The following is a 144,179-nucleotide window of genomic DNA, read 5'->3' on the forward strand; positions in this document are numbered from 1 at the left end:
ACTTCTTTACTAAATTTAAATATAACTCAAATGCTTTGTCCAGATAATTTACATATTTAATTACAATAAATGTACAAATATACAATATCCGTTGTTTGTCCTATAATGGGTTTTTTGTCGTTCCGCGCCTTCCACTCCACCGGCTAGAGGAAGATCTCTAGGGCCTCTCTATTACACATCATTATGGGAGGGCGGACACACTGAAGGCACCTGGTGGCCTCTCCATACAGTCTCTACATTTACTATGGATGGATGGAACCTGCACCAACATACACATACAAGTTTTACTAATAAGCTCTTGTGGCTTAACACAAATACATACTTTACTCATTATCAGATTTACAGATAATGTACACGTCTTAGATATGACTTAATTAAACACACATGATATGTTTAAACTATACATACAACCCATACACAAATGCAATATTACGAATTGCTACTTTAAGGACAAATAATTATGACGGAAATTTTACACCATACTTATAAATATTCAAATACGTGTTGCTATATATAGTAATCACATTAAACAAAATATACATGCTAAAACTGATGAGAAATGCGGTGACTGGGTGTTTTAGGACAAATTAATGATACAAGAAAATAACTAAGATAAAATAATAAACATAAACCTTACCTCAGAAAAGCTGGACCATTGCACACAAAAAAAATACAAAGTAAGCCCTGGAAAACAACTGGTACTCGGTGTAACTATCAATGCTGGTTACAAAAGTTACAAAACATATCTGAGAGGGGTAAAAGCGTCCTCCTCTCTGGACTGCCGTGTCCAAACTAACTTGCACGGACTGGCGGGTTTTAAGGTCCAGTGAACTGAGGTTCAGTGAAGGATATGTACAGTAATAACACATTTAAAACGAAGGGGTTCCCCACGGGATATTTACATGAAATTTAAAATACATTACCAAAAGTATGATAGGATGATTTTAATGTGACAATTACCTCCCTTTTTAAAGAAGTATGCAGTACTTTATATACACATTAAAATACACGAAAAGAACATCTGATTGATAAAACACTGAATACTCTGAAGATAACTTATTTACAAACGACTTAAGTAGTCAGCACCAACATTGTCTTGGCCCTTAATGGCCTGAATTCTGAACCTGTAAGGTTGAAGGCTAAGTGCCCAACGCATAAGTCTTGGGTTTGTTACCTTAGACTTGTTCAGATATACAAGGGGACTATGGTCCGTTTCTAACACAAACTCTTGCCCATACAAATAGTTTTGGAATTTTTGAATAGCCCACACAATTGCTAGGCACTCTTTCTCAACTGTTGCATACTTGCACTCACTCTCTTTAAGCTTCTTACTAGCATACGCAATTGGTAGTTTTTGACCTTGTTCCCATTGTAATAGAACTGCTCCCAGACCTCTTTCTGAAGCGTCTGTCTGTAGAATGAATGTATCATTGATGTTGGGGAGTTTCAGAATGGGGCACTTTGTAAGTGAACTCTTCAACGTCTGAAATGCTAAATTATGAGATTCTTCCCAAAGAAGCTTAGTAGGAGAACCTTTTCTAGTCAAATCAGTAAGAGGTGAAGCAATCTGGGCAAAGTTTGGCACAAATTTACGGTAAAAACCGATTAAACCAAGGAATGACCTTAATTGCTTTTTGGTAAGCGGGACAGGTGCATTACGTATTGCATCAACCTTGTCTAAGTCTGGTTTCAACTGCTCATTACCCACAATGTGTCCAAGGCAGTCTATGTTTGAATAAGCCAATGAACATTTACTAGGCTTGGCTGTCAAACCTGCTTGGCGTAATCGCTGAAAAAGCTCATTCAAAACAATAAAATGATGTTCTAATGACCTTGTGTAGACCAAAATATCGTCTATAAAATTGTCTACATTCTCCATACCATGCAAGACCTTGCGCATCAACCTTGAGAAAGTAGCGGGAGCCGTTACCAACCCGAAGGGCATCACCCTAAACTGGAACAATCCTTTCCCCGTTTTGAAAGCTGTTTTTGGTTTTGCTTCATCTGTTAATTTTACCTGCCAATAACCTTTTGAAAGATCGATTTTTGAAAAGAATTTGTGACCTGCAAGTTTGGAAAACATTTCGTCAGTGTCAGGCATTGGTTCAGAATCAAATATAGTCTGGTTGTTCAACAGACGAAAATCTATACAAAACCTATTTGTTCCATCTTTCTTGGGCACTATAACGATGGGTGAACAATACGGAGAGTCGGAGGGTTCAATAATGTTCATACTCAACATGTCACTTACCTCTCTGTTGACTGTCTCCTCCATAGAATACGGTATTTGACGACTTTTTACATGAATGGGTTTTGTACTTGCCATTCTTATGTCGTGTTCAAGGACATTTGTGAGACCTGGCTTGTCTTGGAAAACATCACTGTACTGACCCAACAATTTCAACAACTTGTCCCTGTTCTCTGTTGATAATGAAGGGTTTATATTAACATTACTTCCACTAACCTTTGATTGAGGATACTCGTCTAACTGGCCTTCTTGGTTTTCGTCATCTACACAATCAACCACTGATGCGTTAACCAAACCAAGTACACCTGCATCACACGTCATCGAAACAATATCAGAAGTTCTCTCAACATACCTCTTTAATAGATTTATGTGGAACGTTTTCTTCTTACCTTGAACATCCAATTGGTAATCTACTCTGTTTACCTTGTTAGTCACCACAAAAGGTCCTTTCCACTGAAGCAATAACTTATTGTTGTCAGTTGGCAATAGAACTAATGCTTTCTCTCCTACCTTTAGACTTCTATGTCTCGTTTTCTTGTCATAGTTTTTCTTATACCTGGTAGACGACTTTTCTAAACTCTCCTTTGCTAAGTCTGCCATAGATTGAAGTCTGTCTTTGAGATCCAGGACGTATTGATATGTAGTCTTTACGTTGGGATCTGGAATATCCTTGGTCCATAACTCTTTCAGGATAGAAATTGGTCCACGAACTGATCTGCCATATACAAGCTCGAACGGAGAAAATCCAAGACTCTCCTGTGGAACTTCTCTATAGGCGAACAAAACTGCACTCAGGTACTTGTCCCAATCTTTAGGTTTTTCAGAACAAAGTCGCTTCAACATTTGTTTCAGAGTTCCGTTGAAACGTTCTACCAACCCATTGCAACTCGGATGATATGGTGTTGTTGTCCATTGACGAAGAGAAATAAGTCGACTCACCTCTGACATAAGGGAAGAAGTAAATTGTGTTCCCATGTCTGTCAACATCTCACGGGGCACACCAATCCTCGAGAACATGTCCATAAGTGCCTCTGCAACTCGCTCTGTCTCGATGTTAGGTAAAGCTATAGCTTCGGGATAGCGAGTGGCATAATCTACCAAAGTCAAAATATAACGGTTACCTTTGTCTGTGGTTGGGTAAAGTGGTCCAACAAGATCGACGGCAACTCTCTGGAAGGGTTCATCTATGAGTGGCATTAGCTCCAGTGGCACTTTCTGTACCTTACCTTTGTGAACTGTGCGTTGACATATGTCACACGACTGACAGTAACGTCGCACTTCACTCTGCATCCCTGGCCAGAAGAATTCAGATGTAACTTTTGCTAAGGTTCGCTGCGTCCCCAAATGACCTGCTAACAAAGAGTCATGTGCTAGTTTCATTACCTGGTCCCGAAACTTTGCAGGAACAACCAACTGGGTATACACCTTTTCTTGTCCTCCAGTATGAGTGGTATATTGTCTAAAGAAAAGTCCATTTTTCGTAAACCAACTCACCTTACCATTCTTCTTCATCTGAGTCACGTGGCTCTCAACATATTCACGTACCTTTTTCAGAGAAACATCCTGCTCTTGTGCATTTCTAATTTTCAATGGATCAAGATCCTCAGATATGATGGCTGGCACTTTAAGCTGAGCGTATGGTTTACTCTTGTTACGTTTCTGTTGTCGGGTCTCAACAGCATTTATCTGCCAATCTGGGTCTGGTTGAGTCGCTGGCTTGGCCTCTGGGACATTACCAACTATCAAGTCGTACACAGGATTCTCCATGCACCATACCTCATACTGTCCTTTCAGGAAGGGAGTGTTAATGGAAACCTCTGCAATCGGAACAATTATTTTGGAACCATCTGCTAGAACACAAGTCTGTTTCCTACCTTGTACTAGGTCTTCCTCTTGTATTTTGCTCCTCCTTATGACAATTCCACTGCAGCCAGTATCTCTCAAGACGGTCACTGGTACATTGTTAACATATCCTGCAGATATCGGCATACTAGAAGCTAAGCTCCTTTGACAAGATGAAAATGACGTAGTTGTTGGAAAAGATGATGCAGTGGAATCTATAACAGAGTCTGAGGGCATTGTGCTAACAAAACATACCTTTTGCTCAGAAGATCCAACGTCCTGTACAGCATGCGACACATTATTAAAAGTTGATTTGGACCTACACTCTGATGCAATATGTCCAACTTTGTGACATTTAAAGCACTTACGCTCTGACTTGGGTATGAATCTTTTCTTATCAAAAGATGAACTCTTGTTCTCACCAACATCCACTTTCTTTACCTGATCGACCTTTTTTGACAAAGAAATCTTACCCTTACCTGCAGCTTGAAGCGCACTTAAGTCGCGGGCATCTTTGTACTGGTCAGCTAAGTTTGCCATTCTCGTTAAACTCTCAGGTATTCTCTCCTTCAAAAATAATCTCAAATCTTGACTACATACATGCAGAAATTGATCTCGCAACATAAGATCATACAAACCTTCATATGTTTTGGTTGCCTTTGCCATTTCAACCCACCTATCAAAGTAACTACTCAGTCGAACAGCAAATTGAGAAAAGGTTTCACATTGATCTGGCCTACATGATCTAAACTTCTTTTTAAAACCATCATCGGTCAATTCAAACCGTTTCAATAAAGCGGTCTTAAGAGTATTGTAATCAAGGGCATCAGTTTTGGGCATCAACGCATACACATCTAAAGCCTTTCCCTTTAACAATGCACTAAGATTTATAGCCCAGTTTGATTTATCCCAGTGCTGAGCTTCAGCATATCTTTCAAATCTAAGGAGAAAGCTATCCATCTCATCATGAGAATCATCAAAGAAAGGGAGTTTGGGTGTTTTGGGAAAAACATGACCGACTGTAACCTTTGCCTCTTCTGACAAAATAGGCTTTTGTTCTAGTTTCATTCTCTCAATATCATTTCTCATTTTCTCTCTCTCTAACTCAAAACTTAGTCTCTCTCTTTCAACCTCAGCTTGAGAATTTATTTTGATCTTATCTAACTCTCTCTGAGCTTGTCTTTCATCTCTCTGTATAGCTTGCTGCTCTTTAATAAAATTTGTCAGGTCTGACGCTTGAAGACCTAAGCTCTCCCCAAATAATTTCAACTCATTTAAATCATCCATTTTGGAGATAACTAACACATGTGACGAAACAAATTTTGATTCGAACCTCACTTCACCCGTAACTACCGTAAAACCAGCAAAAAATATGCATTTACTAACCGCATCGCGATAATCTTTACATCCAGCTACGCAACATGCACCATTGCTTACTCTGTCTTTACCAGAATGGTCCAACTCACTGAGACAGGCCCAACTCCTGTTAGCACTTTTCCGAGGTCCCAAACAACCAGAATCCGGCTGATTCTCTACAACATAGAACAAACACAACAGCAAATTGGAAAATACAAAATGAAACAGCATGTAGAAAACAAAAAGCAAATAAAAAAAATTCAACAGGAGGAGAAAAATGTTTCTTTTTATATATATATATATATATTTTACAAAATTTTACAAAGTATACTTGAAAACTTAAGATGGTTTCAAAAACAATAGAACAGAAAAATCATATTCTTAGGGAATCTTATCCCACTTCTGACACCAATTTGTCACAGATAGTCGAGCGGATTTACTTCTTTACTAAATTTAAATATAACTCAAATGCTTTGTCCAGATAATTTACATATTTAATTACAATAAATGTACAAATATACAATATCCGTTGTTTGTCCTATAATGGGTTTTTGTCGTTCCGCGCCTTCCACTCCACCGGCTAGAGGAAGATCTCTAGGGCCTCTCTATTACACATCATTATGGGAGGGCGGACACACTGAAGGCACCTGGTGGCCTCTCCATACAGTCTCTACATTTACTATGGATGGATGGAACCTGCACCAACATACACATACAAGTTTTACTAATAAGCTCTTGTGGCTTAACACAAATACATACTTTACTCATTATCAGATTTACAGATAATGTACACGTCTTAGATATGACTTAATTAAACACACATGATATGTTTAAACTATACATACAACCCATACACAAATGCAATATTACGAATTGCTACTTTAAGGACAAATAATTATGACGGAAATTTTACACCATACTTATAAATATTCAAATACGTGTTGCTATATATAGTAATCACATTAAACAAAATATACATGCTAAAACTGATGAGAAATGCGGTGACTGGGTGTTTTAGGACAAATTAATGATACAAGAAAATAACTAAGATAAAATAATAAACATAAACCTTACCTCAGAAAAGCTGGACCATTGCACACAAAAAAAATACAAAGTAAGCCCTGGAAAACAACTGGTACTCGGTGTAACTATCAATGCTGGTTACAAAAGTTACAAAACATATCTGAGAGGGGTAAAAGCGTCCTCCTCTCTGGACTGCCGTGTCCAAACTAACTTGCACGGACTGGCGGGTTTTAAGGTCCAGTGAACTGAGGTTCAGTGAAGGATATGTACAGTAATAACACATTTAAAACGAAGGGGTTCCCCACGGGATATTTACATGAAATTTAAAATACATTACCAAAAGTATGATAGGATGATTTTAATGTGACAACGTGAATGTCAGATCATGTAACAAAGTTTGATCTACAACCGAATTTTTAATTTGGAGTGGTCTCGTGTATGTTCTACTGGAAGTCTATGTATCTTTTACAAACTTAGCATTGTCAAAGGGTCTATATTCTTGTCCTTTGGATAAATTTACTCTAATAATTTTGTTTGAAACTTTGGCTGATACAGTGCAATGCCCTTGTGAACAATTTAGGCAAGATGTTCCAGATGTTAATGTTAGAATGTTCTTAATGAATACTGTTCGAAACCTGGATAACAAGTTCCTTAAATTCTACCACGTTTTTAAAACCCCTTTAATAGGATGGTATACCGTTTCCTATTTTAAATTTTATGCAGCTTGTTTTATCTGCTGTATATTCCTTTGTTATTTAGCTAGATTTCTGAACCACCTATGAATTTAACACATTAAAATTTGAGTTTATCAGCTTAGGAAATGATGAAATATCTTTTACAGTGAAGAGTTTTTCTCCTATTAAAATTTTTGAAGGAAAATTACAGTTTAATCACCTTTAGTCAGCGACTCAACGGAATTTTCTTTCGTTAATTTTTCTGCCATACGATTATATCCAATTTCCGTGTCTTCTGTGGCTAGAAAATACAAAAAAAAATATTAATTATGAATATTTTCAATTGCAGTGTACAACATCAACTTTGAAATATCAAAACAAAGCTAAGGTATCGAAATGGATAGGCAGCAGTATCTCCCTCGCAGAAAATTCAGAAATAGTCTATAAGGGAGAGGGGTATTTCAACACTGGTCTAGTTTACGTTCACTGTCTTTACACAAAATGTTTTAAAATCTAGTATATTAGAAAAATAAAACATTTCTTGTGCAATGTATATCGGGGCTCCTTGATATATGAGGTCCTGCAGATACATGTATACATACGCAAATTGACAAGTGTAAACTGATCTTCATTCTCATGAAAAAGGGGAACAGAAGTTCTTGATCCAGTTTTTCATAACCTTTGATTAAGATATGGCAGGGCCTAAATAAAAATGGACAATTCAAATTCAGAAGTGTTCTGCATTCTCATGATCACCCTCCTACATGTTAGTGTTTATGGTAGTTTATGAACCAGGTAAGTTTGAAAGTTTTTAAACATCTTATCAAATGACTACATGTAGCTGGACCGTCAATCAACGGGAAGCGTGCACAGTGTTCATTTAGTAAATGCGGAAACACTGGCTTTAATATTAAAATAAATAACTTAACTATTGAAGATCAAATAAAATATTGTTTGTAATGAATTTTAAAATTTATTATACTTTTAGTGGAGTGCACATGTTTGGAAACCCCTTAAACAATGTCTGTATGCGATTTTCCCTCTCACTTCTCTCAGTACTCTGTAATTTATTTTTTGGTCAAACTCTTAAAATTGTCCTGTTAAGCTAACTTGGCTTTTGTGACCTTAATATCCTCTGGAATTTTAATTAAATATTATACATAAGAATTACTGGTACATGTACTTAAGATTTTAAGGTCTCATCCGAAGGATCCGCAACTTTCACTTCAAAGTGCCGAGCGCATGGCAAAGGAAAAGTTGCTACCCATTTTTTATCGACTTAGGTCAGTCGCGCCGAGATTCGAACTCACGACCTCCGGATCACGGAGCGAGTGCTCTACCGACTGAGCTACCGTAAACCGTTTTGTCTTTTGGATAAATTTACTCTAATTATTTTGCTTGAAACTTTGGCTTATACAGTGCAATGTCCTTGTGAACAATTTAGGCAAGATGTTCCAGAAGATGTTTAAAGTTAGAATGTTTTTAATGAATACTGTTCGAAAGCTCGATAACAAGTTCCTTAATCTACCACGTTTTTAAGACCTCCTTTGATAGGATGGTATACCGTTTCCTATTGTAAATTTATGCAGCTTGTTTTATCTGCTGTATATTCCTTTGTTATTTATCTAGATTTCTGAACCTTCTATGAATTTAACGCAGTAAAGTTTGAGTTTATTAGCTTAGGAAATAAGATGAAATATCTTTTAAAGTGGAGAGTTTTTCTCCCATTTAAAATTTTGAAGGGAAATTACAGTTTAATCACCTTTAGTCAGCGACTTAACGGAATCTTCTTTTGTTAATTTTTGTACCATACGATTATATCCAATTTCCATGTCTTCCGTTGCTAGAAAATACAAAAATATTATTTATGAATATTTTCAATTGCAGTGTACAACTTCATCTTTGAAATAGAAAAACGTTTTGATACACATACTCAATCAAATCCATCCCTTTTCTTTTTATCAAATTTTGATGCAAGGATATACATCTAAACTTACAAAATCTCTAACGATTGTTAATTGCACATAATAGGCGTGCAAAAGGTTAAGAAAAAAAAGCCTTTTAAAAATACAGTTGATGTATACATGTATTAGCATACCATTCCCTTGCACCTGATCATTATGCATCAGGAGCGATAAGATTCCTACGTTGAAAGTAGCTTTTATTGTGCAATATATTCATTAAATCATTTTCCCGCTGACGAGGAGCTTAGATTGGTTATTTTATTGATTGTTGCTTTACGTTACTTCCGAGAATTTCTCACTCATATAACACTTCATCACATACCGTGGAAGGGCTTCAGACCTTAACTTGGCACTCATGTTCTTTGAGCAACGAGGGTTCTTTATCGTGCGAACACATGCAGTGACACAAGACCTCGGTTTTCAAGGTCTCATTCGAGCGATTCTAGTGCCGGGCGTTTGGTGGAGGAAAAGTCAGTACCTACATTTACACTTAGTTTTGACGCATCGCTGGGAACGAGAGTTGAGCTTGTTTTCTTCCTACCAAGAAGTAACGCCCTAACAATAGTCTCCCTATAAAGGAGTATAGAGGATGAAGTTTTTTGTTCTAATATGTAAGGCGAAATAAGCTACATGTACATAGTTCCAATATTAGTTTTCCAAAAACGGAAATGTCAACCTGTAGTTTCCTAATGTATCCCTAATAAGAAAACTTTGTGGAAACATGCTTTTACGATTTCCTCATGGATTCTCGACAAAGAAACAGCCAGCATATGGTTTCCACCCTGTTTACAAGGTAAGAATCTTTGTAAAATGCATTGTTTTGTGCCACGTAGGTTTTGTTTAGGAAAACACTTTTATGGGCTGAAGACACCGAGTGGCAATTTTTCTCTATCTTTTCCCATGAGAGATACATAAAACTATTGTAGCTAAAAGCGACCCAGGTGTTGTTATAGAAAATTACTTATTATATTTCGTCTAGAGAAAAAGGAGTCTTTGACCTGGGTTTAGTGTACAGATGGTGAATTAACATATAATGCATCCCATAAAAAAGCTTAAACACTGTAGATTTTTCCGTATACAAGTTTTGAAAATCATTACAAATGATTATTTTTTCTTCTAATTTGTGATAACAAGAGAAGAGTTAGAAATCCAATAACCTGTAGTCGCCAATTCCACATCTGATGTTTTCGTAAAATTTTCTACTGGACTATCGTCTCTAATTACAGTATTTTCCTTGTCTACAAAATAAAAATATTATTATTATTTTGAGCTGTAGTTCAAATGACATTTTTGAAAGAAACATTTCATTAGCTTACCTTTTTTCCCCATCAAAATCAGATTACGAACATTGCAGTGTATATTCAGTCGATGACAGTAGCATTTCATATTCCATACATTTGGTACTGTTCGCACTTTTTGTAGAATCGTCGAATTTTGCCACTCTATGTTAATTGACAAATTTAATCCCAAAAATGTTTTAAAGCCAACACAATTTGTCGTTTCTGGTTTGCATAAGATATCTGTTTGGCAACCATTATCTTCAAGATAAAAAAAGAATGATAAAACAGACATTTGCCATTTTGAAAGAAAAATGAAAATGGCCACTCAACACAACTAACTTTTTATTAAAAGGTTAATAAAAGCCCATGTATATACAGTCTGAATATGTATACTGTGGAATTTTTATTTCAAAAGACTACAGCTTACTAGTATGTTAGGAGGAATGCATCTCATTAGAATGACTCAGCATTTTACCAAAGTAAATGACTGAAATAAGCTAAGGGTTATCAACTCATTAGGGTCTTCATTGCAGACCAAGTCATTGGGTAATTTATGAATCAGAATAAAACTGCCACCAAAAATTATCACTCCATATGACATTATTTGGTATTTGAAGAACCACAGGTTGCGCTAGACATGTGGCTGATAATTTTAGTATAGATATAAAAAGAAAATTTGCTAAAGGTACTTGATGAGGAATTATATCATGTAGTCAATAGGACTGTCTTGACTTGTTACAGTGTAAAATACATGTTAAAACATGGTTTATCAAGCATCCAGGGAAGGGAATATTGCTTTGTTTTATCCTCAAAAATCTTTTTAAAATCAAATTTTATACCACTTTTCCTCCTGTAAGTAAAACTCACTATATGCATTCCCACCTTTTTAATGCTTTATTTCTGTGTTCTTTTTTCATACACACACACTTCCGCTCTTCCCTCATTTTAACATAAAAAATATTAAATATTTTAGCAATATTTACACGATTTTTATGGAAAGGCAAAATGTACGCAGTCTGTGTTTCTTAATATTCATTTCTTCTCTTAGCAGTTAAATTTCCAACATAGTTTTCCATTGTGTCCATACAGATTTATCAGCAGTTAAATTTTTAACACATATGCATTTTCTATATTATAGTACATTTTTAAATAGGCTACCATTCCATTTTAATTTGGCATTTTATCATTTTAAACAATGAAAAATATACTGTTTAGCATATAATATTATAAAATTTATAACATAGTTTGAAATTAAAAAAGGCAACTCTCCAAAAGTTACATTTTGAACATTTAAACCTACACAGTTTGATGTAGAATTATACAGTGTAAATATGTAGACTAAGGTCATTCCATATATATGTAAAACATCTTTACACATGAAAAATACACGCAGAATGGTTTCGCATTTATTGCTACTAAAAAGGCAAACATAATTTTCTTTTATTTCATTTTTGTAGGTAGTAATTTACGGGTAGTATTTTATGTAAAATTCTGAACTGTAACCATTGGACATCAGAGCTTGAAGATACCTTAAAGCACACTTCAAAAATATCTTTCAATTCCATCTCTTGTAAGCTCCTTAAAAGAATTTCTTAATTTCATTTTGAAAAAGCAGTAGGCTTTACATTCTTCGTGTTAATACTTTCATAAATATGTTTTGTAAATTTTTCAGTCAATATCAATTTTTTATGTAACAAGGACGTTATAGTTTATAACATTTTCCCTTTCGTTTCTTTCAAAAATTTCGACATAGCACCAATAATACTGTTATATTGCATACAACAAACATGATGAATTTTGTATATTTCCTCAAATCTCTATCTAGACAAAATTAATCCATTGACATCTAAAATATCTCCAATAATTTTGACACCTTTTTGCATCATTCTTTATAAAAGAATTCTTTTATTCACTTTAATACAAGAGTTGAACCACATTGGCGTTGACAGAATTTCAGAATGTGTAAGATTTGACCTGTCAAAAGAATTAGTAATTACAAATAACCAAGACTCTAAGACATCTTTCCAAAATTTGTTTCTTGTACATATTTTTAACACAAAATAGTCACCCATATGCAATAACTTATCCACCACATCTTGTCCATATACTATTTCAAAAATGCTCAACCATAAGTGACTTCCTTAAATAACCCTTTGAAGCCATGAACATTTTAGAAATAATATGGAATTTTTAAGATTTTCCATATTAAGGCCTCCAGTGTCTGGTGTTGCGTAACAACTTCGCGTTTAATCTTTTTCGACCCCCATACGAGTCTAGACAACTTTTGTGTTGCTAAGGTTTTTTCACTAGGATTTTGTAATGAAATGAATAGATGGTTTAATTTTGGTACAATTAAAGTTCTTGCTACTGTTACCCATTCAATTGGAGTTAAAATGCGTCGTTTCCACTACTGAATCATTGATTCAGAAGTTTTTTGGGGAATTGTAATTTAAAACTTTAATCATCAATAATTTCAAGGTCAACAGAAAAATTTATTCCTAAAAATGAAAGAGTTGTTTCCCCCCAATCTAGCTTCCATCTTGAATGGTGGGAAACTCCAGCAGAGAATTTTTTGGAGCCTATCCAGATGCTTATAGTTTTTGTACTGTTTATTTTCAAGCCTGAAAATTTCGCTTATAATTCTATACATTGTACTAAGTCTTATCAATAACGTTCTTGAACGAGAAAACATTGAATCGACCTGGTACTTCAACGGTTCTATATGCAAAAATCGAGGGAAGTGAAAAAAGAGTTCAATTCGATAAAACAGATGATTTGGACGAAAAATCTGAAAATGTAATTAAGTGATTTCTTTCCAGAATAAAACGTTCCTCCATCGATTAGGTCCTTAATACGCAGCAATGTGAAGGCTGCATAAAGGGGGCAGGGCTTAAGTTACACTGGAAAAGTTTACTGTGACATCACACAAAAACAGCAATTCCTCACAATACCAGAAAATGAAATAATTTTGCGATTTTAAAGTGCATAAGAGTAATGAAATACCTCAAATCTTACCACTGCATTTAATTTTGTCATTAGTTAAATCCTACACAACAAGGTATAAACAAGTCACTGATCGCAATGCACTTGTCGAGATGACGTCATCAGTGAGAGGCGGGTCAAATAATTTTTTCACGGTGAAAAATGCATTTTATTATTAAATAGAATATTAGCTATAGATGTTAGATTGACCATTTATACCAATGTGAAACCTTTGTTTAGTGCCATTGTTCAATAATTATGGAGAGTGTATTGAATTAATTTTATCGTGTTCTGTGTACGCGGTTAGCATGTCTAAAATCGAGGTGCCTCATTAAGTTGCCTTTTTGCAAGGGCACACACTTAATAGATCTTGACAATTTTTTGAACATACATAAATGAAATATTCCTTAATTTGAAAAGTGCTGCTGCTTTCCCGGAATCGGAAGCATTACTTACTTAATACGTAAAATACTTGGTAAAGGTCATACGTATTTCAACTTTAGCCCAATTACATGAAATTTTAATTAAAAAAAATGCGAGTTCTATTTGAAGCGGCAGCACTTTCCAGAAATTAAAAAAAAAATATGTAGAAACAATTTATCTCTTGAATTTTTAATTCGAACTAGGTTATGCCCTTGCGATATTGAAATTTGTTTATGACCTCCATGCAGTACACAGTATATGCATTTATCACGTGGCCGTCAAATAAGGTGACCAAACTAGACTGAATACAGAGTAGGGTATACTATGCTATCTCAATTGAAATTAAAGTCCTCTAATAATGTAATAGCTTCAAAAACATAATTCTATTTAAAAAGATATCTATTTGTGCCCGCGTCTATATTCCGTTGATTTCTTCGTAGTACACTTTAACAGCGCTGCGTAACCGTCACACTAAAAATTTCCGGTTTGATTCTGTCGAGTTATGATCCACAGGCACAGCTGATTTTCAGTGCCAACTTAAAGTCTATTTGTAGACTTTCTGTTTTCTTTCTTTTTTGTCTTTTTCGTTTTTTTTTTTGCATTTTTGTTTGTTTTTTCTTTTCTGTCTGATGTTTTTCAGTGAAATTGTTCGTATGAAAGGCTAGTATGAATGTGGTTTACTTAGCTTTATTTTTACAAAGCAATGGGTACGATAAAAATAGCAACAGTTAATTATCAAGGGCTAAAGATACCATCGAAAAGAAAAGATGTATTGATTTTGTATAAAACAGAAAAATTACTCTATTGTTTATTTTCAAGATACCCATTTTAAAACTGATTTAGAACCCTTTGTAGAGGCCCAGTGGGCTTATAAAATTTAATGTGTTTTCAATTCTCCGAATTCTAAAGGGGTTGCATTTTTTCAATAATAATTTTGAGCTGAAGCTCCACAGGGAGAAAGAAATATGATAAAGGTAATATTTTGGCACTGGACAAATGTGTTGATAAAACAGAATCATTATTATTATTAATACTTATGACCAAATTATGATAATCCCAAATTTTATGAAAAAATTGGGGATTTTTTTTTTTAGAATGTCATAATGATTATTACATGTATACCCTGTGCAGAGACTTCACCCTGGCATTGAATCCCAACGTAGACACACTTAATTATGCTAATGTAAAACTATATGCATTTTTGTCTAGATCTATAAGTGACTGATAAAGTTATATCATCTTCACTTTGAGTTGATATAATGTAAATGGGTACCAATACGCACCCTACGCGAAAAAAGTTAATATAACTATGTAAGCATTTAGCTAGGAGGAAAATATGCACATGTAGAAAGCTGTTTGCATCATTTATGGTATAAAATTTAATTTATTGCATTTTTAAGCACATCACAGTTGTTTGTTAAGAGACATTGTTCCTCTTCCATGCTAAAAGTAATGTTGGTCTACTGAGACCCTTACAAACTACAAATATCATCTTAATATGATCTGATCCCTGATCACACCTCTGAAATTTCCAGGAGTCAGTGTTTTATGCCCTGTTCAATGTTGATGTAATCAATACATTGCCCATATTGATTACATATTTTTATGAGATCGATCACTGTTCGTTTTCTTCACCTTGTCATTTAAAACTGCTCATTTTTCATCCTACCTTTTTTTAAAGTCACAAGAACGTAATTTATAAAATATGTAATATAGATATATACTACAGTACATTGTACATATTTCTTTTGACTAAAGCATATTCAACAGAAATCATTAACACTAATATAAACCCTACGGAGAGACCCGTTAAATAAATCCAGGATCATTCTTTAGAACCGACGACTACAAAAAAGTTCAATACCTTATCAAACTTCTTTTTTTTGTGGCAATACAAATATAGTTTGTAGCAGATGTTTTATTTCATAGACTACCGTGCATTGATTGTGTAACTAGTAAATAAATTGGTGAATTCTTTATAACTATATGTTATCAATATAATTAAATACAAACACGAAATAAATTATTATATCAAAATGAATCTATTACAAGCTCTTTATTTTCATCTTTATATTACTTAGTAGTACTTACCGAATTTAGCATTACAACCGTCAAATCTTTCAAACAACTCCATTGTTTTTTCTAAACATCTAAATTGAATTGTAAAAGATCTACTTTACATGAATAATTACATTGGTTTTAAAATGATTAAAAAATATTACAGCATAATTATTGGCAAATACCAGAATGTCGTATCGTGTAATTATTTTTCTTATATCTATACCAAATATTCCTTGAGTCTATGCGTTGCAATTGCTTATAAATTCCTAGATTCCTACATTTATGGAAAGAAATATTTATGTCATTTGCACTTAAATCATAAATTCTAAAATAAGATGCTTTTAAATCCTACAGTTACACATGTACATTGTATAACAAATCTCTAAACCAACATGATATGACAAAACCTTGACAGACAGCAACTCTCTAATGATTTCATTCCAGAATATTATATTCTTTTTAATTTCTATTGTAGATCTTCTCACAGAAATACTTACATAGAAAAGTTTTTACTTCTCACGTCATTTGGAAAACACAACAGCAATGCAATAATACAGAAGAACTCTGGGCCTAGAAGTGTAAAATGCATAAAACATATTTCAATGTATACTGGTTTCGCATAGAATAATGTTTTTCTCCGAAATATAGACTAAAAGATTAATAAAGAATATACCATTTCCTTTGGAGGTAATGTTATTCATGGTGTGAAGCTTGTACAAAATCTCGGAGTGTTATTTGACCAAATCCTTGAATGGAAAATCAGTACAATTCTATCGCTCGATCATGTTATCCACAAATTCTGAAAGTTGGCAACATTGGACCTTTCATCACGAGGGAGGAAATATATTTAACCCAGCTTGCTTATTAACTCTGTAATTTTGTTTTATAGAATGATACATGTTCTGTACTTCACTTTTCCGCGAGGAACCAAAACAGGGAACAAATATGTGTTCGCACAGCTGTTTACTATAAATAGACTGAAAATGAAAGATATCATGTAAATATCACGCGCTTACATAAAACAATTTAATATTTTCTATCGTTCAAGGTGACAAAAACAATATTGTATTATCGATTTATAGATTTTCATTTCTCATATAAAAATTTTGAATCGTACATAAGGACATTTTTTTCTACTGTTTTGTTTACAGATGCTTAATATTTGAATAAAATGTTAATACAGTGAATAATAAATCATAATGTTCTTCCCATGTCATATTCAAATACAAAATTTTTTATTTAATTCTTAAGTGCTTTCTGTACGCTTTTCAATTTCTGATAATAAGGGCTTTGAATTCAAGCAAAGTCAACTCAAAAGTTTACAATTGTTTCAGACATCTTCTTTCAACGATTTTGAGAACTATCATAGACTTAAATTTCTTGTTCAATGTTGAATAAAGATCTTGAAATTAAGCTATACACTGTAGGAATAAAAACAACATTTCAAACAACAGTACAGACAGCAGGAATCAAAATGTCATATCATTATCCGTTGAATGCAATTTTTCTTGTAGAAACTTGGCGAGATGTGTGTATTCTTGTCCTTGGTGTAATTTATACCAATTTTAAAGCTATTCATTTTGGGTTGAGGATATTTGCTCACTTTGTTCTCATGAAAAGTTTATGCACAATATCCATGAAAATAATTCTAACGTGAAGCAGTCACCCATCCATGGGCTATACCAGCTCACCGTTGCTTATCTTGCATGTTATAAAAGGCGACCCTATCTAGTCACTAGTAAAGCTAGCTCACTAGCGAGGCAGTGTAAGTTCCTTATATACTGTCCACTACAATGATGATAGATACATATTTGAAGAATGAAATGACATTGTATTTTGAAAGCGGTAAAATTTATAACACGTCCGAGACATATCTATATTTTTTTTTACCGGGCCTTCTAGAGTATAAATATTTTATTGATGCAGGAATCGACCTTTTGAAATATTTATTGATTGTTTATTTCATATCAAAATATTTTATTTCACGATAGTTAACTATAGTTAAAGTTTCAAATTTGAAATTGAAAAGTTATAAAGATGTGACATAGTGATCACTTTAGTTAATCAATGTTTCCAAAGTTATCACCAAAGTGTTATAGTGATCACTATAAGGTCATTGTTATACCTACATGTATAGTGTCATAGTTATCAGTTCAGTAAATCAAAGTTTAAGATTTATGATCACAACTCTTTATAATTTTCTGTCATTGAAGTCTTAATTAATTTCATACCATAGATAAGCAGTTTTACAGATTTTCTCATTTTACCTATTGATGTCTTGTATTTCAAATTATTCCAAAAGCACGTTGCATGCAGTGCATTTTATTGTATATTTTCAACAACTACTCTGGCTAATTATTTAAAAGATGAACATTGTTTTTCTTCCATTTTACTTGGCCTCTTTTGTGTGAGTAAATCCCATAATATTATATGAATAGCATTAATTAAGCATGTCAAACAGTAAAACTAAATATCACCTTAAAACAGCCTACATTTGATAAACATTACAGTAAATCGGAGATTTCAAATTGATCACTATAATAAATAAAAGTTATCACTATATTGTCATTTTAGTGATCACAATTGTAAATCAAAGTGTCGAAGTTATCATTATAGTTTATACGGTGTCAAAGTTATCAATATAGTTACATGTAACAATAGTAAACTATAGTAAGCTATAATTTACTATTATAGTACGTAGTGTAAGGGGATTTTCAGAAAAATGAAGCCTTTACCGAGACAGTTTTAAATATATCAGCGTTGCCTTCCACTAATACTGGACCACAGTGGCTATACATTTCTTCGAGTAAAGTAGTTGATTGCAAACGTAAGAGTAGGCATTGATGATTTTCCATTGAACAAGGTAAAACAAAGATACACCCGACCGATGTGACAAGTCGAGTTTGCCAGTGATTTACCATTTTACATTCAAATCTCGTTCAAACATTTTGACGTTAAAAATGAATCAAACATGCATGGAGACTGAGCCACATAAGATATAACTTTATTTCTTATTTAAATGTACATTGATTGTACAAATTATTAGTGAAACACTTTGCAATGATACTGTCTAGAGAAAGACGACTGTCTGAGTGCCGGGGAAAGGATATTTGCGTCTGTACATGGTAAAACAAAAATAAACCTGCTCGATATAAGAGATTGAGTTTACCAGTTATTAACGATTTCACATCCATATAACATTTACATGTTTTGATGTTAAACAATGGAAACAAGGAAATATAAAGATAATGAACAGTTATCAATAAAAAAATCCATTGAAACAATACAAATTTGAAGCAGAGCAATCACGGACCTCTAAAAAACATCAGAGGTGGGATCACGTGCCATGGTGGAGTGAGCATAAATCATAAAAGCCAAAGGTTTAAAGACGGCCACGAAAAAAAGTTTAAGCCCTGATGAAATAACAAATTCCAATATTATCAAAAATGACATTCTTTTGTTTAAGATTGTTTTTTTTTTTTTTTTTTTTTTTTGGGGGGGGGGGGTAAAATGAAATTATAATTGGCACTTCAACAGTATATTCTCTTTTAAATTGTTCAGATAAACCGTAATCATCCATTTTAATATCTATCACTGATGGATAATGCTAGAAAAAGGCACGAAATATTTTTAATTGGAGTGTAAAGCATCAAATTTTGAAAGATTTGTCCATTGATTTTATTTTGTTTTACGTCCCGTTTGAGAATTTTCCCCTCATACAGAGATGTCCCCATATACCGGTGAAGGGCTTCAAATTTAAACCTTTACTAGGCACTCAGAGCCATTGAGCAGTGCGGGATCTTTATCGTGCCATCGCCAAAGGTGATACGTGGCCTCAGTTTATGATGTCTCAACTGAAAGACCCGCAATTTTAACTTCAAAGAGTGGAGCGCGTGGCGAAGGAACAGTGCTACCTATATTTTATTTATTATCATTTTAAGAAAAAGAAACAGGAGAATCAATAGAAGGTCTTCCGTCTTCAAGGAAGAACTTAGAAACAAAAAATAAATACAAAAAAAAACTTATCAGGCACATAGTTGCCACAACCTAACCAATGATCAGGAGAGTTAAGGGGTTATGTGGAAGACAAATTGTTCATACCTGTACAGTTATCTTTAAGCTTCAAAAATTACATGAACTGTCACTGTTAAAAATTCATATTCATTGACCGAATAGTTTTGAACCAATATCATGGTATGACTTAAAAGTACTTAAAAGTATGTAACTTGTTTTACACGAGGTTTTAAATAAAAGACCTAACAAAGGCGATCAATACCACTATCATAATCTCAATTAGGATCACAAATAAATATCATCTATTAATTACATGTATCACTGCTAAACACTAAAATTAACATTCAATCTCCTACAATATACAACGAGAAAAAAGGCTGAATTAGGGGTACATGTAACTTCATTAGATACATAAAACCCAGCATTCTATTATCTTTACATATCATAATGATGTGCATCGATCCTCATCAAAATTAAGACACATTTTTCATTGAATTAAAAACCTACGCTTTGCCTTATTGGAAAAATGTTATAGATAAATACAGTTGTTCTATCTATCTATCTGTCTGCCATGCATGCTTGCCCCCTCTCTCTTTCTCTAAAAGCAAATACACTCCAATACGTGCCGTTATGTTAGGAGCATTTTCTCGTTTATTTTGCAGGGGAAAAGAAAGGTTCGGGTCGGTTTGGCACATATGTCCTCGATGACAAGATGTACCGATGGACGAGAATATGTACAGTGAGGGTAGATTCATGTTGTTGTCGGTTTAAACTTTTTTAGAATTGATAATCACATTGAGGGAAAGTTTCCTTCTACTCCAACAAGATCCCTAAGGACATGTTTAGCCATATTCCTCCTGATAATCAGAGGAGGCGAATCCAATCAAGTTCTTTACACACTTTTCAATGCATCAAAATCAATGAAGTTATCGAAGATGTTTAGGTTTTGTTACGATCAGCTCTTTCTCAAGATTTGTGTTCGGGAATTTAGGTTTCAAGCATATCAACGTTCTGACGTCATACAGCATCAAACAAGACAGATTGCCTAAAATCTTTTTGGAAAGAGTAATAGTCCAGATGGTAATCAAAGAAGTTTGTTTTTCGAAAGCACATATATTTATATTAACAAGCGTGGATATTTTCATTTTCAAAGACAGTCTTTCAGCTTACATAAGAGACGCCCTTTAGTGAAGCCAACGATCATTGTGTGAAGAACTGGCCACTTTATATATCAGCAATTCGTCCACATCTTGTCCAGAATAATGATGCCAGTATCATCAAGCATATCATGAAGTCACACAGCAAGGTGGCAGAGGGTAGTTTTTTTTAAGGCCAAACATGTACTGAAGGGGTAGACATATACATGAGGTCAATAAAAACAGATACGTTGGGCCAGTTTCTTGGGGGCTAATTAATCATACCTCACATACCCATAGCTCAAAAATATGTCAACATATAACATATTAAAGTATATATGTACATGTACCGGGTCCTCCCCAGATTTTGGCTTGTTTTTCCACGATTTGGGCCTCACTAGCACCCATGCAGCCCAAATAAGTCCCGAGCGAAGGCAATTAAACACCCACTATTCTGTAGATCAATGCATGCCTTAATGAACATTCATCAATTAATCTAGGGTCATTCATCTTACTTATTATCCAAGTTAAAATTTTCCCAAATTGTTGAATAAAGGTCTATTTTGCTGGATTCTATTCCATTAACGTTCATGTATTACCTTCTTATTAAAAAAAATGACATCATGACGTTATAATATATCGTGTTATGTTATGTTTTTCTGTGGTATTCACTTGGAACACAATATCAAATTTAAACGATTGTGAAAAAAGAAAACTAGAAAATATATTTTTAAAAAATAATTTGTATTTTTACCTACAGGTCATATGGTTTTATTTGAGAAAATTTCATTCATGCAAGTGTCAGGACCAATTTTTGGTACTTCGTGGTTTTACCTCATACATGTATGTATATATGGACATATAGATGTATCTAATGGACATTGATTTTTGAATTGTGACTTTTTCCAGGAAATTGTTCTCTTCTATAGGTCCTTCCTTTGAAATTCCGATTATGCCCTTACGTTGTAAGTAAAAGAACTGCTTATATTTACACCGAAGGCATTTAGCATAATATTTTATCTTCAAAAATAAATCCCCTCTCCCCAATGAATTAAAAAAAGCATACATCGTCCCGTCACTTGAACGTTAAGAGCCTGTGGTTATATTTTGAAACAATAAAGGGACCTCTTATCAAAAGATAGAGATAAGCTATTAAGTACTTGTTGCTCCTATCTCCAATATTTTAAAAGATAAAGTGCCTAAATAATTAACTAATATACCTACTTAAAGCAGGGATAAGGGTTTTTCCCTAATAAAACAGAGATTGTTAGATTAAGTAGACTGCTTTTTCCTTATCAGAACAGATCTCTTACCATTTCAATGCCATTTCTCTAATATTGTGAAATATATTATATATTTATATTTAAAGTTTTGAAAGAAAAGAAACAACACTTTTCTGTGGAAAATATTTCCAGCAAAAATCGATTTATGATTTTAAAAAAAAAGGTATTCTTGGGGTTCGAACCCAAGCAATAAAAATCCTGAGTATATTTTTTTCCTTTGAGACTACCACGCTAACCATGCACTACACTATACCGCTCATAACAAATATCGGCATTGAAATCACGTTTGTGAAAGGGGTCTTGACTAAGTGGACTTCAAATATTTATGGGAAAGATACGAATGTTATGTCATGAAAGTGTATTTTTAAAGAAAAGTGAGTCTTTGCTTTATGTTTATGTTAACCGAAGAATGTATAATTTTATACACATTTGGAATCAGGTGCCATGAGGAGTGAGCATCCCCTGCCGACCGGTCACACCTGCCGTCTGCTTCTTGTCATAATAAAAAAAAAAACGGAAAAAATCTGTCGACAGTTCAGTGTATAAATAATGGCCTAACAATTACTACGCAAAACGTCAGTCAGCATTTGACTCGATTCATGATAGGTTGTTTGTGCTGACAAGGTCATTGTATCGACCGTAAAACTTGAGAAATGATGACTTCAAACCAGACTGTTGATATCCTTGTTTCATCAACTTGTTTTCAATAGCTTGTCTCGTTTTAGAAATTGATCAAACGTAGAGCATGTTTATGCTAATCAAATCAACTGAGAGACATAATTGGTACCCATGGGAATTCCGACAGATTGTTGGAAGACCTGATCTCAGAAAACTACGTATATATTGTCAATCAGAAACTCAAGCATCTTTTTAATATCAACTTCATAGAACTTAAGTCTACAATCAGAGTGCTTTTTAACAAAATAATTTTGTAATTGACCAATGACAAGGAAAGTATATTTACGAGTTCCATTTTTATTGAAAAAACAGCTGTTTATGATGTTAAAAAGTCTGGACTTCAATTTTTCGTGGGTTTGTTTGTTTGTATGTTGTTTTACGTCCCTCTCGAGAACTTTTCACTCATATGGAGACGCCACCATTTGCCCGTGGAGAGCTGCAAATTTTGTCCTATACTCGGCACTTACAGCCATTGAGCAGTGAGGGATTTTTTTCGTGCTAGCACCTCCTGCGACACGGAACCTCGGTTTATACGGTCTCATCCGAAGGATCGGTCTCAACCTCCCACAGTGGGATTCGAACCCGCGACGTGAGGATCAACTCCTTACCTCGCGACTCTAGAGCTGACACTCTAACCACTGCGCCACGCGGGCCAATTTATCGTGGGGAATGGTTGTATAAAGTGTTGAAAGTCGTACGTTTTGAGGCTAATGATCTAAGTAAAATTTTGTGATTTCAAATTTTCCAAAAGCTTTTTGGAGTTTTTAAGTATCCACATCTGATTTACACCACTTCTAGAATATACTGTTGTACAGTACTCCTGAAGTTGCTCCTTCAATACAGTAAACATTTTAGTGAGAAGTAAAGAAAGAGGTTTTGTAGAACATTTATTACTGGAACCCGCTATGTATCTTTGTAAGTTTTTTTTTAAATATAATCTTTCAAAATATGGAGCGAAGACCCATTCATGTGGGATTGCCCCACTTTGCTCTTTTTGGTATATGTATGCTATTTCATAGGCGAATAATTTCAAATTTTGTGAGATTTTTGCGATTTGTGGAGATTTTACATAAAGTAAACATTACTGTAAAATGGAATATCGATGAAAATTTTGGCATTAATTAGATTAATTTTTTGCTATCATATTTGTCGCATAATATGCATTTTGCTTTCCTTGTTCGACCATCTTCTTTGTTTTTTCTATTTGGATTGTATTTGTTCATTGACATTTTCTTGACATGTATAATTGTAATTTGAAATTATAATTTTCATATTGGAATACATGTTATTAATTCATATTCATACAAAAAGTTGTTATTTTATAATTAAATGTTTAAATTAATATTGGATAATCTTTATATTTATTTGGGAAATTCAGTTTGAATTCGAAAAAGTTGTTAGATATATTACTGTTTTAAAATTGATTTATATGCACTTATGTGTTATTTATATTTGATAATGTCGTGATTTATATTAGATAATCTAATGATTCTTCAAATATAATTCACAATATATTTTGCATGTAAATTACAAGGTAAAGAAATTAATTTTTTCATCTTTCTTTTTGCACGGTTTTCCATATAGATTACAATTTTATGAATATGAAAATCAATCATAAAATCAAAATACATGTATTATCAAATATATATCATTGTTGAACAAATATGAAGAATAATCAAACAAATAGTTATTATAAGCAAAAAAACACCCTTTATTAGCCCGAACCGACCCCAGAGGTGAAATGTTTAAACTGAAAGTAATGGAAACAAATAACATTGACCATTTTGCAAAATTTCATTTCCTTTTTAAAGTTGCACATTTTTTATTCCATGGCAAAGACAGCCAATTTGGACATTGTAAATCTGCGAAACTTAAAAAAGACAGTTACGTTGTTTCATTTTCAATTAGTTATGAAAGTAACTTACTTCGTCTGAAGTAAAATATTTATAAGAGGGTTTTTTTTTCAAGTAAACATAAACTCTCTGAATTATTAAGTATATTCCTTAGAGGTATGTATACATAAAATATATTCATTTGTCTAAAATTACATCTATTAAACTATAATTAAAATACTTTCCAAGTTTCAAATATCCTTGTGTGAAAACATGCAAAGAAAAGTATGAGCTACGTACAGATAATCAACAACTGATTATGATACAAGAATACCAGTATTTAACGCATAACCATGTTAACAAAATATCACATTTTTAAACAAGTTTGCATATTAAGTTCATAGAGTGTAATTTATAAAAAATCCCTGATATTTTATGAAGACATATGCATTATATGTTAGTAGATAACCTGTAGCACAACGTATACAATCAGTAGCATTTGGGAAAACTTGTATTTTAAAATCATTTTCTTTATTCTTTGTAAGAGTACTTGGCTGGTCAAAAAATATGATGGTTCAATCGATGAAGCCAAACATTCTTTTTTTCTCTTTAAATCTAAAGTTACGATCACAAACATACATGTACCAGTACATCGCTTCTAAAATATTGAAGGTATCCAAAGTCAAACGGAAAATTAGTATGAAATGAAAATGTTTTCAGCTAAAGATTGGTTTCAATAGATATTTCTAAACTTTATTTTTAATTAAATTATTTTGCAAAACAACACGGTTTAGCAGTTAAGAGTTTGCACCTTCACCACCATTTATTGTGATCTTTATTCGGTATAAAGGATAATATTTCATCTTTCATTTGAAAGATATAAATGGTTATAGGTGAGATATTTTCAGGACATTTACAAACATGCTAACCTAATGAAAAAATGCAAACTTGTACATGTCATTTATTTTATCATTGGAAATTGTGAATACATTTAAATGTTAGAATGTGAATTTTTGGCACATCTTAAGTTTTATAAGTCTGAGAATTCCTCTCTGCTTCATAAACGTTTTTCGTAATGTTGATGCGCCTTTTCATTGATTGATTACAATTTTCACGACAAATCTGAAAATAAAATGCCGCACACATGTTTGTCGATTAAATGAATATTATTTCACTTGATTGAAAGACTGAAGTTCTCAATTTCAGTTTTATTTTATCAAGTGAGCTTTTGATTCTGTAGAGTGTATTTCTATATCTATTACATTTTTAATCGTAACAAGAACGAAATCAAAATTCCCTCCTTATTCTGATCAAGATATGCGGAATGTAACTGAGTACATTAATCTTAAAATCTTATCATTGATCTCTTGGAGAGCGTTAAGAATGTCAGAGAGGAAAGGGTAAAAAATCTAGTATTTCTTCTATCACAAGAAACGAAGAAAAAAAATCGAATAAGTATTTCTTCTATCGCAAGATAAGAATAGAACAAAATCATAGGTCAAGGAGGATCAGCCCATTCCTACACAGTTGAAATTCAAAAATAAGTCTATTAGAAAAAAATAAAATAATGAAAGAGAGGAAAATTGATAAAAAGTATCATTTTACGTATATGGTTCGAGGAAGTGAATAAGTTGAAGCATAAGCTATTGAATAGCCATACAAAGCCTCCATTCTCTGATTATTGTGTAGAATGTTTCTTATGGAAAATAAGTAGAAGAGTATATGAAGAGGTGAATATCATTATTTCTTTCTAGACCGTCATTTAGAATATTTTACTCCATTTGTCAGCAGTTATTCCTGTTGTTCTGAGAATTTAAAGATGCATAAAGGCTTTGTTCAGGAGTTATTTAATTCTTATGCTCCTTCTCTTCCCCTTTCTCATTTAACTTTTCCTCTCTTTAACGTTTTTTTCTCCTTAAGACTATAATTATGCATTTTGTACATCCTTTTATAATGAATGTCACGAGGCCAACAGCATGTATGTCGAGAAAAATTACTTGAATCAAAGAATTGTCAGTTAATCAATCCTTTACCCACAATCAGTGTATTTAATAATCATTTGACTATTTTATTCCGAATTGTAAAACTGATCGCTTCAGACAGGATATTACAGTTTCCATTTCCGCTACCGGCCAGATTTATCCTATTAAGATCTCTAAGAGATATTTATAAAGAGTAGTATTAGTGTATGATCAGATGAGCCAAATTTTTGGATATATGTAATATGTAAAAGTCTTCATGGGTATGTACTTAGTGATTACAAATCTGTCTTATACAAAAGCCGGAGAAATTCTTCTGTCTGCACTGAAATCTATATATTGAGATAAATGTTATTTTGGTCTCCATTTCTTTGAGCTGGAGGTGTTACTGCAGCTGTGCATGCAAAGTGTTTTGATGGACTGTTCAATAAAGATGATAACTAGCCTTCAGATTCAGATAAAGATGGTTTTTTCAAGGAAAATTTTAGAAGAAAAAAATTGTACTTGTAGTTAAAAAAATACGAGAATGCAGGAACATATTGCAAAGAAATTGCTTAAGATAAAAGCCTTGTCTGTAGAATAAATTTATGATTGATCAGCCCATCTTGAGAGGAGGTGATGGTTTAGATCCCATATTCCGTTGTATTCTAAAGAAGATATATGGAAGGAAACGCTTTCAAATTCAGTGCACTAGTAATCAGTGAAAAAAAGTTGAAAGAATTATGAAAAAAAAATTTGAGGTCGGCATTGACACAAATTGAAATTGGCCAGAAAAGATGAAACTTGTAAAAGCTTCATTACATAGTGAAAAATCAAGTTTGTTCATATCATGACCCTTGGGGCTAGGGCGGGACCACAATAAGAGATTAAAGTTTTACATAGTTATATATAGGAAAAATCTTTTAAAATCTTGTTCTCAAGAATAGTAAAGTCATGATAAGTCATGTTTATGGGGAAGCATCCCCGGGTAGTGTACATGTAAATTCAAATTTGTTCAAATCATGACCCTCAGGGCTAGGATGGGGCCACATTATGCAATAAAATTTTTATATTGGAGTATATAGGGGAAAAATCTCTAAAAACCTTGTTCTCAAGAACAGCAAAGCCACGATTAATCATATTTGTATGGAAGCATCCTCAGGTAGTATAAATTTAAATTTGTTGGAATCATGAACCCCGGGGTTGGATTCGGTGGGCTCACAATGGGCGATCAAAGTTTTACATAAGAAACATTTGAAATTCGTTTAAACTTTTCTTAAGAACAGCAAAGACATGATATAAGTCATAGATATAAGTAAGCATCCTCAGGTTTTGTAGATTCAAGTTTGTTTAAATTATGCCCCCTCCCCTGCCCGTCTCGGGTTGGGGAAAGAAAAGGAAGTGATTACTTATATATTTAATTTTTTTCTGTACTGAACCGATTTATGCTTTTCTGTAGCCAAAGTGCTCAAGTGGGCGATGTAATCCATCGTCCTCTTATTTTTAGTGTTTCCTCCCAACCAATCATGGCGTTCATTGAAATGGTAATCCACACTTCTACTCCATATAGTTCACCATTTCTATGGAACTTAGAGTCTGTGAATTCAGGACTATGATTGGTCAAAAAAAGCTTTTCCTCTATATAAGAGTTAAAGTAATTACAAGTACATAAAATGTACTAGGTAAATGGTTGTAAGTGCCTCCTTATCGTAATTGTTATCGCAATTTAAAAAGTTCGCTTCTGCTAAGATCTTCCTTGTGTTTAAAAGCGGCAGCTGAAACGCGCTTGAAGAGAAACATAAGATTTAGGCAATTGTCAACACAAAGGAAGATTTTTCGCTTGAAATAATGATTTGTTACTGGTTATTTATCTTATTTCTAGCTTACAACAGTAAAATAGAATATACAATGGGCCACAATGTTCTTACGAATGTGGCATATGGAAAGTCCGTAAGGCAAAGCACGGACTTTAGATGGGGAAGTGTCCCAGATAATGCTGTTAACGGTATCTTTACGGACTTCACTCACACAGACCTTGAAAAAAATCCATGGATTAGGATTGATCTTGGGAGGAACTACACGATTCATGAAGTAGAAGTATTTGGTAGGAGAGGCTGTTGTGGTACGTTTACGAAAAATTTCATTTACTCTTGCAACTGGCAACTAGGGTATAACGTGATTTTAAGCAGGGTGCTAAATTTGGCTTATTTAAGGATTTTGGTAGAATACAGCAGTATTTGGTAGAATACTGCTGTAGTTTTTATCGCTAAATTAACACCACTGCTTGTAAGTATATTGAAACACAAGAAAAATAACAGTCTGTCAGTAAACATTAAAATTCTTTGAACTCTTAGTAAACTGATATTTAAACATTCAAACCTAACAAAGACCCATCTGACAGCTATCCGAATATCTACGATACCTGAAGCACTTTTCTGTTTAGCGGTAGCAAATTATGTTATTAGTTTGCAAATTCACGAAACCCAGTGTCCGTGAAAAAGATTTTCTCTAAAATTATTTGTATACCTTTAAGAAAGCAAAGCGCCAAATTTTACACCCGCTGAAGAAACCCGGTACATGACGGTACATGGATAATTTATTCAGGGGTTTTCTTGAATTTTATCTCATTTCACTTTGTATTTAGCCTAGATACATATATTATATTATTCTATAATTTTTTGTTATTTGATTTTTTTTCAGTTGAACGACTTCATGACGTTGATATAAGAGTAGGCAATGATTTGCACGACATGCATCTATGCGGCCATTTTACTGGTTCTTGTACCAGATCTGGGGAGCGGATCGCAGTGTTTTGTCCATTTAACACATTCGGTCGATATGTAAAGATACAGATTATGGAGGGATGGAACAACTACTTGTCTGTTGCAGAAGTTCTTGTGTGGGGTCGTTTGTAATTGTAATCTAAAGAAGGAATGTACAAAAAAAGACTTTGCATACGCTATTGTTTTGCAATGTTATCCTCTCAGAGATCGTTCATAATATTTTATACTTCTTTTCGTTTTATAAAACTCTTCTTGCTCAAAAATACCCTTTTTACCTTATAATTAAGAATTAAGTCATGTGCAAATTTTAATCTTCTTTCAGAACCTTTCTTGTTTTGTTTTTTTTTTTCATAATTATGTTAATTCTGAATCTTAAATATCATTATTCCAATTTTCATTTAAATAAAGACCTATGGCATTTAAAGTGTGTGTGTGTGGGGGAGGGGGTGTGTCAATTTTGTTGATCTGTTGTAACTTTTTTAAAACATTAGAAATAAATATGTTCTCTTTTAACCTATGTGTTAAAGGTTCAAGTATTTGATAAAATGTATATGTAGATGAAATATGCTGTAAAAATAATTTTCATTCCTATACCTGTACTACAGATATGTTTACTAAGTGAGTACTTATAATGAGAAATACGTTATAAATGACAATAGCGTAACAGAAACATTGAGTGTACATATATGGGGTTTTTACAATCAAAGGGAGGAATAAGCTCAAAACATTTGCTATTTCAGGTTTTCTTCATTCTTGGACATCAAATCTCACATTTTAGGTATCTGTTCATAGGGAAAGGGTCGTTGTTGTGTAAGAGTGGACTTTTAGCGAGACGCAAATTTAGCGATTTATCCCCAAAAAATGATATATAATTTTAACAAGAAGTATTTAAGCGATTTTGTAATGTCAAGAAAGATAGCTATTACAACTAGTATGGAATAAATTTGTTAGCTATATTCAATTTTAGCGGTCTCAAAACCCTCGCTAATAATGCCCAAATTGAATCCTCGCTAAAAATACTGCTTATATGGTATGTTCTTTCAAACTATGCAAAGACAACCTCTTTTTAGTTCTTACAGAATTTTCTACCTGTTTTCCCTGATCTGTCTGCCTCGATCAGCTAACAACATAACTTATACACAGAGTTGTTTTTAAAACTATTGAAAAAGTGGATAAAAAATATCAGCAATGTGATTTTTACTCACAAGCATATTATGATTTATTCTGATAATAATAATTGATTTAAATTTAGCATTAGTACTCTCCACAATATCCATACTTCTTTGTCTAAAGTTTTGATTTATTAAGGTCTTTCGTTCCAACGGAAGACCTTCTACTGATTCTGATGGTTAAGATTATTAAGGTCTTCCGTTTCCAACGGAAGACCTTCTACTGATTCTGATGGTTAAGATTATTATTCTTTTTTTTCTTCTTCTTTTTCCTAGACGCCAACTTTGAGACCTCATATCTCGCTCATTTCTCAACGGATTTTGCTCAAATTTGCAGGGTTTATAGACGTTACAAAACTCTATCGGAATGCTGTCAAACATGTCAAAAAGTCACTTCCGCTTTTGAGTTATTTCCCTTTAAATGAAAAATTACTTGTCTTCATTTCCAGACAAAGGCTCCGAGACTACAAAAGCTGGAGCAGAAATTCTACCGAATTTAAATAATAGAAGGATTGAAGTTGTGCACATCGGGTTTTGTTTTTCGATTTCTGTATTCAAAATGGCGCTATATAGGAGTCAAATATTAGAACGCCTAAAAGAGCGAAAATTTACACATATTTTCCTTTGTATCTTTAAAACTAAAAATATTTTGATAAGACATGTAGAATAAAAGTTGTGCACAATTTTAAGGCCTTTCATTTGACATCACTAAAAAGGGGCTGGCCCCTAAAATTAGGGATCTGGAGCCCTTTAAAGTTTTTGCTTTATAACTCAAAAACGGTAAATATTTCGAAATGGCTGTCGGTAAAAAAGTTGTTCTTTAACATCTTATTGATCTCATGAAATTGTTATTTTGTTCGAGTCTTGTGTTTTAAATGCGCCAGAAGCTTGACCCATATACAGGTTACTGTTTTCATTCAGCAAGTAAACGAGAGCTCTTCATGCGTGTAACTAAAATAAACTTACTATAAATAATAAATCCGGCTACATTAGATGCTAATATTCTTTAGAATAAGGTTTTTGAAGTGTTTTGTGCTTTATTTCCAAGTTATTTTTTGACAACTTTTCCTTTTATTTCATTTTTTTCAAAGTCGAATAAACCAGTCTAATAAAAAAAAGGGAAAAAAGATAACCTTTTCTTCTTATCGTATAAAAACAAGCAATATAATGAGAAAATAAAACATAACTTTGAAGCATAGACTATTCACAGCCATTAAGTGCCTGCCTTTTACATTCACCTTGTGTGTTTACAATTATGTAACACCTCCCTCGATAGCGCGTGGCAAAGGAGGTCACCGGGGATCAATCGGCGTGTGATCCAGAGACCTAGTCATACACAAAACAAATCATAGAATGGCCATTCCAAATTCATTTTGTAAACTAAGTCATGAGCGGAAAAATATGTTGAATCTTTCAGATTATTTCATATCTTTGATTAAATCGCTAGTGCATTTTATTTAATATTTTATTCGCTGAATTACAGGAAAGTTGCATAGTTATTTTTATAAACAATTTATTTCTCTATATAGAGGTAATTGTCTGTTTTATTTAAAATAAAATTCAAAATATGTTACCTTAATTAATTCCTACTAGTAATGGAACTTTTGAAACTTAAATGTACATGTATGTAATCCAATATACGTTTTTTTGTCGACGCCCTTAAAATGTACAACTGTATATATACATTTGCAAGAGCGCCCCAAATATACGCATATCGAGCGTTTTATAAGTATACATGGAAATACAAAATCCCACATTCACACGCGCCTCCAAAATATGTAGAATGAGACATACATGCGTAACTGTATTTGAATATTACAAATTTATTAGACACCTAACCCTGAACAAATTATTTTTTTCTACTAAACTTGTTATTGTATGCGAACAAAATGATAAACATGTAATTATTTATAGGTTCCCATTATTTTTTCTGAAAATCAGAACACATTTATCAGCTCTCTTAAGGTTTAACGGACACATACAATGTACAAGCATGCAAGTACAGAACATGCACGTTGTATAAGTGCATATGCAAGAGCGCCCCAAATATATGCATATCGAGCGTTTGAAATACAGAAAAATTCTAAATCCCAAGTCTTTTTTTCCCCATTATCTTTGCAATAAAATATCGGTTAAACTGAAATGACTTTATTGCTTTACAGCATATATTAAAGTGAATTATAGGTCCGCTGAGTTGATCATGAGTTGTTTTTATAACGGGTAGTCCTCCTGGCCAGTCATCGTCACGGTTTGTAACATCGTAATTACACAGGTAAATACTAAGATGTCAATCCATATATTTTCCATAAGAAATGAATTACCGGGAGATGTCTCGTTTTCTCTGATCATATATTAATTGACAGCGTTTATGAACAGCTGTTAAAACACAGGCCTTTGTAAACCGGTAAATCACAAAAAAGAAAAATCCGAGACATAAAAAACAGAAAATATAAATGTCTCTGGAAATAACACTGCCTTTAGATAACTAAAATAAATTAATGTCCGCCGATTTTTGAATTAATCCGAACATTCATTGATGAGTACCTGTACAGGCAGTGTGTACATTTTTATGAAGCCTTCGTCCAAACGAACAATGTAATAAATCTTGAATGAATTAACTAACCCCTTCAGTACACACCATTCGCCTACACCTAAAATCTAATCAAAGTCAGATCTTTTTTACGGCCCGAAATTCTGATAGTCGCTGTATTTCTAATCTGATTGACTATACATGTACCTTTAACAAATATTCTTTAATTTTCTTCGGGACCCCTGCATCACTAGTCAGGTGCTGTACCGACTGAGCTACCCAGGCCGATATCCACGACCCAAACCATTACAGTTTTATTAACTAATATCTTCATTTTTTTAAAAATAAATTTTTAAATTAATTATAAGAAATCCATTCAGGTGCTCCACGTGTCAATTATTGTGATAGAGGTACTTACCACGTGACCTGATCATAATGCATTCATATTGGTCAACTCTGTGATGCACGGTGTGTATTTATCAAACCATTCAAAATCTTTCCTGTTGACCACATCTTTAAGTGTATTAAAAAGCCAAACGACTTCCTGTAAATTTTGAATATCGCCACCGCACATGTATTTTGAACTTTGATTACCAATTTCATTATTTTCATCAATAATACATATCCTTTTAGCCTGTCATTTTCAGATTTTTAAAAACTAAACTTCACACAAAAAATCACGGACTTCTTGTTAAGTTATAATGCAAACAAACGACTGAAGCATCTTGAACACAAGCAGGGTTGGTGGGGTGCATAACTACATTGTATAAAATAAAAAAAGCAAAGGCGGATCCAGGGCCGGCGCGCTGGGTGCACGTCCCCCCCCCCCCCCTTTCCGTTTGAATTTTTTGTATGTAGAACTTATATGTCCATTATCCTAAAATCAAGGAAAAAACATCTCTTATTTGTAAGAATTTGTCAACTTCTGGGGGTTTCTCCCCTGGATCCCAACCAGGGCTTTGTCATAGACCCACTGGGGGCTTCAATGCAGCCCCCGACCCCTCCCCTGCCTTCTGCTCCCCCCCCTTATGAAATTCCTGGATCCGCTACTGCAAGGGGCGTAATAAACAAGAATAATATAGCTTTGAAGGGATGTGATCTTCGGTATTGGTACTTTTACCTATGATATATACACAAAGACCTCTAGATCTACACGACAGAAATAATTCTTGAGCGGCAGCTCTGCTTTAAAACATGTATCTACTTTGCAGTACAATCATAGAAAATTATAAGTATTTAGCAAATCCTTCCTACAAAGCACAAACACCATAAAATTAAACTTGACATGTAACTAAAATTATTCCATCTATAATCCACGAACATACATTGAAAGGATTATAAATATCTGTAGAAATTAAAAAGCAATTTGGAATTTAAAAAAAAACTGTCGGCGAGTTTCTTATTGCTGCTATTGCGTTGAACATGCCATTTGATAGACAATCTCTCTATATATGCCAGGACAGACATCTCTACATGTTACTTTTCAGGGACGTAGCGTCGTTTTTGAAAGGGGGGGGGAGCCAGAGAAAAAAAATTAACTTACCTGAAAAGACTTCACAACCAAAACCAAAAAAGGAAAATTGCCCAGAATCCTATTTCCCGGCGGAAGGGGGTGGGGGCAACGGGACTATACTGCAACAAAAAGTGGGGCCAACAGGACTTTCAATGAACATTACTAAAGTAAAAAGTTAGGTCTGAAAAGGGGGGGGGGCTGATGTTACGTGCCTGCTCTTATAGCTCATGCTTTATTTGATCTGCAATATCATAAGTTTACCTGATTGAATATCTCGGAGTCTCTCTTATCCTTTCTACAGCCTTTTAGTTTGACCAACTATGCAAAATTTAGCCTTTGGAACAGTTGGCGTTAGGGCTTTCATACTTCACATCCGAAATTCTTTGTGACAAGACCTTTCCTTTGGAATAAATATTTTCGACCTTGTGACCTTCACCTTGGAGTTTGACCCACTTTTTATAAAATCTAAGCTTGGCAATACCTTTTGAACGGTTGGGACTAGTGTTTTCACATTCACAGGTGTATTCCTTGTGACAACGGCGTTCATTGGATGTCAACAATTTTTACTATTTGACCTTGACCTTGGAGTTTGACGTACTTTAAAAAAAATTAAACGTTTTGACTTTTTACCTTTGACCTTAGAGTTTGACCTACCTTTGAAACATTTTAATCTCATTCATAACTTTTCAACGGTTGGTGTTAGGGTTTTCATATTTTATGTGTGTTTCTTGTGACAAGACCCTCCCTTGAGTACCGACAGTTTTGACTTTTGTCCTTGACCTTGGGATATGACCTACTTTAAAAAAAACCGTTGACCTTTGCCATAACTTTTGAATAATTAATGCTAGGGCTTTCATATTTCAATGTGTATTTCTTGTGACAAGGCATTCCTTTGGACACTGTTAATCTATCCTTGACCTTAACATTTGACTTGAGTATGAAAAAAAAATTAATCTTTGCCATACTTTTCAATAGTTAGTCTTAGCGTTTTCATATTTCACAGTTATATTCACTGAGACGAGATCTTCCTTTGGGTAACATAATTTTTTATCTCTTGACTTTGACCTTGGAGTTGGATACGGATTTGAGAAACTTAAACCTTTGCCATAAGCTGCAATACCGGGGCATCAGTGTTTCACAAACACGTCTTGTTCAATATCCAAACTGGACAAAAACATTCACAATGAATCCTTAAATCATTGTGTGGAACCTGATAAATTATTTGACTCGATCTATGGTCTGAAAGAACATGGCTGACCTTACCCAGTCAATAACTCACAGATTGGGATTTTTCTTAACCAGTGTGTATTAAGGTCTTTATGAAAGGTCATTTGGATGAGTTTGAATGAAAAACTATAAATTCGTTACCGTCTTTTTCTAGTGAAACATTGTTGGTATCATGCAGAGTGTGACATGGCCTAAACTCAAGTTCAAGGTCACTAAGGATAAGATATTTTGACTGGATGTATAGACTGTATGAACATGTGTGAATTTGAGAAGTCAGTAATACACAGATGGGGTTTGCTCATAACCAGAGTGTGTCATGGCTTTCGCAAGGTCATTTGGACAAGTTCAAGGTCACATACATTTCTTTATCGCCTTTTTACTACAGAGTGAAACATTGTTAGTTGATATCTCTTACAAGATTGCTTATAACCTTATGATATGACATGACATTGACTCAAGGTCACTGCTCCAACGGAAGACCTACTCGTTGCTTTGCAACGAGCTCGGCTCTAGTTCTTCTTTTTTTTTTCTTCTTTTTCCTAGACGCCAACTTTGAGACCTCATATCTCGCTCATTTCTCAACGGATTTTGCTCAAATTTGCAGAGTTTATAGACGTTACAAAACTCTATCAGAATGCTGTCAAACAGTTCAAAAAGTCACTTCCGCTTTTGAGTTATTGCCCTTTAAATGAAATTTTATTAGGCTTCATTTCCAGACAAAGGCTCCGAGACTACAAAAGCTGGAGCAGAAATTCTACCGAATTTAGATAATAGAAGGATTGAAGTTGTGCACATCGGTTTTTGTTTTTCGATTTCTGTATTCAAAATGGCGCTAATTAAAGGTCAAAATTTAGAACGCCTAAAAGAGCGAAAATTTAGACATATTTTCCTTTGTATCTTTAAAACTAAACATATTTTGAATAGACATGTAGAATAAAAGTTGTGCACAATTTCAAGGCCTTTCATTTGACACCACTAAAAAGGGGCTGGCCCCTCAAATTAGGGATCTGGAGCCCTTTAAAGTTTTTGCTTTATAACTCAAAAACGGTAAATATTTCGAAATGGCTGTCGTTAAAAAAGTTGTTCTTTAACATCTTATTGATTTCATGAAAACGTTATTTTGTTCGAGTCTTGTGTTTTAAATGCGCCAGAAGCTTGACCCATATACAGGTAACTGTTTTCATTCAGCAAGTAAACGAGAGCTCTTCATGCGTGTAACTAAAATAAACTTACTATAAATAATAAATCTGGCTACATTAGATGCTAATATTCTTTAGAATAAGGTTCTTGAAGTGTTTTGTGCTTAATTTCCAAGTAATTTTTTGACAACTTTTCGTTTTTATTTCATTTTTTTCAAAGTCGAATAAACCAGTCTTTAAAAAAAAGGGGGAAAAGATAACCTTTTCTTCTTTTCATATAAAAACAAACAATATACTGAGAAAATAAAACATAACTTTGAAGCATAGACTATTTAAAGCCATTAAGTGTGCGCCTTTTACATTCACCTTGTGTGTTTACAATTATGTAACACCTCCCTCGATAGCGCGTGGCAAAGGAGGTCACCGGGGATCAATCGGCGTGTGTGATCCAGCGACCTAGTCATACACAAAACAAATCATAGAATGGCCATTCCAAATTCATTTTGTAAACTAAGTCATGAGTGGATAAATATGTTGAATTTTTCAGATTATTTCATAATATCTTTGATTAAATCGCTAGTGTATTTTATTTAATATTTTATTCGCTGAATTACAGGAAAGTTGGATAGTTATTTTTATAAACAATTTATTTCTCGATATCGAGTTAATTGTCTGTTTTATTCATAATAAAATTCAAAATATGTAACCTTAATTAATTCCTACTAGTAATGGAACTTTTGAAACTTAAATGTACATGTATGTAATCTAATATACGTTCTTTTGTCGACGCCCTTAAAATGTACAACTGTATATATACAAAGCGCCCCAAATATATGCATATCGAGCGTATGGAAATACAAAATCCAACATTCACACGCGCCTCCAAAATATGTAGAATGAGACATACATGCGTAACTGTATTTGAATATTACACATTTATTTGACACCTAACCTTGAACAAATTATTTTTTTCTACTAAACTTGTTATTGTATGCGAACGAAATGATAAACATGTAATTATTCATAGGTTCCCATTATTTTTTCTGAAAATCAGAACACATTTATTGATCATCTCTCTTAAGGTTTTACGGATACATACAATGTACACGCATGCAAGTACAGAACATGCACGTTTTATAAGTGCATATGCAAGAGCGCCCCAAATACAAGCATATCAAGCGTTTGAAATTCAGAAAAATTCAAACTCCCAAGTCTTTTTTTCCTATTATCTTTGCAATAAAATATCGGTTAAACTGAAATGATTTTATTGATTTACAGCATATATTAAAGTCAATTATAGGTCCGCTGAGTTGATCATGAGTTGTTTTCATAACGGGTAGTCCTCCTGGCCAGTCATCGTCACGGTTTGTAACATCGTAACTACACAGGTAAATACTAAGATGTCAATCCATATATTTTCCATAAGAAATGAATTACCGGGAGATGTCTCGTTTTCTCTGATCATATATTAATTGACAGCGTTTATGAACAGCTGTTAAAACACAGGCCTTTGTAAACCGGTAAATCACAAAAAAGAAAAATCCGAGACAAAAAACAGAAAATATAAACGTCTCTGGAAATAACATTGCCTTTAGATAACTAAATTAAATTGATGTCCGCCGATTTTTGAATTAATCTGAACATTCATTGATGTGTACCTGTACAAGCAGTGTGTATATTTTTATGAAGCCTTCGTCCAAACGAACAATATAATAAATCTTGAATGAATTAACTAACCCCTCAGTACACACACATTCGCCTACACCTGAAATCTAATCAAAATCAGATCTTTTTTACGGCCCGAAATTCTGATAGTCGCTGTATTTCTAATCTGATTGACTATACATGTACAGTACAGGCAACGCGGATCCCGTATTTCCCGAGCCCCGTCGCGGTATAAACATAACGCTGGATTTGGCCAGGTGAGACAGGTAAACCGCGTTCCCTCCGCGGGAAATTCATCACCTACCTGTCCCCGCCGCGGTTAAATCATCGATCAACTAGTATCGTAAACAAACGGGAGTTATCTCCCCGAACAGGAATTTTGCGAAATTCCCTCTTTAAAAAAACAAATTAAAATCCCGCAGTGTATGTATATTTATGAAAGTATTTTCTTTTATTTCGCAAAAGGTTAAAATAATGAATGAACAAAAAAAATTGTAAAGCAGAATATATCTAATCGTTTTTTTATTATTTTATTTATTATTATTAATTTTGTTAAGTTATATATCAATACTAAAGCGACATCTTTTTTTAAATAGTATCAAGAAAACTATTTATAAGCTGAGTCATTTGAGAGTTTAACGTGACAAATTTCAATGTCGGAAATATAAGTTCTAATAACTTCTCTTTTCAAATTATATGCGAACTGCAATGTTACTTACACGTGCTAAACAATAGTCAGTGCGAGTTCCGATTAACAGTTTTCAGCATTCCTATGAGGAAAAAATATATCTATATACTGTTCATGGTTTTTTTTTTTTTTTTTTTTTTTTTTTTTTTTTTTTTTTTTTTTTTTTTACCAAATTTAGAACAATATAATTCATTGAAATAATTTCCCTTTACTGTATTAATGTGCAAGCATTTCCCTGAAATTGTCGAATGACCGGAAAGCTGTAATATTCGATGGTGAGCGTTTGCAGTGAGTGGGCGCGTGAACGTTATAAAAGATATCAATAAAATATAACAATTTTTTTTCCCTCGATATTTACTTCTTTTGTAAACAGTGGTTTGTTTTTAATTTAAACATTTCTCCAATTACAGAAGATGGAATGTGCATGGTGATGAACTTCACAAAACAATTAAAACGGGGGGGGGGGGGGGTATATCACTAAAACTTATTATTCTCAATAATACTGAAGAAAAAATCAATGCCAAGTTTACTTGAATATATTCTGTTTCTTTGTGTATTAAGTATTTGTCGCGATCATTTCCTGTGTATAGGGATTAGCAGAGCAAGAGCAGGAAACGGCATGCCCTAGGGGTTTCACACCTGTCCTAGAGTACCTGTGGTAAATTTCTCTGCATGTGCAAGGCGTTGTCTAGCCATACAACACACCAGTCCCTTCAACGTTTCATTATTTCACTATTTCTTCATTTTCAAATGTAACTACAACCATGAAAGTTACGCGAGTCAATATATACTTTTTTTTTTACCCTGAGTGTATATTAAAAGGAAAAAGATCAATCATACTTTTAAAACAAATTAATAGAGTTTAAATGAAATAAAATAAATCAAATCAAATTATGTTTTATTACTTTTTTTTAAATGCCGACGGGCTTGGTATTTATGTTTCTGTTTAATATATATGTACATGTACATGTGCATGTATTATGCAAGTAGAATGTAAAATAAAAAAAAAACGTACAGAATGTTACGGCACGTGCAACGTTTTTCCTTCGGTCAGTTTATTGATTTATCGAGTCCATCGATTAAAACAAAATATTCCTGATAGAATTTCAATGAAATGAATTGCTTTTGGATTATTATTTTCCAGTTTCAATATGTCGTTTCTGTGAACAGATAATATACCGTAGCCGATTTATCAGTTTATTGTCCAGTTGTGGACTTTGACTAATTCTACGATCAAGTTTCTGAAAAACACCGAAATAGTGACAGCCACAGACACTATTTAAGGTCTTCCATTTAAATAGCACGATTAAAGACAAAAATATCTACCGAAACAAGATCATCGTCGCAAGCCACGGGTTTTGTGTCCATTCTATTTCCACAAACCCGTGGCTGCCTCCTACCAAATTCTCTCGTTCTCGCGACTGAATCATTGAATATTTATTAAGTGACGCCAGATTTACCCTGACCAATGAAATCACTCTGTAGCAATTTTTGGTGCGCTTAAATGGCGGCGCCCATAATGAAATCATGTTTGCTATGCGTGGCAGATTTATTGAAAAAAATTAAGATAGATCCTGAAGAACAGAAGTGAGTAACGTACATTCTAAAATACTTACAAGGTTTTACATTAAAATACAGGGTTTCAAATGTAGACGTTGTGTGAGAACGCTGAATAGCGTTACTTGTTAAGAAAGGAAATTCGAACCGAAGTTGATGTACAGCTCGTGGTTATGGTTACATCCAAATAAAAGATAGACATCATTTTCATTGGTTCTGACTTGAAGCGTCAGATGTTATTCAATTGGTTGAATGTATGTTATTAATATTCACGAGAACGAGAGAAATTTGAAGGAGGCAGCCACGGGTTTGTGGAAATAGAATGGACACAAAACCCGTGGCTTGCGACGATGAAACAAGATATAATAACATATTTTGGTGACATGTGGTAGGTACATGTATATGATATTTTAGGCCCGATATCCAAGAGGGGTCCAGTGTTAAAAAATGGAAGTGACTTACCTTCTCTATTTCATAATACCGCGGGTATGATTTTTTAATAAAACGTTAATTCTACGTTATTTTTATGGATTTTTCATATGGAATACATTGTAAATGTGTACTAGAAGATTAATTTGTGGAAAAAGACGAATAAAAATATTCTTGGACCCCGGGGTGTATATTGGGGGGGGGGGTTCCTGTCCACAAGTACCGGTCTCATCCAAAGGATCGATCTTCACGTTTTACTACTTATCCAAACTGGGCATAAAACATTCTCAATGAATTTTTTTCATCATTATGTTGAACCTAACAAATTATTCCGACTCGCTGTATGATCTGAAAAAACATGGCTGAACTTATCCGTTCAGAAACTCACAGACTGGGATTGCTTTTATCCAGTGTGTGTTATGGCCTTGATGCAAGGTCATTTGGTCGAGTCAAGGTCACTGACAGAGAAACTGTAATTTCGCTACCGTATTTGTACTAGTGAAATATTGCTGATATCATGCAGAGTGTGACATGGCCTTGACTCAAGTTCAAGGTCACTAAGGATAAGATGTTTTGACTGTATGTATGGACTAAAAGAACATGACGTGTCACTGTGAACTTTTCAAGTCGATAACACACAGATTGGGTTTTATGACGAGAGTGTGTCATGGTTTGACGCAAGGCATTTGGAATGTTCAAGGTCACGTACATTCCTTTACAGTTTTTCCTAGCGAAATATTGTAAGTTGCTTCCCCTTACAAGATTGCTTACATGTATAAATTTAGAATGTGGCATGACCTTGACTCAAGGTCACTTCTTCCTTCCGCAGCTCCAACGGAAGACCTATTCGTTGCTTTGCAACGAGCTCGCTCTAGTTTTCTCACTTTTCGTACCAACTATCTCGTGTAGATCAATTGAGACAGTTGTCTTAAGATAGAGAACTCGTAGAAAATTAACTTTTGTTGATGAATACTACAAGATTCATTAAAAACTATTACCTTGTCCTAATTGATTGATCCTAGGATGTGATAATTGAAGTGTGAGAAATAAAATAAAAAACTTTGAGGTAGCGAAAATGTTATGTCTTAAATCCTCCCTTAGATAGTAACGATTCCCAGCTGTGTGTGCACTCAATATTCATATCAAGCCACTGTCAAATAGAAAGTATTTCTCAATGCAAGTATTTACTTAATTAGCAGAGATACCCGTACTACAAATGTCTGAATGAAAATAACCTTTTAAACCCATATTTTATCTAAATACACCTGATCAGATACTATGCCTAGTCATTTTTTCTCCAGACGCATTTTTAATTTATTTATCATATGACACCTTTTAAATTCTGCAGTTCCAGCTAAATTATTGACCTCTAACTGATATACAGTTAAAGTGTACTTATCATAAAAACACGATAGAATGACAACAAAAGACCATTCTGAGGAAAATAAATTTATTAACTAGCACTTTTTAAGGGGTAACAGAGAAAGTATATGTAATCGATAATCTGTGCATGTATAATCGAACGATAGTCGAGAACTAAATACTCGTTGACATCCCTGAAAAATATATTAAAATGTGATGTTTATAGTGGTACGATCCCTTAATCACCCTCTCAGTATAAAGGAAGAATACTGAGATAAAAACTGATAACTAGTTTATTTTGATCTCTAAGCTTGTTAAAAACAGAAAACTGACATTTCATGTTGCTAATTTTAATTCCAAATTTCGTCATACTTTCGCTTAAAAATGCAACAAATGTAGCAGTTTTATTCGATCAATCCATGAATCAATTATCTAAAGAGGATTTTAAATTCTTGATGAAATGAAATGTTTTTATTTTCTTCTTTTTCTTCTTTCTACGAAATTGTTTGCATAGAGTGTGTAAAACGGAAAAATAACATTTTTATAAGCTACCATTAACAAGATGTTCACTGAATGTTATTTTTCTGTATTCAGGTTGGTTGATGTTTTATTTGTGTGTTCGGATTATACGTGGCAGAGTTTCTGTTTCCCTGTCTATAATTGTACGCATCCAGCAAATGTAATACAGTAATTTATGTTAAAGAAGTGCAAGCTATATCTGTGTTGATGGTTTCTAATCTTCATTTCGAAATTTATAGGTATTCCCCACTTTCATGTACTCGCAAGTTCCACACCGTAGATTGGGACATTTTTTGATCAATGATATAAGTTTTGTTGGTGAAATGAAGACTTGCACAGTATCATATTGAGGTATTACTGCTTTTCCAACATTTACTACATTTTGTTGTCGGTTTGAGGAATATCGATACGATGACACACGATTTGAGTAACAATCCTGTACTTTGGATTGTGTGTAGAAACGTGGGATAGTATTTTGTCGTCCAAGGTGTTTTTTTTTTTATAAAGAATAAATGTTTTAACCTGTGTGATTCCGTCCCCAATTCTCAGCAGCTGCAGTGGATAACATTCAACGCGGTATTTTTTTTCTTTTTGATTTACCCAGACTTTCATCTTTTCAAAATCAATAACTATAGTGCTGATTCTCCTTGCAATGTGTTAAGGATTGAACGTTTTGAACAGGTCGGATGGCAGAAACTTAAATGGAGGTTATCATGGTTATTTCAGGCTTGTAGTAAATAACTTTCTGCTGGAAAGAATGCTATGCAAACGTTTGTCAATTGTGAAATTGATGTCTGAATCCAAATCTAATATTTCGATAAGAAATAAAAATGTTGCAAAAATAAATAAATAAATAAAATTAAATCGTGGTCTCAAAATAAATTTATCGGCACGAAATAGAATTCTTTGATTCAAAGTAAATTGGACATTTGTGGCCACTTAATAGCCAAAAACCTCTTTTACCTTAGTATGATGCTTTCCATGATGAGCAGTACACATTTTACATTAATGTAACAAGGTAAAAAGGTGTTGCAATTTGTGAACGGATTTTAATAATTTGACAACAGTAAAATATGCACAATTGATTAATCAGTTTCATATTTTTCGTTTCATATTTAATTTACATACAAATTATATATTTTTATAATTCATATAATTCAAAATTTTTGGCCATTAAGTTTTTTATTTCGTGGTCACAATTTTGATTTCGTGACACAAATTTTCATTTCATAATCAATGATTTTTATATTTTTATTTCTAGCCTCAAAACCAATATCAAAGCATGTTCTAACATGTTCTATGCCAGCCACCATACTAGTTCAATATGATTTTTAAGCAAAATATGCTTAAATACATAACTTGCTAAACATATTAGAGGTTTCAAAAGTGTATAACCGTTATGGTTTTTCAGTCGGTAGAGCGCTCGCTCCGTGATGGGAAGGTCTTGTTTTCGAATCACGGCCTCGACTGACCTAAGTCGATAAAAATAGGCAACAACTGTTCCTTTGCCAAGCGCTCGGTACTTTGAAGTGAAAGTTGCGGGTCCTTCGGATGAGACCTAAAAACTGTTAGCTAAAATTTAGATATGGTTTGTTAAGACTTAAATTTATTACTTTGAAATTTTTGGACATTTTACTCTGACACTGATTAATAATGGCATTGATTCATTCCTCTTATTCCAACGCATAAAAAGAGCTCCCCAAGCTGTCTGTTAGATAAATGAAAATGGTAAATATAATGACACTGTTCGATCTCAAAAAACCTACAAACAATTCAAATTTGTGAACAGGGCACAAAACTCGGACCCCCAGAAAAGGTGGAATGAGGTGCTTAGGAACAGTAAGCTTCTCCTGCCGACTGGTCAAACCCCCTTGAGCCCTAAATATTATAATTAATAGGATTTATCCAACCTTTGTAGAATATTATAGAATATATATTAATCCAAATCAAAAGTCTTTGAAACGCCATAGGTATTACAATCGTACATAAATCTTGTGTGCTCTTGTTGTGAGAGATCTTTAAGGACATTGGTAAGTCAGGGTTTTCCGGAGAAAAAGGGTTTAATACATGGGTTTTTTCACTTATGAAATAGTGATTGAGAGTGATCTCCCGCGTAGAATTCTCTAAACGGTGAAAACCAATAAAGCGTATATTACAGAGGTAAACAAAAGCACGTGTACTTCCTTCATTATAGAATCATCTATAGAGCAAGAAAGAAAAGTAGTACTGACTTCGTTGTATACATTGTATTCAGGCGACAAAGAGCCAACAGGTCGTCATTTACCATAGTTATGCTCAGTATGCTGGGAAGGGCAAAGGAAAGGTGTGGCATATGCTGAAAGGTAGACCGACTGTGATCAGTTCTTAGGTTGTATGAAGGAAGCAGCATTTAGTAAACTACGAATATAGATTAAAATAAATCCATGCCAGTATTCTTATGACAGTGTGTTTCAATGAATTCAGTCAATTACATGATAGAAACAATCAACCAGTCTGACTCTCTTCACCATTATGAATAATATGTAATTATACCTGTTAAGGGAAGTAACTCAAAAATAAAGATCGATGCTGGTATGCCCTTGTCTTGTTTCTATATATACATTTTCAGCCAAAATATCTAGAAGTCATAGGAAATGAAGATACAATAATGTATATAATACAAAAACTATATAAAAAGGGTGGTTTTGGAGAAATATTATGGTGAAAAATTATGTAGGTCCCTTTTATCAACATTTTACATAGGAAATGCATTGAAAATTGCAAAAACACTGATTTGACAAATCTAAAAAACAAGGTTGGCTTGGAAGGTTAAACAATCCAGAATATAGCCTGTTTAGTGCAATTAAACCTACTCAAGAGTTCTTGAAAAATTCTATACGATAACCAGGAACCTTGCCAATGTCCTTAAGTTGGGTACGGCTGAAAGGGCCCTTAAATGCGACATTTAGACCCTCTTTCTTTTCACTTAACAATAAGTTAAAATAAGAAAATCAGATTTGATGCTTGGGGTTTATTTTTACGTCACCTGTTTAGCATTCACCACTTCAAATAACACTAGTCTATGAATAAACTCTGTTATGTTTGCAATACTCAGTAGCTATAAATTTAATGAAAGTGTTGATGGAAGTTGATTTTAATGACGGTCTCAATGAAATTCACTGTGTTGATCCTTGTTCACAACTTTTTAAATTATGTTTGCTTCATAATTTGGTATGTGATGAGCAAATGACTAAGATGATGTCACGATTCTACAGTGTCAAAGAGGTAAGTCTTGTTCTCATTTGTCCATAACTTTCGAATGATTTGCGAAAACGTGTGAGATATCGCCTCTTCTCAGACGTTTTCAGTAATTTAAGATATTTTTCCTGACCAAAAGCTTGTTTAAAAGTGTTGTAGCAACCTAGCTTTTCTCCAGAATGTGATACAAGTCTGAATTCCATTCCTTTATATAATTTTTAAAGAAACAATCTTTAAGTAAACTTTTGAATTTACATATGGAAAAATGGTTTACGTTTTGCTTATTTGCATAGTGGCCATATTCTTTTCGATATGACAGAATTTTGTTCAGTGAAAACAATATGGCCACTATGAAAATTTAATAAAAGATAGAAGAAAATGTGAAAGAAATTTTTTCCTGAATTGACGATATTTTTAATCTTTCACTTTTTTGCTAACAAAATGACGGAAAATTGATGGTTCTTTTGAGTTTGTAAATCAGAAGCCAAGCTTTATTACAAATAATATAATAATAATATAAAAAAAATGTCGTGAAAGAGCTTGGAATGTCTATTTGCAATTTTCTGACAGATTTTTGTCTTCATCTGCATGAAGGTATGAAACTTGTACTTTCAGTTTCTAAAATAATAAAATGGTTCCTTTTGAAGTTGAAAATTACATTTAAGGCAGTAAAAATTCCCAGCGGGGAAAATGTAGTTATTTTTGACTTGGTAAAAATGGAACTTCATTTTCGACATAACTTGATGAGTATATGATTAAATAATTATTATAATTTAATATAAAAAAAATTTAATAATTTAAATAGCATGTATTAAGATGTTCTGAAAAATATCACAGAAATAATTAAAATCAAGTATCAATGGCCACGTCATCATTAATTCATGATTACAGTGTACAACATTTCTCCACACGAGTACTTCGACTGAAGTTAAATCACGAATAGGATAAATCAGGGTAATTTCGACCACTTTTGCTGATGTATGGCTTTGAATCCCCATTAAGCGACAATTTTAAAGTTTATGTATTAGTTTGAATTTGAAATAGATTCAGAGTAGTTAGCTATTTCACTCGTGACAATGAGTTATATCAAGTTTATTTTTGGGAAATATAATTTAGTTAACTACTCATATAGCATGACTCAAAATCGCAAAGAAAATTGGGGATCAGTGTGCATCTTTCTGAGTAGACCTTTTAACTGCCGCTAGGGTACGATGTAAAGAACGATAACTCATTACCGGAACTTGTTTACAGCAGGTTCGAGGTATCTAATTGTTTTTTAACAGGTAAATTATCAGCATTTCCCAAGTGTTTCTTTGCTGTCGGCGGAATCCAGTGGTTTTGAAGTTTAGCACAAATGGTAAAATTATTTACACTGTATTTACGAACACTGAAATAATATACAAGCGAGATATGTAATAAAAATATAAAGTGAATTCTACCCTCCTTCTTAATTTTAACCTGATTAATTTTATTATACTTGGCCGTTCTTCTTCGTGCTTAGTAACATGAATCAGATAATTAATTGTTGCATTTACTTGTAGAAATGTATATCGTTGTATAAGAAGCACAACAATGCATACACATAAAACATGACATTATATTTTCTTCCTCGTAACAACTGTCAGAGAGAGTTAAAAATCTTGAATATAGTCCGTTCCCCATTCATTTGATCCCGTTATTCCAGGTAGAGTGAAAACATTCTCCTTGTTTTGGTCAACCCTTTTGTGTACAAAACAATGTAAGGAACCCTTTCGTGTACATAACAATACCAACTGAAGCTGATATGTTCATTTTTGGCAAAGTCTGTTAAGAAAATGTGTAAAATTTGTTTAAAACAAAAATTTATTTGAAACCTACATTTAATATTCCTAGCATCTCATAACGAAAAAATTCTCCGAGTAAAAACATGTAAGGCTAAAAATCAAAGATTTCAAATAAATATGTAGATTCGGAGAAATTTATTCTAAATAATTTTTTATACCACAAGAAATAGTCCCCCAGAAATATTGTTTCTTTACAATTTTGTGAGCAGTTTTTTAAATTGAATATTGCACATTTTACATTGTTTAATACAAATATGTCATAAAAATTGAGTTGAAATAAATAATTTTGAAGGTAGACTTTCCTGCCAAACTTTTCTCAAAACTGACGAGTGACATACCTTAAGATTGTTTATCTTCATATTTTTCTGCTTTACGAGTTGAAAATACATTAAGAATAACAAATTTGGATTAAAAATAAAAAAGCATGTTTCACGAGTTCATTTCGATTGGCCTTGGGGTAATTTCGACCACCCCAACATCAAAAAAGATAACTCTTGCAAAGAAAGTAAACTCTGCCTTTCGCAGTTTATTCGAAGTTTATGTTCCACAAAACTTTATTATCTCATTTAGGAATACCTGCATCTTTTTAAAAGATTAGAATGGATAATTATGCTTGCAAGCACGTTTGTTGATGTCTTTTGTATTCATATAAAGCAGAATTTGTTCACAATCTTGTTTGTGAAATGAAGAATACACTTGCTGTGGCCTTCAACTCGACATTTAGATATATCGACGACGTACTGTCAATTATCAATGGTTGTTTCCATTCGTATGTCGATACGATATATCCCAGTCAGCTTGAAATTAAAGATACCACAGAGTCTGACACATCTGTTTCATATTTGGATATTTTACTGTTTTTGCCCAGTATTCACATGAACAAATCTAGATCAATATTGCCCAACAGCCTTCAACCTGAACATTAATTCCTAAACTACTGAGCTGTATCCTACAAGCTGTCCCTTAGTGTTTGAATTATAGGGTTGTCATCAGGGAACATCATATAATGCGGTATTACGAACATGTGTTAAATTAAAGTTTTGCAATTTAAGAAATTTAAAACTGTCTATAACAATCTAGATTGTTATAGATAATTTTGAATTTCTATAATTCAAAAGACTGAGGGCTAGTCTTACAGAGGGGGTAGGCATATACATGAGGTCAATAAAAACAGATACGTTGGGACAGTTTCTTGGGAGCTTATAAATTACACCTCATATACCCATAGCTTAAAAATATGTCAATATATAACATATGAGAGTGCATATGTACCGGATCCTCCCTGGATGTTGGCTTGTTTTTCTAAGATTTGGGCCACAACGGCACCCATACAGCCCAACTAAGTCCCGAGCGAAGGGGATATAACACCTAGAATTCTGTTGATCAATGCATGCCTTAATGAACACTCACCAATTCATCTGGAGCCATTCACCCTACTTATTGCCCTAGTAAAATTTTTCCCAAATTTTTGAATTAAGGTCTATTTTGCTGGACTCTATTTCATTAACGTTCATGCATTACCTACTTATAAAAAAATGACAACGTCATGACGTTATAATATATCGTGTCAACGTTATGCCCTTCTATCGTGTTCACTTGGAATCCAATATCAAATTTAAACGAAAAAAAAAAAAAAAAAAAAAAAACAACAAAAAAAAAAACTAGAAAAGATATTTTTAAAAAAAAACTGTATTATAGCCTACAGATCATATAGTTTCATTTGAGAAAATTTCATTCATTTTGGTGTCAGGAGTCAGGACTACTTCATATGTATATATGAATATATGGACATATATCTCATGGACATTGATTTTGAATTGTGATTTTTTTCTCGAAATTGTTCTCTTCTATAGGTCCTTTCTTTCTAAATTCCGAATACACCCTTACGTTGTGAGGAAAAATACTGCTTCAATTTTCTCGGACTAGTGCTAAAACGTACGCCATATTCTGGGATGATGGCCGATATTGACATTGTAACGAGAATGTATCTCGAGTGTGAAAATGATTTTTGTACTCTTCTGATGTTGTCTCGTAAGAAATATTTACTTATTTAAGGCATTTGGCATAATATTTTACCTCCAAAAATAAACCCCCTCTTCTCAATGAATTAAGAAAAAGCATACATCCACTTGAACGGTAAGCGCATATGGTTATATTTTGAAACAATAAAGGGACCTCTTATCAAAAGAAAGAGATAAGCTATAAAGTACTTGTTGCTCCTATCTCCAACATGTCAAAAGATAAAGTGCCTAAATACTTAACTAATATACCTACTTAAAGCCAGAATAAGGGTTTTTCCCTAATTAAAACAGGGATTGTTAGATTAAGCAGACTTCTTTTTCTTTATCAGAACAGATCTCACCATTTCAATGCCATTTCTCTAATATTGTGACATATATTATTTCTATATTTTTGTAACAAGTGATCTCATTTTTAATTCTTTCTTCTTTTATATCCTTAGGTAACTTTTTGGCTAAAAACCGGTACATAGTTGTATAATCATGTTTATATTTTGAAAAAGGAGATGGGGGAACAAAGAGTGCAAAATGCCTATAGCTTCAAAATTATAAAAGTCAAATTCAATTTTTGATTTTTATTTAAAAGTTTTGAGAGAAAAGAAACAAAATGTTTCTGTGGAAAATTCTCTCGGCAAAAATCATTTTATGATTTAAAAAAAAGGTATTCTTGGGGTTCCAACCCAAGCAATAAAAATCCTGAGTATATTTTTTCCCATTGAGACTAATACGCTAATCACTACGCTATACCTCTCAAAAGAAATATGGCATTTAGATCACGTTTGTGATAGTAGTCTTGACTAAATGGACTTCAAATATCTCTGGGAAAGGTACGAATGTTGTGTCATGAAAGTGTATTTTAATGTATAGTGAGTCATTGCTCCATGTTTATGTTAACCGAAGAATGTATTTTTTCCGCATATTTGAGTATAATCTTTCAAAAAATGGAGCGAAGACCCACTCATATGGAAAAACTGTTTTTTAGAACGAAGGATTGCCCCATTTTGCTCTCTTTGGTATATGTATGCTATTATATAGGCCAATAATTTCAATATTTTTGAGATTTTTGCGATTTGTGGAGATTTCACATAAAGTAAACGTTAATGTTAAATAAAATATCAAAGAAAATTTTGGCATTATTGAGATTAATTTTTTACTATCATATTTGTCGCACAATATGCATTTTGCTCTCCTTGTTCGCCCATCTTCTTTGTTTTTTTTTCTATTTGAATTATATTAGTTTATTGACATTTTTTTTGACATTATTGAAAAGTTAATATTCATATTGGAAAACATGTTAATAATTCATATTCATACAAAAAGTAGTAATTTTAATTTAATGTTTAAATTAATATTGGATAATCTTTTATATTTCTTTGGGGAATTCAGTTTGCATTCGAAAAAGTTGTTAGAGATATTACTATTTTAAAATTGATTTATATTCACTTATGTGTTATTTATATTTGATAATCTCTTGATAAATATTCGATAATCTAATGATTCTTCAAATATAAATCACAAGATTTTTTGCATGTAAATTACCAGCTGCAGGTAAAGAAATATATTTTTTCACCTTTCTTTTTACGGTTTTTCATATAAACTACAATTTTATGAATATGAAAATTAATCACTAATTATTAAGACAAGTACATATACAGCATTCCTGCAAAAATAAAAAAAAATAATTAGCAAATTTCATAAGAATAAGAATATACGAATAATTCATTACTTGCAAAAATGTTTAGTAATCTACAAATCTGTGTTCATTTACAAAGTTTAACGTCCCCATACAATGATCTCTGCTGCGGAAAGAACGTTTTTCCATCCCATTATGATCTGTATTTGTACATATCGGCCCACCGTGTCAGAGGGGCACCACACAGCAATCCTCTGCCCGACGACTTTTGGAGTTCCCGTATAATGACCACAAAGATACATATCATGTACGCTTTTGCCCACTTTTATGTCTAGGTCGTGGAGTTGGTCAGCTAAATATTGGAAAAAAAAATGTTTTATATATCATCTTCTGGTTACATAATGTAACCACGACAAATTTATTCTTTAAATTATATATATTTAGAGCATTGTTCTTTATTTGTTTGCATAAAAGCAAATGCAATGTTCAGGACATTTTCCTTATCTATATCATTATCATATATCAAATATATATTTTACTTTTTAGTAGAACGTGTTCCTATAAAATCAAGATAATCAAGATATTTCAATAAAATATACTGAATCAAATGTCCCCTACCATTTTTTATTCATATGAATAGGAAGTACAAGTATCTATTTGACTCCCTTGAAAAAAAAGGATTGCACAAAGAGATTGGAATTCTTTTTTTTTATTATTAATTGATTAATCGATTAAAGAAAAATTGCTTATTCATTTTTTTCAAAATACACACAGACTGATTGATTATATGTTTTTTACGTCCCATTCGAGAATTTTTCGCTCATATAGAGACGTCACCATATACCGGAGAAGGGTTTAAAATTTTGACCTTTACTCGGCACTCAGGGCCATTGAGCAGTGAGGGATCATTATCGTGCCAACGCCTGACTGAGAAAGGGACTTAAAACTATTGTTGTTATCATTAGTAACATTGGTGATGATTAGTAACCGCATTAGATTTTGGTTAGAAAGACAATATGTAATGTTGTTAGTAAGGAGAAAAAAATGCTTTTACATTTGTGATCTGAATTTTTTATTCATAACAATAAAAAAATATTTCCCGAGATTAAGGATTAGGTTGGATTAAGCCATTGGGCTATCCATTAACCGAAAGGCGCTGATTTAATAAATTTGAGGCAAAAAGTAAAATAGTAAAAAAAAAAAAAAAAAAAAAAATGTGTAGTGCAATTTGCAGTAAAACAATGTTAAAGGGAGCCTCGGGGATAGCTAATACTGCGTATCTTTACTTTTTTTTAAATTTATGTTTATTTTTATTTTATTGCATCACTGGATGAAGAGATGAATGTATAATTTTGTAATCGATGAATACATACCACAACAGTTGCTTCTTGCAATGACTTCTATTTCATGTATTTTGTAGTTCCTTCCAAGATCAATCCGGAGCCAAGGTGTTTTTTCCTCGTCAGTGTGGGCGAAATCTGTAAGAATACCGTTAACAGCTTTAGATGCTGGATATTTTCGAGTAGGATATTCTGAACTTTGAATTGCAAGTTTTCCATACGCAACATTTGTAAGGTCGTTGAAGCTTATAGCAAGTTTGGTTTCATGGATGCAAATCAAAAGCAAGACGAACATAACGAAGTGCATCTTCATGTAGTTTGCCATTCAAACATGGAAACGCTAAAAAGTCGAAGTAGATGTAGACATCATCAATCAAGTAGATGTGACAAATGTTATCAGAAGCAACGTGTAACCTGTGCACAGATGCTATATTGCTTTTAGCAGGATACTCCATATTTCAAAACATGACACGTTTCGACTAAATAGGCATTCCTTCATTGCTGTGTCATCATTCTCATTAAATATCTAATTTAGAAATTTTATGCTTGAACAGTAGCCTTAGATACATGTTACATATTGAATGTTTCAGAGAAAGAAAATTAGATAGATACATGTAGATGATAGATAGATAGATAGATAGATAGATAGATAGATAGATAGATAGATAGATAGATAGATAGATAGATAGATAAATAGATAGATAGACAGATAGCGATAGATAGATAGATAGATAAAATTGTCTAGTAAAATATCCAAATATGAAAAAAGATGTTTCAGATTCTTTTGTTTGTTTTATTTTGAGTTAAGAGCGACTTACTGCATTAACGTAGGAATGAAAATGAATGTTGTTCATTGATAAAAGGTCGACGATATATCTAAATATTGAAATGAACACCACAGCGAGACATGTCTTCTTTTAATGTAGAAGTTTTTGAATAAATTCTGCTTCATTTGGTTACAAAAGTAGGACTGCATATAACGGGGCACATTTAGTACCCATGGGAATTCCGACTGATTGTTGGAAGACTTGATCTCCACTAACTACATAGATATTGCCAATCGGAAACTCAGTAATCTTTATGATATCAACTTCGGAGTTCTTGAGCATACAATCAGAATGTTTTTAGCAAATTAATCTTGCAAATGACCAATAATAAGTTAAGAAAATTTCTTCTTCACTGCTGTCAACATTATAGTGAGGAGTAAAGAAGAGGCTTGGTAGAACATTTACTGGAACCCGCTATGTATCTTTGATTGTAAGGACTTAAATGTTGAATTGAAGACATCAGCGAGAGATGGGTTTTTTTCACGTAGAAGTTCTTGAATAAATTCTGCTTCATATGGATACAAAAATAGGACGCTAATAACGGGGCGCATTAAGTACCCATGGGAATTCCGACTGATTGTTGGAAGACTTGATCTCCAAAAGCTACATAGTATTGTCAATCAGAAATTCAATCATCTTTATAATATCATCTTCGGAGTAATTGTGTATACAATCTTTTTAACAAGTTAATTTTGCAAATGACCAATTATAAGGTAAGAAAATTTATGAGTTCCATTTCAATTGTCATTCCTTGAAAATGTCAGTAAATCCCTGCAATTACTAGACAGGGACTTACCAGTCTACATTCACAGTTTTTAACACTGTCCTGGTAAATTTGAGTACCCTCCCTTTTGTGCAAACCCTGCTTTTTACTTTATTTTTAATTAACAAGTAATAGGACCGGCTCAGTAGTTCAGTAAGTAGAGCGCTCCCTCCATAGTCAAAAGGTAATGGACTAAAGCCCCGGTATAACAAAGAATTTTGACACGGGTTGAAAAAATTGAAGAGGAGAAACATATTTCAACGTTGAATATGGTGCTCCACTGTGTATAATTCTACCCCTAGCCCGAGCAACAACATTGAATTTTGATCATTAATGTAAAATTACACGTGTCTATTCATTGGGATTAATATTTCACCAGGTCCGTAGGAACCAGGTGAGGGGAGGAACACTGGGTAGCTTCTTCCCTAAATATATTCTATCATATACTGTAATAGAAAACAAAGGTAGTTTGCGGTTGTTTTTATAAAGAATTACATGTACCAAGCTGTTTAAAAACTAAAACCTCGGGTATTAGTTTTAGGACGTTTGGTCCCAATTTTCGAACATTACTTAAAAATCTAGGCCCTGTGGCAGGACAGGCTTTAGCCCGTTAAAGATCCTTCATGGCAAGTACAATTGTAAATCACGTGTCTCTGAAGACGTATTACATGAGTGAAAAATTCTAGCAAGAGAGTCAAAACAACAACAACAACAACAACAACAAAAAACCCACCGACATATTCTCTCTCTCTCTCATTGTTTGAAGCGATCTGATCGCCTATCGTTCGCTTGAAAAAGATGTAATGTGCATGCACGAAAAGAATGCACAATATAAATATTTCAGGTTAAAATTCCCGAATTTAAAGAGCATTTTTAATGGAGTGAAATTAAAGTTTTTACTTTGTTAAGTATACAGAACAATAAAACATTTCTATGAAGCAGACTGACGTAGATCTATTATTTAGCACAGGGTTTTTGCTAAGACTTTTTATTAAGACAGAGATATAAATAATTTTCAAATTGAAATGTTTTTTGCGTTCTGCACGTGAGATTGATTTAAGAGAGAAAAGTACTCAATGCCTTGATTAGAGATCTACCCAGTGAAAAATAATTCATTCCATGCATAAAATATTTATCAACAATCTTTTGTTCATTCACAAATGGCCCCATGCAATGACCTCTGCTGGGGAAAGAACGTTTGTCCATCCCATTACGATCTGTATTTGTACATATCGGGCCACCGTTTCAGAGGGGCACCACACATCAATCCTCTGTCCGACTACTATTGGAGTTCCCGTAAAATGTATCATGTACGCTTTTGCCCACTTTTATATATATAAAGCACTAAAAATGACCAAAGACACGAACAATAATAATTGTCAAATTTTCGGGACAACCTGTCCCTTCCTCAGGACAAAGAAAAAAGTTAAGAAGTCATAAAAACAAAGGAAATAGAGAAGCAAAAACAACTAGCACTACTACTAAACTACCAAACACTTAATATTTACAATGTTACATGTTTAATTTTGAGTTTATAAACCGTTGTGAACAAAGAAATCCGGAGCGCTATGAATTGCGTCCGGTCTATCGGGTGTAGTCTGGTGAAGTGTGATTTACATAATTGAACGAATTAATTATCGCTAATTAATTACGGCCAACAGTAAATCGTACATTGTCTTATTCTCTCAAAATAGCGTAACTCTACATGATAAAAAGAAATTAAAGAAAGATAATATGGAAGGACAATTTAGAAATATGAACTTGGATATATTATAAATTTGGAAATCGGAAAAAAGAAATAAACAAAAATGTGAGCTGTAAATATTTGGGTAGGTTGTTCCAGGATTACTAATACGAATTAACGGTAAAGTTTACACTTTATAGAGAGAATGAACTTGTTTGTTACAATCCGGGATTGGGTCTAGTTCACGTTCATCCTGGTGAAGTCATTAAGTTTGTTAATACCATTAGGGCGGAATGACTTCAGCCTGTGCATCCAGAACTTTTCCTTGCCTTTTCTCTGCGCGTCTGTCCATCTTGGATTATGGTCAATAACCACTACTGTCATGTCCTCCCATTTGTGACCTTCAAGGTTGAAATGTTCCCCAACGGGTTCATTGAGTTTTTTGGTCCTAATGGTAGAACGGTGATTATTGACTCTCCTGCGGAGATCTCCTGTTTCACCAACATACTGTTTGGAGCAAACTTTGCAACTGATGAGATAAATGCAGTTGTCTGTTTGACAGGACAAATTCCCTAGTATTTTGTAGCTGCGGCCTGTAACGGGGCTGTTAAAACTGTCTGTGTCAGAGCTGTACTTACAGAGAAGACATCTTCTGTCAGAGCAAGTTTTAAAGCCCCCGTTCGGTAATGGATTGTCCAATCTGGTTCTTACTACCATGTCCTTCAGGTTCCTCGGGCGTCTGTATGCGGCCAATGGGGCCAATTAAACATTACTTTCAATTACATCAAAATTTGTAATTAATTACTGTCAATTACCATTACACATTATCATTACCCCATCCCTGGACATGAAGAGAGAGTTGGATATTTACATGTAAAATAGATTGGAGCTTTTTGGGCACGGTGAAGCAAATTTCTAAATTGGTCCAGGATTTAAATTGGTGTGGATGGAGTAAACCGCTACCAACAATTTCTTTCCAACCTATCCCCCCCCCCCCCCTTCAATGGCTTTGAGGGTTAAATCATTGTGTGCTGAACATACAGGGGATTAAACAACTTATGATTTGTATAACATATTGGTCAAGTGAATAATTTATGCTATAATGAAATATTTAAAGAGATCAAGATTTAGGCCATCCTTTAAAAAGTGTTGGAATTGTAGCAATGAGGGTTCCAGACCAAGGATATCTTTGCTAACCTAGTGTTTCTGATCCACTTCACACTACACTTCTCACTAGTGAGATGTGTAGCAGATCAGAAAACACTTCGCTAGTAAAGATGGACCCAGGAGGGATAGTGATGTGTATGTTGGAAGTAAATTGTTACAGATACTTTTTTTAAATTTTCACAGGATGGAGTTTGTAAATGTTGCACTCCACCAACAGGGAAATGCTGTTAAAATGCCTTTAAAAGCAGGGCGGACATTGTCAAAAAAGACATTGTCATCACAGTTTCCTGGAGGTATTGGGGTTAAATACTTAAGAGATGGATGGCGAGCAGTTGAATGCAATGAAGAGGATTTCATCATTCCAAATGACACACATGATTTTGTTGTTGTAACTGGACATGTTGGTAATAACACAGTGAATAGAGTGTTTGAATGATCTTTGCTGTTTTTTTTTTTAAAATGAAATCTGGATTTCAGATTGCCAGTTTTAAGGGACAAATTCCTTAATTTTCTGTACTAATATTAATTGTCACCATAGATAAGAAAAGGATAACAATGATCTTTAAATACAGAGACATTTTGAGTATAGATTATGATAAATATGTATACTTAATAAATATTACTCATTTCTGTTTCAGATAGAACTCGACAAATACTGAACAATACATCTTTTGCCACTGAAGTTGCAAGCACTTTCAGAAATTCATGTGCATTCCCATCAATAACCTCTCTACCCTCCAAGAAAATCTTACAGAAGAAAGGGAAAACTTTAGGCAAAAATTTTTCAAAAACATACAAAGTTGTCTTTTTGAAGAAATTGCAGTTACCTACAAATTTCAGAAAAGAATACATCTTATTGGAAGGAATGATTAAGATATGTTTACATGATGAGGAAACACTGATTAAAAGCAGTCTGAAAGCCTTGTTAGAAGGGACAGGAATCCATGATGTAGAAAAGTTAGAAATATTGTCATATGCTTCAAAAAGACTTTCAATTCCACAAGTAGCTCCCGGCTTTACATGGAATGGCGAGCAGATAAAAGCCAATGTTGGCCAAGGGAAATTATATGTGATGGTATTCAGCAATAAGGTAAGAATGTTGTAAATTAATATTTAGAAAATGAATTTAATATAGTTGTCAACAGATTTTATATATTTATTTTACTTATGCAGTATCATATTAAGATCTGGACAGATAAGCACTTTCAGAGACAAAACTTCATGCTGTCTTTGGTCAACAGATTTTTAACAATAGAAAATCTGAAAAAATTATATGGTATTCAAAAAAGTACATATTGATTTACATTTTTTAGGAAAGTTTAACAGAATCATCAAGCACAGACAGTTTACCAGATCTTGATCTGGAGTCAGGAAAAGAGGTAAAAATTGTTTTATTTTTAAGTTTCAGTATGATATAATGATTGATTATCCTCGTACTTAAAAATGCAAATGAACACAGATAACATCTATTAAGAATTTTGAATCAGGTTAGACAAATAGGTGCATATTTACTAGTATACATATGTAAGGTGTGCAACGTGCAATATTAGGGCTGCGCAATAATATCGATAATTTCCGGTATATTGCGATTCGTTAACAAAAAATGTTGTATTGCAATATGTTCTTCTAGTACCGATATACCGGCAAAATGCTTGGGGTTTAGATTTATAAAGTAAAATATGAAATTGAGGATGTCAGAAACGTTTTCAATTGTGCCAAACAGTATACCAAACGGTAAAGGTTTTCGTTGTATGGTTGCATTTCGTTGCCAAACTGTAGTGAAATCAACTAGAACTTTTTTGTTACAACCTATTTATAAAAATTTTATACAATCTGCTTATAAATGGAGGTGAAGAAAAGAGCATTTTAGCTGTTATTAAAAATATTGCAATACATATCGCAATACAGTTTCAAATATCGCTATGCGAAATCCCCAACCGATACCCAGTCCTAATTTTCAAAATTAATGATAACTTTATTTAATTAGCAGGGCTCCCCACTGTTTATAATTTGGGCTGTTTAAAGCCCCATTCCCAATTTGAAGAAAGTACTTTTTTTCCAATGGTCATTTCCCCCAAAATTAAAGAAAGTTGGATATTCAGTAGAAACTAAACTTGCTACTCAAAATACCCTATACATGTATTGCATAACAAATAATTTAGTTGAAAGCAAATACCAGAAATCCAATATATAAAGATTTAAATGTATAACAATTTTCACAACATTCTCAATTTTTTTTTTCCTTAGTCCCAAAGTGATGCCAGAGCCCTTAATTTAGTCTATCGCTGATATATCTTCAATATATATACAGTCAAACCTCATTATCTTGAGCTCAATGGGACCAAGAAAAAACTTGGAGATATCCGAGGATTCGAGATATCCAGGGTAAAATACTTAAAGAATAAGGGGTTGGGACTTACAAATTACTTTGACATATCCATGGTATTCGAGATATCAGTGTTTGAGATACCGAAGTTCAACTGTATATATCTCTGTTTTATTGGGCTGTGAAAGTTATTTTCTTCTTTTCACTGTACATGTAAGACTGAATTAATGTCGACATTATGGTTCAGAAATTATGCTTAATCAAAGAGAATAACATATGATTGTGAAGATAGGTAGGCATAAGTTTTGAATTGATCAATTACTCAAGTACTTAATCAGAAAGCCAGGGAAGTAACTGGTTACTAAATATTGATTAATTCGACAACATAAGTTCACAGCATTTCACTTAAGGTTTTTTTATTTCTAGTAGGTGCATCACATGGTTTGATCTGCATCATAGATTGTTTTAATGAAAAGCATACTCTTGGTTACCTCTGAGGTTTGGGAGAAAATGTTTTCTGTTATTATTTTGTTTGATTAAATTTTTAGTTTATATAATACTGTGGAAGCAGCAGATAGGTAAAGTATGAACTCTGCTTAGTGACTACATGTATTAATGTATCTATAACACTACATATATTTAACCATTCTTACACTTGCTAGCACAAGTCTCTTTGTAGTTAAGGGACACTTTTGCATTCATCAACTTAATTATTTTTCTTGCATATAAGTAGTTTAATACAGAGACATGTTTTTCTATATTAATAAGGTTTCCTGATATGAAGGTGCAACTGGGCTTTTCTGATAAAATTTGTCTGACTTGTGCTGTTCTTCACATTTCACAGAATTTACAACTTCCTTTCTAGAAGTATTGGATCAATTATAACTGAACATGCCAAAAATATCCTATATATATATATATATATATATATATGTAAGGGGATTCAAGTTTGCTCCTAAGAACTCCATGCCACTAAATTTATCAAGGGAGGTAATTGAGAAATGATAAAATTCTGAGCTAGTAAAAATTTAAACTAGAAAAAAGCTTCTTAATATAGTAAATATTCAGGTATGTTCAAATCAGGGCCCCAATGATTAGGACTACGGTAGGCCACTATAAATGTTAAATGTTTTGCATAATGAATATAATTTGAAAGAAACAATTTTCAGAAGTTTTATTTTATGAAATAACGTGCATGCAATATGTTATATTAATGTGCAAGCATCCTTTGTCTTGCTTTTAGTGTGTTCAAACCATGCCTTCTGGGGCAATGTTTGGGCCACAATAGTGGTAAGAAATTTACATAGGAAAGAAGTGGGAAATATTTTAAAACCATCAAATTACAATATCTTGTATTGATCTGCAGTCCCCCTCATGAAGTGTAGGTCAAAAGTTTGCTCAAAGTCATACCAGCTCTATTTCATCAAAGTCAATTACCAAAATGAGATGTGTATACTCAGGGATTCCAGTGAGCATTGTGGCTCATGGATCTTTAGTTGCTTTTTCCACCTTCTTCATCTTAACTGCTTTCTAGTTATACATGTAGTACTAGTAAGTCATGCATGCAAATAGAAATATGAAAATATTTAAAAAATTAGTCTACCTAGCCACATTTAACCTATATTTACTTACATCAACATAAATAAGTTCATTATATATATATATATATATATATATATATATATATATATATATATATATATATATATATATATATATATATATATATATATATATATATATATATATATACACACTGCATCCACAGCATGCTTTAAATCCACCATAACATGGTAAATGGAATGTTGTAAATGTATACAATGTGAATGTTTTGAAGTGTTGCACTTCAATCACGACACCTTCTAGGTTTAATGTGTAAGAGAGAGAGAGAGAGAGCTTAGGTGGTAAAATATGGAATGCATATCTGTAGGACATGTAGGAGTTGGTCTCTTATCAATGGAGTACAATATATATGCAAAATATGTTGATTGAAGAAATTTATGCAAGTCTTCTATTTAAAAAACATTAATTTATTGTGCTACTTCAGATTTACTTGTATTAATCATAAATGTGACATATTACAATAGTCCTATCATATGTATAGGATACCAGTATGCATGATTTGGATGAAAAGCAAGAAGATTCTGTAAGTATGGTAAAATTAAATTTATGGCAATAGGTAGTATAGTAACTGTACTTCACTTCTGTCCTGTTTCAGTATTATGAAATACCCGGTATATGAAAAATATGATATCATTTTTTTAAGGAGATAATTAACTGTTACTTGAGTATTTAATGAATGATCCAAAGAATCTGTGTCAAACCTGCACATAAAAATGCTGGATAAGTTTTTATGTGTTTCATGACCAACCAGAATAATGCAGGAGTATCTGTATACCTTTATTGAAGGTTGGAACATGTTAGATGGAATATTATATGTTCATATTAGTTCATGTAGAAGATGATACTGAAGATTTGTAATTTTTATTGATCTGTTACTAGGTAGGGAACCATAGAGTATTTAATTAAAACAACAAATGCAATATACATGTTCAGTCACAATTGATACACTGTCAACTGTGTTTAAAAAAATAGTCTATCATCTTTAGGAACAAAAGAGCTGTCCATCTCAAGATTGTGATCCCAAGGCAGCTGGAATGTCCACTGACAAGGTAAGACTAAACACTATAGTATGCACTGTTTTCGTCCGTCGGCGTGCGGGCGTGCGTCGTGCATAAACTTTTCACTCTTTCAACTTCTTCTCAAGAACCACGGGGCTAATTTCCACCAAACTTGCCACAAACTATCCTTGGGTAAAGATGATTCAAGTTTGTTCAAATGAAGGGCCACGCCTTCTTCCAAGGGGAGATAATTAAGAATTAGTGAAAAATTAATGGTATCTTTTAAAAATCTTCTTCTCAAGAACCACTGGACCAGGTAAGATGAAACTTATATGGAAACATCATCAGGTAGTGTAGACTCAAGTTTGTTAAAATCATGACCCCCAGGGGTAGGATGGGGCCACAATGGACGATCAAAGTTTTACATAGAGATATATAGGAAAAATCTTAAAAAATCTTCTTCTCAGGAACAGCTAAGCCCTGATTGGTCACATTTATATGGAAGCATTCTCATTTGAACACAAGGAGCCTAATAACAGACATCACATAAGCATTAAACGACGTCACAATGTAAACAATTGTTACGGAACAGTTTGCTTAACTCAGAGAAAATGAACTTTATTAAAAAATCTTTGACAGGATAAATTCGTTAAGTAGACACTTAGAGGGGTAATACAGAAATATATGGGGTCCTTGAAAAAATGCATATTGGGCTGGGCTAAAGCCTCGCCCAATTTGCATTTTTTTTTTCAAGAACCATATATTTCAATTATGTCAGTTCCACCCCTGTTTTTCACTTGTTGGTTCCAATCATCATCAGATAAAGGTACAAAAGTATTAACTTTCAAATCCTGTAGTGAAATCTTTGTATTTTATTTTAGTGTCTAATGACATGTATTTCTTGACCTTATACATGTATATGTATATATATATATATATAAATATGTACTGTGTAGATTTTTCATTTTGTTTTAATTTAAGGAGTATGAGTAGGACACAGTCATTGATTTCATTGGAGAACACAGCTCACTATCTCTGCAAGAGTTATATTATAGTAACATCACACAAAACAGTTTTACTTATATTTAGTATAATAATGCACCATAATATAATAATAAAAGCTAACTTTCAAACTACACTTGATATTTTAAGGTTTATCATGACCAATATGCTTTTAAATATAAATATTTGACATTCATTCTCTTCTTTAACAGGTAGCAGCTACATTTGCAGAAACGGGCACACCAACTGTGCAGTTCCGTTGCAGAAGTCTCTCGCTCAAGGTTATCAACTGCAACTGTTTTAGCTCACCTGATCCCTAGGTTCAAGTGACTTTTTCTGATCAGCTGTCGTCTGTAGTCTGTCTGTTAACCTTTTGTATTCTCTACTGCTCAAGTACTACTGGGTCAAATTTATCCAAACTTGTCACAGAACCTTTGGGTGGGCCACAATAGACAACCAAGTTATGTAGAAATATGTAGGAAAAATGTTTAAAATTTTCTTCTCATAAACCACTGGGCAAGAAAAGAAGAAACTTGTATGAAAGATTCCTGATAAAAAGTAGATTCTTTAAAGTTTGTTCAAATCATAATCTTAGGGTGTAGGATTTACTTCTGATGGGAAAATGATTTCATAAGACTTCTGATAACATGGCCAAGGTGACTCAGGTGAGTGTCGTGGACCATGGGCCTCATTCTATATTAAATTGAAAGCGTTTTAGGAGCCTGAAACATCAAAGAGCCAATTAAAATACTCGTGGGGCTGTTTATGATTGTCATTTCTGTAAGAGCATCCTTGATTTACAATATGTAAAAGGGTTTCAAGTAGTTTCATTGTTCTTCTGAATCATAGAGTTATACTCTGTCTGTGAGGAGTGCATTTTGGTTGCCATGACACATCTAGTTGTATATTCACATTGTTTATGCCAAGCAATGTTGCAATTTGAGTGCTGTAACTCTTCTTATTTAAATAATATACTGTTTAATCTTTTATTTTTAATAAAATGTTTTGTCAAATTTATTTATAGCACAGACCCTCAAATCCCTCATCTCATTATGCTAGGTAAGTAATTGAGTTGATTTATAATGAATGCACACAGGGGCACAATAGTTGGCTTTACAGTTGCACGACATTGGTGACCTAAATAAGGAATAGAAAACACGTGCAACTATCTGTATCCAATTTCTTATTGTAAATCCAGTATTTAAACTGTCAAGGAGCTATATATGCATGTATGTACATGTACTAAATTATTAACGTAAAAATGCTTGCTGGAATATTTAATATTTTTGAGAAAAAAATTGAAAAATACAATAAGTACATGACATCATACTTTTTCAGTTCTCAGGATTACATAGACATTGTGGATAGTGAAGATGAAGAATTGGAGAGGGCTATCCAAGCTAGCATGGTGGAATTTGAACAGAAAAAGTATTTTCTTTCCCCCAATTTTATTTTTTACATGTATTAATAGATAATTTGCTGAACTTTTAATTTTTTGATCCACTACTACATTAAGCTAATTTTCTTTTTGAAAACAGAACTCATTTTTTATTTTATAGTTTAAATATGATGCAGGGAATTGATTATTAGCTCAACATAGCCTTGCTCAAGTGAGCTTTTCTGATTGGAGAGTATCCAATGTCAGAATGTCCTGAATGTCCATCTGTCTGTCTGTAAACTTTTAGTTTTTCACCTCAAGAACCACTTAGCCAATTTCAACCAAACTTGCCACAGAGCATTCCTGGGTGAAGTAGATTTTAGTTTGTTCAATGAAGGGCAATGTTTTCTTTCAAGGAGAGATAATTAATAATAATTAGTGGAAATTTAATGGCATCTTTAAAAATCTTCTTCTCAATAACACTGGTCCAGAAAAGACGAAACATGTGAAAGCCTTTTTATAGTGTAAATTCGAATTTATTCAAATCATGATCCCTGGGGTAGGATGGGGCAATCAAAAATTAAGAATATAAAGAGAGAATCTTTAAAAATCTTTTCAAGAACAGCAAAGTCATGATTTGTCATTTTTATATGGAGCATCCTCAGGTAGTATATAGTATACATTCAAGTTTATTCAAATTATGCCCCCCTCCCTTCCACTTCTTCTCTGTTCCTGGGTGAACTTGGTGCATGGTTATAATGACTTCCATTGGTTTAGGGTCACCAGGTCAAAAGTTAAGGTCAACTTGGACATGGGAAGATCTTGACCCTTAATAAAATATTTTCAGAAACCTTTTCTTGATAAAAGTCAAACTTGGTGCATTAGTTCCCATTTAGGAGTAGAAAGGCATTGTAGGTGATAAAATTGCAGTCATGGGACAAACTTGATATAGGAATATATTGTCTTCTCAATAATTTTTGCGTGAAAGTCTTTAAACTAGGTACGGAGTAGATGAACCCTTTTGTCACAAGGTTAAAAATGACTGAAGATTAAAAGGAGTTTTGCCTGAACATAAAAAATGACCCAAATCCTTCATGACCACATACATGTATTTATTCAATATTTCTGCAACCCAAATGTAATTCTACTTTAAACACAAACTCAATTCAATCATTGGAAACTTGAACTGATTTCATTTTGACTTTAATAATGAATATAAATAATATGTGCTATGGCTTTTTAACACATGAACTTATATACTTCTATATTAGGTCAAGTTCTGTAGCAAGTACTTCAAATTTGGATGATATTCTTCTTCATTTCAAAGAGAAAGCTGTGGATAAGAATCAAACAGAACTGATAATTTTTCGCAGAAAAGTGTTAGAATCAGCATTCAGAGGAATACAAAGACCAACATTTAGACTGAATTCAAAAATTTATGTTAAATTTAGCGGAGAAATTGGTCAAGACCATGGGGGACCGAGACGAGAGTTTTTTAGGTATGAAATCATTGACAAATGTATGGTTGTCCAGTTTTGTCTCCTTAAACCATCTGAGTTAATTAACTTGCACATTTCTTAAATATCACTGACTGGCTGTTAAATTTAAAAATTTCTAGATTTGTATGTAACCTGTATGGGATTAGGAAATCATGAATTGTGAACCATATACATGTATATAAGGACTTCATTCCAAAATTATGTATTTTTAAAACTTTTTGTGATAATTGAGACTGCTGCTAAATTGTTGAAAATTTATCATTCCCTGAATCAGTTTTTCTTAGGAAAGGTAGTTGATAGATTTGAACTTGACCTTGGTATCATATTTACATTTCTATGCAAAACTTATTGACAGAGATATTGTGATAAAGTGTGAAAATGAACATTATGTAAAGTTTAATGGTATTGGACCTGGTCATTTATAAAGTGCAACAGTGGGCTTAATACTGTATATAAGAAAATTGTTTAAAATTTTTTAGCCCGTTACTCTGTTTACCTTATTATAGATTAATATAAATGTATGAATCAATGTCATTCTACCTTAACAGAATTTCAAATTGATTTCATTGCATTGTTCATTTAAACGATTTACCTACCATTTTAAGTGCAAAGTCTTAGTTAAATACAAGTACAGCCTATAAAATGTATAACAAATATGACTTTTTTGGACAGATTAGCTTTGAAAGAGCTGGAAATGTCTCCACTCTTTGAAGGTAGAGACGGAAATAGAATATTCACATACAATATTCAACTGCTGGAAGAAAAAAAGTACCTGTTTGCAGGGCGGCTAATTGCACTATCTCTAGCTCAGGAGGGTCCACCTCCCAGATTTTTCAACGAGGTGCTTTATGGTCTGATGGTTGGTGAGAATGTAAATGTATTGGAGGATTTTAAAGAAAAACTTGACGGAATTTTGCCTGAAAAAATGATGGAAGTTACTGAACAGGTTAGTGTACTAACTGAAACAAGATGTGTTTATCAAACACGAATGTCCCAAGTATGGCAGTGCATGGCCAGGATAAAATTTAAAAGAAAAAGGGATCAAAGTTTAAGGAATAGACCTGAAATACATGTATGTTTTAGCTCACCTGAGATGAAAGTTCAAATGAGCTTTTTAGATCACCTTTTGTCCGGTGACTGTCCATCCATCTGTAGACTTTTCTTCTTCCCAAGAACCACTGGGCCAATTTTAACCAAAATTGGTACAAAGCATCCCTGGGTAAATGGAATTCTAAATTATTAAAATGAAGGTCCAAGCCCCCTTCCATGGGGAGTTAATCAAGAAAAGGCAAAGGGGGGGCATTAAAAAATCTTCTTTTGAAGAACCACAGGGCCAGAAAAGCTGAATCTAATGTGGAAGTTTCCTGAGATGGTGTAGATTCTAAATTGTTCAAATCATAGGGTTGCTGAGTAAGGGGGTGATTCTTACATCACAGGTTTGAATCCCACTGTGGGATGAGGAAACTGGTCCTTTGGGTGAGACCATGAAACGGAGGTCCTGTGTTGTAGTAGATGTTGGCATGAAAAAGATTCCAGACTGCTCAGAGGCCTTTAGCGCCGAGTACGGCTATAAATTTGCAGCTCTCCACCGACAAGTAGTGGTGTCATATTATGGTTGAAAATATTGGTTCTTGAAGTGACATTAAATAAAACAAACAAACAAACAAACAAAAACTTTTAACTACAAAAACTTTTAACTACAAAAAATACTGCAGCCTTTAATTTTAATGAATTAAAAGAAACACAGTATTTTTTGTGCCTATTACTGTGATATAGGCAAGTAAATGAAAGATGTGAATGTATGAGCTGAGAGTAGATAGCGACCAACCATTCGAAAGTTGTGGCCAAGATTAAAATTTTTATGGACAAACAGATGGACAGACCAAAAATTATATGCCCCACATTCCGATTGTATAGCTTTTAAGTCTTGTTTCTGTGCAATCCACACAGATATTGCAGATTTTATAATTATTTCTATTTTCATTTTTAGGTCACCTGAGTCATTCAATTGACCTACATGTATTGCTATCAGATGCATCTTTTGTTATGCATTGTGTGCTGGTCATAAACTTTTTAAACTTTTCCATCTTCTCCTCATGAAAGGCTAAATGAATTCTAACCAACTTTGGAATATAGCATCTGTGGGTCAAGAGGAACCAAAATTCTTAATTTCATGGCCCCTACCCTCAGTCCCTCACTAGGCCAAAAGCATCAAAATTAATAGTCAACTAGTACTGTTGGCATGATTGTAACAAGCAATTGGTCTTTCACTAAAAGTGTGGAATTCGTGACCTCTGGGTAAGGGATTCTGGTGTAAGAGAGAAGCTTTATTGATTATATAGTGAAAAGCATTATTTCTTTGTAAATCTTTTCTGCTGCTGGGTATTTAGCAAACTTACTCATCTATCAGTTTATTTTGTTTTATTTTGTGTTTATGTTGATCCTTAAGGCCTTTGGGTCTATAGTTTATCTATAATAATTATTTTTGTTATCAAAGTATCCTGTGGAAGAAGGAATTTTAGTTTCTTTAAACAAAAGGTCTTCTTTTGAAAGGGGGGATAAATCATTATTTCAAGAGAAGCATCTGTGTCCACTGTGTATATATTTTAAGTAAAATTCATATACTGAATTCTTTATTAATAATTATCAATTCAGATGATCAGCATCAAAACTGATATCCAAAGGGAAAAATTCCTAATTGAGCATGGGGACTGGATTGTCGAGAATGGAGGGATCCCAAATGTATGGCAACTGTCAGAGAAGAATGCAAAAGACATGGCAGAGAGGCTGATAAAACAGCATATCTTTTACAGGTATAAATGTGCATTGAAAATACAGTACACACATAATAATTTTTAGTGTTGTCATTGCAAGTCTTTCTATTGTACTGAATAGTATTAAAAACAACACAATCTAACTTGAAGATAACAATCTTTTAAAAATGATCTTCAGGATGTCTTTGAATGTGGGGCTGTAGTAGGGCTGAAGAATGTAAAAATTAGGACACGTGATGTCTTTTAATTATTTACATCCACTGAATATTATCTCCTTTAAGGATATTGGCAAGGTTCCTGGTTATTGTATAGAATTTTTCAAGATCTTTTGAGTAGGTTTAAATGTACTAAACAGGCTATATTCTGGATTGTTTAACCTACCAGGCCAACCTTCTTTTTTAGATTTTGTCAAATCCGTGTTTTTACAATTCTCAATGCATTTCCTATGTAAAATGTTTATAAAAGGGACCTACATAATTTTTCACTATAATATTTCTCCAAAACCCACTTATTTCATACAGTTTTTGTATTATACACATTATTGAATCTTCATTTCCTATCACTTCTAGATATTTTGGCTGAAAATGTATACATGTATATAGAAACAAGACATGGATATACCGGCACTGAGCATTATTTTTGAGTTGCTTCCCATAACAGCTAAAATTGGTCAAGACACTGGTTGATTGTTTTTATCATGTAATTAACTGAATTGATTGAAACACATTGTTATAAAAATATTGGTATGAATTTATTTTTAAATCTTATATGTAGTTACTAAATGCTGCTTCCTTCACACGACCTAAGAACTGTTCTCAGTCGGTCTACCTTTCAGCATATGTACATCTTTGCCCTTCCCAGCATACTGAGCATAACTATGGTAAATGACGACCTGTTGGCTCTACGTCTCCTGAATACAATGTACAACAAAGCCATTACTACTATTCTTTCTTGCTGTACAGATGATTCTACCCTGTTGAAGGAAGTACACATGCTTTTGTTTACCTCTGTAAACATACGCTTTATTTTTTTTTCACCACTTAGAGAATTCTAAATGGGAGATCATTCACAATCACTATTTTATAAGTGAAAAAACCTGTCTATTAAACCTTTTTTCTCCTGGAAAACCCGGACTTGCCAATGTCCTTAAAGCTGAACATGACTCGTAAATAGGCATACACCATTTTTAGCTCACCTGAGCTGAAAGCTCAAGTGAGCTTTTCTGATCACCCATTGTCCATCGTCCGTCCATCTAGCTGTTCGTCCGTCTGGAAACTTTTCACATTTTCAACTTCTTCTCAAGAACCACTGGGCCAATTTTAACCAAACTTGATACAAAGCATCCTTGAGTGAAGGGGAGTTAAATTGAAGGACCAAGCCCCCTTCCAAGGGGGGATAATCAAGAAAAGACAAAAATCTTCTTCTCAAGAACCACTGGGCCAGAAAAGCTGAAACTTAAGTGGAAGCATCCTGGGGTAGTGTAGATTCTAAATTGTTCAAATCATGACCCTGGGGGTAGGGCAGGGCCACAATAAGAACTACAAGGGGGGAAATCAGGTGAAAAACACAAGGCCAAAGTTACTCAGGTGAGCATTGTGGCCCATGGGCCTCTTGTTGATAATACTACCTATGATATCAGCACCGGGGTATACCCTTCGCATTCGTTACACCTGACTGCTTTATTGTCAAGGGTATCAGCATGGAATGGAGACACGTGTTCATGCAGATTATCTTACATTACCTTTGTTTAAATTTTATTGCAGTTGCGTGTATTTATGTTTGTTTGTATATTGCACTGACCTGTGCAACTGTTGTAATTTTCCTTGGTATCTTACTCTCCTGCATTAGAAGAAGTACATAATTATTTTTTGTCACTACCAAGTTTTGTGTATCAAATGTCCATCTACACCCGTGATGACTGATTACACTGAACAATGGCTAAGTGAGCACCTTTTTATAGGGGCCCTCAGATATAGCAAGTGAACAAACGAATATGGCAGACAAATTCATTTTACGATTCGTGTTTAGCTTTAATTCTTAAGAAAACCATTGCCGTTTATCAGTCAGAAACACTGCTAAGCATATCACCTCTACAGTTTTCTTGAGCAGTTGCTGTACCATCAATGAAATGTACAGTGACGTACATATCAATAATACACTATTTCATCTACTTTAAATGTTTATTTGTACAGATATAAGTATATGCAATAAAATGTCTTTCTTTGTTTTTAAGTACGGAATTAACGTTGCAGCTATTGCTGAAAAAAAAATTTCATAACCCGCTTAAGCAGGTTATGCATTTTTCCTGCAACAGCTGCAACATTAATTCCCATACTAACAACCAAAGAAAGCCTTTTATTGTTTAAATTATTGTTTAAATAAATAACACCTTACATCATGTTAAAACCATATTAAAATTATGATAGGTTGTGAACAATACAATATTTATTGTTAACTTTTACCCACCGGGTAAAATGTAGGGAAGGACTCGTAAATGAATTCAAGATATACAAATAGTCAAATTATCCGAAACCATTGAAAACTAACTCTCAACCCATATAGGATGTACAGTGATAAGGGGAATAACTCCATTCCTGGTCTTGTCCTTTCAGAAGTGATCAAATATTTTGTAAACTAATGAGATCCCATTCAAACCAAATAATTTCTGGTTCCTTGTAAATGATATGTTCAATGGTCCCTGGGTCTATTTTGAAATATGGCCAAATATTATGTTCTCAAGGGGATTATCTCAAAAATACATGTGCACAAGCACCATAATTCCTGCTTTACTGATAAATCGAAATGTATTTTAGAACTTCAGCTGCAATAACCCAATGTAAAACAGGAATGGATGATGTAGCAGGATTTTGGAAGCTAGTTGCAGCAAACTCTACACAGTTTAGATCTCTGTTTTGTCACCAATGTTTACCGTTAACCAAGGAAAAATTTGAGTCCCTCCTCAAGATAAATTTTTCTGACGAGGGATCAAACAAAAGATCACAAGAGGAAGACACAGTTATTCTTGCAGGATGTTAGTGGTGAGAAACTTTTTATGCCCCCGGATCGAAATATCCTGGGGGTATATTGTTTTTGTCCTGTCAGTCTGTTTGTCTGTCTGTCTGTTGTCAACTTTAACCTTGCCCATAACTTTTGATTGGTTGGAGCTATGACTTTCATATTTCACATGTGTATTCCTAGTGACAAGACCTTCATATTTGACCTTTTGACCTTGACCTTGGAGTTTGACCCACTTTAACAAAATTTTATGAGACTTTAACCTTGGCCATAACTTTTGAACAGTTCGTGCTTGGGGTTTCAAACTTCACATGTGTATTCCTTATGACAAGACCTTCCTCTGGATATTAACCTCTTTGACCTTGACCTAGGAGTTTGACCTACTTTTGAAAAACTTTAACCTTGGCCATAGCTTTTGAACGGTTGGAGCTAGGGCTTTCATACTTCACATATGTAATCCTTGTGACAAGACCTTCCTTTGGACACCAACCACTTTGACCTTTTGACCTTGACCTAGGAATTTGACCTTCTTTTGAAAAACTTTAACCTTGGCCTTAACTTTTGAATGGTTGATGCTAGAGCTTTCATACTTCACATATGTAATTCTTGTGACATCTCCGTCCTTTGGATACCAACCACTTTGACCCTTTGACCTTGACATTGGAGTTTGACCTACTTTTGAAAAACTTTAACCTTGGCCATAACTTTGGAATGGTGTGTTAGGGCTTTCATACTTCACATATGTAATCCTTGTGACAAGACCTTCCTTAGGACACCAACAACTTTGACCTTGACCATGACGTTTTACTTACTTTTAAAAAGCTTTAACCTTTGCCATAACTTTTGAGCAGTTGCAGCTAGGGCTTTCATATTTCACAGGTATATTCCTCGAGACAAGACCTTTCTTTGGGCACCAACATTTTTCATCTTTTGGCCTGGATTTTGACTTGCTTTTGAGAAACTTTACTTTAGCCTTCGCCATAAGCTGCCATACGGGGGCATCAGTGTTTCACAAACACATCTTGTTCAACTTGAACTTTTCAACTTTTTGGAGATGTATTTCATGAGATATCATTTTAAGTGAATTAAGAGTGTGGTTGTCTTTGTACACACATTCATTTTACCCTGCAATCTTTTGTAGATGGAAATATTCAAGCCACACTGGAAGAACTCCTCTCTTTCATCACAGGAGCGGATCAGGTCCCACCCACTGGGTTCCCAAAATGCATAGATATTATATTCTATGCTAGTGAGATTGGTGTGAAAAGATTACCACATGCCTCTACCTGTTCCTTAGAATTTTACTTACCACGAGGTGTTAGTGATCCAAACACATTTAGAGACATGATGTTAATGTCGTTGAAAGATTCAATGGGATTTGAGAAAATATAAATGTTCAGGAAGTCTTGGATGCACATTATACACTACAGTCCAGGAATAGTTATACACATGGAAGATAGGCCTTGTAAATTTATACAATGAAGTGAATGTACACATAAGCTGTTCTGTTAGCATCAGCAGAATAACATTTACATACCAAAATTAAAAATTACCAGTTTCAACAAAGGTAGCACATATAGCAATTTTAAAGAGCCAGGTACATTAGTAGTGCAATTCGGCCCTTCTTTGAAAATTAAAAATAATCATAAAGAAATGGCTTGAGAATGTACACTTTATAAATATATTAACAATTCTTATCTATCTTTTATAGTTTAGTTGCAATCACCCTCTGAAGATGGGATGTATTTTACTGCATTTAACCGCTTTGAGCACTATGTCGTCATTATTGCTGTCAATTTTGAATCATATTTAAAAAAAAACAACTTTTATGTACCATTGTATTTTATGTGTAAAAGATGTTAAACTTTTTATGTACATTGCATTGTTTATTTACTTCAAAGAAAATATTGCACAAAAAGAACGTTTTAATTGAAAGAATTTATGACCTCCATAGTGTCGATTCATCTGAATATCATATCTGCAGTCAAAATTGCTTGCGTAATGTGCAGTCCGTTTTTCTCCACAATTTTGTTTTTAATTTTTTTCCCGGAACGTTAAATAAAAGATAGACAATGCAAAAAGATCATTGAAATTTAATTTTATTAACAAACAAGAACAGTAAAATATAATTTTCTTTAGCATTAATTTTGACCTATTTGCACTTAGGTTCAAATTATAATATTAAAATACCAAAAATTGCCCTTTTCGAGATTTAAAACAACAATTGAAAACAATATTAAATTATTCATGCAAAATAGAACAATGGGCAGCCAAAAAATGGACAGGAATTCCATGTGTATAATCAGGATTTAATGATATTACTAACAACTCAGGCACGACGTATCGGGGGGGGGGGGTCCCCTCTTTTTTAGTCATTACCTTTTACTATTGAGAATGTTCACTGAAAGGCTATTAGCCCCCCCCCCCCCCCCCTTGTTTGTTGCAGCTTAGTTAAAATCGGAGTTATGTGGTAATGTATGGAAAAAAAAATGATTGTGGAAGAAGTTGAGAAGACGTCCCCCACCAGATAGTATTTTCGAGTTTGATTCTGACCCCCCCCCCCCTCCTTTTTTTATTTAAATCGATACTATGTGTCTGCAACTTAAGAAATATCTAGTAAAGATCATTGACTTTAGAATCCTGAAATTCTAATTTACTCCAAGGTTTGTTTATAGTAAAAACATATTATAGGTTAGAGTCAGAGGCTCTAGGTGACATGCCTTCATCATTGTCACCAGTATTTTCTTTTAATATACGATGACCTTTCAAATTGATCTTTGAATCTGGACAACTGACAAAGGTGTCAACTAACGAAAGAATAAATCAAAATCATCTTCCTAACTTCATCAGTGATTTTCAACAATGAAAAAAATTAACAATTCTGACTTTGATTTTTATAATAAATAAAAATAACTAATCTGACTTTTGTATTTTGATTTTCATAACAAATAAAAACACCATTGTCCAAAGACTTTTTAAACAACCCTTGTATACAGCTTTACAGACACGACTGGCGCATCTTCTGGTCCAATCGACCTTCTTGGGCCTTTTCGACAAGCGGAGGGCCTGAGATGACGCAATTGATTTTATTTCTTCAAAATACGTATATTTGAATGTCAAACTTAGTTACATATTCATCGTAGTTGAAATTGTTTGTGTACAGAAAAAAGGTAACGGCATTTTATATTAATTAACATGTACATGAAGTTTAAGGAAAAACAAATGAATTTTCAATTAAAAGCCAAAGAAAAAAAAAGAATACAGTCTTTTTGTCACAAATGATGTTGAAGTTATAAATTGTCAACAAATCTATATTCGTTGATGCTATTAATAAAAAAATCTTTTTAGAATAAATTAGATCTACCATGCAACACGAGTCCATCTTTTATACATCGACCTCGAATGGAGATGGAACATTAAAGTTTATACCAATACTCCTCAACATTACATGTGTAATACACGCATCAACCAGGTTCATGTTGAATTTATTCCTCTGGTGGTTTCAGATTTAGAACCTGACTGTTGATCATTTGGGGACATACAACACCAAGAAATTATAATTTGAAATCTGAGTATCTCAGTGACGTAGCATTGTTTTTGAAAGTGTGTGTAGGGGAGGGGAGAGGTCAGCCCGAGAATTTTTTTCCCAACTTTTCAACTTACCCGAAAGAAACTTGACGAGCAAAAAAATGTACACACTCGAAAATGTTATTTCGTGGAGGGGGGGGGGGCTAACTTCTTTCAGTACCAATTTTATTATTTAACTGCACTGTAACAAAAAGATGGGGGACACTTCAATGAACATTTGCTATGGGAAAAATGATGTCTGGAAAAAACTGGAGGGGGGGGGGCAGCCCCCCCCCCCCCCCGATTTTACGTGCCTGTATCTATTTGTGGATTATAAATATTATAACACTAACTATTTTCATCTCTCTCTTAAAAAGAAAATATCTTCCTGGTACGTACTTCACCTGAGTTGGTGGCGATAGGGGATTTCAAAGGCAAGGGTCGTTCGGGGGCACCTGTAGATCCCCAGTAGTTTTACTTCCCTTATTTCTGAGATTTTCAGTATGATATATAAGCTTATAAATAGTGTCCTTCCTGGTTAACTTTATTTTTGCAAATGAAATTTGCGCCCCCTCCTACAAATGAGTATCAAATTATTTAACTATATAATATAAGAAGATATTTTTATTATCAATATATTTTGATTAAGTAAGAGTCAATTGATTTATATTTTGTAGAGTTTTTGCTATCCAAAAAGGGGGAGGGTGTAATGACTGAGTTGGAATTCAAAGACTTGTGCAAATAAAGATAATATGAATATATAATGTTATTAATATATATTTTTTTCAGCATTTTATAATTTCTTAAAACTACATGAAGTTGTCGCATTCAGAAGTTTCCATTATAATGGGCATCATTTTAGTCATTTATTTATTCTCATCTTAAATTTTCTGAAGGAAAACTTTATAGGTAAATTTAATTCCCCCCTACTCTTTCTCCTTCAATTTACCCTCATTTTTTTTCATTGTTTTTGGGAACATATGTATAGCATATACTTATATACTCTACTGTTCTCAACTAAGTATCACTTCAGTTGTTTTTTAAAAAGACAAAAAATCATAATAAAAGGATTTCTAACTGATGTATAAGATGTATATGAATTTAATTCATTTAATTCATTGAAGGATTTTCATTTCCTACTTAAATTAAAATATACTAGGTATATACATACTTGTACAAATAAAGCTTTCGGAGAAAGGGTGGTTAGTGCTAAAATATTTTAAAAAATCACCTTTGCATTGATTAATGTAAACTTTCCAGTACATGTATTTTTACAGACGTAAATTTGAGATATATTACATCTGAGCGCTGTTTTCATTTACTATGAAATTTCTTAATAAATTTTTTATAAATGTTTGATTAAACAACGGTATTGTTGATAGTGAAATATCAAACGAAATACCAAAATATGGAGAAAACTTTTGGCACGTCACTGTACGTGTTAATGTAAACAATGACTACGTCTATATTTAGAGTTAGCTATACAACTAGAGACGTTAGGTTTTTGCCTTAAAATCCACAGAAGATGTCTTTATAAAAAATCATCAACCACAATAACATTTGAATTATACCCTTTTACAACACACTTTCTAAGATTTAGACGTTATAATATTATGTATCCATGTATACATTGTACATGTTTATGTTTTGCTTGTTCCGGATTGTCGTTGCCTGGAATGAAAACGAAAGTAAAAAAGGTGGTCGCGACAATTAACGAATTTTGAACAACTGAATTATTAAATTAATACTTTATATCATTTAGATTCTCTACAAAGTAAGCAAGCATCCTATTGTTATTCATTTTCTCAGAATATTATTAAAATACCCAGCTAATTCCATTCCCCTCATGTCAAGATCCGTATTTAAAGCAGACGACTGATAATATCAGAATTTTACAAAATTCACTGTGGCCGCAGCCCACGACCAGAACAAAACCAGTATAAATCAACCCCTTTTATGTTAAAGTATTTCTGGTTAAAATATTTTTGTGGTCGATGCTTGCGGCCACATCGAATTTTCCCAAAAACCGAGTGAAAAGTGAAGAAAATTGCTAGTTTTCCGGATACGGCATAGTTTTGGATACTACATAACAGCAGATGAAGCTTGGATCCGCCCAAATAATTACACATACGAATACTTTGGTTCATAAACTTTATAAATATACATGGATAGTTGGGATAAACAAACACATTTTTTTTTATGTATTTTGCAGGGCCTGTTGACATTAGCTAACGTACCTGGCTCTTTGTATTGAGAACAAACTGCAGAATGTTATACTTGCAACAATGTTTTTAATTTGAACAACTTTCTTAAATTACCAAGTCCAACTTACAGATGCAAACATTTTTTTTTATTGTTAGTGTTCATCTTTTCAATGGAGCATTTGGGAAAAAAAATGTTTTGAAATGCACCTTTGCTCAAATTGTCACTTATTTCAATGAAGTTACTGTTTTTTTTTTTTAAAGAAGTCTTTGTTACATAATTTAAGCTTTGTAGAAAATGTCTTCTATGTGAATGCCCTCCAATCATTTTTTCTTATACAGATAGAAAATACCAGTATGCTGTAATTTGTTGTTAGCATGAACACAATTATTTAGATAAATATAAACATAAAAGAAGTTCATTTGTACTTGTATTTTTACAGAAACAAAAAATTGTGATATTTTGAATGATCATCTGTGTTTGATATGTTTACCCTATTTTAAGAAGCATTGTATAATAGACATGTCAATTGTTTGGCATAATATTACAATATCAACTACATGGTTTACAACTATGCTTAATACATTGTAGTGTTTTTTTCATTTCACTTGCAAAGTCAATTTGAAGCATAGAACTTGATATAGATATTTTTTCTAAGTTTCTAGATTTTAATTTGCATAGAGATTAATTTGTTCCAAATTGATGAACATCAGTGGCACATAATTTTTTTTGTCCCACCTTGAATATGGCTGGGGTATATAGTGTTTGTAGTGTCCATCTTTCGTCTGCATCCGTGTCACCCTTTGCGTTTAGCTCAAGTTCCAATGAAACTCTTCAAGATACTTTGACAATCCGTACACTGATGCATATAGATGAAAATTATTGAACTGTGGAAATTTTCTGACCTTGACCTTACTATTCATTATTTTGTGTTTAGGTAAAATAACTAAGATATTTTTATCAAAATTCATACTGATACAATCTAACTGTGGCTTAATTTTCTGACCTTGACCTTCCCTATGACCTTGACTTCATATTAATTCTGGTTTTATAGAGATTAGGAAAAAACTCATATTTTCGTCAAAACTCATGCACTGATGCATATTGGTGGGAGTGTAACAGGGTTTCTGCATTTGATGTTGAATGAATTAAAACACCAGTTAGGGTTCGTTCTGTTTATTGTATAGTTAAATAACATTGCCCTGAAATATATAACATCAATATTGAGAATATCATAAAATCATTAAAGTGCACAATCCAATGTTATACACGATACTGCATAAAGGGAGATAACTCTTACATTCATTATACGTAATCCAATACCACCTTTGAATTATATTTTGTGCATACAATTAAAATACTTAACAACATATATATATATATATATATATATATATATATATATATATATATATATATATATATATATATATATATATATATATATATATATATATATATATATATTACTATTTAAGCTTATAATATCTTCATAGACATTACATACTTTTTGTAAATAAACAATAGATCATAAAAACAATAGCATACCATTCTCAGGGAATAGGCAAGCTCCCGCATATAATTGCAGAGTGCAAAATATCTTGACAAAGAGTGACCAGAATAACCTAGAATATTTGGAGGGAATTTGACAAACCAATAAAATGCAAGAACACAAAACTTAAACCCAATATATATAGTTTATAAAAAATAAAGATTACCCTCATTTTGTTCTTTAGTATTAAAGGTTATTAAGTTCTTGAGAAGACTCCATACATCAATACATCTCCGAGAGTTTTTACCATACATACTTAAATATGTATAAATTTGCTAAATGACATAATTAACTTGAAACAGTGAGACTTAATGCAGCTGTTATATGGGATGAATCAATCTCGGACTAAAAAAGAAAGGTACATTTTTTTATGCACTGTTGCAATACTAAGAAATGTTCTTTGGTTGAGGCATTCATGTCCTATGGAAGTTTTTCTAGTTATTTTTGTGACATTCTTGTACAGTTTATGAAGACTTTTAGTACATTAAAGGCATTTTAAAACTCTAACTTGTTCACTTGGCAATTTTATGCTTCTCTACAATATTTTGGAGGAGCTTAGAGTAACCTTATTTTCATCTAAGCTTGTATCTTTATAACTGAAGTAGGTTTTCATCATGCATTCAATATGAAGCAAGATGTCAACTTTTTCTACAGAAATATGCACAATGCTGCAAGGTGCAGTTGACCTGAACATGTTTATTTGGGTAAATGATTTTAGTACCAGCAATAGATTGTGTACTCTTAGGTACATATTTATATCTGTATAAACTAGTACCAGGACAATTGGTAATTCCTTAAAAGGTGGTGTATTTTAAAAGTAAAACTGAACATCCTGATAGGATGATTGATTGGCCAAGTTTTTATATGGGTGCAAATCCCATCAGAATGGACAAAGCAAACTAGAATATATTAGCAAGGGAGCTAAAGTTGTGTTCAAAGTTTTATTTCTCAAGTGTAAGCTTGACAAGCAAGTGTAATCCACGGTCAGAATATTCAAACATATTAATGAGATAGTAATCAATTTTTACAATTCATCTTGGTTTAAAAGAGAGTATAAATTTTGCTTTGCTGCTCTGAATAAGTCTATCCCAAGATTTTCACTTAAATCTAGAGGGTTTACTGATGATGTTAGCCTTTCAAAGATCAAATCCAATTGTGTTGGCAAACCAGGCATTTGAAATGTTTCTTGATTATCATGCAGTTCCTCGTCAAATGATTCATGGTCTGGTGCTTCTTGGGGGTCTATTCAAAAGGTCTCGATATCTGATATAGGAATGTCATCATTCAACTCAAAAACACAATTACCAACAGAGTTTTGCCGATTACGGTTGATCATTCCATTGATCCACATTTTATATGGACTCCAGTGGTGCTCAGTCCGCATGCTATGGCAGTTATATGCATTTTTGAACTCTGTCAATGCCACATTAATTCTTGGAATGAATATATAGTGAAGACAAAGCATATCTATGTGATTTTCCATATCTAGTTCACTTATGCTTTCAAGATAATAAAACAAAGAGTAATATGTTTGAATTACAGAGTAAAACACATCTCCCCATAATCTCTCTATTCGAGAATTGTGTATGGACCTTCCTGCAATAAAGCTGCCACGATTTCTTCCTCTGGTTTGCTCCATATACCTGGCAACCTCAACATTCTCGGAACCTTTGTCCCCTCTGACTCTTGAGGGTAAAGAAAATGTTTCAACAGCTTCCATAAACAGATTTAACACAGTTTCAGCAAGGTTATTGTTGGAACACTTTAAATAAACAATAAGTCGAAAAAATCTATCTATACCACCATGGGTAACCATTTTCCACCTTATGAGTTTGTGGTGCCCATCGATATGCCATAGTGCATTTGGTCCATGAACACTGTATGCCCTCCTAAAGGACATCAGACCCCACCGTAATGCTGAATTAACAGGATCAAGTGCTCTCAAAACTCTTCGAACCCTTCTGTGTTGTACAGTTATGCCATTTGACCGTAAATGTCCAATCACTAAAGAAACCCCACTATGAGGATGCTGGTCTTTTATGTTCTTTATTATTGTTGACAATTCTTCATCCCCAATTTCTGTGTATCTTTGAAAATCCACTTCATTTTTCAATCTCCTCCACAATGTGGTTCTATGAATTAGAAAGATCCTGGCGACTTCTGTATATTTAAACCCATGGTTCAATAAATAAATCACTTGCTCTACATTTATAAATGCTGTAGGTCTGCCTACATGTCCTGTATGCAAGACCTCCCCTGCACCATTCACAATTGCTGGGACACTGCATCGAGGAGATTGAATGTCTTGGATAATTTTTCTTACATAACTAAAATGATCCAGAAGAATTTCCACAGATTGATGTAAATCTGGTGATGCCTGGTTTCTAAAGGATGGATGTGATTCAATGAATGATAGGGTATTAATTGCTCCTCTTACTCTTTCCTGGCCAAATTCAATGTCATCATGAGTAAATCTGTCTTTCTCCTCAAAAAACTCGAACAACTCCAAAAGGCTATTGAAGAATGCTATGAAATCGCCTTCCATTTCACAAATATCTCTGTCAGCCATCCCTAATCTGAAAAGTATCAACTGAACAATAAAGTGACCACTGTGATTTCAAATATTTCACCATGTTAAAAAGGTTAGGGTTATAAAATTGACCAGTCTTTCCATAGGTTCCTTAAGAGACCATAAAGATGGTTGGATATGTGGAGAAAAAAATGCCCATGTTTCGACAAATAAAGTGAAAAATTTACCATTTTAAGAAAATTTTCTTTGATATTCCATTGTTATTTGTTGCTCATTTTTATAATTGCTAGCTGTTAATGACCATCATCTATGAGAAAATATTAATTAAATGTCAGCTAAAACATGTTTGCATGCGCCAAAGTGTCATCTTTTTCTATTTGCATTGAAATTATGCTATTATATGCGTATATATATTTATAATTACAATGACAAGCAAGGACATACTGGAATAGGGGCAGGTCACAAAACAAAGGGTTACAATACAGTGAGAGGCTTCAAAGTTTTGAAAGGATATCTATTAAATGTTATCAATGAAACGATTTAGTCCATAACTCCTCAAATCAAAATATATGACCGATAAATTTGCCAAAATGTGTTTAATTTAGAGTAATAATAAAGTTACATTATCGCGTACATGTAACCACAGGACACGTGCACTTGTATCACTAATAATTCTTTTAACTCATAGTATAATAATTATATTTTGGGCTAAAAAAAATATTACTGAAACAAGTGTCTGTGCCACAAGAGTGAAACTCCAAATAAAACCTAAACAGCCAAAGGACATTAAATTAAAACACTTGTGCGTGAATCATATATTAAATAACTTGGTAAAACTAAATGTTTTTTCTTTGTTTTAATATCCCTACAGGCCATTAATTAAACTTATTTTTTTCTGCGATAAAAGGCTCCTTGCCTGGATAACACATGTAAACTTCCCGGAGCACCTCGGGCATTACCTAATTCGATATATGATTAGATTAAACCAATGAAATCCTTCGTAACAAACCAAAATAAACAATCCCTCGGATACAATACAAATAAAAAATTATACAATACAAATGGAAAATATAGAATATAAATAAAACATTATACAATACAAATAAAAAAATATACAATACAAATGGAAAATATAGAATACAAATAAGAATTATACAATACAAATGGAAAATATAGAATACAAATAAAAAATTATACAATACAAATGGAAAATATACAATGCAAATAAAAAATTATACAATACAAACAGAAAATTATACAATACAAATGGAAAATATAGAATACAAATGGAGAAATATACAATACAAATGGAAAATTATACAATGCAAATGAAAAATTATACAATGCAAATGGAAAATTATACAATACAAATGGAAAATATAGAATACAAATGGAGAAATATACAAAACAAATGGAAAATTATACAATACAAATAGAAAAGATGGAATATTGCAACGTTTGACATGCCATAGGTTAGTGAGAAAATATGTGATATAGATAGCGAAGAGAAGAGTCAGTTTTGAACTTTGTGATCTGAAAATCTTCTCACCAACTGTGTTAAAAATTGTAAGTATTAACAACAGTTCTCGAGATATTGGACTTAACAATTGGTCTCTATACCAAGCAACAGGCGCAAAAAATAGTGCCGACTTCTAAGAAGGGGAGGTACAATTTTTCTGTCATAAGGATCACTTGTTAAAAGAATTTATATATAAAAAAAAAATTCTAAGTGTGGAATTTGAAATAAGTTATCTACCGGTAGGTTAGAGGGGAAAAAGGTAAAATAGGGAAAAAATGTAGTGGAATTTGCAGTAAACCACTGTTAAAGGGAGCCTCGGGGATTGCCAACGTACATTGCATATCATTTAAATATATACTGGATGAAGAGATGAATTAATTTACATTTTATACGCATTCATCACAATGTAATTGATGATTACATACCGCAACAGTCGTTTCATGCAATAACTTCTCTTTCATGTATTTTGTAGTTCCTTCCAAGATCAATCCGAAGCCAAGGTTTTTTTTTCCTCGTCAGTGTGCAAGAAATCTGTCAGGAGACCATTTACAGCCTTGGATACTGGATATTGTCGGGTGTAGAATTCCGAACTTTGAATTGCAGACTTTCCATAAGCCACATTTCTAAGGTCATTGTGGCCAACGGCAAATTAAATTTGATTTTACCTATGCAAAGTAGAAGTAAAACAAGCAACATGAAGCTCGTCGTTATAGCCTTGATGTCTGACATTCTAAATCTGGTGCGTTAACAAAAATCGAAAAAGTTTTTTTTCATAGTGGTTTATGGATACCAACAGCAAACAAAACAGTGTGAAAGATGCATCAAAGAGCCACTTGTGTCCAAGTCACATATGCAAAACAAGTCACTTTAAGCGTGCTCTTAAACATAATTCACTTCGACTAAATAAACATGCCATGAAGAGTTTATCTACCAGCAAAATAGTTATAACGCCAATTTCCGAAATGTGTTGTCATCTTTTTTATATACTAATTTTTTTTTCTTAGCTTACCCATATTCCACAAAGTGCTAAGTGTAGTAGATACGTATGATACATAATTAGTGAGATTTATGAATATGATGCACTTTATCTATGATTGAAAAAAGGATAGATAGATAAATAGATAGATAGATAGATAGAGTACCTGGGATGATGTTCTTGTACCTGACAATGCTACTGCAAATAAACATAGGTATGTAAAGATTATTTAGAAGAAAGGAACGTTTACAGATCTAGGCCGTCCCACAGTATTCGCTAGATCTCGGTCATATATGTTTTACCATTTGTATTCCAAAAATAAAAAAAAAAATCAAAGGAAGATGCTTTAATTCTAAATGTGTCTTTTGGAGTGCTATTAATGAGTGCCTTTGAAAATAACCCCCCTCCCCCCCCCCCCCCCCCAAAAAAAAGAGTATGCTGAGGTGTTCTTATCGGGGATACAGAGACTTCATATACATGTGCAAAGGACAACAGGGAATACTTTGAGGGATTAAAATTATAAAGAAACTGCTCTTTGTTGTTTTCTTATTTGTTGATGACTTTTTGCATTATTTATTGAGGACCACTCATATACAACTATTCCTTATAATGAATTAAAGACCAACAGGCCTGCTTATGAAAAGAGCCATAATAAAAAGTGATAGACATTTTCTCCTACTTTAGTAGGGATTTCTTATATACAATTTAAACCAATATTTTGTCATACAATCTTAGTTTATACATGTATATGTGAAAACTCAAATTTCACAATAATGATATTTAAATGTTAATATATTGAAAGGAAAAAGAAAAGCATACCTAAATATATAAGGTAGCATTTATTACTGTGTAACATAATGATACCAAATACAATTTTATGGAATATTTTATTCATAATTGTCATAAATCAAGGCATAATATCGAATTGAACAACATTTAAGAACTGCAGTTATACATTGTATGAAGTAGGGGTCTGAGTTTTAAAATTCAATGTTTAGAAAGTCAATATCGCGTAAGTAATCATCCCAAATTTACGTTTAGAAAATTCTTGTTAAAGGCGGTGTTCATATTGAAAATTATGAAAATGATAGTCCTTTTTCATAAGATTGAGTAATATGTATTAAGTGTATCCTTTCGACAGCAATGATTTCTTGACGCAGTGGTATAATTACTGGAATGTAAATGTGGTGATTCTGAGTTCGAGCCCAACATTTTCCATTTACGCCCTTTCTGATTTATAGTGTATTTTTTTCTATGTTTTCTTTATTAATATTTTATAGCAAATTCAATTTTGAATTAAAAAAAATTAAAACCATAAAGTTTCTAATATACACCTTACACTTCGAAAGTATGTAGGCTTCTTCATTAAAACTGCAAATTTATAGCTACGTGTTTTTATTTTTACTGATTTTCCAAGCCTTTTGTTTAGAAATTAGACTAATAAAGATGTAAAATGACTGTAACATATAAATTAATATTTATTTTGAAATCCTTGAGTTGGCCGTGCATCTGCAAGGTAGCTGCGGTTCTTTTTTCAAGATACGTCCTAACTAGAGACGTGTTTTAGGATATTTCTTAATTATTACCAAGCAAAGGACTATCTTAAGATACGTCTTCAAAAGCATCTGAGGAATATTTTAGGTTCATGCTGTTTATTCTATCCTAGCCAATTTTTTTTTCTCTCTCTCCTTTTTTTCTGTAAAACAACTACTACATGTAACGCTAGTTGCAGAATTGAAACTCTTGTTGAGAAACAAACAAACCTAAGAGCTTTAGATTCAGGCATTGTAAAAAAAATCCTTTATTTATTTCTCAACTTTTTTCGCCCGCTTCAGGTATTATTTCCTGTGTTATGTGCATGTCCCCGCCAAAAGCATAATGTCCATTAATTCACCATATATTTTACTCGGAATTTTGTTCCTTTACGAAGGTTGTTCGGAAAGTTCGTGGACTATGCCATTCTTCGTTATACTATCTTGAAGAAATTTAAAAAGAACTCTTTATCATAATTATGTAAAAATATTTATTTTGTTTAAGTGTGGAGTTTCATTCCAAGTGATTTAATAGAATCCATGTTATTTAATTTTAGATTCAACACGCTTTATAACCACGGAGCAAACTCAACAATACTATAACGTCAAAAACATACCGACAGGAGGTTCTCAAAAATACTATCCCTATACACTTCACACAGTATTGCCCATTACCAGTGCACTCATTAAAAACGTTTGTCTATCACTTGAAATCTATTTTGCTAACAATTGTTCCAGTAGCATCAATTTGTTTGTCAATGTTAATTTTTTTTTCATTGCATAAGTGTGCTTTCACAAGATTGGCATCTGGGAAGCAACTAACTCTTAGCATGACGTTACTAACTTTTCAATGTTTTTGATAAGATTTTTTACAGATAATCCGTTTTCTCACAGATCACCATCGTCTAAGCAGAGTAGTCTATCATTCAAATACCGCTTGTACATGTACAAACACATGCATGACTCGCTTTTGACATATCTCCTACTTCCTCCGGCATTTTCGGAGTTTTCTTATGGAGTTTACCACAGTACAACACAAAATTGTATGGTTAACTGCTGCTCCATGACGTTCTACGACGTCATCTTTTTTGCCTTTTTCAATGAGGACTACCTATCTTCTTAAACTGATTTCTTTTCAACGAAACAAAATATTAAGTCATTATTTGGAATCAGAAACGAGGAAATAAGGTCTTAATTTGAACGTGCAGATTTTTTTCGTTTTTTTTTTTTCTTTTACAGAAAATATTACTTCAAACATTATTTAGTGTCTTGATTGTAAATTACAAAATTTGACCTGCTCTGTGATCCGATTTTCGCATTTTTAAAGTCTGAACAAGTTTGAAATAAACCACGATATTTTGAAAATTTTTAATACACATCATCTGATTTTACTGTTGAAATATTTCTTCCGAATTTGGATATAATATGACGTTAAGTAAAAAAGTTATGACGGTAGTCCACGAACTTTTCGAACAACCCTCGTACATACCTTTGAACGATATGGCTTTGAAATGTCAATGCTTATCAAGTTTTAGGTCACCTAAGTCACTCGTTCACATTTGAACATTTTTAGCTCCTTCTCTCGAACCACTCAACCAATTTCAACCAATTTTGGCAGCTAGCATCTATGGGTAATAGCTAGGTAAGAAAATTTGTGAATTTTATGGTTCCTGCACCGCTGAGGCCTGAGGACCCTGGGGGGCTAAACCATCAAAATAAGTGCTATCTTTAAAGGTTTTCTTCTCTAGCCATGGGCATCAAGCAGTCAAACTGTTGCCGTGATTGTAATAAGGATCGAGCTCTCTAAAATTGTGAAATTCTGGAGAGTGGCGGGACTCTTATGATCATATAGTTAAAATACATAAATTCTTTTAATTCTTTTAATTTTTTTTCTCTCCTGTTTTGCCTATATAAACTAGATGCATTGTTAAGATTAATACGGGTGCCTCTTCCAAAATTGTGAAATTTATTGCCACGTTGTCAGGGATTTTGGTGTTAGAACAGGCTCTATTGATTATATGGTGAACATGCATTATTTCTTTGAAAATCATCCAACCATTAGTCCAACATAAGTGAACATTTTCCGTTATCCATATAATTTGTCTTCATTTTTAATTTTAGAACAGGTGACGTACATGTACACAGACTGTTTAGATCATTAAACTATCTATATCGCACTGTTATTTCCACTTAATTAAGAATTTCTGAAATATTTATCACAAAGTGAATGAATTTTCTGAAATATTTATCACAAAGTCAATGCATAGAGTCCATAAATTGAGAATAGACAGAGGCTAAAATAGAGAATGAATATCTTTTTTATTTTTAATATCACCAAAACCTTGCAAGAAAGTTGATACCATAAAGCATACAGCTAAGGGAAAATAGTTTACGAATATCACATTCAGTCCAATGAGCGACATCCACCTTATTTGGCGATGTGTTAGGATACCTACAAATCAAAGTTAAATTTATGAATTTCTTTGTAGAATTATAATTCAGTCTCAGTTTAATAAAACATACCATTTGGTACTGGAGGAGTAAAGTTGAATTATCAACCAAATAAGTAGCAACCTAAACCTAAACCAACACCATCTCAAGACGGACTGATCATGACAACGGCTTCAGTATTTCATTTAAGTATTAATATGTACTTACTATTTTTTTTTTATTATTCATTGTTTAGATTTATATATGGGTATTTTTGCTAGTGATTGACTACTCTATTAGTCACCAGATATTAAGTAAGTTAGAACACCCGCCTTTGTAATGCTTCAGGCAGTTAGACAAGTATTTTTATTGTGCCTGGGGACTATTGTTTGTAAATAAACATTCCTATAGGAGAGTCCTGAATAAAGAAAACTGTGATATTTACAAGCGCTTCCCTGTCATATTTTCCAACACTCATAAACCTTCACTGGACTGAAGTTTACAAACAAAGGGTCCTCTAAACAGCAAGTGAGAAAGTAAATTCCTCAAAAATAAGTTTATGGCGGGACAGGACAACTGGTGGAGGTGTCCAAATCCTGGATGATAAGGAAGCCAGCAGTTGGACAATTCAGCTTGAGGTTAGAAGAAATATGGCTGTTCCAAACAACAGAGGAGAGAGGGCAGAAAACAGTGAAAGTGGAGCCGATAATTCTATTTTGCAGGTGAGCCAATTAGAAAGGGCTGTTCAAGGTCGAGAAGAACGTCTGACCCAGCTCGAGCAGGAGCGATAGGAAGAGAGACACTTTCAAGAAGAAGACAGACAGAGAGGGAACAGACCCCTTCAAGAACGAGAAGATATTAGACAACTAAGAGCTCAAGTACGAAGCCTAGGAACCAATCCAGGGGTACATTAGCAAGATATGAGCCATCCAGTACCAACAGGTACCGCGAAGGTAAAATTTGAAAAATTTGATGGAAAACTTCCATTCGCAGTGGTGACTCAAGTTTATGACATTCATAATTTACAAAGACTTTAAGAGAACATGGCCATCCATACCCTGCCTTTTTTTTCTGACTGCAGCAGCCGAGTGTTGTTTTTATTTTCATTAGATGAAACCTTACAGATGTCTCTAGCTTCAGTTAGATAAGCCATTTACGGCCGATTTAAGCCATTCTCTCCTCGCAATCTAGAGCTGGTGGATGTAAAACAAAAAGACAGTGAGTGTGTAGAGACCTTCATCCATTGTGTCACCTCCATGACAACAGTGGGCCAAGATTTGCTGATCTCAGTGATCATGAATCCTTTGAAGCCAGAACTCAGCGCCAATGTAATCAACGTGGACTCTCTGACGTTAGGGCAGCAGAGAAATGTGGCAGCCAGATCTGAAGTAGCTGAGCGACGCCTGTCGACCACCCCGGCATTACAGGAGTCTACTTATACATGTATTGTACTTCTTCATGCTTTGAGGAAATCAAAGATGACGTCAGAGCCAGCAAGATGTATCACGAACGGAATGCTCCTTACCGATAGTCAACACCTGCTAGACGAGTCAATCACCACAAAGAGGATTCCAGACTCCACAGCAGAGTTTTCAAAAACCACCAACGCCCAGCTACAGTACCGACCAGACACAACCTAACACCAGAGCGAACCCAAAGCGCACCCCGGGTTCGCTTTCTGGGTTCGCTCGGGGTCCGCTACGGGTCCGCTTTCAGAAATTTTGGGTGCGCTCTGGGTTCGCTTCGGGTTCGCTCGGGGTCAGCTCTGGGTCCGCTAGAGCGAACCCGGCGTTCGCTTTCTGGGTTCGCTTTACGCACTCATGCGCGAAGCGGACCCCGCTTTAATCTTGCCGCCAGTAAGCTCCGCCCTTGTTTATTCCAAATACAGCAGTGAAATCGATCATTGTTGTTTTTGTGGCGATCGATACAAGTACGTGTGCAGTGGCTGCAATGTTATTGTTGACAACATACACGAACGATCACGTTTTACACAAAATGGTTAAAAATATTTAGGAGTGGATATTTAAAAAAAAACAACAAAAAACTTATTTATAGATATTTTAGATTAAAAATATTTACTGCTGCAATTAATCGACTTGGATAACTGAAAAAAAAATTATAGAAAAAAATATTTTTGAAACTACATGTAAATAAGATTTAATAGGTATTTTAGATTACAAATAATCATTAATGTAATTCTCCGACTTAGAATTTTTTTTATCTTTTTCATACGTAAAAATGTAATTTATGATCGAATGCAGCATGTTCTATCATATGATATAGGTTGACTGTGAGTTTTGATTCTATTGGATTTTATAATATGCAGTATGGGGGTAATTTTTTTTTTTTTAAAGTGGCCTAAATAATGAATGAATACTTATATTCATCTTTCCATTTATGAATTCAAAAATCAGCATTTTTTTTTAAAATTCATTCATCTACAGAAATTGAAATAATAATAAGTATCAGGGATAAAAAGTAACCCCGACAATCATGTCGTGTACATTTGTCGACTAATTATTTATGTAAGTATTGGGAATTAATAATTTTTTGTAAAAATGTACATTTCTGATGTATTGGTATAAAAATATCATGACCACAATAAGCAGTTAACGGGACCCATCATCAGAGAAAAAAAATCGTTAAACATCTTAAATACGCTTTATCATTTAAAGTTACGCTATTTATAAGAATACAATACTGTACGACTTATTATATTGCTTATTTACTACCGATAATTAGTTCGTTCAATAATGTACATGTAAATCGCGCGTTGTTTTTTTTTTTCTTTTTATTTCAGTTAATAATAATTAAAAAAAACAACAAGGTAAATCAAGCTTTACATTATTTTTTTTGTAAAAGATAAATCAAAATAATCCCATAGTAGTTTACGATTGGACATACTGTACATGTACATTTATGCTGTTTTTTATCTATTTATTTATTTTTTATTATATATTTATTTATTTATTTATTTATTTTTTTTACTTTTTTTCAATAAAGATTAATAATTTTGATGTTTATCTGGATTTAAACAAAAATGTAAATTAGAATTATAAAAATAAAATAATTGAATGAAAGCACGTACATATACATACTCTTGTGCAGTATCTTGAGATAATGAAATGTTATAATTTGTCAAAATACTTTTTTTTTTAAGTAACAATTGTGATAACCATTTTTTTTTTTTATACATTAAAGAACTTTTTGTCTGATAAATTTACGCAATATAGATAAATGGATTTTAAAATTAAAAAATAAAGAAAATTAATGTGTGAATATAACATGCTACCTAGATATTAATTTATAAATATAAATATTTTTTAATCGTGTTAATAATAATTTCATACTGTACATAAACACGCTTTGCTTGTAGAATGTTTTATTTACATCGAATGACAAACTGGCATGCTGATCGGTCGACGCGCTGATTGGTTAACACGTCTTATCGCTAATCCTGATTGACAGATCAGTTACGCAACACCGAACGCGCGTTCGCTTTCTGGGTTCGCTACTGAATTTGGGGTTCGCTTTCGGCGTTCGCTCTGGGTCCGCTGCGGGTTCGCTCGGGGTCCGCTATAGCGAACCCCAAGCGAACCCAGGCAGCGAACCCAGGGTGCGCTTTGGGTTCACTTTCTGTTAGGTTGTGTCTGGTCGGTACTGTACCAGTCCATTCAGCCTCAGAACAACACAGAACAACAAGCAGCATCAGCAAGGATACAGACCACAGGGGCCATGTAACAACTACAACTCCAAGGGCCAACGGAATAGACTAGGCTACCAGAATCCGCGCTACATCCACAAATGTGAGTTTGCCTTTTCAAAATCCTTTATTGATATATGTCATATTTGTAATCAAGTAGACCATATTTAGAGAGAATGCCCCCAAAGAAAACAACATGAATTCTATACACCATCAATGACTTTTACACTTCAACCTTAGAGGTGCTAGTGCTTTAGTTGATTCGGGGGTTTTGGTATTAATCATTAATAAGGAATTTTTAGGGAAAACTTCTCATGCCCTACATAGGTTATCAGCTCCAGCTTTTCAGTCTTTTTTTAATAAATTAAATTTATTTATTTTTTTTATTCTTCGGTTTATCGTTTTTCTACTGCCTGAACAAAATTAAAATTAAAAAAAATCTTGTAGCGCTCTAAAGAGCGATTGACAACAGCACCTGGTACAATTTAAACATATACATTTCTAAAATGTGTAAATCATTTTCTAAGAAATCAGATAACTGACTCTGTGTATCATCTGTCTGTTTTTACATGAAATGAAGTTTTTTTTCGGAGGTCGCTTGGGGGGGGGGGGGGGGGTTAGGAGGGGGCTTTCCTCTCACACACAAAATTTTTCTGCGTACAGAATATAATTTAAAAAGTGTGAAGACAAAGACCAAACAAATCGAATCTTTGAGGTAACAAGGTAAATCACGGCTATAAGATAAGATTTTTTTTAAAATATATCTTATTATTGTAACTATATCTCTGAAGTACACATAATGTACTAATTGTTTCTAAGCAAACAAATTAAAGAATGACAATATTGAAAGTGACAACCCGTGTTCTGAGAGCATATTTATGGGGTTTATGCTGAATATATTTTATGTTGAACATATCCTTTCTAAAATTCGTAAGCCATACTGGTACCACTGCATATATTGAGACAGTGAGTCTTAGGACTGATATATCCTTTCCACTACCATATCGTAAAAATGCTTAATGGCCAAAAATAGAGATTCTGTCCACCTGTGCTGAGCCCCAGGGGAGGCTTTCATAATATATTTGGAATGGACCATGAGAGGAAGTTGCATTCCATCAGTTGTTAAAATCACAAAGTTCTGTCTGTATTCTGTCTTTATAGATCCTGAGATGGGCAACGGGCATAGGGGGCTACATGAAATCATTTTTCCGGATTTCCATAGCCTTCAAACTTTGGCTGGTTTAGGTTCCGCTTAATAGGCAGGTACACAATCTAGGCGTCATAAGAAAGGGAAAACTCAATATAAAAGGTGACAGAGAAAAAGGTAGGAGAAAAGAAGAGAAACACAGCCCCATAAAAGCAAAAAAAAAGAAAAAAAAAAAAGAGAAGTTTTTCGAGCATACTTTAAAATTTTCTTAGCCCTTAGCCTGACCCCTGCGCCGTGACCCTTAGGCACTATAGGATCGATGTCGATCTTAACTCTGTAGCACAATAAACATAAGTTTTCTAAATGTGGATAATTTATCGATTCAGTGATTTATATTATAATTTTTTCATGATTTTTTCTCGGACCACCGCCCTTCGGATGAACATTCTTAAAATACTCCGGCCCGTCGAAAGGATCTGTAAATTTTTGTAAACTTTTGGTAATCGTCATGATTTTTTTTTTTGTATTCAGCAGGAAACTCTCAATTTAACATATATCTGACTCCAGATCGCCCGGTTTGATCAATTTTTATTGTTCGCCACATGCAATTTCCTTTAAGAGTTATTTTAAATAGAGCCTCAATGATTTGAGCTATATTTTTAAGCCATACTTATATAAAATCGTTTATGGGTCAAAAACACTCATTTTTCCTTATAAAAATACCGGTTGACTTTCACATACTTATCTATATACCCCGACTCTTATTGGTATTCCTACGAATTTAAGTCATCTATAAATCATATATATTTAATTTGAGGATCTTTAATACTAATAAAAACCTATAGTTATTGGTGTGTGAGAAGAACTGGCATTAGTCAAGTCACAAATGTATCGCTTTCTTTACGTAATTAAAAAAAGAAAGATGAAATGTATAAGAATTTATTTCATATATTTCATCAATTTTATACCTCTATAAACGACTTTCTAATTTAAAAAAATGCAATATTGCAATGATTTTTCTGTAAATCATAAATTAATTTATACTAGAAAGAGAAAATTGTCTATTAAATTCATGATACCAATTTAAGAGGACATCCATGTAACACACAAATAATGACAAAGTATTCAAGAATGTATATCAATCTAGATAATCTGATGTTAACATGAAGAACACATACTATATTCATTGCTGTATAATCATTATAATTTTGCAATTTATTATTTTGTGATATTCATTGAATTGCAACGTATATGTCGTCTCAAACACTGGACTTGCAACAATTCCAACCTCCACAGATAGCCGCTGCAATAGGATCATTGTACTCGTGCGATTGACACTCTTCTCTACACCATCCATCGTTGAACCAGTTTCCACAATTGTGATTTCGTTTATCTGCGGGGAAAAATCCAAGCGCATGAGAACAAAAAGTATCTGAAGTTTATTTTTTGAAATGAAGGCAAGTAATTGTAAGCCTTAAATCATTCTTGATACTTAAAGCTATATATGGCGTATCTGAGCTTAAAATTAAAAAAAAAGAGATTGAGTGTAGATAAACATGATATATGTTATTTACGTTGAAATTAAAATTTTCACCGATTTTGAACTTGAATAACCTCATATTTCTATAGTTTTATTGACTTTAAATGGGGCTGTTATTTAAATGCGGAGTCGGTAAATAAATCGGTTATTGTTTTAAGTTTCTAATATCTTTGAAACGTACATGTAATTGATTCAAATTGAGTAATTTACAGGAAGGTCCTATCTTTATATAAAGTAATAAAACAAATAGAAAAATCTTTTTAATTTTAGTTAGTCTGAAATTATCCAAAAATACGTTACATATGACTTTAACATGATGTTAGGTTTTATGCATATTTGTTGAGTAAAAAATCATAAATCAAACTGAGTTTTAAAAAATACATTTGTGACCAAATAAATAGAATAAAATTGTAATAAATAATATTTTTGAAGATTTGACCTTGATACTTTTTGGGCCTTTAAAAAACACTATTTAAATAATTATTTTTTAAACCTTCCAATAAAAATGTGTTATCAATGTACATGTCTTTACATTGAAAGTTTCGTGATACACTGTAGCTTTTGAAATTCTAGATGCTAATTATAAACTTAGGTATTTCTACATACGAAAATCGTCAGAAAATAGACATATTAATAAAAACCAGTAGTGACCAATCAAAATACTGTGAGAGTGTTTTTTTTTTCGAATCACATAGGATGGCAAAAACACAAGAAAATGAAGAATAAAAAAACCTGGTGAAACCATCCATGAAAGTCAACAAACAGATAGAGCCATCAGAGGCACAATTGTTGTATGTCTTGTGTATTTAAATGGGGAAAAATGCAAACATTTGAATCAGTATGTCTTTCACGGCTGCGTTGCATCTTGACATTTTGTCGTTGTAATTTTAAATTAATTCAAAATAACCATTTGACAAGAAGATGTTGTAATTACTGCCAGCCTGTACGTTAAATCTTACAAAATGACAATTATTTGCCCTCGTTGTTGCCAGCTGCAGAATACTTGTATTGTGCGAAAAATACATAGGGTCATTTTTTTTCAATAAAAAGTGGTCTTAAGCCGTCGAATTTGAACTAATAGTTTAAAAATGATTTTTTTTTCTTTCTAATATTCATGTTTAGGTAGAAAGGGATATCGATTCTAAATGTTTTGTAACCTTATGTAGATGTTAGATAACTGTGAATATGTTATTAACACGTGGCCTAGAACAATTAAAAAATTAAGGTAAAAAATACAAGATTTCAGGTTATTTTTTTACTGTTATTATATGGAAAAAAAAATTAGATGTATACATTGAAATTCTTTGAAGTTTTAAAATTGTTCTTGAAAATTCATTGATTGTAAATTCATTGATAGTAACTTATTTGAGCATTGTTTTTCTTTTAAAAAAATCCAAAAAGAGTGAATACATGAAAGTGAGCGCAGATTCTTTTTTTATTTAAAGCGCGTTTCAACGATGTTTCGTAAAAAATACAAAAAATAATAAGAACATTTAAAACATGCTTTCTTCTCCAAACCATCAAAAATATCATCCTGCTTACATCACATTTTAAATCTTGTCAACTTCAGTTATAAATAAAAATGTCATATTTAAAAAAATGACTTTTTTCTTGAAGACGTTGCGCACGGTGTTGGTACTATAATATCTGACACTTTATATGTGGCAAAGAAGCTGGCGTTTTCAAGATGATATATCGGAATTTGATTCTAGACCAACCCGTATTTATATCCCGATAGATGTTTTAAAATGATGCCCATTACTTATATTTACATTTGTGACTTATTCATATTTTATATTTGCCTGACTATAATCTTTAACGCGTGAAATGTTTTATTTCTCAAACTCAACGGCACGAGTTTGAGCTATTGATTGCGCCTCAACCCTTTATGACGTCACTAAGAAATTACGTCGAACATTTATGACATGAGGAACCCGTGTTTATTTAAGAAATGAATTTAATTTTTGAAGATTCATGAGGACATGAACTACGACGCTTCACGCCGGCATATTTCATGAAGCGCATTAGCGCTTCATGATAAATATGCCGGCGTGAAGCGTTGTAGTTCATGTACCTCATGAATCTTCAAAAATCAAATTCATTTCTTATATTTACATTATTTTTCTGATGAGTTACCACAAATTTCACCATTCAACTGTCATTTTTAAAGCAAAACAGTTTGCACTATAGTTTTGACGTCAAGTACGGTATTATGACGTAACAATGGAGATATTCATGCTCATCCATGGTAGTTCATGAGAAAATGAACAGCATTCTAATTTGCAAAGAATCTTAAGAAAAAATATTTGGAAATGTAAATATACGGATATGGATACGCGTTCTTTTCAATAGTGTTATATAAAAGAAAACATTTGCAAATATAAATATTAGAAATTAGAATTGAATTAATGATATTATCCATGGTAATAAATTATTCTAAAAATTTTCTTTTTAATAGCTATTCTCTGTACATTATTGTAACCACTTAAACTTCTTTGCTACGCAAGGTCACCGATTTTAATGAAACTTAGCCCATTATTACAACTTGACACCAGAAACATATATCAAATAAAATTTGGTTGCTATGTGTCTTGGTTGCCATGGTAAAAGCCGAAAAGTTTGAAAAAAATGATAATTTCAGCTACTTTGAATCTTTATTAACCCTTAATAAAGACTAAGAAAAAAAAACCAAACCATTCTCACAAAAATATGACACCTTGCTGCCACTTATGCTATAAAGAAACTATTTAAAATATATCTCTAAGTAAGTGGTAACCACGGGTACATCTGGAATACATTTTAAATACTGAAAAATTCTGAAAAACGCCAAATATGCACTAATGATAGGTGTTACATGATCAAACTCAATCAACAACTTAAGAAAAACCATAAAGATATTTGACCTTAAGTAATTAGGTACTAGCAATATTATTCTAAAAACTTTAATGGTTGCCATGGTAACACAGTGTAACCAGGCAAAATCTGTTGCTAAGATTGGTTAATGCTACTATCTTGAGAGAAGAAAATGGTTACAATGCAAAGTAGCATTTAATCCTAATTTTTCTTACGTCATTGTTGCAAGATCCTAAGGATGTCTATTTACCAGTTTTGAATTTTCATTTTAACCATGGAAACAAGCTACCGGTGGTTTAAAGTGATATTTCTTTAATGCTTTAGGAATTTATTTACCTTTTAATCGAGAATCATATTATTTGACTCACCTTGAATAGTACTTATCAGGTAGAACTAAAGTTGAAAATCGTATGTTGATAAAATTTGATGAAGAAAACAACACTGTTGCTATGGTTACCAAGAAGGGAAAATGTTAGATTTTGTTAACTTTATATCAATATGAAACCTTATGTGCCAGTTTCTTGCAACCTGTAAAAGATTCGGTGGTAATCAAAACTGAGAGTCAGGTTAGTTGTTCATAAACATCAATTAAAAAACATTTGGGATTCTACATACAAGGGTACGTATCCGAGGAAACAAAATATTTATCAGATTTTTATGCATATTTTTTTCCTGCTAATGTCCATAGCAACGCTCTATTTGAAGAATTTTAATTTGAAGTTTTTAGAAATTAGAAAGTTAAGACTACACTAACGCCTTTTAAAATTGATCGCCAGTTACACAGGAAAATTGCAACGTATGTTCGACATATGTTTCGAGTAAGAAATGTTGAACATACGTTGAACATATGTTGACCATATGAATTTTCGACATTATGTTGAAGATATGTTTAAAAAAATATGTTGAAGATATGTTTAAAATATATGTTGAACATATAGCAGACTCAAAACATATATTATATACAACAGAAGATTCAAACATTGAATTTTTATGCCCTTTTTTAAAATATTTATTTTGATATATTAAGTAAAAATAAAATACATGGTCAGCATCTAAAATATGTAATTATAAGCTTAAAACGTTAGAACAACATTATGACTTTAATAACGTTATTTTGACGTAACGTCAATGTGTACCAACACCGTGTGCAACGTTGGACTCTTTCTATAGAAAAACTTTGAAATGGACATTAAGATTTTTGCGGCCGATTTGATACTTTGCTTCATTCCTGATTTGTACGTACCTAAAATAAGATCATCTCTAGTCGTCACTGTAAAAGAGATACAAAATACATAAATAATATATAATTTTAAGTTTTGTTGTATGTGGGTGTATAAACTATAGTAAGACTTAGTTATTAAAATTTGATTTATATTTCAATAGTTTATATGATAGCAAAACTTTTTCATGTTAATTGACAATGATCTGAATTTGTGAAAAAAAAAAAAAAATACATCTTCCAACTGTATGTCGTGCAACTTCTGCGATTCCATAAATTGCTACTAGCGCTAGGAAGAGAGGAGCATTCACAGACATTCCAGCAAAAGACGCCAGAGGTAAGAGGGCTTGGGCCTGACGTTTATTTCTTGACTGCTCTTTCTTTATCCTTGCATTGGCGAAGATGGAACCAGGAGCAACCAATAGGATAACGTACAGGATACACAGGAAGGCTTTCCTTTCCATGATGCTCTCTTTTCAAATAAAATGAAGAAGCTCAAATAAATAATAAAGATAAAATCAAACACAAATGCAGTGCCCTTGTAGTTTTCATAGTTAATCGTGAATCGAGCATCACTTTTCCGTCAAGTCAAAACGATGTAAAAGGCAGAGTGATACCTTGATTGTTAGTATGAAAGCGTGACTTAACGTAATCTTTCGTGTTTATCATTTTTGAAGATTAAGCACGAATATTGTTTCAATTTCAAAAGAAATCTTATAACGTTATCTTTTGTTTCCCAGTAATTAGAAAAACAGTCCAATTTTAAAAGAATGGATTTTTTCCGACAGAATGGACAAATGTCTTTTTATACTAAATGGATATATACAGTCAATGGGCAAAAGTATTCGTCATTTTACGCATATCTCGGCTATTTTTCACTCGCGCTATTTATAGAACGAAGGAAACAAGAGGCCCAATGGTCACATCGCTCATCTGAGCACTATGGCTACGAAAAAAAAAGAAAAATCAGTTCAATATTGAAAAGCTTACAGGCATAATTAAGTGGTCCCGACCTACCCCTAAAGGGTGGAGGGGGGTATGATTTGAACAAAATTGAATCTACGCTAACTAAAGATGCTTACAAATTTCCTTGACTAACCGTGGCTTCTTTTCCTACAAGTTTAACCTTTCATTGTGGCCCCAACCTACCCCTAGGGATCATGAATTGAACAAACTTGAATCTACAGCACCTGAGGATGCTTCCATATAAATATGACCAATGATGGCTTTGCTGTTCTTGAGAAGAAGATTTTTGAAGATTTTTTCCTATATACTCCTATATTAAACTTTGATCGCCCACTGTGGCCCCACCCTACCCCCGGGGGTCATGATTTGAACAAAATTTGAATCTACACCACCTGAGGATGCTTTCACATAAATATGACCAATCATGGCTTTGTTGTTTTTTAGAAGAAGATTTTTATAGATTTTTCCTATATATTCCTATTTAAAAATTGATCGTCCATTGTGGCCCCATTCTACCCTCAGGGGTCTGCAGCTAGGTTAAGGAAGCCCATGAAATATACGCCTTAATATATTCAGAGAAAATGAATACAATTTTATTTTTTTTTTAACAGCATTAGTTTTGATGAATGTGAATTGTGGTGTTTGCACTTGTATATATCGGGTCTCTGCTGAGTTCGGCCAAAGCGACATCGCTTACATCATCTGTTTGTCACGTGACAGGTTTAAAATTAGAACATATATGTACTACTACAAAGATCGCAAACGTTCAACGATATACAGGTATCTTTCCGCTATAAAATTTATTCCTTTTTGTTTAAGAAAAATTTCTTAACATGAAAAGTGCTGTGAGCAACTTCCTCATGCTCGGGAATTGTGAAAAATTTAGCCGTCTTTCTATAAACTCCAGACATAGATGTAATACGCACTGGAATAATGTTACATTAAAGAATAAATAAACAATGCACAACCAGCTTCCAGCACTTTTCAGAATAGTAGGAACAATAGCTTCACTTCTTTAAAAATTCAGAATTTATAGTGAAGCGCATATCGTTGAACTTTTGATATTTTCGAGGGTCCGGACCCCGCATACTAGCACGTTACTGTTCAAATGTGCTCCCTACGGCTAAATATAAAATCTACACATTATCAATTAGTTTGACAATAAAATGTGGATTAATGTATTTTAGAATATGTATCCATTTTGGTCCAATTAAGCTTGTTTTGTGTTTATTTTTATTTTTACAAGCTACGATAATAGCTTGATCCACGCCTCAAGTACAGAGAAACTGCGTGTCAAAGTAAGAAATGACGTCATCTCAGTAAGTACAGCGAGATCAAGCTGGCTTTTATTCTACATACGCTAAGTGCTATTTTGGCAAGATAATTTGCACATCCATTTATCTTTATAATATTTATGAGAAAAGAAGGTATTTGAGTGTGTTTTAAAAAGGACATATAGTATTTATTCATCGAGATTCATTTGTACTCTTTTAACGTGACGTCATAATAGCTTTCCCGATCCTCTGCATAGGCTGACGTAGATATGGGAGTCCTTAACCTAGCTGCGTCATTATTTGAACAAACTCGAATCTACACTATCTGACGATGATTCCACATGAGTTTCATCTTTCCTGGCCCATTAGTTCTTGAGAAGAAGATTTTCAAAAGATGCCATTAATTTTTCACTATTTTGTAATTATCTCCCCTTGGAAGAAGGCGTGGCCCTTCATTTGAACAAACTTGAATTCCCTTTACCCAAGAATACTCTCTGTCAAGTTTGGTTGAAATTGGCGCAGTGGCTCTGGAGAAGAAGATGAATTGTGAAAAGTTAACGACGGCGCCAACGACAACGACAACGACGACAGACAACGGACAAATTTTGATCAGAAAAGCTCACCTGAGCCTTCGGCTCAGGTGAGCTAATAAAATGAAACTTTCAATAGAGAGACTAGAGAAATTACGTCACGATTTTGTGACGTCGATCTGTCATTTGTGTGTCTGTAAACACTGAAAAAACACCGCTTGAAAACATGAGGCAAAAGTCGGCAGAGTTTAGCACCAACGTAAAGGAAATGAGTTTAAAATCTGCATCATATATACCTTAATTAAATCAGAACTGGCGAGGATGTTGGGTGTATCTATGTCAACAATTGTGGGTATTGTGGATAAATTTAACAGACTGGGAACGGTCGAAAACTTGGCGAGATCTGGTCGTCGACTTTTGTCTACAACTCGGAACAAGACGAAATTTAGCAAACAGAAGAGATACTTTGACTCATTTGACAAACAAATTAAACGAAGGAAGAAGACAATTTAGTGAAAAGAAAGTGTTTAGAAAATTACGTGAAGAAGGGTACAAAACGAAGCGTACAAGAAAAACTATGGTTGTTTGACGTGAGAACAGAAAAAGCGGGTAAAATGGTGTCAAGAACGAAAATATTAGAAGTGTGATCAAGAGTGGAAAAAATACATATTTTCGATGAGAGTCAAATTGTTATCGGGACAGATAATCTTGTATATGTATGGAGAAAGGACGCCGAAGCTAACAGTCCCCACTTGGTTTGTTCTCCATCAAAGTGGAGGATATCACTAATGATCTGGAGATGCATGTGTTTTGATGGTATGGAACTATTGTACCTGTCGAAGTTAATATAAATGCACTCAAATACTTGGAAATAGTTGATAATAATTTATGGTCTGTAATTACCAGACATTTTCCGAACAAAGGTTATGTTTATCAAGACAATAATACCCCGGTATATAGGGTCCTCGTAGTGAAAAACTACATGACAGAATATAATATTAACCCCACAGATTGGTCAGCTCAGCCTCACACTGCTCAACGCGTTATCGGCTATTCGGTTGTTATCGGGCATTCGGTGGATAACAACTTTTGACAGGTTAGTAAATTGTTGCAAATAAACACTGTAAAAAATAGAAACAGAGAATGTTGATTGTGCTTTTTGTGAACAAGAATGAATACAGATACAAAATAAAGCCCCATTATATGTTATCATAGTATTTTTAAGTCTTGAGAAGATTTTAAAGGTCAAATTTGTTATATTTTGTAAGTTTTTGGCCGATTGGCATTGCTGCATATAGCCCCTCTCTTCAAAATCCTTATACTTACATGTACCTCACATTAATTATTGTCCACAATATGACATCGTCAGAATCTCGCAAAGATGTAATTAAAGGGTAAAAATAGCCCTTTTTTAACTTTCAAGATGGCTTCGGAAATGCGGTTGAATGGTTCACTTTGTTATCGGAAATTTCGGTTTTAGTTATCGGAAACAAAGGTTGTCATAGGTTAGGAAAAATCTAAAGAAACAACAGAATTCTTCATTAACTCTAGATATTTAAAGTGGCAAGAACACAATTCTAATTTTTGGATATCATTTGTCAATTTTAGAATATGTAACTTTAAGAAAAGGGGTGTTTTTTGATCATGAATGTTTTGGAATTTCTCATAATCACTGAAATGTGTATGATCTTGACCTGTTCGAAAATATTGTATTAGTTAATTCTCTGAATTATAAATCTCTGTTGTAACAAAAGTACAAATGCCAAATTTATTTATTGAGAGTCTTACGTTGCATTATTCTCAGTATAAAAGCATAGCAATAATTGCTGAATTCACAGGAATTTACTCTTAGATTTCTGTGTGTTTCCTTCCAGTTACGCACTGTTCTTCACTTTTGTCTCCGTTTTCCTTGCTTCGTTTTTATTCCTTGACTTTGCATTTTCGATCTCCCCTTAATCATCGCTGTTCCTTTTTTTAGAACTAAGTACAGACCCTGAAACGTGCTACTACCCCACACGCACGCTGCACGAATGGTACACGCTCGCTACACGGTTTGTACGAAACGCTGCACGGTTTACACGAAACGCTACACGGTTTGCACGAAACGCTACACGGTTTACACGAAACGCTTTGCACGAAAGGCTGCACGGTTTACACGAAAGCCTGCACGAAACGCTTTGTACACGTTTCTCACACGCTTTGTACACGATTCTCGCACGCTTTGGCCTCGATCTGGATTTTCTATTCGGAATCTCTCGGACTTTATTTCAATTATTACGGATTAATCAAAGATTAGTTAGGAACTGAAATCATTCAGATTAAGTTAAGATTAAAACTCGCTACACCAGTACTATATTAACAGATAAAATTAATACATAGTTGTCAGTGAGTATGTGACCCGCCCGGTAAAATACTTATTATCGTCTGTGTACAAAACTTTTTTCACTAGACTCTAAATTACGCACTGAAAAAAATGTCATATTTATAATTCATAATCTTTCACAGCATTTAATGTTTTTCCATTTATAGTTTGATAATAAATAGTCGTTTTATTACTAACAAATAAACTCAGTTATTGATTTGAAAAAAAAAAAAATGATTCAATTGCGTATGAATACTGTAAACGGATTGATTTTCTTTTCCCTTTTTTAATTATTGATTGATTTATACATTTTTTTGATTTAGTAAAAAAAAATTAATTTCATTTGATAAAATTAGGTTCTGTTTATAATTTGCAAAGGTAACATGTAAACTGCATCTAACAGGAACATTGTGTAGGAAAAGGGGGGGGGGTAGATTATCGACATCTTACTGTTGTATCTTCAAATCTGTACATGACTAAATATAACGGGCACTTGTTTCAGTAAGTATACCATCCGTGGAAAAAATATTATAGAAACAAGTGCCCGTTCTAAGAAAAAAAGGATATCCATATCTGTAGCGGGACCCGATACATGTAATTCATTAAATGCACTTTATTCAAAATGGTAAATGGTAAATATATCGTTTCATTACATAGTTAAACTTTATTTAATCATTTAAATTTTATATGGTAGAGAAGCCGGGGGATAAGTATTGTAATTATTTAGTTCTCTTTTGAGGCATTGGTTTATCAAATAAAAGCAATATTATACCCACCACCTTTTAAAATCCTTCATTTCAAACCGCGTCTAGACAAAAAAAAATTCAATAATTTATGTAATCAATAATCACGGCTTATACATTCAATAAATATGTATACATGCCTAATGGCCTAAAAACTAAAAAAAAATGCTCTAGAACTGCGTGATTAATAAAACAACTAATATACATGTATGATTGTTCAGGATTTATTTTATTTACGAATGCAATTGCAAATTAATTCACTGTTTATAGACAATCGGATAAATTTAAGAAATAAAATCCACGGGTATTTATTTATGCCCATTAAATACTAATAAAACCGTTTAATTTCACAAATTAAAAATCAATCGTTATTGTCGGTTGTCATCTTATCTATGATTGACAAGAGATACTTGCAGAACAAGTTTTCAGTCTCGGCACGCGGAAGCCGTGATCGCTGTTGTAAATGACCTTGATCACAGTCGTAAGAAAAGTGCTGAAAGTGTACAGAAGATTACAATATTTTTTAAGGGGTGCATCGGGCGCACGCCGCAAAAAGCAATAGATTATTTTAAGAAAGAAAATCATCAATAAAAGACTTGTTTACAACAAAAACTCAGTATTTTCATTTGATCATCCCCCCCCCCCCTCCCGGAAATATTTAACCCTGTATTTGTCGATGCATGTGAATTATAATTCATTTATATGACTATTATTAATAAACCAATTATTTGCATAAAAATAAACTATAAATGACTCATCGTTGCAAAATAATTTGCATCAGAATCTCGTGATATAAGAAAATTATGTTCATTTAAAAAGAAAATCAATTAACTGTGCTCCCCGGCTTAGAATTCCAATACTTCACATTTATAGCAACACACTAAATTTTGTATTTTATTTTTCACACCTGACATATTTATCTATTATTTTGTATTAATCACCGATATGTTCTTGTAATCCCACATCCCATAATTGTAGAATGGTGAAGAGATTCGAATAAATGAATGAAAAGGACAAGATCGGATTTCTAATGAATTTTCTTTTAAAAAATGTTCAGTATTGCTCCCTTAAAAGAATGTATTGAATCAAATACCTTAAAATTTATGTGCATATAATTAATTACTTTTAACACATTTTCTGTCCATCTTTATTGAAATAAAAAAAGAAAGAAAAATCAAACAAATATGTAATACATTACCGAGTAATTTTATTTTGTTGTTTCCGTATTTTTTCACTCTTAAAATACCACCGGTATGATATATCCGAATAATATTAGTTACAAACAACACAGAATGACATGTTGATCCATCAATAGCCATCTGTAAAATAAAAAGACTTCCGAATGAATCCTACACGTTTCTCACACGATTCTTGCACGAAAGTCGCACGTTTCTCACACGCTTCTCGCACGCTCGCTGCACGGTTTGCACGAAACGCTTTGGAGCTTACACGAAACGCTGCACGGTTTACACGAAACGCTACACGGTTTGCACGAAACGCTGCACGGTTTACACGAAACGCTACACGGTTTGCACGAAACGAAAAGTGCACGAAAGTCACACGCTTTTTTGGGGTAGTAGCACGTTTCAGGGTCTGTACATACATGTATTAGTTTCGCAGTGCAGTTAAGGTGCGCAATGGAAATGTCGGCGATTTTCTATGTTACAAAATATATTCTTTTTCAGGATGGCATTTTTTTAAAAACACTTTTCTTATATCGGACAAATGTAACTATGGTTATTATTAACTTCATATTGAGGACGATTAGATTTTCTATTTAGACTTGTCACGTGATGTGGCAGTCATGTGATTTTTGCACATATACTTGCAGTATTGAGGTCACCAATAAATTTCAATAGTGCAAGCGCATAACCAAGTTAAAATTCGAAGTTTAATTTTTATAAAGTTTCAACACCCAATGTAGTTCGTGAAAAGTGCTGCGATCCTATAATAGATTCTACTATTTCATTGTTAAAATCATATTTGTATGAATGCATACTGAATTTTTTGCTGGTCAGCTTCATTAAATATAGAAATAATTAATTCAGTTTCAAGATTTCAACAGGATCGCAGCACTTTTCAAATACATGTAGCTTAATACTTCTAAAGTTTATGATTAAAAACTTGTCATGATCCACTGAGGATATTCCCTTGCACTAGATCGATTTATTAAGACCCTTAGGTTATCCTCCAACGTACCTGCATACAGTATCCGTTAAATAGGAAATGTACGGAAAATATAATAACAAAATCATAAAAAGGACATTGTATCTAAATAAATGGCCTCATAATATCTGCAAATAATATTTTATTTAATTGATTATTTTTCACGTTTGGGAAATGGGTTTAACGTTGTTGTTTTTTTTTTTTAAAATAATTTTATGTATTTATTTATTTTTACTGAACGATGCTTTTTTTCAAAAATGACATAATAGATCGTAAGACCTAACTAAAGAAACTATAGACTGGTTAAATATACATGTACATTTACGTCTGAAACCGCCTGAAGCCAATAGTGGCTATCTTTAATGGAAAACAGAAAAATGATTGAACAGATAAGTAGTTCTATTATAAAATCACAATTATATACATGTATATCAAAAAACTAACAATGGACAGAAAATTTTCAAAAATTACTTTAAAAACATTACGTTTGAAATTTTTAAGGATTGACAGATTATAATGGACTTTTTTTCCAATCTATTTCTGACGCTGAAGGAAACTTTTGAACCTGAGTTTCCGATAACGTGCACTCGTAAAAACCGAATTATCCGGCAACATCAACCTTGTTGACGATAACATGTTTTCACCTAACGAGACATTTTAAATACCTATTAACTAACCCTTAATTTGGATTTTTGATCTTAGTCTGCTTATCTACAGGTATATGAATATCCATAGAATATATAAACTATTTTGTTTAATACAAAAAACTGAAATTGACTTCTACAAAAGCTAAAATGTAATGACTTATTCCGAAATTTTTTTATAAAATATCATTTGAGAGAGCTGTAGATCATTTAAAAGAGAGTGATTTGGTTTGTGCTTTTTGCTGCTGAAAGTATAATTATATATCTGCCAAAGATTACAAACTTTGTTTGCTGGAGTACGCAATTATCGTTGAATTAGGAAATTCAAAATCACCTACGTATTCTAAACATCGCTTTTCTTGCACCGAATGCCCGATAACAACCGAATTGCCGATAACGCGTTGAGCAGTGTGATTCTCCATATTTAAATGTTTTTGAAAAACAAAAAATTGGTTAAAGAGCTCAAAGGAGTGTCCGCAACTATTGCGAGTCGCGATCAGCTGTTTGAGGCAATTAGACAAGTATCCGTAGCTTCTACGCATCCATTCTAGACCGGATTAAAGAAGCAATCCGTATGAAGGGAAATCTGACCAAATATTAGGTAGGTGAAATCAATTTTAAGTATACAAATTTCCGTTTAAACCGTTCGTTGTGAACGTAAACAACGCGACGCCATTTTGATAATGACGAATACTTTTGTCCATTGACTGTGGCTTTGTAAGCTTGCTAATTCAAAGTTGACTCCGGTTCAAGTCATGTAGAAATCAAGTTTAAGACAATTGATAATCTGGCAAACTGTAGTCCACAGACATTTCCATGTAATCACAATAATAAATTAGTTTGCGATTAAGAGTGAAAGTACAATAATCAAAAAATGGATAAAAGTTACTGTTAGTACAATTAAATTTGATTTTAGTTTTAATTGTTCTACTGGGAGACTCGCCAGTATAAAGTGGGATGTCCATGCTAAAGACGTTTTCTTCTTTAAAGTATAATATATTTTACTGACGAATTATTACTTGAACATTCGGTATTAATTTTTATTGCATTATGGTATCATAAATCATTTCTCGGTATTGAATTCTATAATTATAAGTAAGAATTTTACATCGAGTATATAATTAACTACAGCTCATTTGAGATGATAAAAAGGATCCAATTGTCCATTCTGTGAGAGAAAGAAGGAAATCTCACGCCCGAGCATGTTAAGGCTACAAAAAGGAGGCGAGTCCCAACTTATACGGGAAATATCTAGTATTGCATCACACAAAAAAAAAAAATCAGTTCTTCACAAATACCATAAAATGAAATAATCTACGATTTTAAACTGTCGGAGAGTTTTAAACAACATAAACTTACTACTGCATGCATGTTTGTTGTTAGTTAATTAACCATGCGTTCATCGCAATGCACTTAAATTGTCAATGTGACGTCATATGGTAAAATTTGACGCAGTTTGTATGAAGTGTGAGGCTGATCAAGTTATAGGCTATAAAGAAAAATGTATTTTTTTTAATTAAATAAAATGTTATTTGCAGATACGTAAGAAGCAATTAACTTGGATGCGACGTCCATTTTGTGATTTTTATTCTTAAACATGTATTTGTATGCAGATTTATTAGAGTGTGCCGTCTTGTAAGCCGGAATTTTTTCTTCCGGTACACTTTGGTTTTTCTTTTTTGTTTACACTTGTTATTTCCGTGCGTGCAGCACGAGATATTTTCTCGTCACTCGTCGCCTTACTCAGTACATGTACAGTCATACTGTTGTTACAGTTTTTTACTCTGCCCACAATGTAAGTATTTCATATATTTTTCTATTTACAGTTACTTGTATTATGCTTATGAATTTTCGGCAATGATTTCTTTATTATTTTCTTCTACAGATGTGAAATTTGACTGTTAATTTTTACCGGGAATTCAGAGTAGCTAAATTTGTCATATGTATTATCCATGTTTGCTGATATTTGCAAAGTGTCTCTATTTATATGATGCTAATTTACATATTTATCTCAGTAATATGTTCTATATATTGTGAATATAGGTATTTTTCAGATTTTTCATAAATTTCTTAACATTGAGCATTGTACATCACATTTATTATTATTATTTTGTCTATTGTAGCTTTTCACCGTACGTATTATGTATCACCACATTATTGAACTATGGTGTTTCAATAAAGATAAAAAACGGTTTAACTAGCTGTAATTTATGGAGGCAGCATAAGAGGGTAATATATAGATGGGTCTTTATAAATCCATATATTGCAAGGGCATACCCTCAAGTTTTTAAATTTAAAGAAGTATTAAGGTATTTGAAAAGTGTTGCGAAGCTGATTAAATATTGCAAACAGGCCCATAGGAAGCAATTAGCAATTTCACTTTGAGGGGGCACAACCATATATTTTCAGTTGGGGGGCACTATCAACGACCAAAATTCCTTGACAAGCACAAAAAAAGTCATCAGCCGTTATGTTATCATTGAGGGGGCACAAGTATATAGTAGCTATGTTTTCTATAGTGTTCTATATATCGGCAAAATTATTGGGGGGGGGGGCACCCCCCCTGCCCCCCCCCCCCCCCCCGGTTCCTACGGCCATGGCAAATGAATTAATTTTTTCTATATTAATGCAGTTGACCAGCAAAATATTTAATACGCGGTCTAACAATTAAATATAATTTTGGCAATTAGATACTTGAGTCTGTATAGATTCGCACACTTTTCACAAGCTCCAAAGGGTGTTGAAAATATTTATAAATTAAACTTAGAATTTTAACTTGGTCATGTACTTGCAATATTGAAAATTATAGAGGACCTCAATACTGCAGGTATATTCGCTAAAATCACGTGATTGCCACATCACGTGACAAGTTTAGATAGAAAATCTGATCGTCCTCAACATGTAGTTTTTAACCACATTAAATCTGTCCGATAGAAGTAAAGAACAAAAAAAAAAATCTAATCCTTATATAGAATGTATTTTTTATCTCAAAAAAAAAAATAAATAAATAAATAAAAAAAAAAAATAAAAAAAAAAAAAAATAAAAAAAAACGCCGATATTTCCCTTGGGCACCTTAACTGTACATTGGCCTTATGTACAGCCTTTCAGAAACTCTCTCACATAACGACAGATTTGGCCTTTCGTCTCAGTTTAATCTAAAATCAATTTCATCGCATGAAAAAGAATACTTGTTTTAAAGATTATTTCCTATAGACGAAGTGTTTTTAACATAATATTTTTCCTGTCAATCATATTTCATATTTTGTCTCCATTTCTTGAAAATAAAAAACAGGTTATTAAACTTTTCTATAATTAACTCTTGCCTTTAAATTTTCAGAACAAAAAGAATACTTTAAATAGATTATTTATTTACTTATTATTTATATATTTACTTTTCATAATATTATCTTGCCTTTTATTGAATCGTATATTAAAGAGGTTTTATTCTAATTTTTTTTGCACATATAAGCTATTTTGTTTCCTTTGTTTATATAAATATGCTTACACTATTTAATCAGAATCAAGGCGCAGTGAAGTTAAATGTCAACCATTTCTTTTTATGGATTTATTTTAAGTTGTAGAAAGGAATCCTATGTACGGTACATTATGAAAGTTTTCATGAAAAAATAGGTATTTTTTACATCAAGCACTTATTGGAAAAAAAGTTAACTAGTATATCTGGATGAGTTTTGTAGTTACAAGTATCTGTCCTGGCCTAAGATGCCTGTTTATTATGTTTACTTTTGGCAAAGATATAATCAAATAAAATAATCTTTTAAATGCGAAATAAGCAATACTTACTAATATTGGCTTTTTAAAATATTGATCTGGTTGTAAACCACACTGAGTTTTAAAATGTTATGATTTAATGATGTAGAAAACATGGCTTTAATAGTCTACCTTAATATATTCTGAGTGCAATTTTTTATGATTCACAAAATTAAAAATAAAGTGTCAGAATGACAATCAAAAAAGTCATACAAGTACAGACCACGCAATTTGACATGATTGTGTCAAAATGACAAAAATATATAAAAAAAATATTAGACATTATGGAACCCAGCATCCATATGCATTATATATGTAATGACTATGTGTGAAGAAAGTCCTGCAAAGCCCCAGAGAACAAACTCCTTCAGACCAAATCATGACCTTTAAATCCATAGTTGCTTCTCTCTAACACTTTTGTAATACTTACGGAAAATTTTTCTTGTCTTGGTACATATATGTAGTAAGTTTGAAGTTTGTTGGTTAAAAAAGGGGTAAATATCAAATTTCTGAATTTCTAATAGTCATGGCTATAGATTTGTCTGTTTATCGACGGTTTTTGATAAGCTACAATATAAACATTTTTCACCTAAACGTTTGGAATTGAATAAGGCTAAATGGATTATTGTGCCTGTATAAGGATTAAAGTTACCTTTAGAATGAAGGACACATTGACAGACGTACTGCCATTCATTTCAATATTTGATACCTATTATTACTGAATGTTTTCTTCATAATGTTTTCTTTTTAAAATGAAAGTACGAGGGGTTATCAAATAGTTCGTGGCCTGGTGCTATAAAACCAATACTGTTCAAGATACTTCAATGAAATTTGGAGTGTAAATAAATATACATTTTTCCTACATACCATGCAGATTTTATATTTTAATTTTTTTAAAGTAGTTTACATACAATAACGTAAGCAATGGTTTTTCTAGTCGGCGGAACCTCAAAATATGACAATTTCCTATCTTTAAGTGTATCAAATAAAAAATGGCTATTTCTTATTCAATTTTCCCGTAATTTTTACAATATGTCGTCATACAACTGCGCCGTGATATTTGAAAAGGACAATGTGCATTTGGTTCAAAAATCGGTCTGTGTCGGGGGGGGGGGGGGGGGTTCGGGGTGGGAGGGGGTTGGACCGGCCCCCTCCCCCTGGAATTTGCAGAGTTATTAAATGCATATACTAAACCAACTAAAAGTGACATTGAACCCCACCCCACCTCATTGAAAACGCGGATCTGTGTTAAGTTGGTGTGAAAAGTCATAGGTATGAAGCTTGTTTTATGTCAATGTAAAAGTAGCATAATTTACGATAACGTTGCGCTATTTTGACGTTGCTTTATGCGACGTCATGAACAAAAATAGAACGTGATGTTTTTAAATAAATCCTGTATATATGTATATTAAACTATCGTCCATGTAGAAATTTTGCTTTCCTACTGAAGACCTTGCAAAAGTCCTGTTGTCACTTGATCTATTGAAAGATAACTTCCAATTCAGGAAGTTTAGGGATAAGCTGAAATCTACCGTCAGATTCATTTACATTCAGACTCTCCTTAGACAAGAAGCCATACACTCACCTAGGAGTCCTGTCTTGTGTGAATAGCTTCTATGATCCCCTAGGATTTGAAGCCCGTTTTCATTAGAGGTAAATTTCTGCTTAGAAAGTTGACTTTACAATTTACAGATTGGGATCAACATATACTTGAACAATACCAGAAGGAATGGAAACAAAAATTACTGCATCTTGAGAATCTAGAAATCTCTCGTCTTTACCTTCCTGTGCCAACTGAGAGTCTCGTCAGGAAAGATGTCCACGTTTTTACAGATGCGTCAGGAGATGCCATTGCCGCAGTTTCCTTCGTTAGAGTGAGGATTAAATGGCAATTTACATCAAGGTTTTGTTCTTGTAGAGGAAAAGTGGCACCTAGAAAAACAGATACCGTTGTGTGCTACAGTTCTTGGTACTGACATCTCCAAAATCATCAAAGTTCAGTTGGTTATTGAACCAAAAGAAATACATTTCCATACAGATAGTAAAGTTTACCTTGGCTATATCTACAACAAGACAAGAAGATTTTACACTTACGTTAGCAACAGAATTGAGGAAATTCATAAGGTCTCGTGACCAGAGCAATGGAGTTATGTGTCATCAGAATATAATCCTGTACACCAAGCAACTAAACCCATCTCAGTTGAAAATATGAAACACAGTCCTTGGCTCTTTGGACCTAAACGATGGTTTATTAGAAGTCAAGACCAAGACACACCAGAAATACCCGAAACCGAAGAACTAGTTCCTTTAAATATCATCTCATAGATTCCGAGATTGATAAAGAGATTAGACCAGCTGTGACAGTTAAAAAGCTACACATTGGAGATTCTCTCATGGGAACCAAAATGCTTAACAACTACTCAACATGGAATAATTTGGATTCAGGCATTGCAAAGTTAAAACGTCTCAAGATGTTGGAGTGGAACAGGACCATGCAGAGGATGGAATATTTTCAACAAGGCAAATAATGTTGACCTTTATCTTGAAAAAGAGAAACACATCATCAGAAAGGTACAGAGAGAAGGGTTTTAAACGCCTTCGTTTATGCAAATTATAACGCAAGCCAATTGCTTAATAACATCAAAAAGCAAAAAAAAAAAAAAAAAAAAAAAAAAAAAAAAAAAAAAAAATAGTCATTCCTTACTTACAACTTATTACACAGTTTATGCTATTTCTATAGTTATTAATATTATTATTTATCATATATACAGACCCTGAAACGTGCTACTACTCCACATACACGCTGCACGAACGGTACACGCTCGCTACACGGTTTGCACGAAACGCTACACGGTTTACACGAAACGCTTTGCACGAAAAGTTGCACGGTTTACACGAAAGCCTGCACGAAACGCTTTTTACACGATTCTCGCACGGTTTGGCCTCGATCTGGATTTTCTATTCGGAATCTCTTGGACTTTATTTTAATCATTACGGATTAATCAAAGATTAGCTAAGAATTGCAATCATTCAGATTAAGTTAAGATTAAAACTTGCTACACCAATACTATATTAACAAATAAAATACTCAATGTTCAGTTGTAATTAATACATAGTTGTCAGTGAGTATGTGACCCGCCCGGTGAAATACTTATTATCGTCTGTGTACAAACCTTTTTTCACTAGACTCTAAATTACGCATTGAAAAAAAAATAACATGTTTGTAATTCATAATCTTTCACAGCATTTAATGTTTTTCCAATTATAATTTGATATTAAATAGTCGTTTTATTACTAACAAATAAACTCAGTTATTGATTTGAAAAAAAAAAAATGATTCAATTGCGTATGATTTCTGTAAACGGATTGACTTTCTTTTTCCTTTTTTAATTATTGATTGATTCATACATTTTTTGATTTATTAAAAAAAATTCATTTGAGAAAATTAGGTTCTGTTTATAATTTGCAAAGGTAATATGTAAACTGCATCTAACAGGAACATTGTGCAGGAAAAGGTGGGGGGGGGGGGATTACCGAGATCTTACTGTTGTATCTTCTGTACATGACTAAATATAACGGGCACTTGTTTCAGTAAGTATACCATCGGGGGAAAAAATATGATAGAAACAAGAGCCCGTTCGAAGAAAAAAAAAATATCCATATCTCCAGCGGGACCCGATACATGTAATTCATTAAATGCACTTTATATAAAATGGTAAATATATCGTTTCATTACAGAGTTAAACTTTATTTAATCATTAAAATTTTATATGGTAGAGAAGCCGGGGGATAAGTATTGTAATTATTTAGTTCTCTTTTGAGTCATTGGTTTATCAAATAAACACAATTATATTATACCCACCACCTTCTAAAACTCTTCATTTCAAATCGCGTGTAGACAAAAAAAAAAAAAAAAAAATAAAAAAATTAAAAAAAAAAAAAAAATAAATAAATAAATAAATAAATAATTAAAAATTAAAAATAATCAATAATTTATGTAATCAATAATCACGGTTCTTAACAATACATTCAATATATATGTATACATGTCCCATGTCCTAAAAACTAAAAAAGAATATTCTCTAGAACTGCGTGATTAATAAAACAACTAATATACCTGTATGATTATTCAGGATTTATTTTATTTACCAATGCACTGGCAAATTAGTTCACTGTTTACAGACAATCGGATAAAGGTTCACTTCTATATAAATAGGGATCTGACCTATAGGGTCGCTAGAGAAAGTTTGTCGATTTCCTTTCCGGTAAATGACTTGAGGCTGAATACATGTAACAATTTGTTTTTCATAAATCTTTATTTCAGTAAGAGGAGGTAGGAGGAACACTTTCATTGATGTTCTGAGTTTGTTATCTCCAAATGTAATAATTGATATTTTTCTTTACTTCTAATTGTACATAATGGTAATGTCTACTGTCTCTGGAATTCTACTTTTTATGTCTAAGCTATTTATTTTACAACACATTTCCGCAGCATTGCCGAGTACAGTTACGGATGTTAGCTGACAGACCCCACTCCATTTCCGTGGATATAACAATGTGTGCAAATTATATAGGCCTAAATGAAATCCAAGGTAGTACAATTACTGATATATGTAGCCCTACTGTTTCAAAACTTAAGATTTTAGAATATTGACTGAAAACAAAAGTACATGTATGTTATTCTAAACATATTAAGCTCAAATAATTTAAGCAATATGTAACATACTACATGTAACCCAGACAAGCACTAGTAGCACACACGGAATAAAAGCAATGTGATTAAATTCTAAGGAATATATACAATTGAAATTCATCGCAGCTCAGTGCTGTCGAGGATACCTGTATCGAGTAACACAGAGTGAGTTATTCTTGTCATCGGAGAAAGTGTTCCGCCTGAGTGACAACTGTACATTGGATTGTTACGATTTTATCTCTCTGTAGTATTTCTTATATCAATAATGGGAATGTATAAAGGATAGATAATTGAAGGAAAATAAACAAGCCTATAAAAAATTTAAAATAGTCTTTGAAAACGCGAAAATTTAAAACTATAAAAGTGTGGCACCAGGTGTATTCGAACCCCCGACTTTAAAAAAGATAATACCCACGATATAATAATCAGCGTATATATCAACTGAGCTATTCTGACTATAAGATTAACTGGTATAAATTTGAAGCAGATTGTCAAAATCAGGTTTCCTTATTTTTTGTAGGCTTTTTTTGTGAATTTCGACCCTAGGGCATGGGTGCCCCTAAAAATATCCTATCTTAAATTATTCCTTACATCCCAAGCTATCAAAATATCACAATTTTATTTAGAAGCAGACCTGCCCTGAAGGACTTCTAGGTCAAAATTCATGCAAAAATCAACTCTTTAACGGACAAATAGTGTTTCGGCCAACTTTGGAGGTTTATTATAAAGTTGTTAATAATAAATTTTAGTTGTAAAATACAAAATTAAAAAATTTAGACATATATACGGTAGAAAACAACAAACAAAGATTGATTTTTAAATGTCACTTTTTCCGGGAAATTGTTCTCTCCAATAGGTCAATTCTTTTGTAATAGTGAATACATCCTTTAAGAAATAAAATCCACGCCTATTTATTATACCCATTAAATACTAATAAAACCGTTTAATTTCACAAATTAAAAATCAATCGTTATTGTCGGTTGTCATCTTATCTATGATTGACAAGAGATACTTGCAGAACAAGTTTTCAGTCCCGGCACGCGGAAGCCGTGATCGCTGTTGTAAATGACCTTGATCACAGTCGTAAGAAAAGTGTTGAAAGTGTAAAGAAGATTACAATATTTTTTAAGGGGTGCATCGGGCGCACCCCGAAAAAAGTAATAGATCATTTTAAAAAAGAAAATCATCAATAAAAGACTTGTTTACAACAAAAACTCAGTTAGTATTTTCATTTGATCATCCCCCTCCCGGAAATATTTAACCCTGTATTTGTCGATGCATGTGAATTATAATTCATTTATATGACTATTATTAAACAACCAATTTTATGCATAGAAAGACTATAAATGACTCATCGTTCCAAAATAATTTGTATCACAATCTTGTAATATAAGACAATTATGTTCGTTTATAAAGAAAATCAATTAACTGTGCTCTCCGGCCTAGAATTCCAATACTTCAGATTTATAGCAACACACTAAATTTTGCATTTTATTTTCACGTCTGCCATATTTATCTATTATTTTGTATTAATCACCGATATGTTCTTGTAATCCCACATCCCATAATTGTAGAATGGTAAAGAGATTCAAATAAATGAATGAAAAGGACAAGACCGAATTTCTAATGAATTTTCTTTTAAAAAATGTTCAGTATTGCTCCCTTTAAAAATGTATTGAATCAAATACCTTAAAATTTATGTGCTTATAATTACTTTTAATACATTTTCTGTCCATCTTTATTGAAATAAAAAAAAAAAAGAAAATTAAACAAATATTTAATACATTACCGAGTAATTTTATTTTGTTGTTTCCGTATTTTTTCACTCTTAAAATACCACCGGTATGATATATCCGAATAATATTAGTTACAAACAACACAGAATGACATGTTGATCCATCAATAGCCATCTTTGAAATAAAAAGACTTCCGAATGAATCCTACACGTTTCTCACACGGTTCTTACACGAAAGTCGCACGTTTCTCACAAGCTTCTCGCTACACAGTTTGCACGAAACGCTTTGGAGCTTACACGAAACACTGCACGGTTTACACGAAACGCTACACGGTTTGCACGAAACGAAAAGTGCACGAAAGTCACACGCTTTTTTGGGGTAGTAGCACGTTTCAGGGTCTGTATATATATATATATATATATATAGACAGAGAGAGAGAGAGAGAGAGAGAGAGAGAGAGAGAGAGAGAGTTTAAACTTCAAATTTTACAATTTTTCTCCTTATGCTGTTTTCAAGAAACAAAAGGTTATGCCTAAAGTTGATTCTATAAAATGTAAGGCTAGGGGACAAATTGTTGACGAATAGCACAATCGGATCATTCAGCAAATGTCAATCTATGATAAAGCTAACAAATCAGAAATCTACTTTTTGTCGATGTGTAGATACGTAAAAATCAGAGCTAATGATTAGATAAGAACTTCATAGTAGAATTAAATTTAAAAAAAAAATATATCGGTCACAGTTTTGAAAAACATACCATTTGGTACGTGGTGGAAAAAGTTGAAATGTCAACCAAATTGAATAACAACCAAAACTTAAACCGACGCATTCTCAAGATGGACTGTTCAAGCGTATATTTTAATCTTCAGACGAGGCTGTTTCTTTACAAACTTTTCATGCACTCATCAACCAGACATGTTACGGTATTGACCAGGCCCCACTTTACAATATACGGAGTAATTTGCTATTACAGAAAGAAGTATTAGATCAATTATAAATCATTAAATGTGTGAGGCATCAAATTCTCATGCTATTTTGCCTGATAAAATTTTAAAACCTGTCGCACAAAGAATCCATAGTCCCTTTGAAAAAATTATTCAACATAATCCTTAATAATTATTCCTTCCTGACACTTAAAACCTACTCGCGTTAATTTGTTTATAAAAATAAGGTTAATGCAGATGATGTAAAATATAACAGAGGAATATCAATAGCATCTGCTGTTTACAATTTTTTTTAGAAATATATTTTATTAAGCACCTACACAAACATGTTATTGAAATATAATATTTTTGTCTGAATTCAGGCAGGTGACTCAACCACTAAGAAGCTTATTGAAATCTATTATATTCATATAAATTCTCGAGAAGTACAGAAACGTTGGGTTTGTGTTCTCTGACATATCTAAAGCCTGTGTGAGGATTTATAGGATCAATTTAATTAAAAATTCGTGTTTTAATCCTTTCTTAAAAAGATAAAGTGTAGTCCTAGAGGTTTATATTTCATCTCTTAGATTAACTAAATAAATTAACAAGACCAAATATCCCCTCACAATCTGCAAGTATCCATTTTATCATATATAAATGATATTCTTATTTAACAATAAACAAAAGGTGTAGACAATGATAAAGTTATATATATATATATATATATATATATATATATATATATATATATATATATATATATATATATATATATATATATATATATATATATATATATATATAAGGAATGTTTTCCAGTCTTGCGTGAGTTGTTGGTATGTAAATCACACAGACTTGTCACGTAGACATATTTCATGAAGCGTGTTAGCACTTGAAAAATACGCTTACGTGCAAGTTTTTCGAAAGATTTTTCAATAGGTATGATATATTTTAGAGAGTTTTCTAATTCTAAATATCAGTAAGCATAAACTTGGAAGAACAATATATGTAACAGCTAGATCCGTACTCAACCGACTCCAAAGTGCTATTACTGTAGCAGACGTTTATTGTTCTAGTGCTGCAGCGTAGATCATAGAACATTATTTGTTTTCATTGTTTACAATAAAAATTATCAATTTTTTGTTAATTAGTAAGCATTGCAATATCAACAGTACAGTGATTTTCAACCTATGTTCACTTTTACTGTCTAAGGAAGAAAATGAGATACAATATATTCAATTAGCGATCTTTTTTTCTGAATTGATGTTTATGCAAGCGTGGAGTTTGATGAAGGGGGTTAGGGCTCGCCCGCCTCTTCGGAATTTAAGAATTCTTTTCTTTTCATTGTCAAAAAAATTCTGAGTCAGATATTCTGAGTGGGTGTGCCACATGTCCTAAGTCTTTTATACACTTTTTATATTGTTTTAAGGGAGAGAGGTTTCGTATTTCATTAATTAAAAAGTGAATTATCATGGCCAATAGCAATATTTATTTTTGTTTTTATTTATTCATTTATTTATTTGTTTTTAATCTGAATGTCAAAGTTTGCATATTTAAATGTTTCAAATAATTATTGGTCTTAAGGAAACTCTAAACACCAGACACTAAGGGATTCTAATTGTGATCTGTCCCTAGAAGGAATTTATACAGATCAACCAGACCCAGCCTGACACCTAAGCAGTCCCAGAAAGCAGTCCCCGGGACCGCTCTAGGACCGCTCTGGGACTGTTGTGGGACTGCTGTGGGGACTGCTGTGGGACTGCTCTGGGACTGCTCTAGAAAGCGATCCAGCAGTCTCAGGGACTGCTTTCTGCGCGGGTATGTTAAGGCTACACCCAGAGATATCCTACTTGCCTTTACAATATGACGCCATAGTAAGCTGTATGACGTGAAGTATAGAAATAATAATTTCTTAATATCTATAATTAAAGTTTAATTTCAGGTCCAACAAATGAAAGAAATCATTCAAAAACATAATATAAACAAAATCTTGTCGTTTTTGGGTGGTGTTAATAGCTAAGTATTTATTACGGGGTTAAATACCAAACCAATGACGTCATAACTATTGATCAAATATTTGCCGAGTGAAAATTAAACGTGACGAGAATTCATGTAAACAAATATATAAAATGGGAGTTTTAAAGCATATACCGTGAATGTTATGTGTGATTCATAAGGAATTAAAGATGAAGAATCAGGTACGCTGATATTTTCTTATCATGTTTTCTTATAATGAACACAGGCAGTGCTTTGAAATCCCGATCAGCCTTTCCTCTGTCGTTCTATAACAACAAAGTTGCAAAAGTTCACAGTACCCCGCATACTTTGAGACATAATTTTTATTTGCATCGAAAGCTTGTATTCTATAGTACTTGGAAAGTGGTGCTAGAATCCTGTGATAAACATGAATTAATGACAATTCCTTGATCGTTTGTACAAAATGTAATAATTTTGGTAAGGTTTCATGTGAAACTTTGGAATAATTTTTTCTGTGTCGGGAGAGTAGGATTCTAGCAGCACTTTTCATGACCCAGTGATATTTTTACATAATTATTTTCACAAAAAGAAATGAATTATTCCCGGGGTAGTGTTGAACTTTTCACTTTTTTATTAAGGCAATTTTTCTATTTATAGACGTTACGTGATGACGTGGTAGTGGAGTGCTTCTTTTAACCTAAGACTCTGCGACGTCTATACATTGGATAATAATAGTAAATGTTTAATCTATGGCTTTTCCGATTTACCATTGTTACATTTTACGAAAAAAGTCTAAATTCGCCGAAATATGATCTGGGTACTGCCTTAACATACCTGCGTGGGACTGCTTTGTTCACTAATGCGTGAAAAATGTTCTGAGTGACATGATAGCTCCGCCCCCTTGAGTATTCTGAATTTGCAGTCTCCCTGTTGTTGTTTTGTTTACTTTCAGCAAAGAGGTGTTTAAGATAAAAAATAAAAAAACAAGGATTTCTTACAAAATTTTAACAAGTAGAGATAGATATACATGTAATTACTATATGTCTTCAGGGGCTCTAAATTTCCACCGTTGTAGTCTAGAATTAATTTTTAGGTCACCTGAGTCACTCAGGTGACCTATTGCTATCCGTTCTCGTCCGTCGGCGTGCGTCGTGCGTCGTGTGTTAACATTTGAACATTTTTAGCTTCTTCTCTGAAACCGCTTAACCAATTTCAACCAAATTTGGCATATAGCATCTATGGGTGAAGGGGAACAAAAATTGTGAATTTCATGGTCCCCGCCCCCCTGGGGCCTGAGGGGTGGGGCTAAAACCACCAAAAATAATGCAATCTTTAAAAATCTTCTTCTTTACTCCAGGACATCAAGCAGTCAAACTGTTCACATCATTGTAATAAGCATTGAGCCCTCTACCAAAATTGTGAAATTCATGGCCCCAGGGTCAGGGGTTCTGGCTCTTCTCTGCTCCTGGTTATCAAATAAAGTAACTAAGTACATGGTTATGAAGAGCAAGAGAGCCTCTTCCAAAATTGTGAAATTCATGGCCCCAGGGTCAGGGGTTCTGGTGTTAGGGCGGGGCTCTATTGATTATATAGTGAAAATGCATTAATTCTTTGAAAATCTTCTTCTCTGCTCCTGGGTATTAAATAAAGTAACTAAGTACATAGTTATGAAAAGCACGAGTGCCTCTTCCAAAATTGTGACATTCATGGCCCCAGGGTCAGGGGTTCTGGCCCCAGGGTGGGGCTATATAGATCATATAGTGAAAGTGCATTATTTCTTTGAAAATCTTCTTCTCTGCTCCTGGGTATTAAATAAAGTAACTAAGTATATGGTTATGAAGAGCAAGAGAGCCTCTTCCAAAATTGTGAAATTCATGGCCCCAGGGTCAGGGGTTCTGGTGTTAGGGCGGGGCTCTATTGATTATGTAGTGAAAATACATTAATTCTTTGAAAATCTTCTTCTCTGCTCCTGGGTATTAAATAAAGTAACTAAGTACATAGTTATGATGAGCAAGAGAGCCTCTTCCAAACTTTTGAAATTCATGGCCCCAGGGTCAGGGGTTCTGGCTCCGGGGCCATAACACTGAGACGAGCTCACTTTTGATCTTAGTCTCACTTTTCCACTATATATTCCTTTTGTGAAAGTGAGACTAAGATCAAAAGTGAGCTCGTCTCAGTTTTATGGCCCCGGAGCCTGGTCCCAGGATGGGGCTATATAGATCATACAGTGAAAATGCATTATTTCTTTGAAAATCTTCTTCTCTGCTCCTGGGTATTAAATAAAGTAACTAAGTACATAGTTATGAAGAACAAGAGAGCCTCTTCCAAAATTGTGAAATTCATGGCCCCAGGGTCAGGGGTTCTGGTGTTAGGGCGGGGCTCTATCGACTATATAGTGAAAATGCATTAATTCTTTGAAAATCTTCTCCTCTGCTCCTGGGCATTAAGGTGATAAACTAAGTACATAGTTATGATGAGGAGGAGGGCCTCTTTCAGAATTATGAAAGCCATGGGCCCTGGGTCAGGGGTTCTGATGTTAGGACATGGCTCTATTGGTTATATAGTGAAAATGCATTAGTTCTTTGAAAATCTTTTTCTCTGCTACTGGAGATTATTTAAACAAACTAAGTGCATGATTATGATGCATAAGGATGCCTTTTCAAAAATTGTGAATTTCATGGCCCCAGGGTCGGGGGTTCTGGTGTTACGACGGGGCTCCATTGATTATATGGTGAAAATGCATTGTTTCTTTGAAATTCTTCTTCTCTGCTACTGGAGATTATTTAAACAAACTAAGTGCATGAATATGATAGGCAAGGATGCCTCTTCCAAAATTTTTAAATATATGGCCTCAGTTTTTGGGGTTCTTGAGGAAGGGGGGGGGGGGCTCTATTGATTATATAGTGAAAAAGCATTAATTCTATTAATTAATCCTGTCTGCTCCTTAGCGTTGAGCTGATAAATAAATTGCTAAGCTATAATGAAAATGGGAGCTTCGAACAGAATTTTTAAATCTTGTGGTCCTAGGGTCAGGGGTTCTGGCATAACGAAGGGGGGGGGGGGGCTTTTGATAATATAGTGGAAAAGTGTTAATTCTTTGAATTCCATAGTTATGATGATGAGGGTAACTCTTCCAAATTTGTAAATTTCTTGACCCTTGGTCTTGGGTTCTGGTATTAGGATAAGGCTTTGTTGAATCTGTAGTGAAAATGCATTGTACCTGTGAAATTCTTCTCTGCTTCTGGGCATATCGGAAGAAAACTGAGTAAAAATTTAAATGATATAAGTAAGCGTATTTCTACCAGATTTTTGAACATCTGGACCATTTGTCTAAGCATTCTAGTCCTGGACAGGGCTCTATTAATTTGTATTCTACTGAGAGAAGTTATTCCCCTTTTCCATTCACCTTTGATAATTAATCATTGTAAATAATTTATTTGAAAGGTTGATAGAATAAGATAATTATGCAAGAATGTTTATCATATAATTCAAAAAGTATTTTCTTAGTTTTAATAATCAGGTAGACCTGTAATTAATAGATAAATAAAAATGAGACAAAAATAACTTATCTGATTAAAAGTTCTTCAAAGACCATAAGAGAGGTCAATACTAGAGGTCTTAATATGGGTTTTAAAATAGTACAGAAGCACTCATAGTTTGTTAATAGTCTGCATGGTGATAGAACTTAATATATGAGTTGATACTGAATACTAGACTAATTATTTTATTGATCCTGATCTTCCTACTTCTTTTGCTTTAGGGCAACAAAGCTTCATCTATCAGTGTATTTAACTTCTAAATTGTTGTATTATACTCAGGTGACCGTTAAGGCCCTTGGGCCTCTTGTTAAAAAATGAAAGTAGTTAAAAAGGGAAGTTAGGAGATGATTTTAATCCCTTGAGTTAAACTTTAATACAGGTGTTTGAAACAAAATTATCTAGGCCTATTTAATTAATTAATGCTATCAAATTATGTACTCAAAGTTTGCATTAGCACTCTTAAAAAAAAAAACAACTTGTTATCACAGTAAGATATTCAGAGAGACGTACTGTACTGGATTTTTTAATCGTAAAAGCTAAAACCATGCTAAAGTGGCGCATTCCATGCTATTTTTACAGCTCTCAAATAAAACCTAATAATTAAATAAATTTATTAAATGGCCGAGAAAAAAATTATTTTATCATTCTTCCGCCATATAAACAATGTGAACAAGTATTTGGGGATTTATTTATGAATTAGTTTTTAATTTATAAACAAGTTATTAAAAAGGTACATTTATTTAAAATATAAACATTTGAAAATATCGGGAATTGTGTGGCGTCAGGGCCATTGAGCAGTGAGGGATCTTTATCGTGCCAACTCCTGCCGTGACACGGGGCCTCGGTTTTTAGGTCTCATCCGAAGGACCCTCAAATAACTGAACATGCGGAGTAATTTGTACATTTTTTCATTGTCACAAATTTCAATGTTCTATTCAAGATGAAACACGACTGTGTTTGTTCCCATAATTTATTTGAATAAAAAATATTGGAGGAAGAACTTCAAAAAATGATTTATGTGTAAGACGTATTTACATGCAAAAATGTCAAACTAAATGCTCTCTAGCACCAAAAGAAGCGAATTGACCCCCAGTTTTTGTTTTGATTTCTGAATAAGCTATGTGTATAAATTCTTAAAATATACTTGATAAAAATTCTCATTACATTTGATGTCCGGATCCAACCACCTTAATAATCTTTTATAGAATTCATTCAAACTTCAGTAAGTATTGTTGATGAATATGATAAATCTATTTTCCGCAGTTATATAACGATAATCTTTTTGAATGAACATGCTTTATAGGAACTATAATTTTTGGCGTCATAGCAGACTAACATGCTAAACAAAGTACAAACGTGACTTAAATTTGACAAATCAACTGAATGAGTTCAATTGCATTATGGGTTACAACGAATACTGCAGAAATTTTACGCTGGGTAAAAAAACCCAAATCTACACACGATCGGAAAAGCACAATGAACTTTTTTCATGCATTTCATAGATGATGTTGTGCTCTGAATTGTCTTGGGTTTTTTTTCCGTTTGTCCAATCATGACAATGAGTACTCGGCGGTCGTGACCGGTCGATAGGGAATATTTACTCCTCCATGGGACCTGATCTCACCTCTGATGCTTTTAGAGGTATTGTTTGATAAACTTTTGAACTTTATGATGGTTCGCAATCTCCATAGTTCATTTTATGAACAATCGATAGACCTAAACTAATAAATGATGATCAAATTATTTACAATTATGGTCATGTTTATAATTTTTTTTTCAAACAAACAACTTGGCCACTGGAATTTGTGGAGGTCTTAATTATTGAGGAAGGCCAGGTACATTGAATACATTCTGAAGCTGGAAAAGGGGTTTTAGAAACTATAATGACTACTATTTGAACAAGAGAAATCTACAGACTAGTTATCCAACCTGTACTAGGAAATTGTAATCTTAACTGTTTTTGTTTGACTATAAGGTTCTTATGTTCGCCTGTACCTGAATAAAAGATATTGTAACCACAATCCAGACTTTGTGTTATAGTATGTAAGCAGTGTAACAGCTTTCCAGCAAATAATAATAATAATAATAATAATAATAATAATTGATCGTGCGATGCACCTAAAAATTATGTATCTGTAATTATGTAATTTCAATGGTAATGAATGGCTGCTAAAACACTATTTACATTTTTTTTTTTTTTAATTTAATGTTTATTTCGAAATGTGTACTCATCTTTATTTCAAATTTTCAACAAGTGTGGAACTACAGATTATAAAATGAACATTTCCTTTGGCAAGTTACAGTATCGAATTTTTTTTTTACATGTTAGTGTTGTTCTTATGAAATGCATTATATACTATGTACACAAGTATCACGAGAATGATTCAAAGTTTAGATATAAAAATTTAAAATTAAATTGGGAAATAAGAAAGTGAAATGTATATTTTGAGAGATCTAGAAAATAATCCCACGGTGAATTTGAAGTCTTCTCTTCATGCATGCAATACTAGTCCCTACCGGCAAGTGTAATCTGGTTCCCGTTAAAAATTGAGAATGCCATATTTTTTTCTTTCAAAAATCATAGAAGCGGAACGAAATGCAAACTAAATCTATAACTAATCCAGGTTAAGTCCCATACCAAAAATCAGCTCAATATCTGCAAGTGTTTAGAAAACAATTGCGAAAAACCCTTAAAAATCAAAACGGTCGTAATTCCGTAAAATGTCAATGAAGCGGAACGAAAGGCAAACTTGATTTGTAACTCATTAATATACACTCACATACCAAAAATCAGCTCAGCATCTGCAAGCGTTTAGGAAAAAGTGCGGAAAACGAAGTGGGACAGACTAACAGACAGACAGAGGGACAGCTCGAGGGACAGACCGACAGACAGACGGATGGACAGACGCAGAGGAAATCTATAGTCCCCTCCGGTAGGGGACTAAAAATAATAATAGAACTTCTTGCATTCTTACGATAAAAAAACCTTTTCAGCACTTCGATCGTTAAAAAAAACTTTGATATGATGAAACGGATTACAATACAAGGATAACTTAACACAAAGGAAATTTAATGTGATATGACGTGACACATCAATTTATACGTCAGTAACTCAGAGTCCTCTCACAGTGACTCTTAACAACACTACTAAACCAGAAATGTACTGAAATTCCCATCTGTTACTTACAAACTTAGACAACTGCTGACTTTGAACTGTCTTTACTGCAAAACTTAAAAAATAACTTATCTTAATACTGCCAGCACCGGTGCTGATAAACTTAGATAGTACTAAATCGGTGCTGATAAACTGAGACAATTACTAACCCTTTTCCCTAATAAGAAACTTTGACAATTGCCGACATTAACTGATATTAACAGGCCCTATTGTTCTCACTCTCTGGACCGTTCACGGTAGCTCAGTCGGTAGAGCGCTCGCTTCGTGATCGGGAGGTCGTGAGTTCGAATCTCGGCCGCGACTGACCTAAGTCCGATAAAAAATGGTAGCAACTGTTCCTTCGCCATGCGCTCGGCACTTTGAAGTGAAAGTTGCAGGTCCTTCGGATGAGACCTTAAAAACCGAGGCCCGTGTCACTGTAGGCGTTGGCACGATAAAGATCCCTCACTGCTCAATGGCCCTGAGTGCCGAGTAAAGGTCAAAATTTGAAGCCCTTCACCGGTATATGGTGACGTCTCTATATGAGTGAAAAATTCTCGAATGGGACGTAAAACAACAATCAATAAATCAATCAATCTCACTCTCTGGGAGACTGCTGAGGTGTGAATTTGAGATTTTTTTTCTTAAAAGACAGGTTGATTTCATTAAAAAAGTTTAAAAATCTTCTTGTTCTTTGTCTACAGTAGAATTATTTAAAAATATTTTATAAGGGAAACATATAAATTAATACATAATAACTTTCAGCAGATAGGCATTTTTTAAGTGAAGAATTCAAGAATTTAAAACAAAAATGATGACATCATATTACCGAAATCGAATTCTTTAATCAACCTCAGGGTAGCAGAAGCAAATTTCTTTTAAACCTCCAAATACCTTGCTAAAAATTGCCCGCCCATATAACATCTGTGACTTAGTCACAAGTTGCTTTTTATTATGTATATATATCTGGCATTTTATTGTATTATAAGTGTATATCCAAGATCATTTTGAACAGTAGAACGACTCATTTTCAACTACTCCCATTTAATGCAAGAATGGCACGCTCCATGTTGCTCAATTTAGTTCTGGTTTGCGTCGCTGAAATTAAAGTTGTTGCATTTCATGACCACTTTAGAAATGTGGCGTATGGAAAGCATGCAATTCAAAGTTCGAGTCATCCAAAGTTTCCAGCATCTAAAGCTGTCAATGGTCTCCTTTCTGACTTTTCCCATACTGAAAAAGAAAAATCACCTTGGCTTCGAATTGATCTTGGGAGAATCTACGAAATACACCAAATAGAAATCTTCGCTAGAAAGAACTGCTGTGGTAAGTATTCATCAGTTTATATATTAAACTCTTCTTTAATAAATTTGTTTTGATAACACTTTATTTTTTTTTTCAAGAAATTTAATATACCGAGGAAGATTTTACGAAGTTCTAAGAAAACAATGCAATGTTGACTATCCCAAAAAGGTAACTGCACATTGCAAAACATTTTTTATGGTTTATTTTAATGTGATATTGTATATTACACAACAATCGTTAGCGTTTTTATCTGTCTAATCATCATTTTAATGCAACCATTTTACCCTCTCTCACCCATTTTTTTCCGAAGAAGTGATGCATATTGCTTGGTAATATTCCCTTTTAAGACACAAAACCTTTTTACACTGGTTGGCCAGGATAAAAGATTACAGGATGATAGATATTCAGAATTGTTCTCTGTTACTATTTTGTAGCTACATCACAAGTCTGCCTAAGGAGTGAATTTGTAGCTCCCAATCATTAATCTTTTTTTCACAAAAAAATTAGCTACGTTAATCTTTTGCGCCATCCTTAGTAGTTTTTACATGAAAAATCAGCATGTTTACTGCAATAACATATTGTTACATCAGATTTGTATTATCTATTTTATAACCGAATTGCTCAATAGTAATCTAAAAAGATTGTATTTGATTAGATGTACGCCAAATTAAAAAAAAAAAAATGAAAACAAAGGATTGCTCATACCTATTTTTCAAGAATATGTATTTTTAAAAAGATTCTTATTATGATTTTCATTTTAAAATTTAAAATCTTTTCTACTACAATATAAATTGTATGTGGTTTGTAATTTAAACATGTCATGTCTTTAATATTGTATTTGTATCTAAACTGATAAACCAAAGGACACTGACTTAGATTTATAAATTCATCAACGTATTGTATCTGAAGGATGCCAAATATTTTAAAAATTATTTTAATTATGATTATATAGATGGCCGACTTCATGACGTTGACGTTAAAGTGGGGAAAAACGTATACTACATGCATTTTTGCGGTCATTTTATGGGACCAACAAAAGCTGGACAAAGGTTCTCTGTATGGTGCCCATCAAAAACATATGGTCGATATGTACAAATACAGATCGTCGAGGGATCAGAAAATATTCTAGACCCGGCAGAGGTTGCTGTATGGGGACGTTTGTGATTTATCAAAGAAATCTCAATAAATAGAATTTGAATGAAATGAATAATTCTTACATTAGGGTGTTTTGTACTCATAAGATATATACCTCTGGGATGAAAGATAGAAGGCATTATATTTAATACAATATTCGCGTTTTAGCAAATATCTTATTTGCTTTTAAATCTTTGAAATATGGTACATGTATATTCTTAAGTTTGACTAACATATTGAAAATTTAATGAACTGTTTAATTTACCCAAATCCAGGAGACCTTGTTCACACACACACACACCCAAACACACACACCCACACACCTACATGTGAAAGGTGTCAAACGGGGACAGGGGTTAAAGACTGTCAAAGTGGGGACTTCTTTATTTTTATTATTTCATTGACTTTTGACCAAAAATATTAGTTCTCCTATACATGTAACTCTGATGGCGAATATGATGAGAATATGTCAATGTCTTTAATTTTAAGCCAAGCACTTTTTACAGCACAAACGAGGACCTATTTCACACTCATTAATATTCACAAACCAGTACTTGATTCATTGTATCTAATCGGGGACATTTTCAAAAAAGAATGCAAAATACTCCCTTTTGTGCCTTTTATTCATTAATTACCACCGTTCTCATCACTGATTAGGATTCTTGTCTTCATAGGTACTTGAATGTTTTATATTTTAAATCAAATATGGAGATAACGAACAGTAATAAGCCCCAAAAGTCCATTGAAACCCATAGGCACTCCCCAGCTTAATTTTCAAAAAATATATATCTACTATACTATAAACATGTTATGTTTATAGTATAGTAGATATATTTTTTTAAACAATTAAGCTGGAGAGTGCCTATGTTGAAACCGTACAAATTGTGAGCAGGGCAAACACGGACGTTAAAAACACTCGAGTTCACAGTGCCATGGAGGAGTAAGCACCCCCTGCCGACCGGTGTGGCATGATATTTGGTCCGCCTCGTTTAAAGGTTGGGGGGGGGGGGGGCTAATACGATAACATATAAGGTCCGCCTTTTATAAGAAAAGGCCCGGCCCGTATAAGAAAAGGTTTGACTACGTTTAAAGGTCCGGGTAGTGCAAAAGGTTTTAATCTTGATTTAAACACATAAAATTAAAGATAGTTTGTACAATATATCTCTAGAGCAGGAATTCTACTCCTTATTTAGTTGCTTTTAGCAGTGCAGTTTATTTTGTTTTAACATTTCCATGCTTGTGGTGTGAAAAATGCATACAAAAATCGCCTTGGACTACAGATGGCATTAAGATAGTTTTTTTAATTACCTTGATATTTTTATGATCGATGATTTTAGCATTTCAGAAGAAAATCCAGGTTTATATATTAACACTACATGTAACAACAACCCCCTCCCCCCCCCCCCCAAAAAAAAAAAAAAAAATGAGAGCCATGACGAGAGATATTATTTTGTTTTGTGTCTTTCTTAAAATTTATTTATTTATTTATTTTTTATCTTTTTTAAGCTTATTTCTATTTTTTTTTCTTGTTGGTTACATTTTATTGTGCTTTTTTATGATGTGTAGTTATAAAATCTCGGCGGAAAACTCAGATTCATCTAATACTAGAGGCTTTTTTGCCCCCTCCCCCCAATCCCCTTTAAAAAAGTTACACAGTTCAGATTTAATTGTTTGTTTGTATGTTTTTTCTCTGTTTCAAAAGTTTTATTCTACGATTTTGAACAATTTCAGAGAAAACTTAAATATTTACAATAGATGATCCCCACCCTTTTCCAGAGAGAGAGAGAGAGAGAGAGAGAGAGAGAGAGAGAGAGAGAGGCTAGAGAGGTTAGAGAGGTTAATCAATATAATAAACCACATGTAAATTAAATCAAGCCGTTCGTCTAAAATACTTTCAGTCCTGGTGATTTTTCCCAAATGATAATTATGTTCCGGAATTTATTCCTTTTTTGAACAGTTTAGAGAAGCCGTTTCGATTGCATCTTTCCTCGCACAAATGACCCGAAGAACTTAATAAAGAAACCATCCTCTCCAGCCGTCACTACACTTATCACAGGAAGCAAATACACAAGATTTGCTGAAGAAACACTGCATTATTAACGCAAATAATACTTATCGCTGTAATATAATTTCTATCTAGTGATCATTTCGGCACTGAACTCCCTTTTCTCATTAACGAAAGGACCCCCCCCCCCAACTCCCTTCTTTCACGTATCTGCTGAAAATGCAACTTTCTTAGACAAAGCGTTCTTCCTTGCAGTGGAAAGCAAGCTCACAGAGCAATCATCTTTACTCCGTCTTTACTGTTTCCTTATTAAAGCAATCCCAGAATCCACAAACTTTTATCATGGTACATGACTTGCAAATGAAGGAAAGTTTTTGACCGTTAGCCAGTCATTATATTCTCCATGATAAATAAGTACCTATTCTTAGGAAAAGAAGGATTAATTTTTTGAAAAAAAAAAAATACCAGTCTGTTTATTCCTGCTTGATTATAGATGACAATTTTGCTTAAGTTAAGACAAAATTAAAATTTGATTACACGTATTTATTTCCGCTACGCAGATAATAGTGCATTACCACAAGAAGTAAATTCGGAATTTTCAGTGTGGTTAGGGTCCATATTTTTTAATGAATAAATACATACAATTTATCAGGATGAAGATTTCCGCAGAGGATAAAGGTGTTCATGATCAAACATAAAATTTAGAGACCAATCATGGGGGGGGGGGGATTTCTGCTACTTTCTCTTTTAAGGTCAAGATCTAGTAAATGAAAGGTGCCTACAGATTTCTCAAATTTGAGAAATAAATTCCTTTAATGGTGCTTTATAACTTTAGCTTGGTCAGATAAGGTGTTTCGGGCATAATTTGTAGATGAACAAGACGTAAAATCATATTTTAAACTGTCATTTTCAATGGAAAATTAAGAAAACCGGTCATGAATACCGGAGTTTTTTTTCCATATCAGACAAAGAAATGTATCCAGATTGCCTACAGTCTATCAGAAAACGGTAATTTGTATGTTCTTGGCCTCTTCTTTAAAATAATATTAAATTGAATATAGGTATCGGGATTACTTTTCACATGATTTCAAATTGAATTCTATGAAAGTACTTTTTTTTCTACAAAATTCTACTAGAGCCATAAAGTACGGGAAAAAGAAAGTTAAAATTGATTATGACGTCATAATGGATCTAGTACCAAAAAGTTAGTCTGAAGTCATTTACTAGATCTTGACCTTAAGCATACATTTTGTGCACCCCTCCTTCAAGTACTAGTGTGATGTACATTTTTTATATTTAAAAGAAATTACTCCTCGCGCATTGTCACAACAGCACAACTGTATTTCTAAATAAAATTCGATTTCGCGTTATGTAAGGAGTTTTCAATGTAATACATCGTCGGAGACCATAATGGTTTGGATTTAATTCTTTCTTATAACGTTTCAGTCTAATTTCAGATCAATTGAAAAATATTTATCTCTCAATAAGCGCTGATAATTTATTTTAGTCATTTATGGACATTGGCAAGCCACGGTTATCCGGAGGAAAAAAATTTAATTCATAGGTTTTTCCACTTATAAAATTGATTTATACCCCTCTTCCTCGCCTGGGATGCATTGTACTACCGGAAATTTCTCCAGCCATTACCGAAAATATTCATATAATCATTATTCAAAATTTTATAAGGTAATATTCGAAACATACGGAAGCCGGTAGGTGCCAGGTAGAAAAATATTTTTCTGGCGGCCGCCAGTTATAACTTATCTGGCGGCCACCTGAGAATTATATGGCGACCACCAAATATTTATCTGGTGGCTGCCAAATAATTATATGGCAAAAATAAATAATAAGAAAGCGAAAATTTTGGACAGGGTTCTTTTCTGTAGCATAAAAACTAGAGAAAGGGGCAGTGAGGACCTTTAACTCAGTATGATAAAAGGTCCACCCTTTTTATTTCAGATATCTTACTATTACAAAGCGATAATTTTGGACAGGGTTTGATTCCTTAACATAACAAGTCAAAATGGCAGGGCGGACCTTAAAACACAGCAATAATAAAAGGTCCGCTCTCTGTATTTCAGATATCTATATTTTCGTAGCATACAAATAATAGAAAGTGACAAGCGGACCGTAAACCATCCCATATAAAAGTTTCGTTCTCTGTATTTCAACTATCTACATTTTACAAAGCAAAAATTTCAGACATGGTTTATTTACGACAGTAGCATAAAAGCTGTAGAAAGTGGCTGGGCGGACCTTAAAACGCAGCATAAAGAAATGTCCTCCCTCTGTATTTCAGGTATCTTACTGTTACAAAGCGAAAATTGTGGACAGGGTTTATTTTCGTAGCATAAAAATAAGAGAAAGAGGCAAGGCGGACCTTAAAACGCAGTATAATAAAAGGTCCGCCCTCTGTATATCAGATATCTTACTATTACAAAGCGAAAATTGTGGACAGGGTTTATTTTCGTAGCATAAAAATAAGAGAAAGAGGCAGGGCGGACCTTAAAATGCAGTATAATAAAAGGTCCGCCCTCTGTATTTCGGTACAAATCAAAAATTTTGTACAGGGTTTATTTTCGTAGCATAAAAATAAGAGAAAGAGGCAAGGCGGACCTTAAAACGCAGTAAAATAAAAGATCCGCCCCCTGTATTCAGGTATTTCAGATATTTTACTGTTAGAAAGCAAAAATTATGGACAGGGTTATTTACTGTAGCATTAAAACTAGTTGTTCTCATAGTCTTTTTGTAATATACTGAAACGCAAAAGAAACGCAAAAGCAGTAATCTACAATTATTTGAATTTTTTATCTAATGATTTTCAGAAATGAATACACTTAGGTAAAACTTGATTTGAAAACATCAAAGATTTGATGAAAATGTTAAATGATTATCTTTTAACTTTAGAAAGTAACACATGACTGTTAAAACACCCCCCTTCTCAGCCATTCAATTACAGCGTGCAAGTCTGCCATGCACAACAACTGCAGCTTGATTTCTACGATGCAATAGGTTCATCAATCTCGAGACCTGAGCGAAAGAAATATTCTTTGCCATTTTTAAATGCCTGTTTTTTCAGATGATGAGGTCGAATTTTCTCCAGCCAAGCGCAGTGTAGTAACCCTTGGACTTCCGGTCCAAGGACTGTCATTCATTCTAATGATAAGTAAGAGACTGTTGAGGCGTGATGTACAGTACCAACCAGACCCAACCTGACACAAAGCAGTCCCAGAGCAGTCCCGGGGACTGCTTTCTGGGACTGCTCTGGGACTGCTAAAGCAGTCCCAGAGCAGTCCCACAGCGGTCCCAGAGCAGTCCCACAGCGGTCCCAGAGCAGTCCCAGCAGTCCCAGCGGTCCCAGAAAGCAGTCCAAGCAGTCCCAGAAAGCAGTCCCAGCAGTCCCAGTGGGCGGGGTTAATTAATTTAATGGGCGGAGCTTACTCAGAAATGAGATTACCAATAAACAATGTAACTATAAAAGGCAGTTGAAATTGATGATCCATTTCTTTCTGAGCAGTATCAATTCTCATGCGACAGTCATTTTTTAACTGTTAAGAAAATCACACTACGCGTATAGAAACAAATAATAAATATTGAACAAAGAAGACGTTCACACCTATAAATAACGTATATTTAAATACAGTTTTGTGGTATATTAATTTTTCACCAAAATAAATCAATTTCTAAATTACTGTGATTGATATTGGTTTCCATATTTATTTATTTTTTTATTTTTTTTTATAGATAATTAAGCTTGAGTTATTTATTTTCTATCAAAACTAGCTTTACATAGGCCTTATAATTATAGAGCAAGGCCGATTTCCATACTATACTCTGAATGCAGTTTTCTTAAGTACTGGAGGTTTTGAAAAATTCTTTGTGTATTATATTTCAGTCATGATTATTTTCACTGACTTGCCAATTTAATTATCGTTAAATTATCTATGTAACAGAAAACAATAATACTTTTATTATATAAACGTTTGAGTGTACATCTGTAAATCACGCAAATGGAACCCTCAGATTATGTTCAAAATTAATTAATCCCAAAATAAATTTATACACATTTATTGAAACGAAGATTTTTTGCAGTACATAGATTGAAATTAGTGTCATTGTTGACCAGTTTGTTCAGTGATGTGTAACACTGATACCCAAATAACATGCATTGACTTTCTGCTAATCATGCCCGAAGGCGATTGAAACCTCAGGTGTTGACACCATTTTATACATTTGTATTGCTTTTTATTAATCGGCCAGGAATACACAAACAAAACAAATAAGAAATAAGTTTAACTTAAAATGTTTATAAATTTACTCTTTTAATTACTTGTTTATAAATCAAAAACAAATTCATAACTGAATCCCCCAACAATTCTTCACAAATATAATTTTTAAAATGACTGAAGAATGGTAGAATAATTTTATTTCATGGTCATTTAATAAACTATTAGGTTTTATTTGAGGGCGGTAAAAAATAGCATGGAATGCTCTTTTTTAGCATGCATATGGCTTTAGCCTTTTCAATTAAAAAAAAATCCAGTAAAGTACGTCCCTCAGAATGTCTTATTGTAATGACAAGTTTGTTTGTTTTTTGTTTGTTTATTTGTTTTTAAATAGTGCTAATGCAAACTTTGAGTACATTCCGTAACTTGAGAGCATTAATTAATTAAATAGGCCTCGATATTTTTTTTCAAACACCTGTATTAAAGTTTTAATTAGCATTAATTAATTAAATAGGCCTAGATATATTTTTTTTTTCAAACACCTGTATTAAAGTTTAATTTAAAGGATAAAAGTCATCTCCTGACTTCCCTTTTAACTACTTTCATTTTTTAAAATTAATTCTAGACTACAATTGTGTAAATTTACAGCCCCTGAAGACATTTAGTAATTACATGTATATCTATCTTTACTTATTAAAATGTTGTAAAAAATCCTTGTTTTTTTTTATTCTTTATCTTAAACACCTCTCTGCTGAAAGTAAACAAAACAACAACAGGGAGCCTGCAAATTCAGAATACACAAGGGGCGGAGCTATCATGTCACTCAGAACCTTTTTCATGCATGAGTGAACAAAGCAGTCCCAGAAAGCAGTCCCAGGGACTGCTGGGATTGCTGGGTCTGCTTTCTAGAGCAGTCCCAGAGCAGTCCCACAGCGGTCCCAGAGCAGTCCCACAGCAGTCCCAGAGCGGTCCAAAAGCAGTCCCGGGGACTGCTTTCTGGGACTGCTTAGGTGTCAGGTTGGGTCTGGTTGGTACTGTAGGTCATATTTGCATCTGCAACTCTCCATCACCTTTATTTTGAGATTTTCCAGCTAGAGCAATGGAAATGTCTACTTAAGTCATTTTCAGGAAGCCTTGGCATCGCTTTCAGAAAAGATAGGAGAACTTATTTTTCTGAACATTGCTGATTTACTTATGATAAACAGATACAATACCTTAAAAACCCATATTATTGCCAAATATTTTGTTAAACATGCAGTTTCTGATATTTGTTAAGCAGACTCAAACTTAACTTCCGATAATGTTATGAAAATCATTCAATTGTTAAATTACCGATATTTACAAAATTGAAGAAGTCCTTACTTTCTAGATACAAAATTATATCCTATATGTAATATTTCCCCCTAAAATATGATGTTTTGCGATTCAGTATATATCAATTTTGACTGAATCACTTAGGCTACCTTTATGGTATCTGTTCTGTTTTTTGTCAGTTTTTCTTTTTTCAGTTTTGCTGTTTTTGTTGTTGTTGTTGTTGTTGTTGTTGTTGTTGTTGTTTTATCAGATGTTCACAGTCTTGTTATCTACTTCAACCAAACTATGTGCTTGTATTCACAATTTTTTCCCGCAACTCACTTGCTTATTTTTTATGAAGGTCACATATTTCTTTTTAACTCATGATAGGTTATACTATCCAACAATATCGAGCCGCCATTGGTATTCAGATGTACAATGAAATCAGAGTTACAGGCCTCATATCTACCTACGTTTTTTATGACACCCGCAGAGTGCTCCTTGTCATGATCGGGAAAACGGAAAAATCCGTTGACAATTAAATGTGTAAATAATGGCATAACAATTAGAACACCTTCCATTTTAACTTGATCAATTCCATTTGATCAAAAGCTCTGTATGGTTGTTAAGTACAAAAAAGACAACTGAAATCTATGCATACTTTAAACACTTTATTTTCCAATTCTTACCAAATGATTATTAAAGAAACCATTATATATCTGGCATGTCTTAACAACTGTTTGTTAAGAACACGAAAAATAAGCTGAAGGTATTCTTAAGTAATTGCTTGTTAAATAAAATTAAGTAAAACTGTTACACTTTTATACAGAGTTTTAACAACTGTTTGTTAAGACTACCCAAAGAATTCCACAAGATATATTCTTAACAACTGGTTGTTAGAAATGCAAAGGAAGACAAACAGAATAAAGTCTTAACAACTGCTTGTTAAGAATACCAAAAGAATTTCACAAGATATATTCTTAACAACTGGTTGTTAGAAATGGAAAGGAAGTCAAACGGAATAAAGTCTTAACAACTGCTTGTTAAGAATACCAAAAGAATTTCTCAAGATATATTCTTAACAACTGGTTGTTAGGAATGGAGAGGAAGTCAAACGGAATAAAGTCTTAACAACTGCTTGTTAAGAATACCAAAAGAATTTTACAAGGTATATTCTTAACAACTGGTTGTTAGGAATGGAGAGGAAGTCAAACAGAATAAAGTCTTAACAACTGCTTGTTAAGAATACCAAAAGATTTTCACAAGATATATTCTTAACAACTGGTTGTTAGAAATGGAAAGGAAGTCAAACGGAATAAAGTCTTAACAACTGCTTGTTAAGAATACCAAAAGAATTTCACAAGATATATTCTTAACAACTGGTTGTTAGAAATGGAAAGGAAGTCAAACAGAATAAAATCTTAACAACTGCTTGTTAAGAATTCCGAAAGAATTTCTCAAGATATATTCTTAACAACTGGTTGTTAGAAATGGAAAGGAAGTCAAACGGAATAAACTCTTAACAACTACTTGTTAAGGATGCTAGAAGTAGGTCCATGGAATCCTTTTAAAATTTGCTAGAAAACCGGGATAAAAATTGACAATTGACAATCAATTAAAATTATTAAGCAAATATAGCACATACAAGTTTAATGAAATATTCTTTTCTTAACAACTAGTTGTTAGAGGACCAAGGCTAGACAACTCAGGAAACATTGGGAAAAATGTCTTAACTTTTTAATAAAAAGATTAGGAGTATGTTCAAGATATTTTCTTAACAACTGCTTGTTAAGAAAGCTATGTTTCAATTAATGCAATTCTTTTAAAACCCTAATAATTGGTTGTTAAGAATATCGTAGATTTCTGAATAAGTCTAAACCCTAACAACTGCTTGTTAAGAAAATCTTAAATAGCTTCAAGAAAGTCTTAACCTTAACAATTGCTTGTTAAGAATATCTTAGATAGCTTCCTGAAAATGTCTTAGCAACTAGTTGTTAGAATAACAAGGGAAGTTAATTCAGAAAACTTTAAAGGAAAACAACTTTTTAACAACAATTTGATAAGAATTTCATTATTAAATGTATATGTTTATAACATGTGATAACAGTTGCTTGCTAAGAAAATAAGTCTGAAAAAAGATTTATTTGCAAGTCTTAAACGCTGATTGCTTAAAATATAATATAAAAAGTAAATATTTTTAACAAGAGGTTGTTAGACAGCTAAGGGAAGACAATTCAGAAAAATTTAAAGAAATTTTGGCAATTTTCTGTGTGTCTTTTTAGTTAAGTATTAATAAATTCATATTATAAATATTAGACATGATAAATTGTTCATCGAGTTTTCCTAAAAAAGTCTTGCAGTAGGTTTACTTGTTCTTCTCTATTACTCCCAAGTATTCAACAACTGCCACAGTGTAATATTCTATTCCTCTTCTGTAATACCCTGTAAAAAATATACATCATTTGAGTGGTAAAATTCATATTCTTTGATATTTTTTCTATCTAATATATTGTCAAATAAACCATTAATTGAATTTTTACATTCACCAAACAAATTTATTACATTTGTGCATAATGCTGGACAGATTTAGGCAGAGAAGTGTGATGGGGGTAAACATGGAATTTGACCTCAGATACTTAAAAAAAGGTAAGAACTATGAATAATAAACTGCATTTGGTATCTTTATTTTTTTCTAAAAATGTGGCAAAATGAGCCAGTACTTCCTAATGGAAACATATCCAATAAATGAGGTTAGGACAAGTCCCAGAGATGAGTAAACCAAGACCCTGCAGGAGATCCCCCCCCCCCAAATATTTCTCATAGACGTTAAGCAGCCATAATTGCCATCAGATTTGTTCCCTTTTCCAGACTTTGTGTATTGCAAAAAGTCTTTATCTAAGCAATTAATACCATTGTCATTTGCTGGACAATATTAAAAAAATTCACACTGTACAATTTCAAATTAGTTTTCATTACTTTATACCGGATTTCTTTTGAAAGAGGCTAGACAACAAGATAATTTTATCCAAGACTGAGCAATTAAATTCCTTTGCTTAATTCCCAAGAGATCTAGATAACATCTGCCTGATCAGAAATGCTCTACCGGTTAATTCCTCACAGGAAACTCATTAATTTATCTCTAATTCAACATCTAATTTGTTATTAAAATTCTTCTCGACTACTGCTTGATAATTACACCAATGTGGAATTTCTCTCTTGTTTTTGACACAAACAAAACGTTATTATATTTGTTAAAAATTGTTGAAAAGTTAGCAATGAGAAAAAACTGTGTATTTTCTTGATGAAACATTTTTTAAATATCTGCAATATTCTTACATCTTTTGGGACTGTATAATTTAAAATGTAAAGACATACATATATATATATATATTTAAATTTTGCCTTAAATGAAGGTCAAAGTGCCCTTTAAATAGGATGCGACAAACCTTCTATTTAAGATGCATCAAATGGCCAAGTATTACGGTTCTTGGTCTAATAGTTATCTAGTAATGAGCCTGACAGGATTTTCCCCTTTCTTGACAATATCACCTTAATTAAAGGTCACAATGACCTATTTTTAGAGTGAAACACACCTTTAACACAAGATGTACCAGCTGACAAAGTTTGTTTATTTTATGCTCATAGTATAAAAATTATGAGCCGGACACGAAAAAGTAAACAGACAGACATATGGACAAACATGAACGCCATAACAAAATATGCCCTGCCTTAAGATGAGCGTATAAAATTATAATTCTCAGGCAGATTATTATTTCAAATATCCTCATTCAATTGACAAAATGAAAGCTTTATTACAGCAGAAGAAAAGAATTATGACGTCTTAGTGAACCAGTTGCTGCGTAAAAAATCGTCCATTTGACAATTTTGAAGAAGTCGATAGAAATAGCTGTTTAATATTGTTTCTTTACCACTTTAGGGCGTAAAGTCACTTTGTATAATAGTTCCTGTAACGAATTAAATTTATAGGGTATGAAATACACTGTAGATTAATTAAATGTGTTCAAATGCTTTACCTCACAAAGACCAATCATTTTTCATATGAACGTAATTTGTAAATATGTTTTAAAAATCAAAGCATAGATTTATATGGCACCACTTCCTATTATTATATTATGACAATGAGCATTAAACTTGATTTGGCAGATTTTTCTTTAAAAACTTGTATTGCTTAATATGAGGAAATATTTGTCCAGTCCCATCTTTTCTCTGTGTCATGATAACAGATCTAAGAGTCCGTTATATATAAAGATTACCTAATATCGAGAGAGAGAGAGAGAGAGAGAGAGAGAGAGAGAGAGAGATTGATTACCTTAGGTTTTTAATCTTAGTCGATGCCATCTAGTAGAACATAAATTCGATCGTTTTTTTTAAACTCCACAAGACAATCCCATTCTTTCATTCACTGCTTCATATTCTTTTAGGGTATCAGAATCTGTAACCAAAATTATACATTTATTACGAGATATTTCAATGAATCATTACATTTCATTGTTATTTAGTAAATGGATGAGTTCCGGTTGACAGTGAAGAATATCGGTACTTCGATTTCATTTTGAGTGAGGAGAAGTCCAACGAACATTAGTTCTTAGGTGGCCTTATTAAATATGCGAGGAAAGAGTAAGCGCGACTGAGGGAGACAGATGATGTTTACTTGAAAGCATACTGAATAATTTATCTATTTATGATAAAAAAAATACTTTACACATCAATTATTTAAACACACACAACACACACGGTAATTATTCTGAGTACCTATTCTGGGCGTATTGAATACATATTCACACGTTTGTTAGGTATCAAGGAAACAAAACAAAATATCAAATCAGTCCACAAGATAGAGAAATTCGACGTGATTCACCCGTTGGTTACCGACGATTGCTTTTCCTTTTCGTAGAATTTCCCACAACCGTCAACGGACGAGTTCATTGGTTACTGTTGAAAGGTGAAACAGGTTAATCTTTCGTCGGTAACACAGTGTATTGATCTGACTACTATTCCGGTTTACATGTAACAACAATTTTGGTTATATTTTAATATTACAAAGTCGTAAATTCTTTCCCTGTCATAGAACTGTTATTAATTTATCGGGCTGTATTCGATAAAACATAATTCATAAGTTTTAGGGATTATCATCGCATGTCGATTTTTTTGGTAAATTTCTATTTTAAAGGAAATAATAGAAAAGCGAAGATGATGAAAAAAAGAAAAAATGACTGGAATTTGATGTACCAATTTTAATCGATTTGACGGATTTTTTTCGGGGGGGGGGGGTCTCATTTAAGAAAGAAACTTAATACTGGTGTAATAGATCAAATTTTGCTATGTCTTTAGGATATACATATTACATGTAAGTGAATTGAATAATATAAATACATGTAGCATATAAAAATACGTTCATGGAAAAGTAATTTGCTTTAAACGGGCGGGTTCAACAGAAAATAATGCTTCCACGGATATTCCTGAAATATACTGAATAACTTTTAAAAGACGTATGTCCGTAAAAGAATAATAAATGAAATTTTAAGTTTTGTATGATGTTAAAAGGTTACTAAAAATTCTTAACTCTTTCTTATATTTATCAAGCACGTGAAAATGCTTAATAGCCTATTTCTTACTTTAGATTATGAATATTAATGACACTTCTTTGTAACTACTTTCTACAGCTTGAGTATTTCTGACATTTTGTCAGTTTAAAATTAGAAAAGCGGCATTTGTGAAAATAAATTTAAAACAGGGCAGTTAGCAGTGTCTTTTCTATCCACACAGTTGTTATTATCCCTTGAACCATTATTCATTACATGTGTGTACTCCGTGATGCGAACAGAACGATGGTTGCGGATTAAATTATATTAATAGGAAAAATCAGCCTTACTACTTCTTGTTATATGGACACTGATAAAAATAACCTCAAGGGTAAGGAATGGATTAACAATTGCTCATTCGACACATCTCGGCTGTTTCATGTCAGTAACGCCGGGAATTATCCGAAGTTATCGAATGTGCAATCAAAAATTCTCGTTACACATTCAGTCTAGATATCTTCATAATGTGGAAGCTCAGAGATTTAAACAAAACGGCATACTATAGGATTTTAACAATTCGTTTCAGTTGATAATTAATCAATTAAAACTTACAGGAAAATAAATTTTCGATTAAAAAAATTCATTAAGTACGTACAATGTTGGTATAATTTAAAAGAAATGCCGGTCCTTTTAGTCTTAACGTTACGATTTTCCAGTATTAAAGGACCAAAAATATGTATATATATTCACCCTTTTACAAGTTTGTTTTTTTAATTATTATTTCTCATTTCTCTATCTTGTCTTGTTTAATACATGTATGCTGAACATTTAACTTTTAACATTCAATCATTCTTTAAAACTTAAATACTTTGTACAAATGGGACATGCTTTTTAAGTCAAAATCATATATCTTACCTAGTCCTGAATTGACAGTTTCACTTGAATGCAAAAGATCCTCATCTTTAATACATGTTTTTCTCGA

General features: G+C 33.2%; 4 protein-coding genes and 1 pseudogene across 5 annotated transcripts; 3 read left to right on the top strand and 2 right to left on the bottom strand.

The window, feature by feature from the left end:
* The first annotated feature begins 28,600 nt into the window (after positions 1-28,600).
* On the top strand, positions 28,601-30,050 carry LOC133194544 (fucolectin-like). The gene is made up of 2 exons (XM_061330491.1): positions 28,601-28,876; positions 29,455-30,050. The coding sequence occupies exons 1-2, from the start codon at positions 28,603-28,605 to the stop codon at positions 29,667-29,669; spliced, it is 489 nt and encodes a 162-aa protein (XP_061186475.1). The 5' UTR covers positions 28,601-28,602; the 3' UTR covers positions 29,670-30,050.
* A 22,053-nt stretch (positions 30,051-52,103) lies between these two features.
* Positions 52,104-53,711, bottom strand: LOC133194232 (fucolectin-like). The gene is made up of 2 exons (XM_061330232.1): positions 53,420-53,711; positions 52,104-52,398 (listed from the first exon to the last, which is right to left on the bottom strand). Exons 1-2 carry the CDS (start codon positions 53,709-53,711, stop codon positions 52,187-52,189), a joined length of 504 nt encoding a protein of 167 aa, XP_061186216.1. The 3' UTR covers positions 52,104-52,186.
* Positions 53,712-67,332: 13,621 nt separating this feature from the next.
* LOC133194233 (G2/M phase-specific E3 ubiquitin-protein ligase-like) lies at positions 67,333-73,834 on the top strand (annotated as a pseudogene).
* Positions 73,835-94,523: 20,689 nt separating this feature from the next.
* LOC133194545 (big defensin-like) lies at positions 94,524-111,776 on the bottom strand. Of its 2 annotated transcripts, none has more exons than XM_061330492.1 (4): positions 111,700-111,776; positions 99,448-99,684; positions 99,237-99,263; positions 94,524-94,993 (listed from the first exon to the last, which is right to left on the bottom strand). In XM_061330492.1, exons 2-4 carry the CDS (start codon positions 99,674-99,676, stop codon positions 94,860-94,862), a joined length of 390 nt encoding a protein of 129 aa, XP_061186476.1. In that variant the 5' UTR covers positions 99,677-99,684; positions 111,700-111,776; the 3' UTR covers positions 94,524-94,859. The 2 variants fall into 2 exon arrangements, with proteins under 2 accessions (XP_061186476.1, XP_061186477.1); XM_061330493.1 differs by having other exon boundaries at positions 99,448-99,706; positions 111,700-111,761.
* A 16,970-nt stretch (positions 111,777-128,746) lies between these two features.
* On the top strand, positions 128,747-130,199 carry LOC133194235 (fucolectin-7-like). Its single transcript, XM_061330233.1, has 2 exons — positions 128,747-129,017; positions 129,949-130,199. The coding sequence occupies exons 1-2, from the start codon at positions 128,747-128,749 to the stop codon at positions 130,158-130,160; spliced, it is 483 nt and encodes a 160-aa protein (XP_061186217.1). The 3' UTR covers positions 130,161-130,199.
* Positions 130,200-144,179: the final 13,980 nt, after the last annotated feature.

Source organism: Saccostrea echinata, unplaced genomic scaffold (assembly GCF_033153115.1).
Source record: "Saccostrea echinata isolate AGI-Se365-2 ecotype Australia unplaced genomic scaffold, CSIRO_AGI_Sech_v1 ptg000029l, whole genome shotgun sequence".
NCBI classification, from domain to species: domain Eukaryota; kingdom Metazoa; phylum Mollusca; class Bivalvia; order Ostreida; family Ostreidae; genus Saccostrea; species Saccostrea echinata.

Bases quoted from the DNA above. Each gene is read 5' to 3' on its own strand.
- LOC133194544 (XM_061330491.1), top strand. From the start codon at position 28,603: ATGATTTGTTACTGGTTATTTATCTTATTTCTAGCTTACAACAGTAAA. The intron at 28,877-29,454 runs GTACGTTTACGA...ATTTTTTTTCAG, and splicing joins TGGTAGGAGAGGCTGTTGTG to TTGAACGACTTCATGACGTT.
- LOC133194232 (XM_061330232.1), bottom strand. From the start codon at position 53,711: ATGGCAAACTACATGAAGATGCACTTCGTTATGTTCGTCTTGCTTTTG. The intron at 52,399-53,419 runs GTATGTATTCAT...TCCAATATTTAG, and splicing joins TGCAAGAAGCAACTGTTGTG to CTGACCAACTCCACGACCTA.
- LOC133194545 (XM_061330492.1), bottom strand. From the start codon at position 99,676: ATGGAAAGGAAAGCCTTCCTGTGTATCCTGTACGTTATCCTATTGGTT. The intron at 99,264-99,447 runs GTATTTTTTTTT...TCTCTTTTACAG, and splicing joins ACGACATACAGTTGGAAGAT to TGACGACTAGAGATGATCTT. The intron at 94,994-99,236 runs GTACGTACAAAT...TTTTCCCCGCAG, and splicing joins TAGAGATGATCTTATTTTAG to ATAAACGAAATCACAATTGT.
- LOC133194235 (XM_061330233.1), top strand. From the start codon at position 128,747: ATGGCACGCTCCATGTTGCTCAATTTAGTTCTGGTTTGCGTCGCTGAA. The intron at 129,018-129,948 runs GTAAGTATTCAT...ATGATTATATAG, and splicing joins CGCTAGAAAGAACTGCTGTG to ATGGCCGACTTCATGACGTT.